The sequence below is a fragment of the Notothenia rossii genome, assembly GCF_949606895.1.
Source record: "Notothenia rossii genome assembly, chromosome: 6".
Taxonomy (NCBI): Eukaryota; Metazoa; Chordata; class Actinopteri; order Perciformes; family Nototheniidae; genus Notothenia; species Notothenia rossii.
This window is the reverse complement of record NC_136909.1, coordinates 8,503,138-8,647,316: the sequence shown is the minus strand read 5'-3', so window position 1 is coordinate 8,647,316 and position 144,179 is coordinate 8,503,138. Positions and strand designations below refer to the sequence as shown.

General features: G+C 41.4%; 3 protein-coding genes across 10 annotated transcripts; all 3 read right to left on the bottom strand.

Moving 5' to 3' along the window:
* Positions 1-10,195: 10,195 nt before the first annotated feature.
* Positions 10,196-17,411, bottom strand: npffr1l2 (neuropeptide FF receptor 1 like 2; the record flags this gene model as incomplete). Its single annotated transcript, XM_079687094.1, has 3 exons — positions 10,196-11,563; positions 12,671-12,770; positions 17,066-17,411. The coding sequence occupies 3 exons, from the start codon at positions 17,409-17,411 to the stop codon at positions 10,603-10,605; spliced, it is 1,407 nt and encodes a 468-aa protein (XP_079543220.1). The 3' UTR covers positions 10,196-10,602.
* A 48,850-nt stretch (positions 17,412-66,261) lies between these two features.
* Positions 66,262-127,610, bottom strand: tet3 (tet methylcytosine dioxygenase 3). 8 transcript variants are annotated; one of them, XM_079690069.1, is made up of 12 exons: positions 127,398-127,610; positions 125,083-125,819; positions 114,158-114,217; positions 93,916-96,730; positions 88,858-88,948; positions 82,770-82,863; positions 78,146-78,354; positions 74,754-74,904; positions 74,067-74,156; positions 72,885-73,022; positions 71,509-71,863; positions 66,262-69,821 (listed from the first exon to the last, which is right to left on the bottom strand). In XM_079690069.1, the coding sequence occupies exons 2-12, from the start codon at positions 125,455-125,457 to the stop codon at positions 68,197-68,199; spliced, it is 6,003 nt and encodes a 2,000-aa protein (XP_079546195.1). In that variant the 5' UTR covers positions 125,458-125,819; positions 127,398-127,610; the 3' UTR covers positions 66,262-68,196. The 8 variants fall into 8 exon arrangements, with proteins under 8 accessions (XP_079546195.1, XP_079546196.1, XP_079546200.1 ...); XM_079690070.1 differs by having other exon boundaries at positions 125,092-125,819; XM_079690074.1 differs by lacking the exons at positions 125,083-125,819; positions 127,398-127,610 and adding an exon at positions 114,801-114,864.
* Positions 127,611-131,135: 3,525 nt separating this feature from the next.
* On the bottom strand, positions 131,136-140,489 carry ap3m2 (adaptor related protein complex 3 subunit mu 2). The gene is made up of 9 exons (XM_079688823.1): positions 140,352-140,489; positions 137,878-138,162; positions 137,576-137,747; positions 137,146-137,283; positions 136,976-137,061; positions 136,486-136,619; positions 136,133-136,340; positions 135,563-135,707; positions 131,136-133,662 (listed from the first exon to the last, which is right to left on the bottom strand). Exons 2-9 carry the CDS (start codon positions 138,148-138,150, stop codon positions 133,562-133,564), a joined length of 1,257 nt encoding a protein of 418 aa, XP_079544949.1. The 5' UTR covers positions 138,151-138,162; positions 140,352-140,489; the 3' UTR covers positions 131,136-133,561.
* Between the last annotated feature and the right edge of the window lie 3,690 nt (positions 140,490-144,179).

Genomic DNA, 144,179 nt, shown 5'->3' with positions numbered 1-144,179 from the left:
TGATCGGATTAAGCCTGCTCACGTGGACGTTTCCAGGCCGTTGGAGTTGGCTCTGCCCCCACGTCGGGGCCGCCCTCCCATGGCCCGTCCCCTGTGGGGATGTCCTGGTTGGCGCCCCTGCCCTCACCTGCGGCCCCGCACTCCTCGGCCCCTGTGGTCCATACGTGCCGTGGTCGGGTGGTACTTCCTCCAAGGCACGAGGATTTTGACTATGGGTGAATACTGGGGGGGCTTGTGTGGTGATTGACATTATTCACCCGCGGATCTATGGGTTGGGGTATTGTTCTGCACGGACATTTGAGTGAGCCGGACTTCCTGTTTCCGCCGGTCTTCGCTTCCCGGGCTTGAAGTGTTACATTTGTTTGCAGATGCTTAATAAAAGTCTAGCTTGTACCTTCGATACCCCGCCTCCGACTCCCGTCTCTCGGCACCACAATGTATTGATTTAAATTGACGTGCATCCTCTAAGAAAAATAGTCCGTTGTTACCGTTTGAACTAACGTAGCAACGGCAGGAACTGCTTCGATAGCGTTTTTGAGGAGCTTTTTGATTACAGATTTGAAAACATCACTGCTTGCTTTAAAAGTAGCACAATTCATTATGTCAAACCTTGGAAAGTATCTAGATATCCATGCCCTAATGCCAAAGTAACTGGCAACTGAATATGTGTCGCCGTTTGATGTCTATGTCTGGACCGCTGCATAAAAAGGAGGGTTTCTGCCCGTTTTTCCGCTGTTTTCTTGTCGCTCTTGTCTTGTCAATTAGAAAAGCAAACGCCAAACTGTATACAGTTAAATCGAACGGACTTGTTTGTGCAGATGTGAGCGTCCTTAACAACGGTCAATAAGTGCTTGACAGCGGTCTGTCTGTTCTGGATTAACAACGTGTCACGTGTTCTGAATTGAACAATTACAATCGAGTATTCAACTAAGCCATGTCATAATGTTTTTTAACGGACGTTGTCTGATTATATAATCATATGCGCGGGCCGCTAGTGTCTGTTGATCTCCAAATTAACAGCAGCATGAGAATAACCTGCCGAAAGTGCCAATGCTCCATGGAGGAGGCTCCGCTAGAAATTGCCGGGATTTGCATTTTTACCCCCTTAATGTCTGACCAATGGTTGAACAGCATTTCCGAGCACATGACTTGTGTTTAAAGTTTATAGTCCGTTTGAGTTTTGCCCGTGTGAACGCAAACCGAACCTTCTGAAAAATGAAACAATGTAACAAACTGTGGTCTGGTGCGCATCAGAGAGCGGACTATTAGGTGTGAAGGCACCCTAAGTGAACTTATTAGCAGCATTACAGCATTATTTATAAACCTAACACAAAAAGTAAGAACATTTGTGTTTGGTAGATTATGTGCTGCTTCTTGGATATACATCTTACAACGTTGGAAAGCCTGTTTTCTTACCTTTCCAATGGTACCACATTTGTGAGGAACAAGCATTTGTTGGATGAGCCTCATCGCTGAGGATGTTGGGCTCGCCCATGAAAAATGTGACAAGTCTCTTTGTAATCATAAAGGAAAAATAATGAATTTAGTTTCTAAATAATAATAAAACATATTGTTAATATTATGTCATTATTATTATTAAAGTGTTATTCTGAACTGCAAAAACTAATATTTTTGCTTGAGAATTGTCAAATACAAGAATTACGTTCGATCGTCTTCAGATACCACAACAGAGAGTAAACCAGAGTTACATAAGTATTTCATTTCTACTTGTGAAACTCTTACAGAGCCTCATCTATATTAGAAACCAGCACCATGTGAGTGTGTGCCCTCCTGTGTTTACAGAGAATAACAATGATTGCTGACCTGCAGACAGAATAAATGAAACCAAGCAGGTCACCATCTGAAGCTGTAGAGAAGGACAAAAGGTAAAAGTGGGGATTATTTTGTATCCTTGTGTGTGTTATAAATGCTTCTTTTGTTTCATTTAAATGCCTTTAATTGTGTTCTACTTGTTGTGCTCAGCAGTCCTTTAATTTACTGTTTCCAGCAGAGAGAATTTCAAGGACTACTAACCCTTTCAGAAGTAAACATGTAAGACAGATAGAAAAATCCAATGTATTTCTTAGTGTTTTCCTCCCCGGCTGCCAGCAAACTAATTCACCTTTTGTAACACATATAACAGTTGCTCCATTTTCAAATCAACGTAGAACAGTTAAAGTAAGAAGTCTGCACATTGTACGACAAAATACACCAACAATTAATATGTAAGTATATGTATAATACACCCAATTTAAACTATCGTAACGAAGCGGGAAACATACCGCTGTTATTCTCACTCTGAGTTGCAGCTGTTTGTGGAAAGTGTGTATATTCTCACCCCAATGTTAGTTTGCTTATCAGACTCATCGCTCCACGGACACTCAATAGTTGGACTGGCAGATCCAAATTGAGATGTTTACATATTTAACTCATAACTAAACATATCTTACTTCTTACTTGCTACCCTTTTCCCTCAACCTATAGGAGTGCATGTACGTAGACACGTTAGTTTTGCTGCTATAGGCTTGGACTGTCGGGGGACACCTTATTTCTTCCTTCTGTCTGTCTGTACCTGTGTACTCTCATGTTCCGAATAACCCAGCTTCCCCAAATGTCTTTTTGGTGTCTATCTACGCCGGGATCCTGAGTCGTGGCTGATCTGTTGCTACGGTCCTGTGTTCTGAATCCTGGGTCCTGGATCCTGAGTCCTGGATCCGGAGTACAAACGGTGAAGTCCACTGAGACAAATATAACATTTGTGATATTGGGCTATATAAATAAGCATTGATTGATGATATCTGTATATGTCCTATCCTGTGATTCACCCTTGTTACTGCTGCCAGAAATGGGAGAAGTACTCAGTTCTTGTACTTGAGTAAAATTATAAGTACTAGAGTGTAGGAATACTCTGTTACAAGTCAAAATGTTTCCCAAGTAAAAATACAAAAGCATCAACAAATACTTAAAGTACCAAAAGTAAAGTACTCGTTACGCAGATCAGTCCATTTCAGAATAATATATGTTATGTCTTACACTTTTAAAAGGGAAAGTAGTTATTGGAAGTCTCTCTGGGAACAGTCAATTGCTGAGAACAACACGTAGTACACAATGAAATGCAATTAAATGTCTCAAGTAGAAGTACAGATACTCATGTTTAAAAATACTCTGGTAAAAGTAGAAGTACTGACTAAACTTCTTTACTCAAGTAAAAGTAAAGAGGATTTGAAATGTACTTCAGTAAAAAGTACCCATAACTAGCAGCTGTTTTAAAGAGTACCTGACCTCCCTTTATATTAATAGAACAATAATGTCATTGTTAGCTAATGAATGTTTCCATGCTGAACAACGGCAACATGACAACGTTTTCATTGGTCCCTCTTCTTTAGAGAAGACCAGGAAGTGATGGATACACGGATCGTGTTCAAATCAATAGGCACGCAATGACTCTAAATAATAATGATCACGCCACCAAACACACATTCAAACTAAAGGAACCAGCCTGTTTGGAAAATGTAACAAGTAGAAATTACAGGTATTTGTGTTCAAAATGTAAGAAGTCAAAGTAAAAAGTCGTCAGAAAAATAAGAAGTGGAGTGTACTGATACCAGAAAGATTAAGTACAGTAACAAAGTATTTGTACTTCACTACTTCACACCTCTGGACAAAGGGTTATTTATGAGCTGTTCAAGGTCTTCTCTATAGTCTAGACGTCTAGAGATTGTAAGGACCAGCAAATCCTTTAGTTTAGTTTATATTTCTACTTATAAAAGCAATGTCAAAGGTTGTTTCCATCAGTCTACTTATGTCATTGCATTGCTACTCTATGGCTCACTTGCAGCTGATATACATTGGAGCTTTTATCGAAATAGATTTCATCCTTTGCTGTTTCCAGGTTGAAAATCGGATCCGAGGCTTTCAGACATTCGAGTAAATCCCTCTAATGTTGAAGCCACAGGTGCCGATGTTGTGTCATAGCCTTCATAGCCAATCAGAATGCGAGTTTTGCCTTGCTTACGTCTGAATTTGTGCATGACGTTGGGCCTCAGTGTTTTCGACCAGCATCTGTGGGGACGCCTGTTGAGCTCTGTTCGTGTTACTTGTGTTTTACAGCATGTTGTGTTGCTTTGTGGTTGTTATGTTACTGTTTGTTGTGAGTATGTGATGTTCATGATTATTGTCTTGGTTTTGGGTAGTAAAAAGTTCAAGAATTTATTGAATATTTCTCAAAATAGTTGCTGTCAAGTCCTGTTTTCGGCAGAATGACTTCTGAGGAGCTGCAGTGTAACTTTACATGTGTCCCTGTGAAGGTTATGTAACACCATACAACAGCTCAACGTTTTACAAAAGCAACATATTTGATTTTCTCCATACAGTATATTTTATGTTTAATTTAACAATGCAGTCATTGCAGGTGCTGGAAAAGGACTGAGTAGGCACTTTGAAGTGAATTAATTTCATTTAACTTTAGGAAAGGTGCAGGAACCCTGGAGATAAATCCTTATATCCTCCGAAGACATTTGCAACAAAAGGCTTTCAATAGATTTGAATATAACACGTTATTCTTTTCATTCTATTCATCCGTCCATTTACCTAGCCAGTTGATTCGTTCAGGCTCTGAGTGAGCAGAAAGCTTCTATTCAACTGAAAATGTGCCCAGCTGAGGGGAAATGATTAGGTTCATTTCATGCTTTGATGAAACTTGGAGAAAAAGTTTGTCACACAGTGTTATAAAGCTGGGTGTCGTTTACAATTCTAGTTCTGCTGTCAGAGTAGATACTATTAAATGTTCTAGATTCAAATCATTTGACGGAGCTAAAACAGTTCACATAAAAAAATAATTTGAGCTGCACAATTCAGACTCATTTTCACTACATACAGTTTACGTTGTGCCTCTCCACCTCTGTTCCTTACTTCTTACTTGCTACCCCTTTCCCTCAACCTATCCTAAGGGAGTGCATGTACGTAGACACGTTAGTTTTGCTGCTATAGGCTTGGACTGTCGGGGGACACCTTAGTTCTTCCTTCTGACTGTTTGTACCTGTGTACTCTCATGTTCCGATTAACCCAGCTTCCCTCAAATTTCTTTTTGGTGTCTATCTACGCTGGGATCCTGAGTCGAGGCTGATCCTTTCGCTGCGGCCCTGTGTCCTGGATCCTTAGTCCTGAGTCCTGGATCCTTAGTCCTCAGTTCTGGATATGAGTCCTGGACTTCGAGTCGTGGCTGAACCAGTCTCTGCGGTCCTGCCTGACTCTCATCATACTGCTTCCCCGATGGCTCCCACAGGATTGTTGACATCCTCGTGGATTCATCTTCTTATTATATAGTCATGCATTTCCAAACTTTTGGTCTTTCCAAACATTTGGTCTACCTACGCTTTAAAATGTATTATCTCTTTGATTTACACACGGCATCTATTGCACGTCTGTCCGTCCTGGGAGAGGGATCCCTCCTCTGTTGCTCTCCCTGAGGTTTCTCTACTGTGACATGTCTCCATGCTTTAATGTTCAAAAAGCTCTTTATTTTTCTGCCTGTGCTGCAGCACCTCTTTTCACCCTCTGTCTGAAACCAGAGCCCAGTCTGCTCTGATTGGTTAGCTGGCCGGCTCTGTTGTGATTGGTCAACCGCTTAGAGATTACCCGCCCCTTAGCTTGATAGCAAAACAAATTGTGTTGCTGTGTGGTATAAGAACAGCTGGTTGTTTAAAGTTTGGTAAAATTGTTTGTCACACGTATGCCTGGTTAATGCTGAGTGATGTTTATGAGTATGGTTGTGGTCGAGACACTTTTCTTTCTTGGCACTAATTCTGTTTCTACTGTTCATCATACTCACCATAAACTGTTATTGCTAATCTCGCTGTTTTAGTTTTTTGGTGCTGCCTGAGAAGATATTTGGAGCAGATTTCAGGGCCAAGAGCCGGCAGAACTGCAGTGGAAACACGAGCAACTGGTTTGCAGTCGGGCACCAGCTTTGAGTTTCTGAAGTGTCTTCTTCGTATAATCAGCAGAACACAGAACAGAAAGCCCTTTGAGGAAATCATTTATTTTGAAACCACAGATTAAACATGAACACATTGCTGCATACAACCTGGCAAATGCATACAAATCATAATATGTGCATTACATAAACAAATAGCATACAGTTAATAATAACCGCGCCAGAGGAGCATTTCACATTTAGCCGCTATTACTGTAACACACAGTTTAGCGTCCAGCTATACACAAATACAGAAATGTCGACCGCAACGGATATGAAAGCATGTTTGAAATATATATTTTGTTCAGGTTGATATTACAAGGCAATCACACACAATTAACTCCCATTATCTTTCCATCTTCGGACAGGAAACTAAAGTGCTGCTGGTAGCTTTGAGGTTGCAGCTGAACAAAGAGGCTTCTTCATTCCTCCAAAGCATTTTGCATACATTTTCCACTAAAGAGCACAACATCAAAGAGCAATCTTGAATACAGAAATATCAATAAAAGACATATCAATGGAACCATATTACATTAAGAGAAACGTAAATACAGCCAGTTACACAGCATGATAAAAGCATACGTTTTACACACTTTTGTTTTAAAGGTTTTGCATTTCAAGCCACAAACATAAAGTATTCAAGTCCACATATTTACTTTCCTCCAGAGCTGGCATCATGGTATTTCCACTTAAATAATTCACATTGAGTACTTGCTGATATCAGTAATACATTCAAATGAATTCAAAAGTAATAACAAGTTACTCTGTGCCTTGTTGTCCGTGACTGACACCTGAGCTTCACATTTCCAATGCAAATCTAAAGACAGTTTTATCCCTTATACTGTAAATCCCCTATAAATAAATGTGATTGATTGATTGATTGATTGATTGATTGATTGATTGATTGATTGTTCTGCTAAAATATACAATAATAATAATGCACATGTTAACAAAGACACAACCCGGGAATACATTCAAGTAACACCACAACAGTGACAGCTTAGCAATACAAATATTACCACTTGTTCATATCCGAGTTCTTCAGCTTTTTATTTGTAGACTGAATGACTGACACCTGAGCTTCACATTTCCAATGCAAATCTAAAGACAGTTTTATCCCTTATACTGTAAATCCCCTATAAATAAATTTGATTGATTGATTGATTGATTGATTGATTGATTGATTGTTCTGCTAAAATATACAATAATAATAATGCACATGTTAACAAAGACACAACCCAGGAACACATTCAAGTTACACCACAACAGTGACAGCTTAGCAATACAAATATTACCACTTGTTAATATCCGAGTTCTTCAGCTTTTAATTTGTATACTGAATATAATGCCTCTTTAAAGAAATAACATTAATGGCAAGTAAACGGCAATATTTACCTGGAAAGTAATCATTTTATCACACAAGCAAAAACTAAGCTTATAATGCCGCACATTGACCGTTTTACAAACACAATTCAATAATGACACAATTACTGTACTACCAAATCAAGGCACAGTGAGACACCTGCACGTTAGTAATTCACTACCTTGCATGTTGTCTAGCTGAGAAAATATTAGGTTACATGTCATTTGTTAGACACTTTTATCCAAAGAGACTTACATACAGTCAGTACTGTGGACAATCCCCACAGGAGCAATTTGGGGTGAAGTGTTTCAGGGACACAACGACATGCTGACTCCAGTGGGGTTTGAACCTGTGACCCCCTGATTCCAAGTCCAGCACACTATCCACTGAGCCACAGCCTCCAAAATATGCAAATATAATTCAAACTCTGTATCACTTTTGATGCTTTTCGATGCGTGCATAGAGGAAAATGGGTAGTTCACGTGGGCGGGAGATTACGCTGCATCGCACAGAGAGATTAGAGCCAGGTATCTCTGGTTTTCTACATGGTATAGAGCACTTTGGGTTTAAAGCAAGAACACATTTATTGTACATAGCTTCTGATATTGATTAGTTTAATGCTAAGTCGTTTTTTCCCTTTATCCAACAGCCATAGTTACAACACCTTAAATGTGTTTTTGATCTTAAGACAGAAAGGAATGTCTTTGCCTGCATACAGTATATTTATTTTAATATTCGGATACTATATTATTTGTACCGCTGTGAGTGTTTCTTATTCTGTTCTTACTTCGTTTTTTATGTTCATGGTCATAATGTTTCGGAAAATATATCTGAGTAAGTATACAATACAATCAACAATAAAAGCATTGAAGAAGAAAATGCTCATTCAAACATAGCCCGACTTATAAAGAATTTCTTTCTGTATTTCACGAAGTACAATGGGCTTTTTCTAACTATTATAATGTCAGTATTTTTCTGTCTTCTTGTGTGTCAGTATAGGTATTATTAGTTTCCAGACAGTCCGTGTCTCTTGATGGCCATGCAGCGTCTTCTGATTGTGAAATTGCCCTCTTCAAACTTTCCTTGCAACTTTTTTCTTGTGCCATAAAAGAGAGATTTGCGTCATGAGGGATCCTTAAGGTAATCAAACTCCTACGGTCTGTATGGGTTGTTTTTTTTACTCCAAGATAATGTGATTTAGTGTGTTTATTTCATCCGCACATTCATTTGTTTTCAACGGGTATCAACAACTTCTTCCCTGATATAAGATCTGTTTTATACTAAAGAGATTCAGAACTGAGTGTTTCTTATTAGTACGCTGACCCGGTTGTTACCGTAACCTTGGTTCCCTCGACACAAAGCTTATTGGATTCCTCCATTGGATTTTGAATTATTGCAGAATAAATACTCTAGGGCACTTGCACATTTAGTTCAGCAAGACTATCTCCACCTATTGATATGATTTGTGTTATAAATGAATTACACCACAATCACATGACTTCATGTCAACGATTAGGCTGAAGGCGGACTGGTGTTCTCGACTGTGTTCTGTCTCTATTGCAAACAACATGTTTAATTATATGTATCCTGACTTTGCTTTTTGAATACTTGAACATTTTTTAAAGGTATCATGCTTGTCAGGTAGAGGTTATTTACAATATTGTGTTTCTTATAGACATTGAGGTAGTTGACCAAGAGCTTTTGCCTTTATAATACTGTAAGGAGAGCTTACAATGAGTTTCAATCTTCTGCAATGTTGTGGAGGTAGATGAATTGTGTTGTTAATTACAATAACTCCACATGACCTCCGTAGAGGCAACTAGTAAGACCAAAGTGACCACTTGGTTTATTAACTGTAACGAAGCCATTAATGAATAGGTCCATTGTCGTTGTCCCAAAGTCTCAAAGAGTACAGTACTTGTTTGTATTTGTACTTCATAACTGAAACAAAATCCTTGTCAAGATAGTTTTGAGGTCATTTGTAGCCAACCAACTATCATTGTTAACACTTGAGGATAAAAGCACTGTCAAGAACAACACAACGCATTTTCAAAACAAGCTGCATTTCCGTCTGACTGGGTTCTATTTGGGTTCTATTTCTGCTGCCATTTCTATGTGAGGCGACTCAATGTGACAATATGAACACACAGCATGACAAGTGCCATGATGAGAAGATTTCACATAATGTCCGGATGCTTACAATTAACGCCTTTCAGAGTCTAAGAAAATCAATTCTCCGTAGCCTCTATTAAAGTGCTGTCTAAACCAAATCGCTTCTGTAATTAGCTTTAGATAGCACATCATACTAAACAATACAATTTAAAACATGCAGGCGTGCCATTAATTAGGTCCCTTCTCGTTGTAATCGTCAAGCCCCTGATAAATACTAACTGGACATTGCATGTGAAGACTTACATTATGGTCACACTTCTGCTCAGTCAATTGTTTTGCTGATCATCCTTGTCCTACATTAAAAATCTGTCTAGAACTTAGTAGAATATTGCTGATATAAAGTAGAAGGAGTAGTGGACATTCCTGTTTTGTTATCCAAACTGCCACTGCTTGATATTGATAATACTCTACCTTCATTTGGGTGGGTTAGGTTTATGAATGAGGATTGAGATTGGTTAGGATAATGGTAAGAATATAGAACACTCAGAGTCAGAGAAATATCGATCATGCCTTCACCATAGTGTGTAGAAAAAGCCATGTGTCTCTGTTTGTTAGGAGAATGTGTGATTCTAGAGCAATGGGCCATCCATACGGGATGATGAGATGTTGGACCAATGGGAATACTTCTAATGTTGGTTAAAAAAACAGCTGCTTAAAGTACTGGGCTAGAAATGACTGTCATGAAATAATAAGTGCAAAACCAACACATTGTTCCAACTTTCTTTTAGCTTTAACAATACCTTTGGACTTGCTTAGCTGTCTAAATCGTGACAATCTTGTACATTGTTGTGCTTATCTACAGTAAGGGAATATTTCTCAAATATACAATCGCCCTAAAGTACATTGTGCCACCTCGAGTGCTGTCATCTATGCTGTCCCTGATTGACTGATCATGGCCATAAAGCAATTTTCAAATAGTTAATATTATAGATGAGGCATTGCCTAGAACTAGTGTCCTAATGGGTATCCATCATACCAAACAGTGGCCCGATACACATTCAAAATCTCACAATTGATACTAGTCTCTTCCTTGGATCTACAATGCAACATACAATGGCTTTGTTGGGTTCATTTATGAGTAACAGTGTGAACTTCAGATGTCCCACGCCTGATACACTGAAGCTGCCTGTGGACTTGCCCCCTCTGACTCCTCACTATTGCTTCCTTTATTTTGTACTGCCACCATTTCTAACCCTCGATCTGAAAGACTTCTATCTGAGTGGACCACCACAGACCCTACCTTTAGACTCTTATCCACCTCGGCTGATTCAGTCAGCTGGTTGACGTTATGGACTCGATTCCTCACTCCCAAGACTAGACGATTGTGACTGCTAGTGGCATCTCTGAAATCACACTCTCTATCAGGTGCTTGCACAGACTGGTCTTTCCTCCCCCATCTGACCACCCTGCTCCACAGCTGGCACTGCATGAGGCAACAGAAGGGTCGAGACTTGCAAACAGCCTGGAAACCCTTCTTAAAGTTCTCGTTGTAGTAGCCGTAGATGATAGGGTTGACGCTGGAGTTGGAGAAAGCCAGCCAGTGGGTGAAGGGAAAGATGTAGCTGGTCAGAAGTTCCACCTGGTCCCGGTCGAAGCCTGCGTAGTCAGTCATCATCATGAGGGTCCACAGCGGCAGCCAGGACAGCATGAAGAGCAGAGCCACCAAGATGAGCATCTTTATCACCTTGATCTTTTTCTGGGAGATCAATGGCTGGCCAGCTCTTGCAATCACAGAAGACCCCAGCTTGCATCCGATACTCCCGTACATGAGCATGATGACGGTGAGTGGCACCAGGTAGATGAGAGCAAACAGAACCGCTGTGTAAACCTTTCTCATCTGAGGGATGGCAAAGTTCTCGTAGCAGGAGTACAGGGGGACCGTTTGGTTGAAGTCATTATTGTGCACCATGTAGTGGAAAGGAACTTTATCCACAGTCAGAGCCACAGCAGCAGGACACATGATAGCCACTGCTAGCGTCCAGATGAACACGATGGCCCCCTTCGCAACCAGAACAGTGGACTTGGGCTGTAGAGGGTACACTACACACCGAAACCTAAAGATAAAAGCATTGCTGAATGTTAGTGTTAGGAAAATATCACTCGTCACCGGCTTGAGCTTCAATCTCAGGATCCATGTCTTCGTGACCCTCTCCAGAATGGAAGTAGTCATCACATACAGAGCATCAACTAGTTCCTGAACAGTGTCCTTCACATGCTGATATCAAAGAGAGGGAGTTACTCAGTCACAAGATGGAGGAATAGAAAGCAGTATTCAATGTTTACTTCAGATTAGCTCCACGTCAGAAATGATCCTGCTTGTCATATGTCTCTCTCCATAGAGGCTGAATCATCATGTTAATCACAGAGCTATCATATGCCTCAAACAGTCCTGATGCTATTCTAGGTAATCACACATCCTGTCATGTTCACAGCTACAGTTGGGATACCTTTGTTAGCATGTGGACTCTCATATTGGAAGAGGACACTCAGTATTTCCCCAACAGTTAGTTTTATATGATATATATGTATTTACTTATACCAAAAATAATATTTAACTAAAATACTTCTTGCTTAATACTTTTATTTTCCAATTATGTTTTACATTCATCATTTAGGTTTTAAAATCAAGCTGAATGCCCGTCTAAGAACTAGAGATATTTTCCATATTCAAATGTTCTGCCACAGAAGAGTATTGGAGTCAGGTATAAGTTGAAATAAATGAGAAAGGGAAGATATTTTATTTTGTCTTTGGTCAAAAAAAGTCTAAGTGTTGAGAAAAAAGTTGAGTTTTCATATATTTCATAAATGCAGTAGTTAGATTTATTCTCAAAGGCTCAATATTTATTCCAGATATTTTTATTTTATTCCGAAAAAATTGTAATCCAACTTTGTTCTCAACGTTTTGAGTTCTCAAAATCCAAAATAAAAGGAAATCGTCCTCTTTTTCTCCGTCTGGCCGGCCTTAAAACTGTTCCATATTAGAATAGAATATATCTGTATTGTCATCATACAAAGTACCACAACATTTATTTGGCAACTCTCACTGCAGTAAAAAATAGACACAATAAATAATATTTGGTTATGTTCTGTGTCCGTGGAAATGTGCGATGGGAAGTGGAGACAGAGTAGACTGGTAAATATGGGAATAACAACAAACTCACCTCTCAACAGCTATGGCCACCAGAGTGAAGACTGAAGCAGAAACAGACACTCCTTGCACAAAGCCGCTCATCTTACACACACAGTTGGAAAAAGGCCAACCTGTGGAAGAAAGGATAACATCTCATCAGAGAGGAACTCAAGCTGGCAATTCACTGACATGATTACCCCTCTTTGAGACACCCCAGATCAGTTGATTGTACATGTTGTTCTTCAAGAAGCAGGTAAATACGACAATTACCAAACATCAATGTAATCGCCTATTGTGTAAAAGAGGTCTTCTCGAGATCCAGGGTCAATCACCTCCATGGAAATATTCAAAGAGCTCAGTTCAATTGACAATAAATCCATAAGGTCTTTTAAACAATTGTCAATAAGTAATCTGGTTTATGGTATTTCCAATTCATCATAATAATACGTTGAATGTACAAAAAAGGTAATACGGTGAATGTGGACTAAGAATGTTCTGACTTTTAGACACAGAATAATGGATATTGGGGTTTTTCCACAAACAAATTATATGACAATTGAGTAATCAAATAATTTGTTTTACTTAACTACATTTGAAGAACTATCCGAACCTCAACACAATGACTCACATATGTTACATCTTGAACAGATGCCTGAAATATAAGATAAAACCATTTTCATATTTTAAATGGAGGATTCAAATACTTACGGCTAAAAACTTGAAGGTTTCTAAAGTTTAGGTTGGGCTTCTCAAAGAACACAGAAAAACATGGCTAATTATTTGTTCAGAGAGACCTGGGTGTCTCTGGCAAATACAAAACTTAACATTCACTTTTCGAAAATGTGAAGTAGATAAAACTCCTTTTAACTTTGTTGTTTGTTTGAAGAACTAATCAAATACAGCCGTGCGCTGAATCAGTGGGGGCCACTACAGAACAAAACAGTCACTTTTTCAAGAAAAAACAAGAAATCAAAGTCTTGTGTTGAGAACAAATTGTGTATTATTTTTGATATTCCAATTCACAAAGACATGAGTATTTTAATAAATATTGACAAAGACTAACGGCCCGTCAACACTACAGCTTCGACAGCTTCAAAAACGGTTTCCAACGTGTCTGCCCATTCACTTTGAATGGGGTGACGTCACGTTGCCTCGCTTTTCGCCGAACTGAATTGTGGGTAGCAGAGCGGAGCTTTCCTGGCGTTTCAGGCTGCAAAAGTTGAGCAATGTTCAACTTTTGAAGCTTCTGAAGCTTTCGTTGGAAGCGTCAGCCAATCAAATCATATGCCAGTACAAGCTCTAGCCAATCAAACCGCTGCTTGTGTGGGGCGGGAGATTCATGTGATTGGTTGTTGGTCGAGCTTCAGACACGCCTGCCGGAAAGCTTTTTTTGAAGCTGTAGTGTGGACGAGCCGTAAGGAATAGGCGTCTAATTACTTGTGGCAAAATGTCAACCTGTGCACTTGCGTTGCTCGCAAAAATCCCCAAGCTCTCAGACACGCCCAGCTCCAAGATTTTTTCAAAGCTGCTGTGTGGACGTACCGTTAGTGTGAAAGTTAACAACAGTTGATTTCACGTCAGGTGTGGGAGTTTCTAACTCATGAACAGCACTGTGTGCCTGATGTGGTCTCCTATAGCTTACAATGTTCTCTCTTTCTATTTGTAGAGGTAATCAAACTAGATGATTGCCAACACCTGTGCATAATCTGTGAAATTGCAAGTTCTGTTTCACACTGACGAGGCTCTGTATGTGCAGTTTTGATGTGAACTATAAGGATGCCGCTGCGATCTAATGTTATTTGACAGGTAGAGATGTGGGATTAATTATTTATTCTTAATTAAACCATATACACTAGAATAACTGGCTCATATTGCTATTTAGAATCAACTTTGCCTGTTTTGTACACATATATATATCTATATAAAAAAGTAGAAGTATGGATCCCGGGTCAGGCAAGGTTGTCTTTCTCTCTAAGATAGACTTGATATTTACCAATGAGAGGAGATATCTTGGTAATGTGATTGTATTTACTTGCACTCTTATCAGTTTTATTGTGTTGCACTGTTGGAGGAGCCTGTGACCTAAGATTCTCATCGACATAACTGCACTGTAGTTATGTACGAATGACAATAAAAGCCTTAAATCTTGAAATCTTGAATCTCATATGAGTTTTGAGAAACGCTATAGGTAACATCATATGCTACAGAAAGCTAACATCTAATGTGAAAATCTATACTATACTATAGCATCTACAGAAAGACTTCCATGACCAACGATGTAACCGGCATGAGGTATAAGTCCGGCCTTTTGAGAGAGCTTGTAGAAAACAAAGGATTGGTACATTTTAAGGTTGTAAAAGTGGTTTTGTGGTTGGAAGGACACAACCAAAGCACATTGAAGTGACTGTTGTTTTGTGTATATTGATTGTTGTGCTTGTATTGATGTTTGAATGTGTGCTATGTATAAATGTGTCTGTTGATTGTGTCTATATACATACGTCTTTTTATATTTCTTTGTTTTTGTATTCGGGATTGTGGGAAACTGTATTTCGATCTCTCTGTCTGTAAACACAAACTGAAAGATTGACAATAAAGTTGATTTTGACTTTTGATCGTGCAACCTGTTTCTATTTTCACGAAGGACACTTAAAACAGACATCCGGAGTGGGACAGCAGCTGAGTCTGAAGCCCACTCTGTATAAGGGTCAATGTACTTTTAATAAAGTAGGAGAGCTGAGGAAAGAGAGAGAAGGAGACTTTCAGTGTTTTGTGACAAGAGGACTTTTGTGGTGTGCTCTCCATTTCGATCCTTTTGATGTTGAAGTCCTTTCCTTATCACTTAAAATGTGAGGTTGGCTCTTGTTCGCTCGTATTTTAAAGATGTCTTGGTCACTGTTATTTTTAAGGAAAATCTTGGTCACTTTTTAATAAACCAGTATATACACATACGCTAGTTTGACAGTTTTGCCAAGATGGAGGCTGACTAAAACAAAACATATAAACTTGTTATTGCTAATTTCACTCTCTGGAGGTCCTTGTTCCTGTTCCCTTCCTTCCTCCGGCATCCTAAGAAATAGATGATATGACTATATTTGTGCTCAAAACTGTACTGGAGCATACATGCCAACCTTTCCAAATCCAAAAGAGGTAGGTTTGCGCGTGGCAAATGTGCTCGCCCAAACTAGGTAATCAGAAGAAATGGAACCCGAGTAATCACATGTATAAACCATGTATTTAATATATTGCATCATTTTATGCATTTTTCAGAAAAAGTGGTACTTTGGTAAACAGTGACATCAACGACATGTTTGGTCTGTAAAATGCCCGAAGATGTCTCCACATTTTATTATGTTTGTAATGTGTTTCTGGTCCTCTTTCAGTTGAGACAGTGTAATGTAGATGAAGGATGTGTCAGGATGTAGAACTCTTGTATGAACATTGGATAAGGCCAGGTTCATATTCTTGTTTGATGTTGTTGACATATTAGAGTCAAAGGTTTGCACAGAGCAAAATATCTTTGTGTTGCGCCATAAACCAGAAAATACTGCATTACAAAAGTCATTTCCTGCATTTTTTCTACTGATAAAGTGTGATATAAATAATGTAAAGGCTTTCAGATTGCTGTAGTTCACTAAACAGAGACATTAACGACATGTTTGGTGTTGAAAAAGTGAAAGAATGGGAGATACAAATCTCAAAATTGTATTGTATTTTGTGTGTTTGTGGTCCTCTTTCAGTTGAGACACTGTAGGGGAAGGATGCTTCCGGAAAAGACCAAACACTGGATGTCTTTCAGTCGCCAACATGTGTTTTCGAGACACTGATATTAACGGGGAAATCCTGCAGGACTCAAATGCCTCGTCTCTCTGTTCCCCTAACTCATTTGGGAGTGATTACCCATCAGCCCCGGGGGTAACACTGCCTTTCCTCTCTCTGCACGTTGTTTCTCTCTCAGAAAGAGATTTGCGTCCGATATGACGTAATATTGGCAATGTGGACCCACAGCACTATCAGAAAGTTGCTATCAGAATCAATGCCCGAAGTGTTTTGGACGTAATATGGTCTTTGTTTACATTAGCAAGCATCGCTAACACTCAGAGCTAACCTGTACTGGAGAGAGCGCATGTGTAAAAAAAGGAACTCACCTTGTGGTAAACCCGCAAGAGAAAAAGCATTTGAGCTCCATACTGTTTCAGAAATAATCCTTGAAGTGGTTTGCAACATGATGGCATTTAATCACGGGAGCATTTAGCTGTATCTGCCGGGTAATTCTGAGCAGGCATTTGCTCCACCTCCTATTTTTGTTTTTTTCAAGCTAAGGACCCAGAATCAGCGTTTCTCTAACAGGGCTGAAACAGAGGGATATGAGGGATGTCTAAAATGCATGATCTGTTAGCATAATAGGAGACCTTTAGGTCGGTATTACCTGTGATGAGGTTATCCACCAGGGTTGTAGGGATGCAGAAGATGCCCACCAACAGGTCACTGATTGCCAGATTGAGGATGAAGAGATTGGTGACCGTGCGCATACAACGGTTTTCAAACACGATCAAACACACCAAGAGGTTTCCCACCATGCACAGCAGGAAGATAAAGAAGTAGGCCAGGATGTAGCTTGCGGCCACATAGAGAGAGTGTTGATAGTACGGGAAATAGGTGTTGTTGGGGATGTTGGGGATGTTGGTGATGTTTGCCACGCCATGTAGGCTGGCGTTTGTAAAGGCTTCTGTGCTGGCTGATCCCTCCTCAAACTTGTTGTCCAGGACCTCCATTATTGGGATGAACCCACCCTGCAGGGGGAATCAAACAGAGAGTATTTAAGGTGTGTCCCCAACTCAGAATGTATTGGTCATGTCTTGACTATTGTCAAAATGGTTATCGTATTGTTAGTCATTTAGTTGAGTCGTTGACGCTATTTGTTTTGAGAATTGGATGTATGTCTGCAGTACTGAAAGGGAGCGCAGAGCCATAGAAGTAGAAAATAAAAATGTTCTAGCCGGCTTTTTCATTCGTTGCAAATTCAACTTTTGCCCTTTTTCCATTCCTCTCATTGTATCCACAGACGGAGGGGAACTGTCACCGGACAGTAATCACTGAAAAGTATTCGATGATTGGGACGTATTCAAACTCAGGGACCCTTGCAAATTTGGATCCTGCCCTCATATCATTTGAGGTTCTCTATACATTTTCCAGCCCATGCAGTTAGTTGTAGCTTCCTTCCACTTGCATGAAGGAGAAAATGCTTGGTGACTGGAAATAGGTCGAACTTTGTCACTTAATAGCATGCCAACACTGATGCAACACATTTAGGTCTGTGACATAGACAAAATGAGTGAAATTGTAACGTAATTTCTATGCTTTTAGGAGGCAGACTTGCATGCCAGAATGATATTTAAAGCATCAATAATCCTTAACTCTTTAAATGTTTATCAGATGTTCCACACAACCATTGACTTTTCATATTCAGGCCCATTGGGTGTACGAGTTGGGTGAATGTTTGACTGCTTGTATAAATGTAATGCAATAAATGCTAGAATAACGTCAAAAATCTATATATTGTTTGTCTGGCCTTAAATGTGATTTTCTTTTAAACAATGTGGCCCTTGGTGAAGTTGTGTTTGACACATCTGGTGTGGTGTTTCAAAGAAAGTGGAAGTCGTTCTTGGATGCTATTATATCCAGTGGCGGCGCCAGGGTATGGCTGGGGTAGGCTACAGCCATACCAAGAAATGGCTTAGCCCTACCTTAGCCCGACCATGAAAAAGTATGTTAGTAAGCATGTTGAGAACACGGATTGCGAAAATCTACCGGTCGTGTCCACAACACACAAACTGATCCTGCTGTAACAACAAGTGCACGCTGACGCAATATGGTTGAGATCATTCGGGCTTATGCTAGAGGGGTGCAAGGAATAGTCTAAGTAGTGGGGGAGTTTTATACACTAAAGGTGTGGAAATTCTCTCGCGTTATAATATCAGCGCGGCCGCGGTCCGATCAAAATGCCTCCGAATGCAATTTGAATAGACCTACAGCCAATCAGAGCAACGAAACGTTGGGTCTGCTGCGTCATGCATTACTGATACGTCACGTTCACAGTGAAAAGTCCCCAAACTCGATCCGAGTAAATTGCAGAGACAGACAGCAGAGCTTCTAGGATTAATTGTATATTTCGGATGGATAGATTTGTTCTTAAACGCCCTCGCATTGAGGTACAAGTCGAACCGGTGCCAGAGTCACACGACCCACCTGGAGAGTGAATAGTGAGTTTTGAATATATTTTGTAATAATGGGTCATTTGAAAAAGTGTTTTGTATGACAATAGAGACACAGGCCACCTGTTGTGTGCTGTCTGTTTGTTTGTTTGTTTGTTTGATTGATTGATTGATTGATTGAAAAGTTTATTAACAGCTTGTATATTGGGTACAGTACAGTACAGCTCAAAACATACAATTGTTAAGGGGATGCAGACCACAGAAAGACTTTTGTCTTGTTTACATCAGGGTCCCCCATTTCCAATTCATCATAATGTCTCTCTCTGTTTACCTGTGTCTGTGTGTCTCTCTCCCTCACTCTCTCTCCCTCTCTCTCTCCCTCTCCGTGTCAATTCTATATGCCAACTTTTCTTGTTTTTGCCGCTGCGTAGCATGTTGTAACAACGTGGAATTAGCAGAATAGGCTATTGTATTGTTTAACTCACACCTGTTGCTCTCGATGTAATTTAGCTGATAAAAGGAGAATAATGAAAGCCTCACGCGTGGCGTTTCACTGTCAAGGGGTGCGATATAGCTTGTATGTAATTACATTACAAATACTGATTTGAGCCCCACCACTGTGTGGGTTAGCCCTACAATAGATTACCCAACAAAAATACTCTGGCGCCGCCACTGATTATCTGTAAAAACTAGAGTTCATCGTGAGTCATGCTCTTTATTGGATTTCAGATGATTTATGCGTTATACACTTTCCGAACACAGTCTTTAAGCAACATTTCAGCCGACAGAATCAAAGGTCTCCATCTAAAAATGAGAATAAATCAGGCGACCCTTTGTTGAGAAAAACTAAATCTGCCACCGCTCTCATTGTAAACCGCCTTTGTGCCGTGCAAGATAAGAAAGCTTGAAAGGAACAGCGTCAGTAACTCAGAAGGATGAATTAGCGAACAATTGTTAGTTTCTGAATTTCCTAGTTTGTGAGAGTAACCTGATTAATCTGATTTGGAAATAATCATTATTTTTGTTAAAGCAGCAACATTACCAAGGCTTTGCACTTTAATTCAAACCTTGAAAGAAACATAAGGAATAAGATAACAAATAATTACCAAAAAAATATGAACATATGATACTGCCTCAATTATACACGTGTACAAAGACAAAAAACTACTTTTACTTAGTCTGAGATTTTAATTTTGTTGACATATACAGTATTTGTGTACTTAGTCATCCCATCAAGTCTGTCCACTTTAATGTATGATCTCATTAAGGAACAACTTTTGATGGGTGATTAAATCAAATAAAGTATATTCACTCAAGTTTTGTACTTAAGTACAATCTTGAGGTTCTTGTGCTATAACTGGGTCTTTTAATTTATATTACTTCTACTTCACTGCATTTCAGAATAGAACATGTACTGTTTACTGCTAGATGTGTTTGGTATAACGACAAATTACGAACTGCTGCATGACACCGCTCGATGCCCATGCTGTAGTTGAAAATGTTATATTAAAGGTGGGCAGGTAAATAAAGAAAAGAAGAACGCTCGGTAATAAAGATTTCAAAGCTTTTTTTGAGAATTTCTTTTTTATAAAGCTGTGTTAAGCTTAACTACAAATAAAGCTCCTACTGAGGTTTTCAAACCATTCCAAATCTCCTGACTTTACCCTTAAAAAAATACAAAGTAATTATTGTACTAGATCCTCGATATGATTAAAGTCAATCATCGGATTAAATGTCTCTTGACCTTTTCCTTAACAACTCAGCCGTGCGTGCCTCCCTTTGTGTGCAAGACAGCAAACAAACAAAGTGAAAATGCTGTTTTGAAACGAAAAACCTCAACAAATATTTCCACAAAGAAAAATGTTGTTATCTGAAACACCCATATAACTTTTTGGACTTCACCAGACTCTGGATTGATTGGAAATGTAAGGATCAACGAGTCAGAAACAATCCCACGTTCGTGCTCCGCTCACATGTTCCAGTTGGAAATGTAGAGCATTAGAAAACCGAGAAGAACGGATGCAGGAAGTGTTCATCTCACACACTCACACAGATTAAGAAATTAACTTGTTGCTATGTGTGTGAGGATGTGCTCCTCTCTTCAATTTACTAGCGGTACCAAAGTGGGCCTGCCGGATAAGTCACTAGCCCCCCCCCCCACACAATGTAGACAATTTGTTCTCTGGCAGAAATGTATCCTGAGCCAAGGCTGAAAATAGATCATCCATGTTGCTTCGGCTCTGGCTTTGGTCGATTTCAAACGGGTTTTTCTGCTCAACATGGCCACACTGGTCATCCTCAGTAATCTGTGAACAGCAGGATGGTGGTAAAGACTTTAATACCTCAGCTTTCCTACTGTTGAATGACTGAGAAAGGCACACACTGAGACCTTGATTGCACCACAAAGACAATTACAAAGACTTTAGTTCATGTGGTATTCTGCAAAGGATTCTGTTCCTAGTAAAGCTTACTGTCGCAGCTTCCTTCCCGTGTTCCCATAAATTCCCCATTAATCATGGCATCACATCACCCCGGTCCACAAAGACCTCCACTGGCTCCCCGTTTCACACCGCATCCATTACAAACTCCTGGTCCTCACTTACAAAGCTCTCCACCATCTGCCCCCCCCCCCCCCCCCCCCCCCCCCCCCCCCTACCTCGCTGACCTCCTCATCCTCTACCAACCACCCCGGTCCCTCAGATCCACCTCAGCCGGTTTGCCTTCCATCCCCAAGGCCAAACTCCGGAGCTTTGGGGACAGAGCCTTAGATCTGTGGCAGCCCCGAAGCTCTGGAACTCCCTCCCCCAAGACCTCCGTGAGTCTGAGTCCCTCAACTTGTTCCAGTCCCGCCTCAAAACCCACCTCTTCAACTCTGTATATCCATAGCGCCCCCCCCCCCCTCAACCAACTTCCTCCTGACTGCTTTTGTTTTATTGCCCGTCCTTGTTTGTCTACCCTTCCCCAAATGTAAAGCGTCTTTGGGTTAAAGAAAAGCGCTATAAAAATACAATTTATTATTATTATTATTATTATAAGCCACTTCCCTCTGCTTCACAGAACATGTCTGCATGAGAACAAAGGCGACCTGCAAGCCTGAATCTATTGACCGTGTCCACTGTTTGGTACTAGTGTCTTTTAAGGGGCCCTATGCTTTTTGGGAGTTTTCCCTTTGCTCCAGTGTGTTATAAACGTTTTTGTGCATGTTAATGGTCTGCAAAGGCTACAATTCCAAAGTTCCCTCTCCCCCCCTGAAACACATCCATTGGACTCCTTTGTTTACTTCCATTACATCACTATATGTAACACTCTGGCTATCGCTCCAACACATTGTACATGATAGGCTAAGGGGCGGGACATCTCTAAGCGGTTGACCAATCACAACAGACCCGGCCAGCTAACCAATCAGAGCAGACTGGTCTCTGGTTTCAGACAGAGGGTGAAAAGAGGTTCTGCAGCACAGGCAGTATGAGAGAAATAAAGAGCTTTGTGAACATTAAAGCATGGAGACATGTCACTGTAGAAACACTACATACTGATATACACCTGAACATCAGCAGGAGAGGACTCTTTAAAGTAGAGACACTACATACTGATATAGACCTGAACATCAGCAGGAGAGGACTCTTTAAAGTAGAGACACTACATACAGTACTGATATACACCTGAACATCAGCAGGAGAGGACTCTTTAAAGTAGAGACACTACATACTGATATACACCTGAACATCAGCAGGAGAGGACTCTTTAAAGTAGAGACACTACATACTGATATACACCTGAAAATAAGCATAATATGTCTATATGTGTATAATATGTATTATAGTATTATTATATCAAGACGGAGTAGTTCTTATTGCACTTTAATGTCTTTAACCTGTTTGTGCAATGTTACAGCCTTGTTAATTGGCAACAAGCAGCCACAAACAAAACAAAGGGCCAGAAAGGCAACTAAGGCAGACTCTTGAGTAAACCTGCCTTACAAAATACTAACATTATTTAAATATTTGTATATACTGTATATAATATATAATAAATCCAGTTTTGCCATTCCTTTCATAATATGATCCCTGTATTTAAAAGAAAACCTCTCTGTGCTGCCCACTCACTGATGTCGTGACCATGCTGTGTCTGTCTGTTACTTTAAAAAAAAAAAAATTCTGCAGTCCAACTCTGTGATGCGCTGACAACATGCTGCGAGGCACGTCCAGGTGATAACTATCGATGTAAACCTGCATCCTTATATATCCTGTCTCCTGTTCTGGAGTTTAGTCGTAAAGCCTATGTACGTTAGCAGCATAATCAGCGTAATTTACATACGTCATTAGTTACAACCACGGACCTGATCCTGTCACTACCACCAGAACATCAGAATACTCCTTCATCAAACTTTTATACTAGAAATATAGTGATAACTTTCAGCTTGAAGTGAGTCATTTGATAGGATATATTTAATAAACAGTGTTGTCAGCACGCCCTCAGCCAAGAAACAATTGTATGTACAAATATGAAGTTAATTCCTCCTAAACTACATCAGGTCCATGTTTGATTACATTTGAAAGCAATGTCACTCCTAAGAAGATTAATGACATCCAGTTTAATAAGATATTTCCCATGTGACAGAGGGAGGTACAGCGCCTCACTCTGAAGGACTTTATTCCTATCAGTAGGTTATACCGGATAATATTGTATGAATATATCAGGCCATATAAACCCTATCTTGTTGTTGTTGTTGTTGTTGTTGTTGTTGTTGTTGTTGTGCCAATGAATGAAAGGACCACAGTAGTACTGGTGCAATTTAGCTTCCTGCTCCGTGTGTGTTAGGCAAATCACTTTTCTACAAGATTGTCGTGGTCTATCAGGTCATTTAGATGCATATTCCTGACTAAGTACAAAGCATACACACCGCAGAAAGATAATGGTAGTTATGTGATGTAAATGTAGTTCCTAAATGCAAAGACACATGCGCTGGACACGAGGGAGCGAAGGGATCCATGACTACATTATCATACGAATATTTAATAAACAAGACGAGATATAGCGCAGACCTGCAAGGGTACATATAGTACGTTTACATAGATACTCTTATACAAATATCTCGATCGATCAGGTTTTATAACACAATCACACATCCTCTTCCACAAACCGTTTCAATGTACAGCAACAGTAAAGGTTAGTCCTTACATACTACGTAGCTGTCCGTTATTTGGATAATCTGGGACATTTTAATTCACGCAGATGATTCTGCACCACAAGGAGACTACTAATGACTACATTACAAGATAATAAGCAGTTAAAAACACAAAGAAACTTCTCCTTCTCACCACAAATACTTCTGTACTACACGTATAATCTGTGTCCCAACAATAAAGGGGAATCATTTGGTCGAATACCTACTTTATCACATCATGTGCATAAATAATGATAAACACATAGATTCAAACCAATGTTAAAGGTTTCAATGTTATACTAAGAATCAGAATAACGTAATTTTTCCGACGACGGGGAAATGTACTTTATTACTTCAGCAGAAGTATAGTGCAAATAAAGTAAGGGAATATACTTACAACAACATAAAACTGAGTATGCACACGTTTAAACCAGCAAGTAAAACAATAAAATAATAATGATCGGACATATATATATATTTTTTAATTTATTCTACTAAAATCATACAAAAACAAAAACTTATAATTCATACACACAAATGAACAAAATTAGTAGAAGCGGGAGGGCTGAAGCATAGCTTATGGGGAGTAGCCCTCCCGTGCATCATCATTAGCATCAATATAATAATAATGGCATTTATTTCATCCAAAACATATAGAAATTAAGGAGTACAAAGAAACAAAGAAAACCAATGAAAACTGGAAAAAATAAAAATAAAAATTAGGGCAAGAAAAAAGGGAATGCATATATAAGTAATACTGGGAATATCCAATACCTGTTAGCTGGAGTAATCTGGAAATGACTTTTTAACACATTTGAAATCTTAATCTACTGTGCTGTGACTTTGTACTTTTTATTATTTCTCTACAAGGTTGTGGCCTATGATAATCTGTTTAGCACCACTGCTCGGTGCAAAGAATTGTACAACTAAATATAAAAAAGACACTCGATTCTGATTGATCAATTCAGAACATGTGAGAGGTTGTTAATACTGTAGTACAGACACTGTCAAGGACTGTAATGACCGTTGCTAAGGAGGATCAAGGGAGATAACTCCATGAAATAATTTCAAATAATATTGGGAGTCAAGTCGTTAGTTTCTTAGTATCTGGCCGTGTAATTCGCGTCGGGCTCCGCGATCCCCTTTTGGTGTATTCTTTCCCCATAATGACCGCTTGCTGCACATTATCCCTTACGTAACACACAATAACACCACATCTCCCCTTTTTAGAATCAATGGATAAACTGCCATTGATTCAACAGACCTTAGAGGATTATTCTGTCTCTAAAGCTTCCAGTTGGTGGCTGCAGAACAGGTGACATTCCCTTCAGCTTTACCTATACTTCATTTAGTTTTGTGCTGAAAAACACATGTTGACATGCCTTCACCTAAAACTAAGATAGTGCACTTGTTTAAATAAACATTATATCTCCTAAACATCAGCTTCATAGCATTTTTGCATTATTTGTGCATGTTGATGGCAGCATTTAGTTAAATAGAATCCATATTCATGAGTTGCGTCGATTTGCAATGATGTTCGATGTTTCATTCTGCGTCCACTCCTTGCTCGGGTGTTTTTCTCACACATTCACGCTGTAAATACAAGTGCTCTCGCCAACTTATCACAGCTCCTTGACAGAACTCACTGAGCTAATGATGGCATTAGAAGAGCTAATTAAGCCCCTCTGATCACCTATACTGTCACACCCGGAGCATTTTCCTGAGAGGCAACTCAACAGAAGCGTGGAGAACCTATAGCACTTATCTCTGCAGGGAGTGAACCTTTCATAAGCAGCAGGGCTAGTTGTGAAGGTGGAGAGATGTGAACGTGTAAAGATCTGAAGAGTTGCTCCACTTCTGGAGGTATATTAAAATGTGTGATCACCATACGATTCAATAGTTCACTCGTGTTGTTGTATGGCTTCTGCTTTTTTTTTTGCATTTGGCTAAATACAACTATTTAGACAATGGCAAAGCAAGGTTGTTTCACATTCTTTCATCGATCTTTTTATTACTAATTTCTATATATTTGTTTTGTACAGTATTTGCTGTTCTATCGTTTTATTAGTGGGGTCAAGTTATCTCACGCAGGAATATGATCAAATAGGGTATTGTGACAGATCTGAGGATGAATAATGCAAGATTTCTTTTCAGCACTGTAGCCAGGCTGACAGAGAGCCACAGCTCGACTGAGCCTTCTATTCCCATAGCACTCAGTAGTAATGATTTGATATGCTTCTTTAACGATAAAATTGGTACTCTTAGAAACAAAATTAATGACCTCTTGCCTTTGACCAGTATAGTGTTATCAACAGCTCCCGGAAACCTAAGTTCTAATATTACACTAGATAGTAAACTAGAATGCTTTTCAGCCATAAACCTTGAACAATGAAATGCAATGATTCTCTCTTCTAAACCATCAACGTGTATCTTAGACCCAATTCCAACTAAGCTGTTAAAAGAAGTTTTTCCATTCATTAGCACTTCTTTATTAAATATTATGAATATGTCTTTATTATCAGGCTATGTTCCACAATCATTCAAAGTAGCAGTGATAAAACCACTTCTTAAAAAGCACAACCTCGATCCAGAGGTTTTAGCCAACTATAGACCTATTTCTAATCTTCCGTTCCTCTCAAAGATTCTTGAGAAAGCAGTCTGTGTGATTACTTAAAAAACTATGATTTATTTGAAGATTTTCAGTCTGGCTTTAGAACACATCATAGCACAGACAAAGCCCTGGTTAAATTCACAAATGATATTCTAATAGCCTCAGACAAGGGACTTGTCTCTATTCTTGTCTTGCTCGATCTTAGTGCTGCATTTGATACTATCGACCATGATATCCTATTGCAAAGACTAGAGCACTTAGTTGGCATACAGGGAACTGCTTTAGGCTGGTTTAGGTCCTATCTATCTGAACGCTCTCAGTTTGTACATGTCAACGATGAATCTTCCACCCAAACCAAAGTTAGCCATGGAGTGCCACAGGGCTCAGTGCCCGGACCTATTTTGTTCACATTATATATGCTTCCGTTAGGCAATATTATAAGGAATCATTCTGTAAACTTTCATTGTTATGCGGATGATACTCAACTATATTTATCAATCAAGCCTGATGAAATTAATCATCTAAATAAAATTCAAGACTGCCTCAAGGACTTAAAAACGTGGATGACCTTTAATTTTTTGATGTTAAACCCGACCAAAACTGAAGTTATTGTACTTGGCCCGAAGAATCTACGAAACAAATTATCTAAAGATATACTAACTATGGATGGCATTAATTTGGCCTCCAGTGAGACTGTAAGGAATCTTGGTGTTATATTTGATCAGGATTGATCCTTTAACGCCCACATAAAATCAATTTCAAGGACCGCCTACTTCCATCTACGTAACATTGCAAAAATCAGGCATATCTTGCCTCAAAACGATGCAGAGAAACTAGTCCATGCATTTGTTACTTCAAGGCTGGATTATTGTAACTCCTTATTATTAGGAAGTCAGTCAAGTCGCTTCAGCTGATTCAAAATGCTGCAGCTCGTGTACTAACCAGAGTTAGGAAAAGGGACCACATTACTCCTGTTCTGGCTGCCTTACACTGGCTCCCTATAGAACACAGGATAGAATTTAAAATTCTTCTTCTCGCCTACTAAGGCCTTAATGGGCAGGCGCCATCTTACCTTAAAGAACTCATTATACCCTACTGTCCTACTAGGGCATTGCGTTCCAAGAATGCAGGGTTGTTGGTTGTTCCTAGAGTCTCTAAAAGTACAATGGGAGCCAGAGCCTTTTCTTATCAAGCTCCACTTTTGTGGAATCAGCTTCCAGTTTGTGTTCGGGCGGCAGACACCCTATCCGTTTTTAAGAGTGAGCTTAAGACCTTCCTTTTTGATAAAGCTTATAGTTAGGGCTGATTAGATTCAGCCAGTGGCGACTGGTCATTAGGGGCAGGTGGGGCACAGCCCCACCTAGTGTCAGCAGCAAGTATTAAAAATAATGATTACAAAAAAATGCAAAAAATAGATACAAAAATTAGGGCCGGGACTCGATTAAAAAAATTAATCTAATTAATTAGAGGCTTTGTAATTAATTAATCGCAATTAATCGCATTTTTAATCACATATAAATATTTGACCTGAGAACAGTGAGAAGCAATTTTTTTCACATGGATTTTAGTATACCATTGAATAATGACTGAATACATAAGCTTAAGCAACAAAACATTGTTTATTTTTTTCAAGGTGGTACTTAACCAAGACCAACAGAAATATGCAATTTTTGCCATAAAGTGTAGCAATAGCATATTTAGGAATATAGTACATTTCAGAGATTCAGGTAGACCTTCTGTAAACTATAACACTTTGTTTTTTAAGTAAAACACAATACTTTCAAGTACATTCAGAACATTGGAAACCCTGACTATTAGAAAACATCTCTCTGTTGCTTCAGAGGCCATAACAGACTTTGTTGATTTACCAACAGTTGATTTAAAAATGGATGTGGGTCCTTGTACTCCGAGTCGGGCTAACGTCCACGCTAGCTTCCACGCTAGCTGCTATATGTTTTGCATTGAGGTGATACTTGAGGCTTGATGTGCTGCGGTGATATGCGAGTTCCTTTTTGCATAATTTGCAAACAACCTTGCTCTTATCAACGCTTCCATCCGTCCGTTTTTTAAAACAAAATGTCCCATCCACGGGGCCAACCAAAGCGGTCTCATCAGCTTCTTCGTTCACGTTTGACTATTGTTCACTGTGGTTTGTTGTTGTCTGAAGTCATGAACGTTAGTTGGTGCTACAGTATAATCGGTACCACTGAAACTCATCCAGTGAGAAACGTTCCGCGGTGCAAAAATAAGTGCGATTAAAATGCGTTAATTTTTTTAACGCGTTAATTTTTGTGTAATTAATTAATCTTAATTAACGCATTAAAATCCCGGCCCTAACAAAAATATATAAAATATATTTTAAGATCATGTTTAATCATCGGATTCGTCTGTACATTGCTGTTTTAGTCTATGTTCTTCTAATTAGTGTCTACAGTGTGTGCCTATTGAGCTGTTTAGAGCCATGTGGGACAAAACCCGATCATGCCCTCCCTCTCACTGTCTAAGTGAACGGTGAATCCTGAATCTTGAGTCATGGCTGTGGTCCTGGATCATAAGTCCTGGATGGATATACTCGTGGATTCATCTTCCTATTATACACACATGCATTTCCAAACATTTGGACTACCTATGTTGCAAATGTATTATCTTTTCAATTTACACACGGCATCTATTGCACGTCTGTCCGTCCTGGGTGAGGGATCCCTCCTCTGTTGCTCTCCCTGAGGTTTCTCCCATGTTCCCTTTAAACTGTGGGTTTTCTCCGGAAGTTTTTCCTTGTACGATGTGAGGGTCTAAGGACAGAGGGTGTCGTATTGTCATACTGATATTCTGTACAAACTTTGAAGTCCACTGAGACAAATGTAACATTTGTGATATTGGGCTGTATAAATAAACATTGATTGATTGATTGATTGATTGATTGATTTTCAAGGTTTCAAGGCTTTTATTGTCATTTGTACATAGAGTTATAGTTATGTCGATGAACATTTTAGGTCACAGGCTCCTCCAACAGTGCAACACAATAAAACATAAAATATTCCAAGTAAATACAAATAAAAACAAATAAAATAGATTAGAAATAGTTCAATCAGAGTCTATATACAAGTAATTAGAATATGAGACCACATATTGTCTTCCATCCATCCATCCATCTTCTCCCGCTTATCCGTGGTCGGGTCGCGGAGGTAGCAGTTCCAGCAGAGAGCCCCAAACTTTCTTTTCCCTGGCCACATCAACCAGCTCTGACTGGGGGATCCCAAGGCGCTCCCAGGCCAGAGAAGAGATATAATCCCTCCATCTGGTTCTAGGTCTACCCCTTGGTCTCTTCCCAGCTGGACGTGCCTGGAACACCTCCCTAGGGAGGCGCCCAGGTGGCATCCTAACTAGGTGCCCGAACCACCTCAACTGGCTCCTTTCGACGCGAAGGAGGAGCGGTTCAACTCCGAGTCCCTCCCGGATGACCGAACTTCTCACCTTATCCCTAAGGGAGACACCAGCCACCCTGCGGAGAAAACCCATCTCGGCCGCTTGTACCCGCGATCTCGTTCTTTCGGTCATGACCCATCCTTCATGACCATAGGTGAGGGTAGGAACGAAAATGGCCCGGTAGACAGAGAGCTTTGCCTTTTGGCTCAGCTCCCTTTTCGTCACAACGGTGCGGTAAAGAGACTGCAGTACCGCTCCCGCTGCTCCGATTCTCCGACCCATCTCACGCTCCATTGTTCCCTCACTCGAGAACAAGACCCCGAGATACTTGAACTCCTTCACTTGGGGTAAGGACTCATTCCCTACTTGGAGTGGACAGTCCATCGGTTTCCTGCTGAGAACCATGGCCTCAGATTTGGAGGTGCTGATCCTCATCCCAGCCGCTTCACACTCGGTTGCGAACCGATCCAGTGAGTGCTGAAGGTCGCAGACCGATGAAGCCATCAGAACCACATCATCTGCAAAAAGCAGTGGTGCAATCCTTAGTCCACCGAACTGCAGACCCCCTCCCCCACGACTACGCCTCGAAATCCGATCCATGTATATTACAAACAGGATTGGTGACAAAGCGCAGCCCTGGCGGAGGCCAACCCTCACCTGAAATGGGTCCGACTTACTGCCGAGGACCCGGACACAGCTCTCGCTTTGGGAGTACAGAGATTGGATGGCCCTGAGTAGAGACCCCCTCACCCCATACTCCCGCAGCACCTCCCACAGTGACTCCCTTGGAACCCGGTCATATGCCTTCTCCAAGTCTACAAAACACATGTAGACTGGATAAGCATACTCCCAGGCACCCTCCAGGATCCTTGCGAGAGTAAAAAGCTGATCCGTCGTTCCACGACCAGGACGGAATCCGCATTGTTCCTCCTCAATCTGAGGTTCGACAATCGGCCTGACCCTCCTTTCGAGTACCTTAGAGTAAACTTTCCCGGGGAGGCTGAGTAGTGTGATGCCTCGGTAATTGGCACACACCCTCTGATCCCCCTTTTTGAAAAGGGGAACCACCACTCCGGTCTGCCACTCCTTCGGTACTGTTTCCGACTTCCACGCAACGTTGATGAGACGTGTCAACCATGACAGTCCCTCAACACCCAGAGCCTTCAGCATTTCTGGGCGGATCTCATCCACCCCCGGGGCTTTGCCACTGTGAAGTTGTTTGACGACCTCAGTGACCTCCCCCCGGGAGATTGGTGTCGATCCCCCTTCATACTCCAGCTCTGCCTCTAACATAGAGGGCGGAGTTGTCGGGTTCAGGAGTTCCTCAAAGTGCTCCTTCCAACGCCCTAACACTCCATCAGTTGAGGTCAACAACGTCCCATCCTTACTGTACACAGCTTGGATGGTTCCCTGCTTCCCCCTCCTGAGGTGTCGGACAGTTTTCCAGAACAACTTTGGTGCCGCCCGAAAGTCTTTTTCCATGTCTTCTCCGAACTTCTCCCACACCCGCTGCTTTGCCTCGGCCACGGCTGAGGCTGCTGCCCTTCGGGCCTGTCGGTACCTTGCAACTGCCTCGGGAGTCCCCCGGGATAACAAATCCCTGAAGGCCTCCTTCTTCAGTCGGACGGCTTCCCTGACCACCGGTGTCCACCAGGAGGTTCGAGGGTTACCGCCCCTTGAGGCACCTAGGACCTTGAGACCACAGCTCCCCGCCGCGGCTTCGGCAATAGAGGCTTTGAACACCGACCACTCTGGTTCAATGTCCCCAACCTCCACAGGAATGCCCGAAAAGCTCCGCCGGAGGTGTGAGTTGAAGGCCTCCTGAACTTGGGCCTCCTCCAGACGTTCCCAGTTCACCCGAACTACACGTTTGGGCTTACCAGGTCTATCCAAAGGCTTCCCCCGCCACTCGACCCAACTCACCACCAGATGGTGATCAGTTGACAACTCCGCCCCTCTCTTTACCCGAGTGTCCAAAACATACGGCCTCAGGTCCGATGATACGATAACCAAATCGATCATGGACCTTCTGCCTAGGGTGCTCTGGTACCACGTACACTTATGAGCATCCTTATGTTCGAACATGGTGTTTGTTATGGCCAATCCATGACTAGCACAGAAGTCCAGTAACAAACCACCACTCCGGTTCAGATCAGGGGGGCCGTTCCTCCCAATCACTCCCCTCCAAGTGTCTCCATCATTGCCCACATGTGCGTTGAAGTCTCCCAGCAAGATTAAAGAGTCCCCTTCAGGAGCCCCATACAGGACTCTTTCCAGGGTCTCCAAGAAGGCCGTATACTCTGAACTGCTGTTGGGTGCATAAGCACACACAACAGTCAGAGTTTTCCCCCCCATAACCCGCAGGCGTAGGGAGGCAACCCTCTCGTCCACTGGGGTAGACTCCAACAACGAAGCACCCAACCGGGGACTTGTGAGTATCCCCACACCCGCCCGGCGCCTCACACCTTGAGCAACTCCGGAGAAGAATAGAGTCCAACCCCTATCCAGAAGTAAGGTTCCAGAGCCGACGCTGTGCGTAGAGGTGAGCCCAACCAGATCCAACTGGTAACGCTCCACCTCCCGCACAAGCTCCGACTCCTTCCCCCCCAGAGAGGTGACGTTCCACGTCCCCAAAGCCAGCTTCTGTCGCCCGGGTCTGGTCCGTCGAGACCCTCTGCCTTCACTGCCACCCTTCTGGCAGCGCACCCGACCCCATTGCTGTTTCCCGTAGGTGGTGGGCCCGCGGGACGGAGAAGCGGAGGTGTTGCCCACGTTGCCTTTTCGGGCTGTGCCCGGCCGGGCTCCGTGGCAAGCCCGGCCACCAGACGCTCGCCGACGAGTCCTCCTTCTGGGCCTGGCTCCAAAAGGGGACCCCGGGCTTCCTCCGGGCCGGGTATCCTCACTTCGTGTGTCGTCTTTCATGAGGTCTTTTGAACCAATCTTAGTCTGGCCCCTTGCCTGAGACCAATTTGCCATGGGAGACCCTACCAGGAACACAAGGTTCCAGACAACACAGCCCCCAGGTTCATCAGGGCACACAAACCTCTCTACCACGGTAAGGTGCTGGTTCTTCAGAGAGGCACATATTGTCTTAGATTTAGAATATTCAGTGTCTTTCCCTGTTTTTAAAGGCTTAAGAGAAGTCCTTTTGATATTTTTTTTAATTCATCTTCAAGCCCTAATACTGCATTCACATGATACGCCATTTTGTCTTTGCTCACCGCGAGGTTTGGGCGCAGTGCCTTGTGGTGAAAACAGACTGTTAAGTTTCATTTGTATGGTTACCTCCTCTGCTTGTGGCGCTGCAAACAGCTGCCGCCTGATTGGTTGTGCGTTGAAAGGTCATAAAGGTGTAATGGGGTCCAAGTTTAAATCATTTGAGCTTTGAGTGCAGCGCTTGGCAACAAACTCAAGTGGTGCGGGACCCTCTCTCTCTTTAGAAACACAACGTCAGCGCAGAGCCATTCATTTATAAAAAATCATATTTGAACATCAACTTAGTATTGTAAATTGATATTGTCCACATTGTTTTTTGTAAATATATCGGGATGTTTTAAATGCTCCACATTGAATTACTCTGTAGACTGGGATCAAATTCTTTAGTCTGGATCAAAATAAAAGTCTGAAAGTCCAAACTAAACAAAAGGTTGGTTAGGGGTGAAAGGTCCCTTTATCTAACTAAGGTGCTGTTTACACGGGGACAAAACGGATTGTATCTGCTACTTTTCTCTCGCGTATAGCCCGTTCGTTCACACGAGGCCGACACGTAAACGCGTAAACGGACTCCGCAAACGATAACGGGTCCCAAGGTCGATAGATCTGCAAACGGAAAGCTCTGTGGGGGCAAACGGCTCCGTGTGTACGCCCTATACGATCATTTTCTGATGACGATGAAATAGCCCCGCCTCCCTCTCCCCACGTCTCCTGCTCAGAGATCAGCTGCTGGGCTGTCAGAAGAGGGGGAAGAAAAGAGAGGCTCCGTTCATTATTCTTATATTATTATATAGAGTCGTTAAAAATTTGTTTGAAAGCTCAATAAATAAAAAAGAAGACCTCTGACCGGCACTTTTCTAATTTTGTCCGGAAGATTTCAACTTCGACGGACATGTTGACCGGCAAAAAATATTTTTTTGCAGAAACTCTGCCGCACGGTCCTCTCCTCCCTTGGAAGAGGCGGAGAGCACACGCTGTCCACCGCGGAGAATGAATAGAAGGGCAACCATGGCAACCATGCAACCGGGGGTCTTCTTCGCTGCTTTTGGTCTATTTTGTGGTGGCAGCAGTGCCACTTACAGGCCCGGCATATGTACTACAGCGTTTCCAGCGGGTCGAGCGGTCTCATGTGAACGGACACGTTAATTGAGCCGAATGCATGTGAACAGAAGACTTTTTTGAAAACTAATTTGGTGCGTAAACGCAAACGTACCCGTTTCGTCCTCGTGTAAATGGGGCCTAAATGTCATGTGACTGCCTTTCATTAAAGGTCTCCTATTGTGCAATTTTTAAACATATATTATGGGTCTCAGGTATACAAAAATTAGGGCTGTCAGTCGATTAAAATATTTAATCGCGATTAATCGCAAATTAATCGCACATTTTTTATCTGTTCTAAATGTACCTTAGATGAATATTTTTCAAGTTTTTAATTCTCTTATCAACATATAAGTGGACAAATATGCTTTATGCTAATGTTTATTATCATTTGAACAATGACAAATATTCTCATGAATATTAAACACAACAACCTTTGAACATTACAAATATTCACCTCAATTCAACCGGGAACCTCTCTCATACAATAATACAATACAAATGATAAAAACATGTCTATGATGTGTCCACATTTCCGATATTACGTCATATCGGCAGCAAATTTGGATCAGCTCCGTTGTACCCCCGTTTTTAGAGATTTGGGTAGGGAGGATAAGAGAGAGGGTTTTCTTTTCTGACACTTTGTGAGTTCCCTGACACACCGCGGACACATCTTTATATATAAAAGACATTTAAAAAATGCATGATAGGTCCCCTTTAAAGTCTACTGGTGCCTTTGCTGATAGAGGACTTATCTTAATAGCCTCTTCACTGTCGCAGAATGACTTGAAAGTGTCCTCAGTGCAATATGTGTATATATATGCTGGGCTTGTTAATATTCAAAGTGGCAGCTGACTCCTGAAGGCATGAAGCTGAAGTCGACTAATTACAGCTCTGCCTTGGGATTTTAGAAATGTCACACTCAAGAGGGAAAAGCCAAATATGGCATCACTGTGGCTGACGATTGACATGATATGTAAATATAAACTTGGCTCTTCTGACAGCTTGAACTGAGTGGGTTTGCTAACATTTAATCTACAACATAGAAACAGAAACAGAACAGATTACGTTTGAGTAATGAATGGCTGTTGTATTACATTAAATTAATTAGCCTTATAAACTGATGAGTACAAAAGAGGTTTTATGCTTTTCACTAGTGTTTTTAAAATGGGTTTGCTTTCATTTCACATATTACTGATGTTTGAGTGTTTCTCAAGGGGTCGATTCTAAATATTAAAGGGCATGTAAAGTAAGCCAGGCAAACATTACTTAACACCAATGAAAAAAATATTGGTGTCACGTACCTCATATGTTCATTAAAAAGGACAGACTTTTTCCAGTCTACTTTTATTTGTACTTTGCTCTCTAGCATCTGCCTCTTATTTTAAAGTATAACTCCAACCGTGTCATACTTTAACAATGTATTATGTCTCCTTCCTGCTTAAATGCTTTGTGTTCAGCACTGTTGTTGTTTGTAGTGTCTAACTCCTTCTTCTGACCTACAAATCCCTCCATTCCCTCGCCCCCCAATACCTGTCTGACCTTTTCCGCCACCACACTCCATCCCGGAAGCTACGATCGTCTGGACAAGATCTCCTCTCTACCCCCCGCACCAGGCTGCGGACTTTCGGTGACAGAGCTTTCAGTGTAGCATCCCCCACCCTCTGGAACTCTCTCCCCCCCGAAATCCGCAGCGCCCCAACCTTGGACACTTTCAAAAAAGCCCTCAAAACGCACCTTTTCACCAAGGCTTTCCCCACTATATAGTTAGTTTGATAGGTTTATTTTTCCGCTACTTGCTTGCCCCCCCCCCCCCCTAACCTGTCTGCCTCTTTTCCCCTACTCCCCCCCCTACGCGACTTGTAAAGCGACCTTGGGTTTCGTGAAAGGCGCTATATAAATATTATGTATTATTATTATTATTATTATTATTATTATTATCTGTTCTATAAGAAAATAACAGTCTTCAACGCAGTCTTTTACAGGTCACCCTTGAAAAAGGGATCTTTTGATCTCAAGGGGCTTTCACCTGGTTAAATAAAGGCTACAAACAAACGCGTAAATTATATCTGATGTGTGTAAATATATCATGTAGACTACAGTGACTATTTGTGATGAACATGGGAAGATAGGTAAGATGGCCGCTGGGTGCAAAAACAATTTCATTCGGTGAAACGCACTGCAGTTAAAAAAACAATTCAAATATAAAAAACTCAAACGTGCCAAAGAAACATCTTCACCAACTTGACAAAACGTGCGCAGCGTTTACTAAAAGCGTCAACAAAATGCTGCAAGAATCTCAAAACACAACAGAAATGTTGGAATGCGTGAATGAAAACTATGATTAAAGATTATATTTTAGAGATTTTCTTTATCCCTCAGGTCTCTACAAATGAATGTTCCCATCCTCCATGCTTTCTGTTCTGAAGCTGCTCCAGATGATGCACTGTCAAAAAGCCCATGAATGGAGCCATGAAATGAAGCCACGGTTTACTGGCTTTGCAATACCACTATAGATAGTTTGCAGGACTGATATGCAGCCTCCTGAGAGCTTTTTCATTTTCCCCAACCGATGAGAGATGGATTCCTCCCCCTAAAGAGCCACAGAAGAAATGAAAAGAAATTGTCAATCATCAGTACAAATGATTTTTGTATTGAACAATACAGGTTATGTTTGCCTTTGGATTCTCCTACCGCCACAAAGAGAAAAAATCAGTTTCTTTGTTCAAATGCACTTTTTTTGTTGCAGTTGATATTTTTAAAGCTACTTAATATATACTATGTGTAATTTCCTTTTCCAGGATCAACGAGTAAAGTCCACTTCATTGTAAGCCGACAGAGAGATATCATCAGCTCAACAGATATAGATAATCCACCTTGGTTTAGCTCAGAGAGATGTTTACAATGGAGGAGAGCGTCAACATCACACAGACAGAAGGACAGAATGAGAGAATGTCGATAAGGAGGGAGAAAGGACGGAAGGTTGATAAAGAATATATATATATATATATATATATATATATATATATATATATATAATCCTTTATTTAACCAGGTAAAAAGTCTCATTGAGATTACAATCTTTTTTTCAAGAGTGACCTGGCCAAGAAGGGCAGCATAAACAAAGTTACAACAGATAAAACACAGACAATACAGGCAGACGAATGCAGCTGTAAAACACAAATGAAATGACACATTAACCGGTCAATATGCAAATAAATCCTTAAAAACTGGCACAATTTAAAACGACTTCAGAAAGGGGAGGGAAGCAACAAAAGGAAGGAAGGACAAATGGAAGAGAGAAAGGAACCAATGAAATTAAGTCAAGAAGAAGGAAGAGAGCAAGGAAAGGAAAAAACGAAGCAAAGAGGAAGGATAACTTCCTTCAAATGTGTCTACCTCATTTCCTTTTTGTCGTTTCTCCTTACCTTCCTTTCTTTCCTTCATTCCTTTGTTGTTTCCCTATTTCCTTCACTTCTTTCTTTGCATTCACACTTTATTATGTAGCTCCTCCTTCCCTTCCTATGTTTCTTCCTCTTTACCATTATTCATACCTTCGTTTGTTTCCTCATTCCTTCCTTCCTACTTAGTTTCCCACTTTCCTTCCTTCCTCTCCTTGCATGCACCCTTCATTCTCGTGTTCCTTCTTTCCTTCAAATTGCCTCCTCTTTACTGCACCTTGCCTTCCTACCTTCCTTCATTTGTTTTAATTCTTCCTTCGCTACTTCTATCCTTCCTTGCTTCCTGCCAGCCTTACCATTTTGTTCGCTTCCTTCTTTACGTCGTTATTTCTTACCTTCCTTTCTTTTCTTCATTCCTTCCCACCTACATTGTTTCCCTCTTTCCTTCCTTCTTTTCAATCAATGCACCCTTCATTCTTTGTATCTTTCCTTCCTACATCTTTTGCCTTTTCCTTACCTTGCCTTCTTACCTTCCTCCTCTTTTCTCTCTTCCTCTCTTAATTCTCTCGCTGCTCCCTTCCTTCCTTCTATACTTATTTCTTATACAATCTGCTCATGAGGATCCTCTTGGACAAAGCTATCTGAAGGGTGTTCATGTTGCATCTCAATGTACTGTAATCTTGTTGCTTCCTTCTTCAACAGGGAACATGCAGTCTTGCACACAAACGTATTTCCTTTAGAAGAAATGAAAATACTACGTATAACTACCACATTATAACTGAGTGAATGTAAAACTAAAGGAGTTTCAAAATAAAAGACCTTTGAAGTCTCATATATGAGCTATCTCCCCGCTGTTTTCAGATAATAATGAAACAAAAACTCTCAAGTATCAAAGACTTATTTCACTTCAGGGTGATAGCAGGATACCCCATCTAGTCACTCAGAGAATATCAGGACAATCTGATGTAACATTTCACCTTGAAGTGAAATAAGTAAAGTAAAGATTGGGTTTGCTTTATGAACTTTATGTTGACGGCCTAAGCCCATTTGAAATGAAATTCAGCTGTCATCATTGATTACAGCTGGATTTGTAACACCTTGCGCAGTCCTTTGTACCAGTAGCCTTCAGTACATACTGTATGAACCATGGACGACCCCTGTTACTCTTCCGTGCAGCATCCCATAATCCCCTCTGTTTCCAAAGTGCTGATTCTCTGTCTGTTACTTTAGATGAAAATAAGGAGCCCCTCCCCACGCCCCTCAGAGACAGATTTGGTTACAAAGAACACAATGGTGCTCTAGGAGGAGATCCAGGTGACAAGGTGGGAGGGGGGGTTACCTTGGTTGGTGATTGGCTAATGGTTACACAAGCCAAAACATCGTTATGACATCATAAAGTGGCCAAAATCTGATCAGCTCATTTTCAGACAAGTTTTCATTTTCCTGAAACTTTCAGAATCTTTTTACAACTTTTTTGCCAACCTGGTCTCACCAGAATGCGTGACTCCACCACGACTCCTTGACACTGCAGTGCGTGGTGGAGTCACGCACTCTGCTACATTTACGTGTCTGCACCACGCAAACAACGCCAATGTAAAGTGAAGGCTCCTTTGTCGTGGTGCACACACGCATTTCTACAACGTCCAGCAGTGGGCTTTTATTCTATAAAACGTTTTTTAAATCTACTTTATAGCTTGTAGCAACTCACGGGAGGCTTCTTTTATTTTATTTGTATTCATAATTATTTTTATTTTTCGTCAGAATGTATTATGGTGCATTACTTACTATTTTGTGTTCTCAAAAAACAGTGCATTGTGTGTAATACAACTGTGATTTTTATTAAATTAGTTGCTTCAGCTGTGTCAAATAGATTGTTCCCTATAGTTAACGTTTTTTAAAAGATAATTATATTCCTATTTGATCATGTCCCCTTTATTGTATTACGGATGCAAAGAATGTGAGCGTCGATTCCCTCATCAACTCAAAAACACCAGATTATCCTTGTAGATTACACGACATTGATTGGTTTAAATTGTGTCCAATGCTTTTGTAATTTTCCCCTTCGATTCGGAGAAACAATATTTGTTCAGAGTTTAGGATGGCAGAAGACACTAAACTACCCAGAATCCTCAGCTATTGTTCCGCTTTGCCTCAAGCTCTGTGATTGGTTGTGCAGCATCCATTATCCATTACTTAACAAACCTTACCCTGTTTTCCATGTGGTACACTTTGATGTAATGTGTTTTAATGTATTCCTATTTGGAATTTATCCCTGGAGACTCTCTCAGTGTTTTTGATATTAAGCAGAGACAAAACGAATTACCTTCCCAACCCTCCACCAGACATACCAACACGCTCTCACTCCATAATCGTCCAGGAGCGACGTTTGGTCAGGGTCCCGTGGCGTGCAGTTGTGACGCTCCTAGGCTCCTTCAGCTTCATAAAGGGACGCAAATAGCTTTCAACTGATTGCAATGTATTCCCATCTGCGGCGGGATTTGACGCTCATGGAAGCACGGCATTCGTTTGTGTCGGCTGCCCTTAAAGGCAATGTGAGCGTCCATTCCCATTGGATAACGGAGAATTGTACACCCGGAAGTAAGTATTCCCCTTACTGTCGACTGATTTTACAGTGATATCTGCACTACTCATCGACTAAAAAACACCAGATTATCCTTGTTAATTACACAACATTGATTGGTTTAAATTGTGTGCAATGCTTTTGTATTTTTCCCCTTCGATTCGGAGAAACAAATATTTTTTCGGAGTAAAGGATGGCAGAAGACACTACACTACCCAGAATCCCCAGCTATCGTTTAGGACTACACCATCTGCTCTTCAAAATAAAAAGATAACTTGCAGTTTTGAGTTTCCTCTGCCAGGTGTTGAGAAATGCATTCTGGGATACATGGTTTTCTGAAATCCTCCATGCCAATTAAAACGGGGGAATTATGTAGATTTATTATCTGCTATTATTATTATTATTATTATTATTCTTAGTAAGCTGTACTAATGCATAGTTTAATAATACTTTAGTGTATATGCTTTATTTGATTATAAATGCATTCCTGTATATACTATATATATATATCAATATTCACATTTTGTTTAGTTGTATAGTTTAATTATTTCAAGTTCAAGAAAATTGTTGCTTTTGCAGTTTTTATTATGTATTATAAGCTGAGCTGGTTTTATTTTTATTTATTTTTATAAAGACATAATTCTGTTTATGTATCTGCTTTATGTTGTTGTAAAATAATCTCTTTTGTAAAACTGTATTAAACCGAAAATTACAATTTAAAAGATGGCATTTGAATACATAAGAATAACGTAAAAATGAATTTACTGAATAGAGCTGGAACGCATCGTGATGTAACTAAAAGCTCTCATTCTGCCGATGTGGGCACATATGTCTTGTTCATAATGTACCTGTAATCAACCCTTTCTTCCAAAAGCTCTTAGAAAGGTTCTTGCACTTACATCTCAATTGACAAGTATTTATCCTCGTCTTGAACAACCCCCCATGCCTGAATCTAACAAAACAACAAATGAAGCTCAGCGCAAGATCTTTCAGGAAGACTGGGTGTATACACATTCACTCCGCAGCTGCATATAATCAGCTCATCACAGGCGTTCTCTTTAACCCATTACATTTCACCTCATTCTCCAGCAGCCAATCACGTGCTGCAGCCAAACCTTAAAATGGTTCTCCTCTCTCCTGCAGTCAGCTGTGATTTCATGGTGCTGCCCGCCTCCTCCCCATCCACCTCTTTTCATAATATCCAGTGTCAGGGGAGCTAATCCAAAGACCTCATCACATCCCCTCTTCATCCCATCTCCTCATCAAATCCAGATCTTCAGCATCATCACCAGTGTCTTTTCCTTCCGGGAAAAGATTGTCCCACTCTTGACCTAACAATCAACATCGGCACCTCTATTGTTTCCCCGACTCAGACTGCAAGGAATCTGGGTGTGACCCTAGATAACAAACTGTCCTTCACTGCAAACATCGCTGCAACAACCCGCTGCTGCAGATACACTCTTTACAACATCAGGAGGATACGTCCCCAGCTGACCCAGAAAGCGACGCAGGTTCTGGTCCAGGCTTTCGTCATCTCACGCCTAGACTACTGCAACTCCCTCCTGGCTGGTCTACCTGCATGTGCCATCCGACCTCTGCAGCTCATCCAGAATGCAGCGGCTCGTCTGGTCTTCAACCTTCCTAAATGTTCCCACACCACGCCGCTCCTCCGCTCCCTTCACTGGCTTCCAGTAACTGCTAGAATCCACTTCAAGACACTGGTACTTGCGTACCATGCTGTGAATGGATCTGGCCCTTCCTACATCCAGGACATGGTTAAACCGTACACCCCAGCACGTGCACTCCGCTCTGCATCAGCCAAACAGCTCGCTGCACCCTCACTGAGAGGGGGACCCAAGTTCCCATCAGCAAAAACACGTGGGTTTGCTATCCTGGCTCCAAAATGGTGGAATGAGCTCCCCATTGACATCAGGACAGCAGAAAGCTTACACATCTTCTTCAGACTAAAAACTCATCTCTTTAGACTCCACTTCGAGCGATAGAATTACTAACAAAGCACTTATATACTAACAAAGGACTGGCTTATCTAAAACCAGTTGAGTAGCACTTGAAATGTTTGTCTCTATGAAACCTGATGTACTTATATGATTCTGTTTTCTTCAAGTTTGTATCTTCTTGGTCGAATGTACTAATTGTAAGTCGCTTTGGATAAAAGCGTCAGCTAAATGTAATGTAATGTAATGTAGACCCCGGGGGGGTTCCCTATATGCTCACGGCTGCATTTCCCCATTTAGATCAGATTTCAGGATCGGGGTCTAATCGCCAAAAACTTAACATTTATGACATGTGTCAATAAATGTTCTTTAAACAAAAGGAAGTCTCTCCTGATTGAACTGATCTAACAGCATTGCAACATTCATTTCCCCCCCGCCACTTTACAGAGTCATTCCCCTCATCACAGACAGCTGTATGTTTCATTCATCACTCAACGATCACAGTGGATTTAAAAGTATAATCTACAAAAAGAATTGAAGTGGTTTTCTTTTACGAGTATGTGTTTTTCAGCATGTTTCAGGAAATTGAGTATCAAAGTGCCCCGCCTACATTAGGTAAACAAATGTTTTTAGTGAGAACATGCTGGAACATCCTCTCTGAAGTTTACTTTGTGAATCAAATCTTTACTTAAACTGAGGAGAAAGCTGATGTGGTACACGAGAAGACTGCAAAAGAGTCACTGAACAATTGGCCATTCAATTGTCCTCTACTTAAATGCAGATATGTTGTATACTGTATCTCCTACTAACAATAGGCTATTATTTATTTTTGTCAGAAGGTTTCTCATATTTTTCTTAGTACTTTAATGAGCAGGTATATTATGATAAAGCATTCTCCATGTTACAAGTATAATTCATATTTGTATGATATTGCCTGGTTTATTTTCCATTTGTATGGAAATTATTTGGTGGATTTGTATTTGAGAAATGAATTAGTGTTGGCGTTAATGCTTTCAAAAAGGATACATATTTAAGTTAAGACCAAACACTACGATCTTTAATACAAGTTGTAATAGCACAGTGTAGATATGCTTGCATGCTTTTAGTACAAAAGTGTTATCTTAACTAATGAAGTACATTTTCTGATACATGATAAATGTTTTGTTGATTATATATTGCATTACATATCTGAGAATCCAAAGAAGAGAAAGTAATCAAATCAGTGGTCGATAGTATCTTATAAAGTATATTTTAAAGTATATAATAGTTCTTAAACTGAATTTTGAGGTACTTCACTTGAGTATTTTCATTTTTAAGCCATACTTTCTACCTTTATCTTGAATCTCACAGGTACATATTGTACTTTTGAGTCGGCTATATTTATCTAAAAGCTGTAGTTACTTTGAAACCAAATCAGATACATAGAAAATATAATTGACAAATAATGTATCCTGTATTAATATTCTCCAACACATTAATGCATTAATGATTATAATATATATTTCTGAAATGGGACATTGTGGAGTATGAGTACTTTTACTACTTTAAGTACATTTTTACTGTTGTATTTATATATGCACTGCAGTATTTCTGATGTTACTAAAGTCAATGTAAGTGATCTTCCTCTGAATCAAATAAGGTAGAGTAACAAAAAAAAGGTTTGCAGTTACAGTGGAGTAAACGAAGCAGGACATTTACTCGAGTAAAGTAACTCAAAATCGTAGGGCAGTACTTGAGTTAATGTACTTAGTTACTTTCCATCATTGAGTATAGGATGACTTCTGCACAGCCAGATAACAGAGGATAAAGCATTGAGCCATCTTCCTAACACATGCAAATTATTCAACCTGTTCATCTTATAGTGAAAACTGACCTGTCTGTATTTGCTGACTATTCTTTTTTTATATAACAAGTGCAAAAACAAATGTCCCTTCTTCCACCTGGTTCAGACTTAATGCACTCTCACAAAATCGCCGATAATGGCCAGCACAAAGATTACACTGCTTTCTAATAAAACTCCACTCCTACAATATGACAGCTTATAGTCAGCAGTTTCACCCCACAGTCACTGATACTCTTCAAATCCATTAGGCTGCATATCAAAGCCAAAACACCTACAAGCGTGATGCACTCCACTGGAGGTATTCTGTTAAAAAGAAAATACCATTTCCAGAACTATGGTTGATAATGAAAACCTCATTAATGAATGTGCCTGTTATGTTCTGTAAGTTAATATAGCAAGTAGCAACGTGTATTTTCGGCTCACTCTTAACAACCGCTAACACTTTAAAAAAAAGCGATACATAAAACAAATACAAATAGGACTAAACGTTACGTGAGAATCTTTTTTATTTTGTTTTGTTTTGTTGAAAGGAATTGTGGTTTACATGTTCAACAAATGGCTGCAGGAAATAATAACACAATAACTAATAGATGTAATAAAAAGTTAATGTATTGTCGTCAAAGTATCGTGTTCTTTCTGGAGAAGTATGGGTGTATAAATATAAGTAATATAAACCCGATTAAGTAACATCATGTGGGTGAGTAAAAGAGTGTAAGCCTGTGCATTTTCCCGAACTGCATGTGAATAAATGTGAAATATTGCTTACTCCTACCTGTTGGTGCAGATGCTCTTTGACTTGCGGATATCGATTGTAGAAAATAAACAATAAAAAAAAGTCAAAGCTTCGTCAACAGCTTTCCAGATGATCAGTTACTTTACAGCAGAACAGGCATCACTGCTATGGGTGAAAAGCCATATTTCATATTTATAAATTCATTCGGAAACCATGCCGACGGTCCGCGCGCTCAGAGACACGCGCCACTGTGCCTGTGCTCCGCGCGAGAGGGAGACCGGGCACACGTGGTACATGTCGGAACACCTTTATTGTCTCGTGCTGTAGACCAACCTTTCCACAATTTGACGTCATTGTGAAAAAACGGACGTAATATGCAATAACAGTGCAGATCATCAGCTGATATGATGTGCAATGAACCCAAATAGTGATCTGCAGGGAGCTTTTGTAAAACTAATTATGTTTATGAATTTTGATAATCATGTGTTTTCCTGTTGTTTTTATGAACTGTTTAGGTCTGTCTCCCTGACGCTTTGCTTTTTGTAGGGGAGACCAGAGAATTTGACAGCTTTCCCTCTTTTTTGCCATGTAATGTGAAAAAAGGTAACCGTTGTTAACATGTTACAACTGTCCCTGGTCACCCCTACTCTTTTGTAGATGTTCCTCGTCTAATTGCACTTATTGTACGTTGCCTTTGATCAAAGTGTCAGCTAAATGCAATGTGATGTAATGTAATGTATTCTATGATTCATGAAGATATGAATATGAATGACCCCCTTCTAGTTTACCCGCTTTGCTCCATCTGTGGATGCCTATGGTATCATGATTCGATTAATGACTCTCAGAAAGTGAGATAACAGTAAAACTTTTCCAAAACTAACAAGTCTCTGAAAATTATATTTTTACACATATGACACAAAGTAAACCAAAGCCAATGTGGTTTTTAATGTCCCACCAAAATCTTACAGGTGTTACGAGTTTTTAATGATTCGTAATGTCTGCCTGAACCGACAACAATGCACTCTGGTTTTTAATATTTGACCCGGGCCTTCTGGATTTAAAGAGGACATACTATACTAAATGTTCAGGTTCCTATTATTTAGTGTCTCTACTGTGACATGTCTCCATGCTTTAATGTTCAAAAAGCTCTTTATTTTTGTCAGTACCTCTTTTCACCCTCTGTCTGAAACCCAATAGCCTATCACATACAATGGGTTGGAGCGCTAGCCAATAGAAGCACGAGTGTTACATAGTGATGTCACTATGTTCCGGAGGAAACACAGGAGCCCAATGGAGGCATTTCAGGCAGGAGGAGGTGAGTCTGTTAGAGAGAAACTCCTACACATACTTCCCTCTGTGGTAGTAATTGTAAATGTCTGTCTGCTAACCCTAACCCTAAATTGCTCCTTCCTATACGGTGAGTGTATTCAAATTGCTTTGGATAAAAGCGTCGGCCAAATGTAATCAGTACAAATCGTCCCTCACACACAAGAACTTAACTTTTTTGGAGCGACAGAGCGCCATCCGGGCACTTCTGCTGAGTCAGGAGTAGAAGAGCACGGTGAACGTGATCAATGATATAATGAGTTTAGGTGCTTCAGACTCAGAACAGAGAGGCAATGCTAAGCTCTGAAAAGGTTAGAATGCGTTTAAAAGACTTGAAGATTATTTATTTTTTGAGAGACGAGCAAAGAAAACCACTGAAAGCTTTGCTTGATGAGAAATGAGTTTCCGCCATTCCTCCTATTACCTGCCAAGTATTTCTGGAGTTCATGTGTCTGCTCTTTTCCAATCACTTTCCAATCACTGCTTTTCGGTCACAAACTTTTGTCTATGACTTCCCTTCAAGCTGCTTCATCACTACAGAAATCATTCTTAGAGGTTGTAGGTCCAAACTGACCGACAGATCTAATCAGTTAATCCCTTGGAGTCCTCAGAGATCTCAAAGCCAAAGTTGATCTAGAAATAGACAAGTCCAGTCCGTTAGATTGCACAAGAAAACGAGAAAATAAGGACATCTGAGGACTGGTTGAACATTTAATGGTGTCTGGTTTTCTCAGGAATGAACCAGAGTCTACAAAGCTTTGCCAGGCTTCAATAGAAATCCACTCTTCAGACTCAATTAGAAGGTGTGCCAGCGGCCGCTCACACAGTAAATTCCAATGTTAATAAAAGCTGTATACGTTTTTTGGGAGTTTGATTTATTTTAATTAACACAAATACAAAATTAAAACCTATAATTGCACACTAAAACCATTATTTCAAAAAAAGAACTATTTCACATAAACCTCTGGTTTTTACTGGGGCTGGGGCAGTTCAACTTGATTTTTTTTGGGGGGGGGGGCACTTCATAGTTTATGGGCGCTAGGCATAGTTTTGTTAGTATAAGATAATAAGATGTACTTTGTTGATCCAAAATCGGGAAATTGTGTTGTTATATGAAATGAAAATATTTTTTATTTTTTATTTCTAACTTTTTTTTAATTGAATTTTTTCCGGCACCCCCCCCCATAGATTGATGCACCCTTAGCATTCGCCTATACTGCCTATGCCAAGGGCCGGCCCTGCCTCCAACAGTGCAACACAATAAAAACAGAAAAACAGAAAAAATAGTGCAAGTACATAGTCAATACAAAAAGAATAATAGTAAAAGAAAAGTGGAAAAAGAAAAATTGTAAAAAAAAGTAAAATAGTGAAAGAAAAAAAACGTATTGAACATGGATGAATAAATGCAAGACATATCACAGTGTTTTTTTAATTGAATACAGTGTTTCAGGTCAAACCTTTAACAACACTTTAGGTATTACAGGTTTAATCTACTTTGACAGAACAAAACCAATCAGACCCAAACACGGAAACATGTAAAGCAACTATTAACCCTCTCTTAAGATACAGTAGTCCAACTTAATAATAACCCAGGAATTTCTGAATGATTCTGTTGAAAATATGAATTTAAAGGATATATACAGGATGTCAAACTGACAATGAAGAAATAGGTAACAACAGATGGAAGCTAACATTGAAACCTATAAGTATAACATTGAAGTACATTGTCCTCAAATTAAGTTAGGAGAATCTCTTGTGGTGGAAATATCTTATAAAAGTAAAGATCAAGAGATTTTGTTTGATTATTTGGGCGGGTCATCTCTAAGTGGCCGACCAATCACAACAGAGCATGGAGACATGTCACAGTAGAGGCACAACATACAAAGATAAATGTTAAAATGACAGAATATGTATACAATACAAACAAAATACAATTAGTTTCACCAAACACAAAAGGTGCACTTGTACTTCTGAAGGTATTTGAGTCTAAACACCTGAATCTAGTGACTAGATGACTCAGTATTCAGTATTGTATTGCAGATTGTATCGGTTGTCACAAACCTCCTTTTCACCTGAATGGTCTTTATGCATTAGCACGCCCAACATGCTGCAACATGTATAACACAAGGGAAGCACAGATAAAAGGTGATCAATTAAACATGATACAAGATAAAAATCAGAGTGCCCTTTTGGGTGCCATAAATTGAGTAAATGAGCTCTAGGATGACCTTAATGACGAAGGATGACCCTCCTCAGGGTTACTTTCTGTATGGAAAACATTGTGAAGTGCCAGCATACATTTAAAACAACTTGATCTCTCATTAAAAAGCCTAGTCTCTTCTTCTGTTCGTGTTGGAGGGTTTTGTTTTCTTCGTCCTCCAGTGGACCCGAACTAGTGATGCATATTTTATTTATGAGTCAAAGCAGAACATTTAACCGTCATGGCCACTGCTTTTTACCTCCTGCACTTGGATATATATAATCCTCCATTTCCTAACCTCTCATGTCTTTTTCTATTTTGTTAAGCTGGAGATCCGAAACCCTCTTTAATGGTCCCACATGCAGAGCACACAGCACACACAGTGAAATGTGTTCTCTGCTTTAACCCATCCTAGTACCAGGAGCTTAGTAGGAGAAGGAGTTAAGGTAAGTTCAAGAACCATGGCAACTATTGAAATAGTCGGGAACAGTGATTCATTTTCAATTATCCCACGATGAATGCTGTGCTATTTCAGGAAAACTGTACATGTAAAATGCAGGTGCTTCAACAGAACAATTTTAAACTAACAATGTTTAATGTTTAGCAAATGTTATTTATCCATTGTTGTGTGTGTTTTGTGAGTTGTGTCGCATTGAAGATCACGCCACTGCAGTTTTACCCAGCGTCGCTCCGCCCAAAAAGCTGATCGTCAAAAAGCTGATCGCCCCGCCTACACTGCGTTGCTACCCCAGGTCCTAAACTGTAATGGAAATGCGCCACGTCCTCGGACGGCCAGCTAGGCAGCCCGAGGCCTGAGCGAGGACGCTTAGGGACGCTTAAACGGGGCTACCCCGCTGCAGTGGAAATGTGCCATAAGACAATATATACACACAAGGTAGGGGGCACAGGTGGAAACAATCAGGGCGGGGTAAACAAACACAAAGGCAGGAGACACATAGGGGCAGGGAGCACAGTGACCTGAAACAAGAGGGACATGACAAGAGCTCATTTAAAGAATAAACCTTAACCAAGATCTTTCGAGACATGACATCAACCAAATTAATTAACTTTGTAATCAAATATTCCTATTCAAGCGTTCATTTCAAAAACTAGAAAAACAAGGTTTGTTCCACCTTGAGCAAAGGTGTTGGGAAACGTCTTTTTAGGGGATTTGATGTTGTTTTATTAAAATGAAAACATGTGAACAGTTAGAAGATCTAAAACATGACAAGGGGCCAAATAGCCACACCAACTTTAACCCTCAAACAGCTTTTAAAACGTTCTCCGGGTAGCGCCACAGATGTAAAATCAAAAACAAACAAACAAACAAACAAACAAACAAACAAACAAACAAACAAACAAACTCAAAGACAGTTTTCTTCCATCAATCATGGCACTGAACTCTTGCACTATTACCCTAAGTCTTCCTCCCTGTGCAATAACGCATACATGTGCAAAATTATACACACAAACATATTTATTATGCTATACTAATTGAATTATTTCCTGCACTTCATTTGGATGTTATTTTATGTTTGTATGAATGCTGCGTATCTTTGTTGTATGTTGTCTTTTCTGAATGTCTTGAAGGCACCTTAAAAGCAGTTCCTTTACTCTTCTCGTTGTACTTGTATAATGACAATAAATGCTTCTATTCTCTTCTCGTGTTAACATTAATGTTTTATTTAATTTGTGCTTTCATTCATGCAACAGTTTTACAGTTTTGTTCTCTCTGCAGTGAGACAACCATTTGCATTTGTTTCTCTCACGTGACAAGTCTTTACACGTCTGTGGCTCAGTGAAGACGAAGCAGTGTTTCAGGTGAAGGCAGAGAGCAGAAGGTCAAACAAGTTTTTCTGTCAGATTTTTAAAATAGATATCCAATGTGCTTTGGTTTTGATTTGTGTCATGCTCTTCACAGAAGTGAAGTTGGTACAATTCATTCAAAAGTAGAAGGACAAAAGCCACTCATGTAATCCAGGGGGTCTTCAACGCTTGACCCCTTAATTAGATATGTACTAAATTGAGCTGCATAATAAAATGTGCCTAGTATAACATTATGGACAATCTTACACTAATTCCAGAAGATTTTGAGGTGACTGTTATTTTGTATATATTTATTGATGTGTTTTTTTTGTATCTTAATGTGTGCACATGTATAAATGTGTCTGTTGATTGTGTTTATATAGGATATACATATTTGTATTCTTACATTCGGGATTGTGGGAAACGGTATTTCGATCTCTCTGTCTGTACACACAAACTGAAAGATGTACTGCTCCAGCCGTCTCCTTTGTGTTTGTTTGTTTCCCCCTGTCTGTGTTGTTTGTGTGTGCATGGTGGCTGTCACTCCTGGCTCCCGGCTCAACCTCCACTCACCTGCTGCAATCAGCTGTGCACCCTCCCTGACTACACACCTCCTTTCCATCAAGCCATTTACAACGGCATATCAACGGAGGCTCCACAACCTTTCTCCGCCAGATCGTCAAGTATCAGCCGTATCTCGCGTCTCCCCTCCGGTACACAGCACCGTAGTGTGGAGTTGCATTAGGTAACGCGAGATACGGCTGATACTTGCACATTAGTTTCTGTTATAAATCAGTATCAACAGTCCTGCCAGTAACGTTACTATATTATCAATGCTACTTTAGTTATAGCCTGATATATGATAGCTAACTTCACAATGTTTTGATGTGACGTTAGCTAACATTCTGTAGCTAACGCCGGTCACTCACAAAGATAGCTGCCCAGTTCTCCACTGGTTCTCCTCACACCACAGCTCAATTTCTCTCCGATGGCCGTTATTTCTTCTAATCCTTGGCTGCTCCTGGTCTCTTGGACGCCTAGCAGGCTCATAATTATAAGGTTGTGGTCCGTCATATGCATTCAAATATTCATGTTCAACTTCTTCTGTGTCGAAACTAGCATTGGGATCCATGTTTATTAATACGTTACACCGGCCGCTCTACCCCTTGTTTCCCCCGTGTTACGTCACACGCGGGAGGTCACGTGCCGAGGCTTTTTTATGCGGAAGTGAACATTTCTTACAAAAACGACGCCAGATGTCACTGTAGTGTATATTTCTGTATATTTTTGGGAAAATCTAGTGTATTCATCATTTTCCTACACATTTATTCACAGGTGTCTTTAACCTGGAAGTTGCTCTTTAAGAGTTAATGCATGGTAAATAAAATAGTTTTGCCATGAATCTACTGATGCATTTTTTCTATTTTAAGGCAGCATTGAATTGTTTTTCAGTTGTTAAGTTTGTTAATGTAATTTTAATAATGAATACAAAGTATGGCTTGGTAATGAATCCAGATTATTGCACAGTTGACTTAAACCATTTCTCTTTTTGTCCCTATCACACCCAGCTGTGAGAAAACCAAAAAGCCATGTACAGTTCATCATCATGGTCATCTTCATCTTCCTCCTCTGACGTAAACACAACAAGTTCCTGCAGATTGTGGCGATGGCAGCGAGATGAAGTGCAAAAGGCGAGACACGGGTCAGATAAAGGTGGCTGTAAAGGTGGCCAGACACCACCAGGTGAGAAGCATGATTAAGATTTCTTAGTTTCCTGTTGGGGCATGTGCAAATAGCTGGAGTGATAAAAATAAGATGTCATGTCCAATATGTTGTCAGGGTGGGGAAAATAGGACCCGCAGTTAAAAAATACAAAAAGGTTTGTTAACAAAAAGCGGGCTTTATTATAAAAAGCCGAAGACATGAAAATAAGAAACTAATTAACAAAACCAAAACCGGAGAGCACGACAGACAGGAAGAAACGTACATATTATTAACATTACATTGCATTTAGCTGACGCTTATATCCAAAGCGACTTACAATAAGTGCGTTCGACCAACAAAATACAAACTTGAAGAAAACAGAATCATATAAGTACATCAGGTTTCATAGAGCTAAAACATTTCAAGTGCTACTCAACTGGCTTTAGATAAGCCAGCGCTTTATTAGTATATAAGTGCTTTGTTAATAATTCTATTGCTCGAAGTGGAGTCGAAAGAGATGAGTTTTCAGTCTGCGCCGGAAGATGTGTAGGCTTTCTGCTGTCCTGATTTCAATGGGGAGCTCATTCCACCATTTAGGAGCCAGGATAGCAAACCCACGTGTTTTTGCTGATGGGAACTTGGGTCCCCCTCGCAGTGAGGGTGCAGCGAGCCGTTTGGCTGATGCAGAGCGGAGTGCACGTGCTGGGGTGTACGGTTTAACCATGTCCTGGATGTAGGAAGGGCCAGATCCATTCGCAGCATGGTACGCAAGTACCATTGTCTTGAAGTGGATTCTAGCAGTTACTGGAAGCCAGTGAAGGGAGCGGAGCGGCGTGGTGTGGGAGAATTTAGGAAGGTTGAAGACCAGACGAGCCGCTGCATTCTGGATGAGCTGCAGAGGTCGGATGGCACATGCAGGTAGACCAGCCAGGAGGGAGTTGCAGTAGTCTAGGCGTGAGATGACGAGAGCCTGGACCAGAACCTGCGTTGCTTTCTGGGTCAGCTGGGGACGTATCCTCCTGATGTTGTAAAGAGTGTATCTGCAGCAGCGGGTTGTAGCAGCGATGTTTGCAGTGAAGGACAGTTTGTTATCTAGGGTCACACCCAGATTCCTTGCAGTCTGAGTCGGGGAAACAACAGAGGTGCCGATGTTGATTGTTAGGTCAAGAGTGGGACAATCTTTTCCCGGAAGGAAAAGCAGTTCAGTCTTGTCAAGGTTGAGCTTGAGGTGATGAGCAGACATCCACCGAGAGATGTCTGCTAGGCAAGCAGAGATGCGTGCGACGACCTGGGTCTCTGAGCGGGGAAAGGACAGAATTAATTGGGTGTCGTCAGCGTAGCAGTGGTATGAAAAACCATGCGGGCTAATGACAGACCCGAGCGAGTTTGTGTACAGGGAGAAGATGAGGGGACCGAGAACAAAGCCCTGAGGGACCCCTGTAGTTAATTGACAAGGGTCGGACTCTGACCCTCTCCAAGTAACCCTGTAGGTACGGTCTTTGAGGTATGAGGTGAGAAGGGAAAATGCAGTGCCTGAAACTCCAAGTTCTTGGAGAGTGCGAAGGAGGATCTGATGATTCACCTAGTCGAATGTAGCAGACAGGTCCAGAAGGATGATGACAGAGAAGAGGGAGGCTGCTTTAGCAGTGTGCAGTTCCTCAGTGACAGCAAGGAGAGCAGTTTCTGTTAAGTGACCTGCCTTGAAACCAGACTGGTGCGGATCCAGCAGGTTGTTCTGATGGAGATAACAGGAGAGTTGTTTAAAGACAGCGCGTTCAAGTGTTTTAGACAGGAACGGTACAGACGGGAACAGGCAGGAGACATGGACAAGCATAGATGAGCATAGGCGAGGCAGGGAACATGGACATGAAGAGATGAACAGACACAGAGCAAAGGGGAAGACAAGACTAAATACACAGAAGGGTAATCACAGGACAAGACACAGCTGGGCAGGGGAGGCAGAAACACAAGGGCAATAGTTGAACACAATCAGACAATCAGACACACCAGGGCTGTTTCTCAATCTCGAGGAAACTGTCTTCCAAGCCAATATTTCAAGGATGCTACTTGATCGAGTGCCGTCGAAGGACTGTTCCAATCTCCAGCATACTTGGAATACCACCGAGGCCGCGTCCTTGGTTTGGGGGTAATTTCGAGGCTGCACATGGGTAGACTTCGCGTCCTTCAAATCCCCACAATGCTTTGCGCACGGACCAGTTTCCCCAAATCAGTGGCGGAAAATGTAAGGTGGGGCCTCTCATATGACGCACACCTGCACACTTGCTCGCCTGTTCCACTCTTCGTTTTCCGAATGCCAGGAAGGATTCTTGCCTAGCTTCTGAAGCAAGTGACTCGGAAGACATGTGCTACCAAGCAAGCATCCTCGCGATTGAGAAACGGCCCAGGGATACTAAAGACAGGAAGGCAAACCAGACAAGATACAAGAAGGAAAACATTTCAAAATAAAAGGTGGAAAATGAAAACATAAATCCAAAACCATGAAATATTTAGTAGCAATAGCAGAATTAATGAGTACTCTGTCACAAGTATCAAAAGCAAAAAAGCAAAAATACACTTAAAGTGCCAAAACTAAAAGGAATGATTTTGCTGAATAGCCATTTTAGGAATAATTAAGTAAATTGTTATTATATAAATATTATAGCTATGCCTTATTTAGACACCATTTTAACGTTAATGCTGGTAAAGGTAGAGTTTATAAAACACATGGAGATACTGCTTTTGATTTTCAGCATTCAAGGCATATATTATCTATCAAATAATAATGCTTCATAATCTATTTGTTTGTAATATTCTATACATTATATTATTCTGATTTAACGAGCATTATCAAATACATCTATTGGAGTTAATAGTGGATTATCTGTCTTTCAAATGAAGTGGAGTAGAAGTATAATGTCACAGAAAGTGTAGAAAAATCAGCCGAAGAAATTCTCTGGAAAGCTAAAGAGAAGCTAAAGTAATTCCCCTCTTCTAAATTAGGTGGTTCAGCACTTCAAAAGTTATGTGAAATAGAGAAATATAAATAGGTTTTGTGCTCTTCTTTTAACGCAAACATCCTATTTGGTGTCCCAAAATGAACAACCCTTGGCCCTCTCTTTTTCAATATTTGTGAGACACTCCATCCAAATAAAAAACGATCTTTGTCCACGTTTAGAGCAGTATTCAGAAGCTGTTGATGTCTGCTCGCTGGGCCGTGTGATGTCCGTCATGATATTTGGCTTCACGCTCTACCCTGTGACAATCGCCTACGATGCAATGAGCCATTCATTAAAACATGATCTTTCAATAAACTCAAAATCTTGTAAATGTAATACACATGATGGAAAAATTACCGTGAGAACTAAGAGGTCGTATCACTGAACAAAGACGGGAAAAACAAATCTAACAATAACCCTCTGGTCGGGTTTGAATTTAAGCGATGTATCCGTTATCAGTTAATTACATCCTGGAAATTAATGTTTGTATATATTTGTATGCCCTGCAAGGATATTGTTTCTCCGATACAAATGAAAGGAATAACCTTGCAGTAGGATAAGTGGAAGTTGAAATTAAATGTTTGATGAATTGTTTGCATTTGTGTTCAGGTACTGCTGCGAGCAAGTGGTCAATAATAGGAAGAGGCATTAATGGTCGGAGAGTCATTATTCCTGTTTTCATAACCTTGTAAAATAATTGTTCTGTAACTCATGATAGAAAATCATCAGCTGTACCTTCACACAAGACTTATACTGTCCAAAAATAAAGTGAGAAGTTATCTAAAAAAGAGCACGTGGCCACAAACTGAGAGGTATTTGTTCAAGGAACAGGTAAAGATAGTCCTTTAGTTTAGAAATATTTCCAAAATAAAGTCTTGGTTAAATTAATTATGATTTAATTCATAATGTAAGCATGAATACCATTGCACCCCAGTCTTTAACAAACAAAGTACCTGAGCATATTAGATCAGATTTCATTTTAAATCCCTCGTATAAACAGAAAACAAAATGCAAGATACAAATAAAACGTGAAAAAGTCAAGATAGTGTAAAGAATTACATAAAAGGAAAAAGACATATACCTACGATTCATCATTGAAGAGCCAAGAGAATGAGATAAAAAAAAAAAGCTGAAATATTTATAAGTTATAAATACAAACAAAATACAGTTTGGCAGAGGAGATTTGCTCGTCCCACAAATGCATGTTCCTCTGAAATGTGGCACCATTTAAAAGGGAAATAAACAGGCTTTCCAGCGGCATTAGATGCATTGCCAAGAAGCATTGTTACATCAAAGAAGTAATCTACCAAACACATGTCCTTACTTTTTGTGTTAAGTTTATATATAGGATTGTTTTTGTTGGCCATGGTCATATGACGCACACCTGTTAGCCTGTTCCACAATTCTTCGTTTTCCGAGGCTAGGAAGGATTCTTGCCTCGCTTCTGAAGGACCTGACTCGGAAGATATGTGCTACCAAGCAAGCGTCATCGACATTGAGAAACACCCTGAGATTCTGTGTCAGTCGACCTAAACATTTGAACCAGTATTCTTCCATCTTGTTGACTGTAACACCCTCTCTTTGTATATAAGCATCTGAAGGACACTGTTCTGAGAAATATTTGTCCCACGCAGCCCTGTGTTTGATGACTACTTCCATTATTGCAAGGAAAATAAATACATGTATCTTGATATTGAAGACCAAGCCGGTGATTAGTGATATGATAACAGTTTTAACGTACATGTTTGCAACATAGGAAACATCATGTTGACATTCCTTAAAAGGAGAAGGCCAATCTAACTATAAAAAGACCCAACTAATTTACAACACATGTGTAGGTTAGGACATGTTTAACTGCCAGCCATATGAATACATGCATTTTTACATTTTGATAACATCTCAGCTATTTATTTTTAGCCATAGATGTCTACTTATTTGTCTTCATTCTTCTTTTGTATGACGTGTGTTCTTTTCTCTTGATTTAAAGGTTTGCCCCAAGTCACTTTGATACTTTTGTCAACCAACTCTCAGAGTGCTAAATATATTTCTTAGAAGTGGAAATATCTTATTGTTAGTCTTCGACGATCCACGCAGGTTCATTGTGTTTCCATGGCTTTAACTTTTTTTTATCAACACTGAATTCCGGCTCATACTTAATTTCTGATACACACGTCATACTGTTTTTATATACTGTATACAGTTTGGGTCTGAACATTCACTTTTCTGTGCTTTGTGTGTGTTTGGCAGGGTTGTCGCTTGCTTTGTGAGAGATTACAAAAGGGTCTTCGCTGACCTCTGCTCTCAGACCCTAATAAGGTTAAACCACAGACACTACGGTGACAGGAAGTTGAAACCCTTTCTTACCTTTGTCACCGCTTGTAATGAAAAACATCTAATCAATAATGTAATTAGAATGAAGCAATAGCACAACTCTTTCCTTTCATTATCACAACAATGACATAGTGGAAACATGTCATATTGCATTCCACGTTGTGTTTCATACACAAAGACCCTTTGCTTACATTACGTAATGGTATATTGAATTATTTCACTTTTTATGCAAAGCTTATCAGCTGATATATTGATGTTTTGCTTCTTTCTGTAAAACAACGGAATATTCGTTTTCTTCTTCTTCTTCTACTTCGAAGTTGATATTTAAACATGTACAATCTAATTGGTTACTTATTACAGATTCAGGAGATTAACTAATACAAATATAGATCCTGTTATATAAAACATTTACATAATTATTAGGTATCCAGTTATAATTAAGTTAATTACAGCTGTCGGCTAAGAGATGCATTCATGCTTAAAAAAACATAATCCCCAAATGTTATATATATACTGTGTGATGATGAAATTATACACAACGAGAACTTTGATGTTTTGATGCCAATACATTATGCTTTAACTCTTTTACTTGTAAGAGTATTTTTACAATTTAATACTGCCTTTTCAAGTTGAATGGTGCAATGAAAAAAAAAAACTTTCCACCTTTGCAAACGTATCACACATACAAAACAGGGTCATCATTATTTCAATCAGGAGAGACTTATTCCGTGAGTTTGATAGCATATTTATTGCCCGAGGGGTAATGTACATTTTGGAGATTAGACCCCATCATACTGTGATGGATTTAGGGGGAGGAGAAGCCGACTAGGAAAAGAGAACCCCCCCCCCTGGCCCTAGATCTGATGAAACTGGAGGTGAAGGAGGTGGGTTGCATCAATTCTCTGAATGATGCTGACAAGGGAGAGAAGAACAGATTTAAACGTTTGCTGGGTGTGCTGTGATTGCTTGTAGGGGATGACACGAGACTGATTGGTCTACTGGGGGTATGACGCACCCTTGCTTATTGAAGGAAGGGCGAGTGAGTGAGAGAGAATTTTGAATGAGAGCGTGGGAACCAGTCTCCTTGAAAGAACTTGCGCTGAGCTTCATTTCATTTTTTTTACAGAACTGAGTCCTTTTTTCCCCATCTGGGTACAAAACCTAAAGGGAAGGCAAAGCAAGTGTATTTATAGGCAATTTAAAGTACAAAAACGAAAGACATTAAGAGCATTAAGAAACATATTATAAAATGGCATTTAAAAACACTCATTTAAAAGCAAAGATAATACAACATGAATAACAAAGGCAAATGAATTCAAGTTACAGCAGAGTGAGATACACACATCTGAAATGTTCACCTCCTCACTATTCTAGACAGGTGTGATACAGCCCCCCCTACAGCCTCATCAGACAGACGTACATCACGGTGTTCCTACTAACAAACACCAGATAGCTGTGGCACTTACATGAGAACAAGTGTGGAGGACAGTCTCACTTGTACTTATATAAAGCATCCCTTTGACTATCAATCTAAACAAAAAGCTCAAAACACCTTTGTACAAATTCACCTTTTTAGAAGCTGGCTGTTGCACTTTCTCAATGAACTTCATCTTAAACTGTCACCTGATTTTGTGCAATTATTATTATTATTATTATCCCATCGCTGTCATTACTATATGTTAAATGACAGGGGGAATTTGCACTATCTTCCCTTTAATGCACTATTTTATTCTTCTTTTCTGTCTGTTGAATGTCTACTGTTTTTATATTTATTTGTATGTGTTTTACTGGTAACTGTATTATATGTAATCAATTCTTCTGTGAATTTTTTAAGAGATGTCAACTGTCTACTGTGAATCCCCTAGGACTGGGATTCTTGTATGAAAGGTGCAATGTTATTTATTTACTTTTATTTGGTTTGATTTATTTTGGTGGGTTTAATTTATTTTTTTCATTTCATCTTTAATTAGTTTTATTTGATTTCATGCAAGTTCATCGAAGTTAAGGAAAGAGCAGTTGGTGCAATCAAAAGATATGATCAATAGCATGAACCACATAAATAACATGGACCTCTTCTGTGTCAAAACCGTTCTCAATTTGATCGCCAGTCCCGTCACGAGTCACCTTTCCTTTGTTATTTTAAAATATGCCTTTTTAAAAGACATCACCTTGGTCTTATTGAAGTGTCATGGTCAGTCTAGTGTGTACACTTTTCATTTTCACAGCCATTATATCTACAAAAGCTCCATGCGACAATTCATCCAGAGAAATGGGAACAAGCTTTTGAATTGGAGAGAAAGTACCAGTGTGCAAAGTGTGAAAGCAATAATATGAGAGGAGGATTTGAAGGTCTTTAGGTATATTCTAAAGAAGAAGTGGAGGTCACTCATCGTCTCGCCTCTCCTCCCACATCCTCCCACCCAAGGTCCCAATAATTACTGAGGCAAAGAAGAATTGCATACAGACAAAAAGAAAGGGAAAAACAATATCTAAAAGTAGTTTTTTCTGTAAATATATTATCATAATGTGTATGATATCTATGCTATAAAATAGTCATTGTATATTATGATATCAAAAAGTCATAGTAGAGTATTTCTATATTTCAGTCAGACAACTCACGTGTTTCTTAATATGTAAATGATAAGCAGCATATAGATTGAGTTTGGCGTCTAGGCTCGGGCCTCATCACTCCACAGATTAACAAAGAACATTGAGTGATGATTAGATAGACTATCCCCCGAGCCTACAGGTGGAAGCTGGGGTGGAGCTGGGGTGGTGGTGGGGCAGGCGAGCAGCAGCAACATGAAACACAGCGGCAGGAACATGAACGTAGCAATAGCAAGTGAACACAGCAGTGGCAGCAGCATAGCGAGGCAGAGGCAGGAAGACCTGGCAGCTTAAATAGAGCGGCATGTTTAGGAGAATGTGTTTGGTTGGTTGTAAGAGGGACGAGGTGCGTCACGTGTTAATGTATCATTGGCGCTCGAGTTGGTTGCCTGAACTAGCTGGCAGGCTTCGCCCCATATGTAGTATATTATGTCATAAAGAAAGTCAAAATATAGTATGTCGTAAAAAAGTCATGGTACAGTACGTCATTATTAAATAGTCATGGTATATTATGTTCTAAAAAAAGTCATAGTATAGTATTTCATAAAAAAGTTGTAGTATGGTATGTTATAAAAAAGTTGTATGGTATGTAATGAAACTTACAGTATCATAAAATAGTCGCGGTAAGTCAGTCAGAGTTGGGGGTGCGGCGTGCGGGTGGGGTGGGAGGGGATTTTTTTGTAAATATTGAAGTTAAAAGCATCAATCTGGTGCACTTTGAGAGCAAAATTAAGAGATCTACTAACTGTTTTTCATTTATTCTCTGTGGCTGTCCATCTCATAATGTTCACATAGAAACTAGCTGTCAATAGGAATATCATTCAGAATAATTATAATTTCATGCAAAAATCGTCTCAAAAAGAGGTTGCACATCGAAATTCAGGTGTTGTTATGGCAACTTCAGTGGCCAAACAGCCACATTTACTGCTGCAAATACGTTCAAACATGCTGTCGACACATAAAGCAGTGCCACCATTGCCACCATTTCAGCTGACTTTTTCTCAGACATACAGTGTCACATAACATCCATATATTTCAGTGCTAGGTTGATGCTTAGCTAAGCTAACTATGAAACACTTTAACTGACAGGACTCAGGATCAACTGTGTACTGTAAGGCAGTGGCGTAGCCACCATAGGGCCAGGGTGGGCCCAGGGCCACCCAGTTTACTCATTGGCCCACCCTGAGAAAGCTTCGGTGTCATTTAAAAAAAAAAAAAAAGTCTTTTTTAAAAATTATTTTATTATTATTATAAATGTATTCACCCATTGAGAATATCCAAGAATTCAAAGTGAAATTCAAGTGAACAAATATCGAGTTTAATTAATGTTGTATGTGCTTTATCCTCTGAACCGTACTCATTTACGGTAAAAACTGATTGTTGGTTCCGGCGCGCGCCATAATAACGTGAGAGGCAGAGAGCTGCCTGCAAAATAAATGATGGCTCAAAGTTCACTAATGAACTTTGTTTTTTTTTAAAAAGCCAGACTCCAAGAAGAGCCCCCACTGCCCTCATCTAGCAGCGATCTATACGATCATTTTCTGATAACGATGAAATAGCCCCGCCTCCCTCTCCCCATGTCCCCTTCTCCCCATCTCTCCTGCTGCTGGGCTTGTCGAAATGATGACATTTATAATGGGATCAAATCAAAGTGAATGGCCTGCTGCTGCTGAATGCATGGGTCAAGTGACTGGAAAACGTTTTAAAGTTATTACATCGTTTCAGATAATAAATAATAATGATAATTCATTCTATTTAGGGGCGTCTTTCAAAGCACCCAATGACACCTTACAATTCATAACATATTCTAAGGAAAGGTTTTAAGACAGTACAAAGAATGCAGTCCGGGTGATGTTTTTGTGGGTGCAGATGTGAGAGCTGTCCAGAATGACACCAAGATGTTGTGTTTGTGCTCTTGATAAGCCATTAAAACAGTAAAATACGTGTCTCCTGTTCACCAAAACATACCCATCTGTTATGGAAAAAGAAAGTATTCCAAAAGTATTCTAAAAGTCATCTGCCAACGGTACCGGCGGGGATTGTTGTTAACTTCTGATACCCAGAAGAAAAATCTGGCCCACCCTATTTTTTACAGGCCCACCCTAAAGTACATTTCTGCCTACGCTACTGCTGTAAGGTAGCTTCTAGCTTCATGTCGAACAGTAAGTCAACACTTTCCAGAGAGCTTTCTTTGAAATCACCAGGTAACGCTAAAAAACATTACATTTAGATTGTATGACAAAATGTTTATTTAATATCTCTGGCTAGTTATAGCTACTTGCTAACGGTTTAGCTTACCCCCGCGATTCAAAGTAACGTCAACGTAGCTGTAATTAATGCTTTGCTTACATGTTCGCATAACTTGGAAGTTTACTGACATTTACATACCTTGTTTACCTGGCTCAAGTGGTGGCTCTGGGGTTGTTGTGTGAGCCACCACTTGAGAATTGTCCTATTTTTTAAGAAAAAATGTTCTTATGTTTATCTTCAACAACTCTGAGTCCGACTGACAGTTTAAACACTGTCACAGGATAGGTACCTGTCAGCCAATAAGACACGTTTATTTCCATGCAACTCTCTGGTTGGTCTGGTCTCTTGCCTCTGTTGCATTCACTGAACACGGGAAATTACAATCTGCCGTCCTCTCATGATGAGGAAAAGCATGGTTAATGTATTATATTATTGAGGGAGAATTGTCCGGGGCTACAGAAAAAACCTTCGGGGCTTTGGTCCTGTATAATAACGTCATATTAAATGCAGTCATTTGGTCTTTCGCAACAGCTTGTGAGAGCAGTGCATTCATCGGTGTTCGTTTTAATGCTGCCAGTTTGTTGATGGACTGTGTGTTGATGGGAGGATTCTCATGCTCCCTAAATGTTTCCCCTGCCTTTTGCCAGTTCTTAAATCTACCTTTCACAAAACTCCCATCCCTGATCTTGTCTGCACTGACAAGCTTCATTTCTATAGCAGAGCAACAGAAGAAGCGCACCGCATTATCACTTTCTCTTATTATTTAGTGAAGCTTTTTATTAACTGCTTACACTAAAATGCTAACTCAAAAATAGTAACTCAAAATAAAACTTTTGTATTGAATGAATGAATGAAAACTTTATTACGGAATCAGGGTCCAGATAAAAGACAAGACATTGCATATATACGTATTGATTTGTTTATTGAACTTTTGGCGTTGCAGTTACAACTCTCCGCCAACAGATGGGGGTGCTGCAGCCCCCTCAGCACCCCCGCTTCCCGCGTCCCTGGTGTTATAAAAGATCCACTATCTATCCATCTATCTTCACCACTCGCTATCAAGCTAATCTTTTATTTTCAAGCAGATTTGTGAGGGAAAACAAACAGAAGTCACTTCAGGAAACACATTTTCACTTCAATGTTTTTATTTATCGCGCAACATGAAACAATATTGTGGGGTTTTTACCACATACACTATGTATTCACATAATACACCATACAGCTACAAAGAGAGAGAGACTGAACAAAAACACTTTTTTTTTACATACTGCATCCTTGACATGAAAAATAAAGAACCAAGAACAATCCTAAAACTCAGAAAGGAATGTAGCTGCCGTTGTGTAGGTTCATCTTTTTTTATCGTACGGGGCCAGAGTCCAAGTCTCAAAATTCAGAGAGTGTTAAATTAAATTATGTGTCCTTTAAAAGTGGGCCATACACAGTGAGATGTAAATCTGTGTGTGTGAATGTGTGAGACAAAATATACAAGGTGTGAGGAATAAAAAGAGGGGGTGAGTAGAGGAAGTGCATGAACAGGGAGAGGAAGGGAGGTTCTTGTTTGGATCAAAACATCTTCAGTTAGTACAGCTCAAGAGCCTTTGGTTCTTGAGCTGCACCAAACCCGGATAACAGTCTTCATTATGATTCTATATCATATCCTAGTTTGAATGACTTCAAGTACAATATGCAATGAATATTAATCAGAGAATATGAGCTGTTTGAGCGCCCCCCTGGCCTCACAAAGAGATGTAAATTTGTAGCATCGTAATAAAAGACTTTTCACAAAGTCAGCACCAGGACAGCTTCCCCTCATGTGAAACTGCTTGAATCAAAAGTATACTTCTCCTGACATTCGAAGAGCTCAGAAAAATATTTGTGGTATCATTTTTCCCCTCGCAATTTTACTTTTTTTTTTTTTTTAAACACAGTGAATTTCAAGGTGTAGCTTCATAGCACCAGCTTACCAACCCCCAAATCTCAGAACCATAGAAATATACAAAGTTATTAAGATATCACATACACTGTATCCTCAGCACCAATCGTTAGGCAAGTGTGTGTGTGTCTCTGTGTGTGTGTGTCTGTGTGTAATGTGGGCCATGCATTAGGGCTAAAGAGTAAAATTGCACCAGTGAAACTACCGTTGTTCATGATTTTTGATCAATTGTTACAAGCTAAACACAGGGGCGTCATGATTTTTATGCCAAGTGCATACGTACTAGTATGCGAGCTATAGTAGATTATCGTAGATACGTTCAAACACACAGGGAGGCCGTCTCTTTCCTGATAGGCTAACACAACTGACAAAGATACCCGGGCTTATTACTGGCTAAAACATCGCCCACTGATCCCCTCAGACTGACTGTATATCCCTTACACCTCCCCCCCTCTGGATGTGGTCCTGCACATGATCCACGGTAAAATGAATAAAGGGAAACTCTTCTGATATTCGGGGGGAAAGTTTGAAAGAGAGATGAGAAGATGGATGTAACTCAATTCTGTACGCAGCTAGTTAGCTTAGCATTAAGATAGGAAACAGCTAGCATGGCCTCTATAAACGTATAAAGCTACATTGGTTAATCCAAAACCGGAGTTCGTTCCTGTCAGTGTTACACTCTGCACTAAGATGATTGTATTTGTTTGATCTATGTGGTGAAAATCGAGTTGTTTCAAATACACCATTAGGCCACATGATTTAAGTTGTTAGCTTTCTTTTAAAAAGACAAAAAGCATTTGAACAAATCGTTTATCATTGAAAAATGAAACATTAACACCTATTTGTTCTTATGGTTATAACTTGCATACGATTTTATTCCATAAAATATGAATAATTGTAAACCTATTGTAGAATAACCATGATAGTTGTCCATCATTATGCTAAGATACGTTTGCTCAAGCTCCATATCTAACATCTCATCTTCTCATCTAACTCTCTTAAACAAAGTGAACTTTGATGATTTCCCATAACGTCACACTGCTCCTTTAAACCACAAACTGCTCCAATCACATGTACGGCTCATTTTTAAGATGTTTAAACACAATTAAAAAAGTGTTTTAAGCTTCTTAAATACTTGTTGTTGTAGACATGACGGCGTGGTCACTGTGGGGGAACCTCCAGTTGTTTAAAGGGAAGTGTAGTTTCATGCTAGGTTATGAGTTAGTTTGATAGAGGGAGGGGTCTCTGTCAGTTGACATGCTGACGAGGGGTACAGTACTAAGGAAAGCAAACAGCAGTGTTACTAAGCACACATTTACACACAACACACGTGTTGCTCACTGTTGTTGAGGGCTGTCAGAGACTTCAAAATACCCCCCTGTCATTCATGGTTTAGTTACTATCCTCACCAGTTAAATAATCTTACCTAAATATTTTAATATTTACATTTTTATCTCTCTCTTGAGAAAAAAAACAAAAGAACAAAAAAACTAAGCTTCAAGTTGTCAATAATCGGCTCTTTCTTTTCGTCATTAAAATCAAGATTAAAAGTGCTTTTATAAATCTTTTCTTCTCTATGTACAATTTGTATTAGCTATATAAAAAAACAAAGACGAAAAAAAAAACATCAAAGACAATCATCATCATCATCATCATCATCACAATGTAGTAATAAATAAGAGTACAAAATAAAAAAGGAGGTTTAAAATGAGTGTGGAGATCGTGAGCGTGTCTCGGCCCTCAGTAGCACGTTGTGATTGTGACCAGTGTCTCTGCAGAGAGGCTAGAGCTGGAGACGCTCAGAGAGGTAACACCACCCCCCAGCATCCAGGAGTTAGCCTGTTCCCAAATCTATTACTCGCTCACTTTCATTGCAAGTAAACCATGTGACCGTTTGAATTCAAATGGATCACGTGGTTGCTGCCTGAAATCTAAAAGGAGTGATTCTATCCGTCAGATAGTCTCTCTCTTTGGCTTTTCTCTCCCACGCACCCTGGCATTTTCAGACTCAATGCACTTGGCGCCAACTCCTAGAAGCTACAGTCGTTTGTTTCCAAGGTTTCCTTTCTATTTCTCTGTCAACGGTTTACTACTTATGCACCAAATGATTTTCTCAGCCATAATAAAAGCACCTCAAAATAAACCAGAGACTCCCACTTTGATTAACAGGCTCTGTGGTGCCTGCTGAAGGACGCACCCCCACCCCACCCCCCCCACCCCACCCTCTGCTCGAAGATGACAGCACCATGCAGAGGGAAGGCCCTTCACAGTAAATCAAGTTTGATAGGAGAGCACCAGAGTGTGTAGGAGCACCACTATCAGGTCTGAAGCAAACCCAGGAGGGGCATCTCTAGACGTTATTCACATTTGTGCCACAAGGGGACAACTTTAACCTCTAGCTGCATTTCAAAGGCCAATGCACGGTCAGCAGGAAGGGAGCGAGACCCCCCCCCCTGCTGGCAGTGGATGGGTAAAGCAGCAATGCAAGGCTCTAATGGTGCTTGCAGGATGTTTGCACACACCGCTTTGACACTGCTGCCCTCTAGAGCTTACACAGAGAGATGCTCACCACTACTTGAATGTAATAGGAAGAAAACGTGTGCCACCAGTTCTGTCTCTGTGCGGTAGAAGTTGCAGATCTGGGTCAAGTGGCATTTGCAAAAAGTGTCACTTATTTCAGCCTCTGTGGGGCAACAGATGTGTAAAGTTACAGGAACAAATGGCAAGCAAACGATTCCTCTTTGCACAAATGACACATGTCTCGAAGCATTACATCATCACTCAATCAATCAATTCACTTGCCAACGCTATTTGAGCCAGATTAGAGTCAGAGCACCGAAGCACAGCATCAAGTGCCGTGAAGAGTAACCGAAGGAATGAGAATCGATCAGAGCTGGAAGTTGAGCACCAGTTGGAAAAAGCTGGAGGGGTGCAGAAGAGGAGGAGCACGTCATCTAACGGCAAGACAAGCAGCAACTTTCTGTCCGAATTTGGGTTAAAATGTCGATTCCAATTGTTCTAACCTGGGCATTGTTTCCTTGTTTTTGCATCGCGGTGCTTGATTTTGATTCACTTCAGTTTTAGAGTGCTAGGGGATCAAAAGCAAAACCAAGCGCTGCTCTTCAGCTCTAACATCAAAGACGCAGCCTTTTCATGTGTCCTACTTCTTACTGCGACCACATCAAAAAGGTCAACATTAAAGTCCAATTGTTTGTGCAACTACAACTGTTATTTCCACTATACTGCTTTGACCGCAGAAACCACTTCTATTTATCAGACAACAACAGAACATGTTCTTGTTGCACATTATGCTAGGAAAATGCAAATGGTGAAAATTTGAAGCAAATACCGAGATAAAGTATATGCAAGTGCCAGGTAACAGCAAATATAATGTAATGTATTCGACAAAAGTGCTGCTGGTGCACTGAATCATTCCAGGTAATGACATTTGAATATTAAACACAGTAGGGAAGTTGATAAAAATTGCTATGATCTTTTATCGAAGTCTAAACTGCCTTGAATTCAAAGATACGTATCTGTTTATTAGAGAAATAAAGATAGGTATCTAAGGCTTTGTATTTGTACGCTACGGATGATGACTTTGCGCGTTTCTTGCCAGGCAGATAGCGTCTCCTCCTCTTGGTACAGCTGGAAGTTTGACAAGAACAAAGACAAATCGGAAACAGAAACAAAAGGGTACACGTTTTCCAAACACAGAAAAAGCAAATGTCTGACGGACTCAGACTGATTGATTTAAAAAAATACATAACCAAAAAAAACAAACAATCACATCATTAATAATAACATTAATGACACCAGCAATAATAAAAAAAAACAAGTCTTCATTATAATAATACCTGTAATAACAACATTGACAGTAACAATAGCAATCATAATAATATTGATAATAATAGCAATAATTCGAATCATTAAAATTCTATGAACAAGAAAAAGCAAATGGAGTTCCTCTCCGGGGACGAGAGAGGCAGAGCACCACAGGCAGTGTGTCGGAAACACCTGCCTGACATGAGGTAAAAAACAATAAAAACATCCCCTCCTCCAAGTGGACTGTGAAGGGGGGGGGAGATGCCAGACTGCAGGACGGCTGAGAGACATTCATCCACCCTGCGCTGCTCCACCGTCAGTGTGTGTGAAGGTCCGCCCTCAGACAAAGTGGCTGTAGGGCCCAGTGAGGCGGGTGAAGGCATAGGGAGACACAGTCACCATGGAGGAGGTGTGGCAAGTGGAGGCTAACCGCGTCACCGGCCCCTCCCTGTTGTCTTTAGATTGTCCCGGTCCTGGGCTGGCGCCGGCCGCCGTCGTCCCCCACTTGCGCTTCTTCGAGAGCGCCTTGATCTCCTCCTGCGAGAGGCCGAGCAGCGCGCCCTCCAGCTGCCGCTGCCGCGCCCGCTCCGCCAGCAGCTTCATCTTGGCCTCCCAGATGGCCAGGCCGTGGTTGGGCTGGTTCAGGTTCTTGTGCTGGTAGAAGACCAGGGAGATGCGCGTGGGGTGGGAGCGATCGGGCTTTTTGAGCGGAGTGGTGGCGTGCAGCTCCCGCCGAGCGCACTCGATCAGGATGGAGCCGTGGGTCGGGGCGACCGCCACGCCCCCGATGTTGTTGTCCAGGAAGTTGTGCTCGCTGTCGGACCACTCGTCCTCCTCGCGGCCCTTGTTGCTCTCGGCGTCGCTCTCTGCGCAGCCGGGGTTCCAGCTCGCCTGATCCGACTGCTGCAGGGCGTCAGGGAAAAGGCGGCCCTCGGGGACGGGGGACGGCGTGCTGCCCGCCAGCGAACCTCCGCACGACTTCCACGATTTCTCCTGCAGCCCGAGGGGAGTGGGACACCGACTCTCCCCCGTCTTGGACCAGATCTTGTCGGGGTAAGCTCCTGCGGGGTTGCTGTGCTTCAAACCGGGGATGAACGCCGGCCCCAGGGCCCACGGGTTGGGCTGAGGGCTGGGGGCCGGACTGGGCCAGTGCTGAGGTGTTCCCGGACGGGGAGACCCCTGGTGGATTTTACCCGGGAGTGCTGGGACGAGATGAGGGGACGGAGATGGAGAGGGGGGTATCTGGAGTGATGGCGACGGGGCAGGGGATGCCATCCGGGGGTTTAAGCCGGGGTAGGACGTCCACTGCTGGGGGAACGGCTGCTGCTTGTCGGGGGTCATCAGCGAGGCCTCTGGGGCGATACTCCCATTGAGCTTGTGCCCAGGCCAGGGGGCCGGCTGGGGGGTGCTGCTCGGTGTGTTAGCCTGGCTCTGCATCGGGTTCTCATACACCGGCATGTCCATAGGCTCCTGTTTGATGAGCGGCGTGCCTCTGTTGGAGGAATCGGAGCAGACGGAGGAGGGACGGGACCGGGTGTAGTCCGCAGGCTGGATGTAAGCGCTGTGGTTCGGGTGGTTGGCGAGCTCGGGGGGGTTCGGGTAGGACTGCGCCAGCCGGGCCTGGAGACTCTGAACCTCCGGCTTAGTGTCCACCGGGACAGGAGTGCCGCCCTGTTTGGGCAAAGAGCTGTTTCGACCCTCGTAGGTCCTCAGCTTGGGGCGGAAAAGTGCATTGGGGGGGTAGTTGTAGTAGCCATAGTGCATTGCGGGCAGATTGGGGTGGAAACCGTTGACGGGGTCGGGTGCAGAGGGCTGGCCGGTGGGGGGGGGGCCTCCCCTTGCATAGTAGGCAGGGTGGGGGTACCTGCTGTTGAAGGGGTCTGCTGCCTGCACAGGGTATCCATCCATTGATCCGTTGAAGGGCTCCTTCTTGATGTTGGGCTTCACCTCTTGTTTTATAATTGCTGAAAGTTTAAAACACAACACGAGGTCAAAACAAAACAAACTTCAAATGCATTTCAGTTTGTAATGTTTGAGCTTTCTGTTTAGTGTTAATGAGATACTTTACCATCTTTGCAAGGTTCTAATCAATTCCCACTAAAAATAACTTACTGCAACAAAGCTACCCTGGATTGAGGAAGAGCCTTTGGTTGTATAAAACACCATTTTGGGAAAGATTAAATACATCTTTATTCAACAAATGTATTTTTGTATTTTACAAAGCTCTTCAGTTATCTAAAATGAAACAATATCTACAAATCCACCGCTGGAATCTAATTCTACAAATAGATGAATGTAGCCTCAATCTCCAACTGTGCAGAAAAGCCAGGTTTAGATATATGAAAAGCAGCGCTCATATATCATGAATGAATCTTGGTAGGACTATGGCTTTTAATTTGGGCTAACTTTCAATTCTCACCGGTATCATTGTCCATGTTTTACTGTCTTTTTTCTGTTTTGCTTTTATTTTACATTTTTAAATGGTTTTATTTTAACCTATTTTAATTTCTTGTCAGCTTTAATTTAAGGGAATTTCATTCGGATCACTTTATGTGTTATCTTGTTCTGTATTTATTGTAATATTGTTGTTGTGTTTTCTTCTTGTTCTGTAAAGCCCCTGCCACACTGTCCCGAAATTGACACCCGATGGACACACGGTTAAGGAAATGTTCAAATTCAGCTCGGATCGTAACAACATCGGGCCATTCGTGAGGCCATCTTAAGCCATCGTGTGACCGCCGGTGGAGTTTCTTTTGGCTCCGGCAGCAACTTCGTGAGCGGCAACTTCGTAAGGCCATTGTGAGGACATCTTGTTATCATCGGGGCCATCGGGCATTCGCCCTCACTCTGATCGGGGCGAATGCCCGATGGCACCGATGATAACAAGATGCCCTCACGATGGCCTTACGAAGGGCAACATTGACACACTAATTCAACACGAAAAATGAACCTTCGCAAGGTCCTTCGGCAATTTTTGGCATGCCAAAGATTTTGCCACCACTCACGAAGTTGCTGCCGGAGCCTAAGAAACTCTGCGGTCATACGATGGCTTAAGATGCTCTCACGAATGGCCCGATGTTGTTACGATCAGAGCTGAATTTGAACATTTCCTTTATCGTGTGTCCATCTGGTTGTTTTATTGCACAACAAAATCATGCAAACATATTATGTAAATAACCCAATTTGTGTTCTGTGAAACTGAAAAGGATATAATATATTATTTTGAAGGCGAATTGACAGGAAGTTGTTGTTGCTATGGAAACAACATGAGGGAGAAAACTTAATATCTTCTACATATAAAGACGGAGAAAGTAAAGAACAAAGTCTGACAATATCAGCACAGTATCATAATACTTTAACATAATAGTTTGTGTTACTTTCGTTGCAGTTGTATGTCTTAAATGTAATGTAAATGTTGCCTTCGCGTGTGGTTCGGGGCCATCTTCGTGCGATATTCACAAATTCCATATTCGTGTGTCCATCGAGTGTCAACTTCGGGACAGTGTGACAGGGGCTTAAAGCACTTTGGGCTGCTTTGTGCATGAAAGGTGCTCTACAAATAAAGTGTATTATTATTATTATTCCTTACAGCCCTACTGAACATCTGCTCAAATGACAATTTCATTCATGAGTACCAAAACATCATCTTACCTTTATTGCCTGGGGGGTGAGGGGACCCCGTGACGCAGACCTCTGTCTTCACCACGGTTTTCTCCGGCGTCTCCCCCGCCTGCTGCAGGAGTTTGTTCTTCTTCTTCTCTGAGTTTGCTTTCTTGGCCTCCAGGCGGCGCTGTCGGCAGGACTTGGCCGGTTCGGGCAGCTTGCGCACCGGTCGTGGGAAAGCCTGCAGCATGTGGATGGCTCCCGTCTTCATCTTCATCCGCTGACCCTCCTCGCTGCCAAACTCGTCCGTGGGAGAGATCCTGTAGAGAGGCAGCACGTGCAGCTGCTCGTCCTCAGGGACACCCTTCACCGCGCGGTTGTCCTCCTTCGTCAACGTACACACCTAAAACACAGAGAGAGTAGATTAAACTATTCATCTCTTTTGCTTTACTAAAACCACCGGACTCAGGGACAGCTTCACCCCACAGGCCATAAGACTGTTAAACACCGGAACCTTTGAAACAACATCCATAACATTCATCTGGTTGAAACTTATTTTCTCCTGGTACAGGGATGGGGAGGGTGTTAGACTGTATCTATCGATGTATATGTATGTGTATATATGTATATGTGTATGTGTGTGTATGTATATGTATATATATATGTATATATGTCAATCAACAAGTAAAGCAGATTAATAATAATAACAATAATAATTAATAATAATAATAATATTGATAATTATTTATAGATTATAAATAAATAATTTAGGGACAAGGGGGTGAGATTAAATAAATTATACTTCTTCTCACTCCTTTTTGAACACTCGATGTGGGACTGTTTATGTTGCTAATGCTGTTGTTGTTGTTGTTGTTGTTGTAAATGTCACTTTGTTTTGTGTTCTCTTACATGAATATGCACTGCAGCATTTTTTGTTTTTGTAATTATTTATTTTACTTGTTCGAAATAAAATGTATCAATCAATCAATCAATATTCCAATTACTTGTATATACATTATTCTGCACTATTTATATTATATTTGATTTACTTGCACTATTATCTGTGTTATTGTGTTGCACTGTTGGAGCCTGGGACCTAAGACTTGCATTGTCATAACTCCACTGTAGCTACGCACACATGACAATAAAAGCCTTGCATCTTGAAAACGTATGCATTCGTCCCACATAGGGGACATTTACGTTACAGCAAAAGAGAAAAACGTGAGACAAGAAATTAAACTATTAGATGAAGGGCATGCATAACACTATGTATTATGAAATAAATGAAGTGTAGAATGTAGTGTGGTAGAAGCTAGATAACAGAAGTAAAATTATGCATTACTTACAGATTCTTGTTACAGTAATAACATTGCATTATATTCTTAATTCATCTCAAAATACCCTGACATATGTCGTGATCTTACCACTGTGCAGCCGTTGTACAGGTTGTGCTGGTCCTTGTGAGCGTGTGCACAGAAGTCCATGCACGCGGTGACTCCGGAGAACGGACGGCCTTCCTTCAGTCCCAGCCGGCACTCTGGAGCCTTGGACTCTGTCAGGCACTGAGGGAGAGGACAGAGTTTATTACACATATCTGCAGACACCTTATGTCCTCTCTTTCACAGTTTAAGCTGCTCATGTCTCGCCCTGCTGATCAGGTTAAGCTTTCTATTTTATAATATGCGCCCTCTTGATACTTGTCTAATTTATTGCTGCTACATTCCCATTTGAACAATTGTTTATGTTGATTGCTATGTTCTAATGATGAGTATTGTATGTACCGTTGCTGTCCTTAGAAAAGCCAAAGTAAATGTTTCCCCCGGGTGAACAATAAAGTCTAATCTAATTTCCTCACATTCATTCAAGGTAAACACACAAAGGAGCACTTCAGAGGTGTGACACATCGTAAAAGTAAATGTCTTAGACCCCATTTACACGGAAACGCATACGAAACGCAAACGAACCGGTTAGATAACAAAAAAGTATTCCGTTCACACGAGACCGCTCGGCAGCGCTGGAGACGCTGTAGTACATATGCCGGGCCTGTAAGTGGCGCTGTACTTCTGCACGAGGCCGCTCGAAAGCGCTGGAGAACAGCACATTAGTGTTTGTGCAAAGATGCAAGAAGTGTTATCACCAAACAATATGCCAACTCTGGATTAATAAAGTATCTATCTATCCATCATGGGAAAGTCTTGAGCATTGTGTGTGAGGACGATTATAAGTGTAGTTGTTTGCGGTAGACATGTGTTACTGTTTAAAAACTATGGTTGGTACTTGCTATTAATTGAACTGTTAATGTTGTTGTTCCGAACTATCATTGAAACTTTTAGCGGTGAGTCGTTTTCTATCAATTACCTAATCATCGTAGCTCTAATTATGACCTGTTGTTGTTGTTCAGCGTTCGTTGACTGTATTAATACACAACGTTTATTTAGTTTTTTAAATGAGAATAGTTTACAGCAGCTACAAGAGGGCACATTGTTACCTCAGTCCCCTCCAGATCATTTGTTCTGCTTTACAATAAATGGAAAGAAAGTATTCTTGCACTGAACCTTAACTTTTGAATACCGTGACCCCCCCAAGTATTTGACTTAGCAACTCACCTGGTTGCTGTACGCCTGCGGAGCCAGCTGCTTGTACAGAGGAGCCAGCTCTGTGGCCAGGTGCTGCAGGTTAACCCCCAGCTTTTCCTCCTGAAGAGCACACACACAGATCAGAACCACACATGTACACTTTTCTGTTGTTGTGTATAGCTCATGGTGGAAAGGAGCAGGGAGAAGAACATCTTATGTTACCTTCCCCTTACCATAAACAAGTAAAATGAAAGCAATATTCTTTCAGTCACAGTTGCTTACAAATACTGAAACATAAAACCAGAATACAAAAGTCAACTTCAGGTCTTAGGGGTTTTCTGTTTCTGTCTTATCATGTCATTGTGTATTTTGGTTTATTTTTGTCATTGCTATTTCTGGAATGGTCTTTTTATGATATTATCATTTTGCTTTTTTATATAGCACCTGCATTTGTACTCTGTATTTTTTCCTGTTATTGTGCTATGTGTGGGAAAAAACTATAAATAACTTCCTACTGTCTAATTACGCTTTCTTTATACATTTTCTGAAACAAAATGTTCTTACAGCCCTTTAAATAATTCGGCAAAGAATTCCACTTCTTTACACCAACTACAGCAGTACGTGCAAACTGATGCTTGAAGTTAAAACGAACCACAAAGCCACATAAAGTTTACCCAAGACCACAAAAGTGACTAAAGTGTGAAATAAAACGAGTACCTGTTCAGGGCGCTCTCCTTGCAGCCTGAACTTGCGCGGGGTTTTGCTGCGGGCGTACTTGCAGCCGTTGAAGTACATACTCCAGGAGCACCCGAAAGAGAAGGAAGCGCCGCAGGTCTCCATGTCTTTACCCTGACACGCACAGGTCCGACTGCAGGGGGAGACAGGGAGCACGCTCTCAGGGTCAGGCAAGGCAAGTTTATTTATACAGCACTTTTCAACACAAGGCAATTCAAAGTGCTTTACAAAAAATGAAAGACATTAAGGTCATTAAACACATTAGAAACATTAAAAGCAAAGGTAATAAAACATGAATAACAATACAGGTACATGAATACAAGTTACAGCGCAGTGTAAGATGTGAATAGTTCAATTACTGTAAAAGCAGCGGCAAAAAGCAAGTCTTCAGCCTGGATTTAAAAGTAGTCAGAGTTGCAGCGGACCTGCAGCTTTCTGGGAGTTTGTTCCAGATATTTGACGATACCCCGAACCGAATTCTCACATTCCTCTAATCCCTAGTCTTCCTGTGAACGTACAGTTCTTTTGACGGTTCGCTAACCTTTTTATATTCCTTTCATTATTCTCTTTCAATCGTTTTGCATCCCCAGAGAACACATTTCCCCATATTTTACTGTTACCCGAACCCATCTGTAACCTTTAAACCACTTTTTGTTTAACCCATCCTAGTACCAGGAGCAGGGACGTGCACAGACATTTGGAGGGGCTATTGCTCTAAACTAGAAAAAGTAAAAATGTTTTGCGGTCCATATCTCATTAACATATCTAATGTTAGTAACTATTAAAGACAAAATGCGGACAATTCTGTTTTAATGTAGTTTGACCATTGTAACTGCTGTGCCTTAAATAAACTCACTAATTGATTAAACCAGTTCAATACGCATTATTTTTATCATTCTTTATGAGCACATGCCGGTAAGGTATCTAATTACTTATTAATTAAGTATTCCATAACTTAATAACAGAGATGGTTAAGTTGAGACATGGCAGAAATCCTACAATGAAGCGGGACAGTGAACTGTTCACCCGTGAGAGGGCGATCAAGAAAAGAGAGAGAGCGGTGAGGGAGTTTACGGAGCAGATGAAAAGACACAGAAAGACAGAAGCACAATAACAAGTATATTTAGGTGGTTTTTTTTGTAAATAACCGACGGTGTCAAGGGGAAGTAAAGTCCCCCGGTTTGTCCCCTATACTCTAACTGCCATGAGAAAAGTCAAAATCAATAAAAGCATATTTAAAAACGGGGACATTTCCGGGGATTGGCCACCAGAGCCAGGCAGGCACATGATCACCATAGCCATATGAGGCCGGACTCGGAGGGCTTTCCTTTGCTTTCAGCTGTCAGATTGTAAACAAAGTCACGTGACTGAGGGCAGATGGCAGCGCTGGCAAGGTGTGTTTTATCGCAGCGAGACTCTACAATACTAATTGAGGGCTTATCATGTTCGGCCACAACAGAAAGAAAATACTTTCGCTCTCTCCAGAGGTCAGCCAAAAAGTTCAAAAGGGCCGTTGCCCGGGCGACATTAGCCCGTACCTGTGCACGTCCCTGACCAGGAGTCTAGTACCAGGAGCAGTGGGCAGCTATTGTCCAGCGCCCGGGGAGCAATGGGACTGAGGGGGGAGTCTGGTGCCTTGCTCAAGGGCACCACAGGAGGGCAGGAGGTGGACTGGGACCTCTCCAAGTAGCAGTCCACACTCCATATTTTAGGTCTGGTCGGGGACTTGAACCGGCGACCCTACAGCTCCCAGTCCAAGCCCCTACTGACTGAGCCTGTAACCTGTGCATGTCTTACATCCTGGGAACACTGAGGCTGAGTGGGATGGACCAACACAGCAGAGAGAAATGTCCCCAGGGAATTTAGGGAAAAGAATGACACAACTTTTTTGTTTTGTCATTTTCTGCTTTTCTAATTCATTTTACTGCATTTTGTGTTTTTTTATCTGTTTATGTTTGTTTGTTTGTTTGTTTGTTTGTTTGTATGCTATAGTTTTTTTTAAATGGTACAGCGTGTTTGAGTATTTAGAAAAGCGCTAAATTCAATTGAAAAGGATTATATCAGGAGTGCAAATACAAGCTCTTATTCAACCGTATTGGACTGGTCACTGAACCTAAAGTGTAATTGTTTTTAAACTGATACGTCAATTATCTGGTGTATTTCCGTTACTTCTTAGAAGTGTCATAAAACACATATATTTACTTTATCTTCTATGTATATATGTGTGTAAGACAAACAGATACAAGTTGACCTCATATATGATCAGCTCATCAGCTTATACACTTTGAAAGTAGAGTAATAACAGAGTGTGGCAGCAGTTGGTGAAGGCTTGCTGTATCTGGAACAGGTTAAACAAGGGTGTGTTAAAAATGCATAGCTTTCTGGAAAAACTGGTTCCTGTCAACGTTTTGTGTATTCATCATTTAAAAGGTCAAATGTGGCTTGTTTTGGAATGACTTTTCATTGTCACAGATCCTTACAGTATTAGGGAGCATTTGGACCCCCATCTCATAAGGTTATAGGTTATCAATGAAACGTACATATTATAAGTTGTATATCACAATATGTAAGTTAACTTTTTCGCAAGTTCTTGTTTTTGTAATCTCCCTAGATTTATTTAGCCTTTTTAAAATAGTTTTTTAACATCACATATTCTGTACAGAAGTTCATGAAGTTGCACTCGTCCACTCAAATACATAAGAAAAATGTTTTTGCATACTTTCACTCTTGTCTTAGGTCCAAAAGGTTCTTATTAGGATGCCAAGAAAAACACTTAAAATGCAGGTGCAGTTCAAAACAAAAAAAAGCTCTCTACACATTCACACACACGTATATTATAAACCAGGGGGGTCCAACGTTTTTCACAGAGGGCCACATACAGAAAGATATTGGAAGGGCTGGGCCACTCCCTAGAGGAGAGGTTTATGGCCTCATGAGTTCAGTTAGAAGTCAGCCAAATCAATCACATGTGGGTAAATTATACTTGTTACTTGAATATGCTTTAAGAAAAATGAACAGCCTACACCACAGCTCTCCAGAGGGTTTCATTTAATGTGATGACAGCTCATAAGTCATTGGGCTTTTTTTATCAACTTGTTAGAACATATCTTTTACTTTAATTGACTTAGTTTATAGGAAATTGGGCTTATGAACACATGAACACTACTGAGTAATATATGTTTACAGATATATTTAAGAAGTACAATCCAAGACAAGCTCAAGTTTCATTTGCGGGCCGTATAACATTATACCTTTTGAATTTGATGAGGGCCGATTCAAAATGGCTCGTGGGCCGTATTTGGCCCCCGGGCCGTAGTTTAGAAACCCCTGTTATAAACCCAAAAAGTGTCAGAGAGCACCGAGACACTACTCACTCGTCGTTGAGGCCGCAGCGCCGGCTGGTGGCGTTTCCGTACTGAGTGAGGGTGTTGCTGAGCTCCTGGTACAGCTGGTCAGCGAGACCCCGCTGCACTCCCTCCCACGCCATGATGAGGATGATGATGTGGGCGTTCTCACAGTGGTGTCCGGCGCGGTGACGCACCAAACACAGCAGCTTCTCCGTCTCACCGCTACGACGAATCACCTGACAGGAAGCAGAGGATTATAATTATGTTGCTTTAAAAGTTCCCCTATTATTCTGTTTTTCATCAATATATTATAGGTCTCAGATATATACAAAACATGTCTCTGAAGTGTTTGGCTCCAAACACCAAACAGATCATTGCAGCATTACCCATAATCCCCTCTGTTTCAGCCCTGTTTCCAAAGTGCTGATTCTCTGTCTGTTACTTTAGATGAAAATAAGGAGCCCCTCCCCACGCCCCTCCGAGAGACATTTGGTTAGAAAGAACACAATGGTGCTCTAGGAGGAGATTCAGGTGATGAGGTGGGGGGGGGGTTACCTTGGTTGGTGATTGGCTAATGGTGACACAAGCCAAAGCATCGTTATGACATCATTAAGTGGCCAAAATCTGATCAGTTCATTTTCAGACAGGTTTTTATAGAAATGGATCAGGACAAAAAGAGAGAGAATCTTTTTTCCTGAAACTTTCAGAGTCTCTTTCCACAGAGGGGACACATGTTGATGTAGAAGAGACATGAAGAAGAGGGGGACACATGTTGATGTAGAAGAGACATGAAGAAGAGGGGACACATGTTGATGTAGAAGAGACATGAAGAAGAGGGGACACATGTTGATGTAGAAGAGACATGGAGAAGAGGGGACACATGTTGATGTAGAAGAGACAGGAAGAAGAAGGGACACATGTTGATGTAGAAGAGACATGAAGAAGAGGGGACACATGTTGATGTAGAAGAGACATGGAGAAGAGGGGACACATATTGATGTAGAAGAGACATGAAGAAGAGGGGACACATGTTGATGTAGAAGAGACATGAAGAAGAGGGGACACATGTTGATGTAGAAGAGACATGAAGAAGAGGGGACACATGTTGATGTAGAAGAGACATGAAGAAGAGGGGACACATGTTGATGTAGAAGAGACATGAAGAAGAGGGGACACATGTTGATGTAGAAGAGACATGAAGAAGAGGGGACACATGTTGATGTAGAAGAAACATGAAGAAGAGGGGACACATGTTGATGTAGAAGAGACATGAAGAAGAGGGGACACATGTTGATGTAGAAGAGACATGAAGAAGAGGGGACACATGTTGATGTAGAAGAGACATGGAGAAGAGGGGACACATATTGATGTAGAAGAGACATGAAGAAGAGGGGACACATGTTGATGTAGAAGAGACATGAAGAAGAGGGGACACATGTTGATGTAGAAGAGACATGAAGAAGAGGGTTTTGCATAGCAGGTGACCTTTAAGTCATTCAGGAGAGGTCAGGTTAAAGCAAAACTTGTATTTATGCTCATTAAATTAGCTTATTCTTAATTTCAGTGTTTCCCCTAGGTTTACTGCCTTGGCAGGGTGCTGCTCGGATACCCCCCCAACATTTTTTTTTCGGGACACCCAAAAAAATGTTATCCTCTGGAGCAGAGAGAGGAGCTGTGGATTCTTGTTATTGATATCGTACAGTAACAGAATATTTGTACATTACAAAGTAATACAGTACAGTGTTACACTATTACTTTAATTCAAACTGTATTCCCTTCTTATCATGTAGCCTACACTTCTTCCTTTCATTGATACATTTAAATCACCTGACTACAGCATATAACATACCTGCTGCAACCCTGTGCTGCTGCTGCTGCTGCTCTCTGCCTCATCCTCTATGCTGGAGCTCCACCTCATCTGATCTCTGATATGAAAGCAATCGTGTTATGATCCTATTGAGCTATTGGTGTCTAACATTAAACAAGAAGTCTGCTTGTCATACATTGCTGACGATACATTTTAAGAGGCAATTTGTTGAGTCACTGCCGCTAAATGCCGGTAGCATCAAGCTAGCAAATCCTGCATTAGCCTCACATCAACAGGTGTAGACAGAACATCCAATTATCCTGAGCTAATTTACTGAATAAACCGACTCACATCTCCTGTCTTTGTTTTCACCCAACTCATTAGACTATTCTCCTGCTGGCGTTTCATTCTTGTTTTCTGTCAAATTCAATACTGTAGTTCAAAACCGCGGTACCTGCTCACCACCTGTGAGCTATTTTTAGAATGTGCACGCTACGTTCGTTGTCACGTTCGCGCGCGGCCACCTGGGCAGGCTGGTGTTTCCTTCTCCCGTGACGACAATGGCTTGCGGTTAAAAAATAATAATAAACAAATTTGAAACGGACACACACGGACACACACACACACACACACACACACACACACACACACACACACACACACACACACACACACACACACACACACACACACACACACACACACACACACACACACACACACACACACACACACACACACACACACACACACACACACACACACACAAGCGGGCAGACAGCAGAGCTCGGGGCAATAATGCAGATTTGTTTGACTTTTTTACACTTTGTTGTTCTTCTCCTTTCCTCCGCTCTTGTCTCTGATGGTGAGTGTGTGCATTTGTGTGTGTGTGTGTGTGTGGGGGGGGGGGAGAGGAGCGGAGCCTTCAGAAACAGAGTGGAGGGAGAATGTGAATATGCAAAGCAGTGGACACTGAAACATGCACATTGGATAAATAACATAGGCGTTTAGTTTATTTAATAAAAGAGCACATGTGAAAAGTGACCGTAGATAGATTACTTCAGTTGCAATTTGGTGCTGTATATATATATATTTTTTTAAATAAAAAAATAAATAAAAACATCTTGAATTTCAGGCAGGGCGCAGCCCCTCGCCAAGACAATGGAAGAATATAGAATTACAAACTTACAACTTGAATCAGATGCTGAAAAACCTTTATTAATGTCCTTGGGGAAATTATGGAAAAGCAGAAACAGCAGTTCACTCACGGATAATAAGAATATAAATAAAGTAACTGGAGGAGGAATAGGTAAAGTAGGGAGTTCACATGATCATTTGGTTGTGATTATTGTCTTGGCAACAAACATAACTCAATGTCCTATGCATTTGAAAGACACAATGACAAACAGGTGATGTTCCACTGCTTCTTGAAAGGATATCTGACACCTCTACTGAAATCTGACCGGCTGTGGTCACCGGATCCCAGTCCCGAATGTGCTTCTGACGCTTTACGTTTAATAAACGAGGAAGCTGAACAATGTACGGATAACGTATTTAAGCCACCTAGAAAAAGACCCACGTAAAAGAACATCCAAATCAGCTTTCATGTACGCAAAAATGGAAATATTGTCACTGCTTTACCTTAAATACGGACAGCTATTAGGTCTGTTATTCTGAAAGTGAACTCAAGCCGTGATCTATGCTCTCGCCAATAACACCACCACCAGACTCGATAAAATAAAAAAGAATTGTATTCTGCAGAACATGGGAGTTGCTTGTCTTGTTAGTTTGTGTAATTGTGTGAATTTGGTGTTTTAAACGGTTTGTTCAGATCCATCAAAGTGATTAAATAACACAAACTAACTCAAATACGGAGGCAGCGGTAGAACAGCAACTCCTATGGTTTGTGTTTGAATGTGGTAGCGTTCAAAAGCGCTTCAAAAATGGCTTCAGTTGCTCTTTGGCAGCAAGGTTAAGCTGTTAAAGTATTCTATATATAAGATACTCTTTAACTGATATGGTTTTCTGTAGGTGGGCCTTTAAATTAGGTGGATTTTGCAGCTGCCATCTCCACGGCAGTAAATACTTCTGCTAGTACTTGACTGCTTCTCAAACAACCAAAATCCAAAAATAAAATGCCTTTAATTTGTGTTATTTTATTTTTTTTACAATTTTTGCTTATACAAAGAAAGATAAATGACTGTTAATAAGTGTAAAGAGGGGGGGTGTATTATCCCCACACCCCCCCTCTTTATGTCTCCAACACCAACACTCAGCAGGATGGCTGTTTTGAATCCATAAAGCCATTAGCAGGATGTGTCAGGGGTGACACCTGAGGGGGAGGCCTCCTGCTTCTGTACTCACTGTGGGTGACAAACCTGTCTAGGTGTCTCCCCAGGACCCTCATTATACACACACACACACACACACACACACACACACACACACACACACACACACACACACACACACACACACACACACACACACACACACACACACACACACACACACACACACACACACACACACACACACACACACACACACACACACACACACACACACACACACACACACACACACACACACACACACACACACACACACACACACACACACATTGTTGTCTCACTTGAAAACAATCAGGATTTGGCTGAGTTTTTGACAGCAAATGTGTTTTTGAGAGTTAAAAGGCCAGTATTTAAAAATGTAAATGTAATAAAAGGAATAAGAAGAGACAATACTATGGCTCCCAAAACTGGCGCTTCATATCCCAACGTCCCAGAAACCTCATCATCTCTTTCAAAACCTCAAACCCATGTTAGATGTGATGCTGCTTACCCATTTAGCAATAGGACATCCGTGTGAGCTCTTCCCCTCTCGGCCTGTGTAAACCACCTTCTCGACCCGGACGGCATCTCCTTTCTCTCCGTACCTGCACAAAAGAAAAAAGAAAATTCAGTGTTATTAAAGTTCATCCACAGCTGCAACTATTTTTATAATCTGTTAAAGAAATATTTCATATAAAGACGGCTATTCTTAATTTCTAATACAAAAATAATACTTCATCAAATCCAATTTGCACTCAAAACACAATAAAACAAAAAAAATACTGAAAAACAAGTAACCAGCAATATGGATCTGTGCTCCATGAATAATAATAATAATACATAATATTTATATAGCGCCTTTCACGAAACCCAAGGTCGCTTTACAAGTCGGGTAGGGGGGGGGAGTAGGGGAAAAGAGGCAGACAGGTTAGGGGGGGGGCAAGCAAGTAGCGGAAAAATAAACCGATCAAACTAACTATATAGTGGGGAAGGCCTTGGTGAAAAGGTGCGTTTTGAGGGCTTTTTTTGAAAGTGTCCAAGGTTGGGGCGCTGCGGTGGGTACTTTAAAAACAGGTTCTAAACTAGCCTGCATGTCATGCTGCATATCAGTTTAAACAGTTTTGTGCTCCACATTGAACACAACAGCTTGACAGCTCAGATTAGAGGTGAAATATTGGCACTCAATAACAGGAACAGCTACAGACGAGACTGACTGTGTCATACTGTATATGTTTCCTTTTAGGAAGGTTATATTTAAACGCATACTTGTTTTACATTGTGGACGCAGTGGCACTTCACAGCCAAACCCAGAAAAAATGGGTGTGAAAAATGCAATTTGTAACACCTGCAAGTCCACATGTAGCGGTGAAGCAGCAACCTTAGAGTAAGGTTTTGACAACAAACTAAAACCTTCCGTGTTTTGGGATTGTGAATGCTTCATTATGACCCAACACTTGAAGTAAAGTCATTACAAAATCTTGTGTATGCTGTCAATTATTGTCAAACTCTAAAAAAATCAGACAAGAAAAGTAAATCAGTGCATCTCAGCTGCAATATGAGACATAATCACATTTTTAAAGCATATGAATGATTCCTATTGGTCGTCACCAACCTCCTCACAAGTGTTTGTTGTGTGTTAAGCGAGGTGGTCTAAGTCTGTGTTGTTATTTCAGTGTGTGGAAGTAGGCCTGTACGCCAGCCCTGACAGAGACAGGTGTGTTCACGAGGCTCTGCTGAGACTCACACTAACACGGCACAGAGAACCAGAACCCACGAGACCCGAAGCGACGCCAAGAGGAACTTTTCTCTCCTGGTGTTTGTGTCCACGTGTGCATGCATGAGCTATCTATTTAAATGTGTTTTGTTTGTCTGGGTCTTTGAACGCCTGCTTGAGCTAATAATTGATTGGGGAGAGAATATTTAAAGGGGCAGTTCACCCCAAAAAAAACACATTTTCCCTCCTCACCTACTGTGCTTTTATACATCTAGATTCTTTTGGTGTGAGTTTGGCTGTAGAGATGTCTGCCTTTCCTCCAATATACTTCAACTAGAGGGCACTGTGGTGCTCAAACTGCCAAAGTAAATACATTTAAATCTCAAAAGCTATTTCTCTTTCTGTTAAACCTGATCAAGATAATCCACAGATGTTGGTGGGAGAATTTGAATGTAGAAAAAAACGATTTTTAGACTGTTGAAAAGCAACCCCTTCTCTGAGGACTATTTTAAGTTGGGTGTCAAAACATACTTTTCATTCTTAGCATTTGAAGGCTGATGCGGCTGATTTGTTGTTTATTTGAGTGATTGCGTTAATGTTTATATGTGTTTTTTATTTGTGATTTTGGCTACTTGCTCCTGTCTGTACAGCAAGTTGCCTCATAAATAAACGTGACTTGACTTCTTTCTGCTCTTTGTGCAGAAGGAGCATGCAGCTTCTCGTAGATGAGAGGCTTGTCCCAGCGCAAGATGAGACAGCTGTAACGTGAGATATCTCAGGTTAGCTTCTTGTCTATGAGTAGATGCCCAATAACACAACAAGAACAAGAACAAGTTCCAACATGAAACTGATCACAACAAGCTCTGTGGATAATCTTGTGTAACAGGTCATGATTTCTCAAGAGACTTTGCTTTTGAGTTTGTAAAATGTATTTTTTTGGTGTTTTGTGCCATATAGTTACATTACATTTGAGAGGCAGTCGATATCTCTAAAAGTTGGCAACAAATAACAAAACAATCTACATCGATAGAAAACACTACAGTTTACAGGAAGACCTTTTGAAAGCATAATGTTCTGGAGAAAAGACAAATGTACAACATAATAAATAATCTTGCATTATTGCCCGCGAGTGGTGATTTGATGCGTGAGTGTAGTTCAGTACAAAGAAAATAGTCCCTACATGAAACCTCTCAAAACAAGTCCAAGAACTCACTACAAAACAATCCAGAGTCATTAATAACACACGGAAGCTGAAGACCTTTCTTTTTGCCGCTGCTTCAAATGTAACTATTCATATTGAAGAAGAAGAAGACACCTCAGGGACACCTCGGTAGCACTTGGTCTTTCCGGCACTTGAACTGGTGACCTTCCAGTAGCCAAGCCAAGTCCATATGGACTTCGCCACCACCGCCCCTTATATCTTCCACTGCACTGTAACTTTAATTCATGTATTTTATACCTGTGTAATTTGATATTAGCTTGTTTTATGTTTATTTCATTGTCTGCTTCAGTGACTGTTTTGAAATGACATTTGATCTTGTGTTTCCGCTTCACCATTTCTTAACGTTAATCTCTTTTGATTGCCTTGTGTTGAAAGTTGCTAAATAAATACAATTGCATTCCCTTAAAAGTGAGAGGGAAAAAACATTGTTCTTGATTTTCTTGATTTTAAAGCTCCTTAACTATTATTCCCGATGTGTGTATATGTGTATACAGTATGTCCTAGGAAGACAAGGTAAACTTAACTAATGTGCATTTAAAAATGAGGAATAGTTACCATGGGGTCAGGTTAGATGTTTCCAAAGGGCGGTTCGTTTAGCATTAAACACTTGAATTGACTAAAGGATAAGTTAAAAAAGAAAGTAGAAAGAAAGTGAAGTCATAGAAAACTATTTCTGCTAAAAAGTGAGCAACGATTGAGAGTCAGACCTAAACATTTCAGATGTGTGTATCTCACACTGCCCTGTGACTTTAATTCATGTACCTTTGTTATTATCTTTGCTTTTAAATTAGTGTTTTTAAATGCCATTTTATAATATGCTTCTTAATGCTCTTCTTAATGTCTTTCAGTTTTGTAAAGCACTTTGACTTGCCTTGTGTTGAAAGGTGCTGTATAAATACACTTGCCTTGCCTATTTCTCAAGGTCTGCTGTTAGAGTGTGGGGGTTTTGAGGTCAGAGGTTACATTGGGTTTGGGCGGGGGGGTCAGAAGTAGACAGAGTTTTGCACACGGCTCAGATCGGTCCTGCCTGCTTGATACCTGCCATTGTGAAACCCTGATCTGATGTGACAGTGAGCACCAGGGGCTGCAGCTGAATGGGACGCACCCCGAGGTGGCTCAGAGAGGGGGCTGCTGGGGGGGGTCAAAGGTTGGCTGGGGACATTGTGGCCTGAGCGTCTTATGTCATCTCTCAAACAACTTAGAGTGGGGTTTCTCCCCCCCTCTCACTCTCTATAATGACTCAGTGGTCCTCTCAGTGAATAGCAGCCAAATGTGGATTCAGTTCAACGATCACTCCTGTTGACATGAAGCTTAACACAATGTGGCATCCTTTAGTTACAGAAAGTTACTTTTAGAACAAGCTGTTTCTGCATTTTAGGGTTTCAAAAAACAGACACCATGAGGTATTTTCATAAAGTTAAGGGAAGACTTTTTATTTCTTGCATGCTTTCATGGTAAGATCAAGTTAGGTTACAAGGATTCTCAATTTGAAACACTCACTTCATTAAAGTCTAAAAGGTTACGTCTATTGTATTTAAAAGCACTAAGCCTGCCTGTTCATTAAGTGTGGTATCAATTAATGAATAAACCAGAGTATTACTTCTGTAAGTACATTTTTGTGGTGAAATCACTATATTTGGTTCTCAAAACAAATAACAACTATTCTTTTGAGGCATTACATGTTCACTGTAGGGCTATGAAGGGTTAATGGAGTATTTCCCTCACAAAAGAATCATTATATAGACATGGTTCACCCTGTGTTCATGAAGACAATGAAGAATCAAAAACTGAAAAAGGTCTTAATGGCTTGAAGTAATTGTCGTTTCAAAACATTACTTTTTCACAAACACTTGATAGTTTAATGTTTAAAACACTTTGGACGTGTAGATGGCTGCCTGTGTTAAGACTGCTTAAGCTGAAGTGTTTGGAAAAGTCATTTGTTTGCGAAGTCGTGAGCGGATGAATGAGACTTGGATTATGCTGCTCGAGTTGTGGGGGAGTTTCTAAAAGGATGTTTTGATACATTTTGCAATTATTCATTTAGACTTGTTCTCGTTTGTTTGGTGAATAATAACGACCGCAGAGCCATGAGATAAAAAGATAAACAGGGAGAGTAATTGATGAACAAAAGGATGTGAAATACGACTTAAACCAAGTTATGAAATATAAAACGAGCCTTCATTCATTCAGTAAGATCAAGCACTGATGCTGCGATTAATCCAGTGATTAATCCAGAATGCACTCTGGTTATTAAAATGACCAGCTGGGAGCTCTCTGGTTTCTCCCCCTAAACTAAATAAATACTAATCCTACTGGATGAAGATCAAGCAGCTAATCTCAATCTGTCTTTCTACCACCAAGTCTGCAGATGCTCAGAATATAAAGTGAAAACAGCTCATTTGATTTATTGGTTTGGAGAGCTGTGCAGATCGTGTTGCGTCTGTGACATCGATTCAATTAGAGTCCTGACCAGAGGTCGCGGTAGACTTTTTCGCAGCACGTCATTTTGACGGACAAGATCGTAAAATTCTACTAACGTAAAATTCCAGTATTACTCGTCGGACTTGACACAACTCTGATGAGGGGGGGGGGGGGGGAGAGAGCATGCTCGTGAACTGTCAACAGGGGGTTTGTGAACTGTTAGCGCTGTGTTATGCATGCCCACTGCACCTCGCGGGAGCGCGCACAGCGTAAAGCAAATACTCGCTAACATTTAAATGATTTGTTCGGCAAAGTTAGGTTTGGAAACGGTATCATTTCCTTTTTGGCGGGCATGCATAACACGGCATAACACCGGAGCCTGCACATGCGTTAAATGCGTTAAATATTTTAACGCAATTCATTCAAAAAATAAATTACCGCCGTTAACGCGATAATTTTGACATCATTAATTATAATACCGTAATTTTCGGACTATAAGCCGCGCCTTTTTTCCCATTTTTCGACCATGCGGCTTATATAACGGTGCGGCTAATCTATGGATCTTTACAGCTAACGGCCACTAGGGGACCTCCTAAACCTATGGATTTTACAGGTTACAGTCCACCACCTTTAACTCTATGGGCTCTATGGCCGGTCCGCGCCCCCCACCTTTAAGCGGCGGGCTCCAGCAGGAAAAGCTGGAGGCCTTAAATATGGTAATTAAACATTAAAACACCTGCGGCTTATATTCCAGTGCGGCTTATATATGTACACATCATTCAATTTAGCTGCTGCGGCTTATATTCAGGTGCGCCTTATAGTCCAAAAATTACGGTACATTAATAATAATAAATACTTACAAAATAAAATCACATACATTAAATTAAGGATGTATGTTATAATATAAGTATAAATATAAATGACAAATATATATATAAAACAGCTTACAAAATATGAACTGCATGAAATAAAAGCAGAGTAGAAATGTAATATACTATAGAGCTTAAATAGAGACAGTAGAATATAAACACTACAGACGTCTTCTTTCTCTGTGATTGGATTCCTCACTCATTCCTCTCATTGTCATCTGCTGCTTTCCTTGCTTGTGATATTTGTGATGATGCTGATGTTTCCTGTTTCTCCTGCTGGATTCTGGGTCATGGATCCCCTAAGGACAAAATGTGAGGAGGAGGAGGGAGAGCATGTGGGAGGAAGATAAAACGAGGAGAGGGAAAGACTCACCTTCTCTCCATCAGATCTCGTATTGAAGCTACAGTAGGTCCAGATCCCAGGTGATTGTAGTACGGCCCTTCATCTTTCTCGAGGATTTGTTCTAGAAACAGAGACAGTAAAGGGTGAGAAAACTGCTGACAATTGGACCGAAAAAACACATAAATCAACAAAATAATTCACTGTATCCGACAGATCACAATTAGTGGTGGTAATGTATGTGCATTTACTAGTGCCTGGATAGAGTTGAAGCGAGTAGATGTCTCACTCAAGTGTGAAATATGTATCAGTAAAAGTACTTTAATCAAGAATATAGTGTGTCTGTACTGAAGCAAATCTCAGTTGGTGTAAAACAAAAATTCAAAGGCTTTTGCGATTTATTTTTAGACAGACTCTAAGACATCCTCTTTGTAGCTGAAGATAAATCGTCTTTGAGAAGCGTGAGAACATGCAACTGATTGCAACATCCAGTTCACACACAGACTGCAGGGCGTGGTGTGTGTGTGTGTGTGTGTAGACACTTTGTAAAGCAGAAGCTTTTTGAGGTAGTGATGAACGAGACAGTTTGTGCGAGTGTTGTTGTGAGGGAGTGAGGGTGTGTCTCTGTGAGCGCTGTCTACATCTGTGTTTATAGTGTGTAGTATGTGTGTGTGTGTGTGTGTGTGTGTGTGTGTGTGTGTGTGTGTGTGTGTGTGTGTGTGTGTGTGTGTGTGTGTGTGTGTGTGTGTGTGTGTGTGTGTGTGTGTGTGTGTGTGTGTGTGTGTGTGTGTGTGTGTGTGTGTGTGTGTGTGTGTGACTGCTTTAGACCGTTGTCCTACATGCCTCTGTGGTTGTAGACCACGTCCTCTTTGTATGTGATACCACGCAGCTGAATGTTTACTACATTTAGGCCAGCAACTAACTAATAGTTTATTTGGTTGATTAATTGTCTATAAAACATTAACATTTTGAAAATGTGTTTTCCAAAGCCTGAGATGACATCCTAAAATGTCTCTGGACTGTCCACAACTAAAGACATTCAGTATACTGTCATAAATAAAGAAATCAGAACATGTTGACATTTAATAAGCTAGAATCAAGGAATGTTTTCACCTAAAACATGTCTATAAGGAAATTTATTTTCAACAGTTTGTGGTTAATAAATTCACAGCTGATCGATTTATCTTCACAGAACTACCTACATTACATTCCTAATGGATTTTAAATGTCCCATCTTTGCAAGTCAACTAAAGCGGTGTGGCTCTGGCTCCTGTGCACGGAGCTTCTTTATCATACACTCCCTGGATAACAGCATTAGCTAAATGCTCTAGATGTAAATGCTCTTCACTATCAGCTGATTGTCTGGAGAGTGTATGTGCAGGAAGTGTGTGTGTGTGTGTGTGTGTGTGTGTGTGTGTGTGTGTGTGTGTGTGTGTGTGTGTGTGTGTGTGTGTGTGTGTGTGTGTGTGTGTGTGTGTGTGTGTGTGTGTGTGTGTGTGTGTGTGTGTGTGTGTGTGTGTGTGTGTGTGTGTGTGTGTGTCTGTGGCTCAGAAGCAATATGAGGTCACATTCCCCTGTTGGTGCAGGAGGCAGCAGGGTGTGGCTCAGGGCAGGAAGTGGAGGAGTCACTAAATCCTAGCCTGGAAATCTGATTACACAGTCACGTGTGGGGACTCGCTTCCCTTATGGGGACAAATTGGAGGTCCCCATAAGGGGAATCATTAATTTTAGGGTGAAGACTTGGTTAGGGTAAGGGTTAGGCATGTGTTGGTTATGGTTAAGGTTAGGATAAGTCTCCAGGAAATGCATGTAAGTCAATGTAATGTCCCCCGAAGTGATGTATACACACACACACACACACACACACACACACACACACACACACACACACACACACACACACACACACACACACACACACACACACACACACACACACACACACACACACACACACACACACACACACACACCAAACATTTCCTGCTATGAACCATGACATTTGTTTTTCATTGTGCGTTTGTTAATTTTGTCAAATGATTATGAGGTGGTTAACCTGTTTATGTTTGAGTCTGATTTTTTATGTAGAAATGTGGTGAGTCGATTGTGTCACCTGGGGCCCTGCTTGTCTCCACCCCCCTCACCTGTGTCTAATTGCTCCCCCCTCACCTGTGTCATGTTAGTCTGGGTATTTAAAGTGCTGGTTTCTTGTTGGGCTAAGAGGGTGTGTGAGATCCTTGTGTGTTTTTTGTAGGACTGTGAAATTCGGACGAATGTTGCAATAAGGCAACAGCTGGGACATGTTGCGAGGTGGGTTGCAGAGAAGGCAACCCAGAGCATGTCTACTCTGAAGAGTGATGGATGGTCTGTTGTAGTTTTTTTGATTTTGTTGTCTAACTTGTACTAGTTCGCTATTTTTTTTGTTTTGCTGCTGTTATTAAATTGTTTGGAGCTCAACCCAACCGACTAGGCCAGTGTTTTTTTGAACGGACAATTGAACCCCGTCACTGTGTGTGTGTGTGTGTGTGTGTGTGTGTGTGTGTGTGTGTGTGTGTGTGTGTGTGTGTGTGTGTGTGTGTGTGTGTGTGTGTGTGTGTGTGTGTGTGTGTGTGTGTGTGTGTGTGTGTGTGTGTGTGTGGCAGTCTCATTACAGCATTGAGTTATGTTGAAGGGAGTTGACAGGGGTGTGTGACCAAGCTTTACTATGAAGACTTGTTTTCTGCTCTAAGGAACACCACGCAGCTGCTCTCCTCCTCCTGTCACCCTCTTCAATGTTAAAGGTCTATATAACAGACATTAAGTAATACTTTATGCTCAAAATAATCATTTGTATATTAACTACCCTGTGTTACCAAGAACTCGTTGTGCCTTCACATGCATCAAATAATTGAAATTCATACGAAGTCTTGGCGAATTGAAGTACACTACATAGGGCCTGTGTTTAATCAAAACTATATTGAAATGTTGTATACAAAGTCCCACACAGCTCGTTCTGTATAATCTATGTTTCATTCATCCAGCTGTGTGCTCACTGCTCTACAAACACAGAAAACCTTAGTATTCAAACCCAAAACAGTGCCTGTACAGACGAGTGGTATGGGACGGTTTAATAGTAAAGGTTTAGTAAAAGTCATGTGTTTGTGAAGTAGTGAGCACAGCTGGATGGATGAGACTTGGATTATAGTGTGAGAGGGAGTCGTGTGAGAGTTTGTTAACGGATGTTTTGATGGTTCATTCATTAAGACTTTTCTGTGTTTATGATTCTTCATTCACCCTGGAGGGCATCTTAAATATGTGAAGGTTACATGAGGTACGTAATTCATATTCATGGCGACTTACGTACACTAACATCCCATAGAGATGCCTACAGAAGCAATTTGGGGTTGAGGAGGACCGAGTTAAATAACATATCATGTAATAACATCTAGTAAAATAATATATATTAAGTATATCATGAATCTTTTGAAGGCCTACAGCTCTACAGCTGGTCGCATTCACACCAGCCTTGTATAGTCCGGTTGAATCGAACCCTGGTGCATTTACCCGCTTGGTGCGGTTCGTTTAGGTCGGTGTGAACGCAGTCCAAGACCTCTTAAGTGAACTAAACAACCGGACTCTGGTCCGCTAAAATAGGTGGTCTCGGAGCGCTTGCTTGCGAACTCTGGAGCGGTTCATCGCTGGTGTGAACGCAGTCCGCACCAAAACATAGGAAGCGTAGTATTTACGTTTCACAAGAAAGCGGATGTCTTCCAAATTTTTTGCAAAAGAGTCTCTCGACATCCGCGGTTGTTTAGTTAAAGAGTGAAGCAGAATTAAGTGTTGAACAGTGTTGTGTAAAGTAAAAATGCTCCGTCAGCTACATAATATTAAGAACACCTGTCGTCGGTGAAACGCCCCTCCTTACTACAGAACGTCTCATATGTGTTAGAATGTTTTTTAACGGACGTTGTCTGATTATATAATCATATGCGCGGGCCGCTAGCGTCTGTTGATCTCCAGATTAACAGCAGCATGACAATAAACTGCCGAAAGTGCCGATGCTCCATGGCGGAGGCTCCGGTAGAAATTGCTGGGATTTGCGTTTTTACCCCCTTAATGTCTGACCAATGGTTGAACAGCATTTCCGAGCACATGACTTGTGTTTAAAGTTTATAGTCCGTTTGAATTTTGTGCGAACGCAAACCGAACCTTCTGAAAAATGAAACAATGTAACAAACTGTCGTCTGGTGCGCACCAGAGAAGCAGACTATTAGAGCTTAAAAACCGAAAAACATTTTTGGTAATTCCTTCATAGAGAACAAATATTTCCTTTTTCAGTCATTGCAACAAGTTAATGGCTGCTAACCAGTCAATTCAGGTGATATACTGGTTTAGTTATTCACTCATTAATGACAAGCTGGAAATAAGAAGAAGACAGGCTTGATCTTCTTAAATAATAAAGAATAGAGAAATGATGTGGGTGTATTGAAGCCTCATTCTGTCTAAAGCACTTTTATCTTACTGTTATCCTATTCTAAATATGGAATCTGTGACATGATCTATACGTGTTTCATAGCTTTCTACTGTAGGACCACCTACTCTGTTAACCTGAGCAGGGTACGACCCAAACTGAAGCCTTTCTGTCTAACAAAGGCTCTGTTCTGCTTGCCTGCCAGACCCAAACCCACACAAAAGGCTCCTTCTGCCACCACTGCTATTGTTCCCACCCGCTGCCTTTAGTGCCTCACACTGTCGCAGTCTCTATGGTCACAGTCACACCCCCCGGCAACACACACATTCTCAGAAACACTCAACAAGCATCCACACAGAGAGGGACTGTAATAATTGACCTAGTAGTGACAGGTGCATTAATGTTAAGCTGCAAGATATTCAGATTTAGATTCCCAAGAGTCCTCCCTGCAGAATATGCATGCCTAGTTGATACTAAAAAGCACCACAAGGAAAAGCTTTTACTACCCAACACAGATTTACTGTTCCAACAGACATCAACCTATCTCCACTTAGATATGAATTGAAGCGTTTGAAATGGTGTGAAATGTGTAAGATTGATACTATATTTATCCTAAAAGGGCTCTCAACACACTGACTTACCGACACAAGTGCAGACGGGGAACTCTGCCTGTAGATCCTTGGAAGGAGTATCCAGCAAGGTCTTGGTTGGGGTGTCCAGGTATCGCAAAGGAGACTCTAGGAATCCTCTGAGAGACGGAGAGCAGGGCAGTCCGTCCTTAGTTGGCGTGTCCTCCTCAGAGTAGCATGTGGTGGAAAGTACTGTTATATCCCCAGAGGATTCGATCTTCATACGCTTGGGCAGTGAAGAACACGGCATGCTGAACATATCCTCAAGTCTCCTGGCCTCCTGGTGCTGATTGTTATCCACCTTAGGGCTTTCTGTAGGTGTCTTATTCATGGTTGCTTCACTTTGGGTCCCTGACTTGTTGACGTCCATCTCCCGATCGTCTGGATGAGGTGTGGAGCTGGTTTGAGAGTTGTGAATTAAGGGAGTCGATGATGTGGGACTGAGGTCCTGAGAACTTGTCTGGGACCGGTTCAGCGGCTGAGGGTCTGTCGACGTCTCCATGGACTGAGTGGCAGGTGCGTCTGAGGCCGAGTCCCCAAATTCAGCCTCAAACTGCCGGATCAGTTCTTCATACTTGGGGTCTATGTTCATGACACTCGGTAATTGTGAAGTGCTGGATGGAGATGTGGAGGTCACAGGTGTGCTGGTGTTACTGGAGGCCAAGACGCCCACTCCATCTGATTTAGGAAACAGGGCCACAGATGGGAGAATGTGGCCCACGAGGAGCGGAGTGTTTTCAGACAAAGCAAAAACAGTGGAAGAGGGAGTCATTGAGGAGTTGGAAATGGATACCTGAGATTGGGCTGGGGCAGGGAGGCCTGCAGCAGCAGCCTGAGTGGAGTTACTGTGGATGGGTTGAGAGGGTAGCAGGCCGGCCAGGGCTGCGGCTCTGTCCATCGCGAGGACTGATGGTTTTTGTACGGTGATCTGATTCTGAGGCAGGAAGGTTGGCAGGGAGGCTTTCTGCTTGGTCTTCTTGATGATTATCGGCTTGGGTTTGGGCAGAGGAGGGACTGCAAGCATCCCGCTCGTAGCTTTAACAACAGGAGAACCGTGGCTGCTTTTTCTCCTCTTGGGTTCCTTGGGTTCCTGTTTGATGGGCAGATGTGGCAACCCTTCTGCCTCCATCTGTGGCCACCATTTTTTCAAGTTTTGACAAGCCATAGGTGCACGGGGGCCTGGTGCTCCAAAGACAGGGGAGTGGTTAGAGAAGAGGTTCCTCTTGTAGTGAAGGTGCTGTTGCAGAGCTGCCTGAGTGGAGTGGCGGATGGCTGCCTGGCCAGGAGATAGAGGACTGCCAGGGTAGTGCTGACCCAGCTGCTGACCATTAGCCATGCCGTAATGCCCCATGGAGGCAGTGTGATGGTAGTGCTCACCAGAGTCCGGTTCTTGCTTTATCCTGGCCAATGCTGGGTTGTCCTGGACCTGGACACCTCCATTCTGATTCAGCTGCTGTGGGACTGGAAGCTTGAAATTGCTAAACTTGCTGCTGGTGTCACCAAGCAGCTGTTTAAGCTCTGACATGGGGTCTGAGCTGCTGTGAGGCGCGGCAGCGTAGTGAGACTGGGGCTCGGATTTAACACACATCCACGGGTTCCTCTGTTCAGAGCCTCTACCTGCACCCTGCTGCCACTGCTGGGGATTAGGGCTGAAGCCTGGATGTTTTCCCTGGCCTGGGAAAGGAGAGGTAGAGGAGGGGAGAGGGGAAGCATCGGGTGGCTGGCCCTGGGAATGGGGTCTGTGGTGCTCGCAGGACCCTGGGGCCTGCTGGATGGTGTGTAGTCCTGGAGGGACGGATTGAGAGCGTGAGGAGGATGATTGGGGGCCGGGAGAGGACAGGATCACGCTAGTGCCATTTGGGGGTTGAGATTGGAGGTTGTGGGTATGTTGGTGGTGATGGAGGTTACTGTTGTAGGGAGAGCCGGCAGCTTGTGGACCAGCACCAGATAACTGCGTCAGAGCTTCTATTGCGATGGCTGTCTGCAGACTGACGTTCTTTTCCTTGGCTATGGAGAGCACCTGGGGAGAGCAGGGAATTGGGGGTTTGGGGCAGGGCATATGGACTGAGTGAGGGCCTTGAGATCCCTGCTGCTGGGGATAGGGAGAAGACAGACGGTGGCCACCATTCATCTGGGGGTAGGGCTGAGGGTGATGCTGCAAATGGGGATGCTGCAGATGAGGGTGTACGTGTGGGGGAGCATCCGCCGTCTTGCAGCCACCTTGATCCCCACTATTGGCCAACTTAATCTTCTTCTCCAGCCACTCAAGGTAGTCTGGACAGTCAGGCCCATCACAGTTGCAGTTGGGGGGCTTGTGTCCATGCTTAGCTTGGCTCAGTGCTGACTGGAGAGTGTTCAAGTCTTCTGGAGTTTGGCAGCTTCCCTCAGGTTTGGCCTGAACTCCATCAGCACCCACCTCTTTGGTGAACTTCTCATAGAGCCGGCCTGTGTTAGGCTTCACGGGGCAGGAGGAGGAGGAAGAAGGAGGCAGGGAGCCGGCTATAGCAGAGAAAGCCACCAGGTTGTGGGCGTCCTCCATGTTTGCGTGGTGGACAGGTTCACCAGGGGTGAGACCGCTGCTGCCGTTCCAACATTGTTGTTGGGTGTCACTGACCTTTCCATGTCCTGACACCCAGCACTGCCTAGGAGGCACACTCCCTGCCCTCTGCTGATCTGTTTCCATAGATGAGGCTTCATCATTGGGGAAGCGATTCACCCCATTGGCCAGTTCCAGGCTCAGCGCGCCTTCCTGGGGGCGGTCATGTGACCCAATTTCCATCTGGCCTCCACTTCTGGGGCCATCCACTGAAGTGACTTTGCGAACAGTCTGCAATACAAACAAGTACTGAGGTTAGTGAGATCATAACAATCCAATGAATCCAGGAACACTTGTAAAACAGTACACATTGTACACTAGGCATGATTTAGGAAAATCACCCGATGAATTTGTATTTGTAATATCAGACTCCATTCCCTTTTCCTCTTTCAGCTCTCATCCAGGGTTTCCCTCCTACTTCATACAGAACATACGGCGCTGCAGGGTCATGTCAGGAAAGGAAAGCGGCATTAACTATTGCTCCAGTGGACTGTTTTCATAACAGGCAAGTGTTTTGTCGAGCAAGTCACAGGTCATGAGGCATAGTTTTACTGTTGTATATAAAAGGACATTGTGCTCCAGATCAGTTGGGCTATGCAAAGCAGGCAGTTGGCTCTAAAACATGTCACCCTCGGTGTGTGCGGCAGATCAGAGACAAATACCAAATATACAAAACACTAATTTACTTTGAGGTCCAAAATATTTTACTTACATTAAAAACGACAAAGTTCTTAGTACATTTAAAAAGGGTAAATGCGCTTTGAAAGGGTTAAAAAAGGGTGATTCTTTTTATTTTAAGAAAACAATTTGTATAAGAAACGAATAAAGATATTTAAGAAATGTCCCATACACACATAAATGTACTGAACTTGATAACAACATGTGTCTGTGATTCTGCTTTCATCGGCCTTGTGGAATTTTGTGTTGACTTTATATTGTTCATGATGGGCTCAACTCAGTCTCTGAAAGTGGGCAGTGCAACTTCCATTCGCTTGAGTGACTATATCCTCAACCCAAGACATTTTCTTCTAAAAGAAGACCTTAAATGGCAAACACAGAATCAACCAAATACCTGAAGATTAGTATGTCATCCTAAATACAAAACCAACAAGAGAAAACCCCCTTCCTGCCCTGGCTGGTAAAACCACAGTCAAAGAGCTGGAGAGCTAAAAATACTCAAATTCTTTGTTGGAATTTTAACATTGAGGGTTTAACCGTTCAAAACAGTATTCATGGCAGATTGTGGCTCTGCACATGCTCTCAAACTATCTGAGCAAACACCAAATGCAATATTGGATAAACATGAGCATGTATTTAAAGAAACACACAAGATGAACTTACAACTTAATGCTACCAAGTTGTAGGGAGTAAAATTGCAGTTGGGCAGAATTGATGTTGTATATGTACGGGTTGGTGTACGCAGACAGAAAGGCCTGTCTAGTGTTAAAAGTCATGGACCTATACTGCATGTTTGCATGGCTAATGGAACATGTGACTACTGTATAAAATACTTGTCCACGTGGTTGAACTACCATCACGCTTCTGTTGAGAGACTTGTGCTAAACAAACCAAGACACCCTATGGGATGTACCAACATTTAAGCGATGATGTAGACTACAAAAAATGACAAGATTTGGCAAAAAAAAAAAAAAATACAAATAAAAGCTCCTTCCAAGTCTCTCAATGCTCAAGGTGATGTCTTCAAATGTCTTGTTATGTCAGTGAAACAGAGATAATATCATTTATTAATAAAGTTAACGATTATTTTTGTTTCTATAATCATCATGTAATGTAATCAGTAAAATGTGTAATCTGGAATAAGTGTATGTTTTTTAAGTCAAACAGCAGTTCTTTGGAGTTTGGCCCATTTACTTCCCTGTCATGTAAACACTTGTATACGCTTCCATCTTTGCCACTGCCATATAAAAGAGATTCTGATTCTCAAAGGGAACGTACCCGTTAGAGCACAGGTCAATTAAAAAGAACGCTTTGATGCTTCACTATCAGTGATTTATAAAGACAAATATAAGCAATGATTTGTCTTTAACCACCTGCTACAGCCCACCATGCCTTAAGTATTTCATAAACATGCTGGCTGTGAGTCACAAATTGGGGAAACATTGCTTCTTTAGTCTTCAAGGTTTAAAGACCTTCTCGGATGTTTTGTTGCACGTATCAAGAGCTGCAGCCACATTTCTCACTTCCTCTCTAAGTCAGAATTGGGTCAGTAACCACTAGTTTCTCCAAAAACTGCAAACACACCAATTGGACTTTTTTCAAAAGCACTCTGTTCTTTTGCTCAGCCTGAAGCACAATGAGATTTCATCGATAGAGCAAACAATAGGTGTAGGCAAATCATTTTACAATGTTTGATGAGATGTGAAATATCTTGATATGATACGATTTAAAGCCAACTATGGTGACCCACTGATGATGAATGTTTAAATACAACGTGCAAACAGCATTCAGCCCAGGTTAACCCCTCATAGATTGTCCTCAAATAACTCGAGAGAGTACCAGCAAACAGAGATAAACCAAGGGCAGTCTGAAGGATCATTGACAGAGTTCATGTAGTGGCTGAACAGTCTTTTCCAACAGCACATAATCAACGGCAGACTCACTGTATAAATAGCTTTTGTGGTGTTAGCCCAAAAGCTGCGAAGATGATTTATTACAATGTGAAATATTAAATTAAACGCACATTTTCTGCTTTTTAAATGTGATTTAATTATTTCTCAATGTCTGTGAAATGAATAATTTTAAGGTGTGGACAAAACAAAGGACTTTACAGTATCTTGGGCTTTTGGAAACACTGATGCACATTGTGGACGACATATTATCAAGCTTCATAAATGTGGAAATGTTATGGTTTCTTCCCTCCTCTAGGAAAGAAAGATGTATATATATATGAGTGGTGGACTAATTGACATTTGGTAAACACTGATTGACATTTTTGGCCATTTTATGGATAAATTGGATGATTGAGAAATAACAAACTGTATTATAACCATTTGAGCGTCACATATATTAAACCTATATTCATACTAGGAACACAAATCACACCCTAAACATGCACCTTATGTACAAACCCTGCACCTTAAGAAGACACAACAAAAACAAAAACTTACACTTAAACACAAATCCATAGCAGGCTATCTGGTTCCTCAACATGGATGTGAACTAGTTCCAGATCCAGAAGATATACAAAACAGAGAACAAATGCTGTGTGTAGATCCATCAGCGCACGACAGCAGAAGTGAGCCTGACATGTAGCTTCCTCATCATTTGAATATTATTAAAATGAGCCTTTGCAAGTGGCTAATTACTGGACAGGCAGTATGCTCAGGCCTTTTGAATTCACCTTCTGCGCCGGGTGTCTGTTGGGGGTCCATGGGGGGGGGGGGGTCGGGGGTATTGGAAAGAGGTGTGAGGGGAGGGGGTTGTCGGGATAGCAGTGAACAGCCGGCATGCAATACGTGAGAGGCCCCATGTCTGCATCACACGGGAAAGAGGAAGAAGAAGAAGAGGGGGGGGGGGGGCTGTGCATGCACGGCAGTTATGGGAACTGCAGTGTGTTGAAACACAGTGACTGCAACACTGCACAACCCACAATCGAGCACACTGACGCTCTCTTTTCCCCTTTTACACACAGTTACATGGACGAAACCCCGCCACAGACACACAGTCACGTGGGTTTAAAGCACCGCGGGCTGCACTCAGATGGACTTTACTCCGATGCGTCTGTGCAGATAATAAATACTGCACGACAACACTTCTCTGAGTCCTCACATGATCGCAGCCTTGATTAACCTTGAGCTTGCCAACCTGGGAATGAACGCTGCACTTGACACCTGCAGCACACTACACCTATGCGGGTATCTTTGGACTGGACAGACCACGTGCTTTGACAAATATTTACACCGTGACAGAGCCTGCCAAGAGTTTATCTGTCTTCTCTCGCAGTGTGTCACTCACACACACAATAGTGCATGCCTGACACACTCTTTAAAGTGTCTCTGAAGACATCAACATCGCTAACCAGATCAGATATGGCAGTCTGATTTCACAAGACAAGCTTTCACAGCTCTGCGAGGGCTATTTAACTCTGACGGTACAAAAAGCAACAACTAGACGGAGGAAACAAAGCCACTAAATACACTAATGGTGGTGGTGGTGACGAAGGGGTTAAGTGAAGCTCGTGAGTAGACAGCTGAACCTAAATCCCAGATACACAACAGCCCCCCCTCAATCCTCCCTCTTGTCCTCCTCCTTTGCCCCCACCCCTTCCTTTGCTGCCGTGCCGAGCAGGAACATGAAGCAGAGACAATATGAAGCCGGCGTAGAGCCCGAACAGCGGCGCCGCATACTTACGTGGTCTTAGACGTCCAGAGGGGGAAAGCAGACGTTAAGAGGAGCATGAGAGGTTCTTGCCGGCACAGCAGCCCACGATCAATCCGACCCCGATGGGTTGTATTCCTTTTTTATTTCTTGCAGTCTGCACAGGCAGAGCGAGCGCCGAAATACACATGCATGCATTCACACACAGCAAGCCTCTCACACACACATGCAACAAACCTCCTCCAAACACAGCTCCACACACATTTCTAATTTATCTCGTGCCTCTTCTTATGGCCGACGCTTTCTGTTCTCTCCTTTTTCCTTTCTCATTATCTCTTGTCTGCTCCTCCCTTCCCTTTTTCAATATCCTCTTTCTTTCTCTCGGCTACACATGCAGTCGGCTTCTCTTCGCAGCCCCCACCTTCCCCCTCTCTCTCTCTCTCTCTCTCTCTCTCCATTCCCCTCCCTCTCGCGCAGCCTCTCCCTCCATCTCCTCTCTCTCTCTCTCTCTCCAGTGTGTGCAGAGCGAGAGGCCATTATCTGAGCCGCAGTGGGCACGTACGATGCAATGGGGGAGTGTGCAGTGAGCAGAAACAGAGAGCTGTGGGGGAGAGTCGCCAGTAGCGGCAGCCTAGGAAACAGCACGGTGCAGCAGAGAAAGCCAATGAGAAAACCTCTGTGTGTGTGTGTGTGTGTGTGTGTGTGTGTGTGTGTGTGTGTGTGTGTGTGCACACCCTTCAGCACCACTGCATTAGGTGATGCCACATATAGCTGTGTGTTTTGTTTATCCACAAAAAAAGCCCACTGTTGGCAATTTAGGCTATGACAGAGTTTTCCAGTGCAGAGGCGAACCATCGACTGCCAAGCGAATGCACAACTCACAACGCCATCAACGGGAAAAAGGAACGAAAGGAAAACAGCGATGTTATGTTTACGCATGTGTATGTCGTCTGGAAGTGGGGTCTGCTTTTCCTTAAGGATGTTTTTGTTCCATGGTTTTAGCGAACAAGATTACGACTCTGGGCCAAAGGACAAGCCACCGATTACGGTTCTCGGATCTTTCCCATTCACACCGGTCGCCTATTCGTCACTTAAAACCAAACGCTTGAATCCTACACCTGTGGCGGAGAGTAATAGATCCTGTAAGCGAGGCAGCATGCGCAGGAAAGAGGAAAGGATGGGAGATGGAGAGGGAGCTGCTGGCCCTGGCTCGGAGATCCAACGGACGAGGTGGAAGGTCTCCGGCTGGGTTCGCTCTATAAACTATCGACAGTATAATGTCAAATCACTCTGTACACGAGGGGTGAGAATAAACGGAATAGCAATGGCGATATGATTAGAAAAGAAGTCAAAGGAAGTACGCGAGGCGATGGAGAGGGGATGACACTTTCGACATCAGCGAGAAAGAGTAGCAGAATGGAAACACTGAGGAGAGGGAAAGAGGAGAAAAACAGTCATTATGTAAGGGAGCAAAGGAGATAAGGATGAAGAGGGTCTGCTGGTCAGCCACCACGGAAACCATCACAGTTCGCTGAGGACTTCTATCCACGGGTAAACGTCCTCTAGTCTTCTCTCCTCACCGTTGTCCTGCCTTGGCGTCTTTGCCATCATTATCATCATCAACGTCGCCATGATCGCTGGATGTTCCCTGTCAGACCGGCCTTGTGGCGTCTCCTCTCTTCTCTCCAACATTGCTGGAGTTTTGGAGCAGATTAAACCGGGAGGAGGAGGAGGGGCGGAAACATGGCCGTCCTCCCCATGCAGATCGCTGTCAGCTCCTGCGTAGTGCTTTTCTCTTATGTTACCGAGCTGCGCTATGGCTGGATCAACTTGTCCCTGCTTCTCTGACTTTCGCCTCTTTCTCTTGATCTGTCGCTTTCTCAAAGTGCCTCTGCCTCCCTCTCTGAATTTGCCTCTCTGTTTTCTTTCCTGAGCCTTTTCTCCTTGTAGCATAGCTTATTGCATTTCCGTTCCAACTCTGCCTGACGCTCTGTGGCCCTGTAAATTGCACACTGCCCGTCCCTCTGTTGCCACACATATTCGTATATATACACACACACACAGATGAGCGTCAAATCCTAGAGAGGAACACAGCGCAGCCTAAGCTGTCTAAGGGAAGGAGAAGAGAAGTAGAGCATCAGGTCATGTGACCAGGGAGTGCCAATGAGCGAGGGGGAGAGCAATGAGCAAGAGAGGTAGGAAACACATGTGGCGGTGACGTAGCTGCACCGTCATCGTCGTCACGAGTGTCTCCCACCCTGACACTTGCCTTTGGTGGGTACATGCTTTCTTCTGTCACGTGCCCACTTACAACTATCACCCGCAACACACACCAACGGACACTCGAAGGCGTCATCCACCCGACTCACTCTCCAGGCTGCAGTGACACAGCAGTTTCAAACTCAACACTCGCCTTAACCCATGCGTCACATGCTCTCCGCGCACAGTTCCTCTTTTGAAAGAGCTAATGAGCAAATCAGGCTTTGTCTGTCCTGTAAAGCAGAGCTCTTATTAAAGAATGTATAACCGCTACACAACACTTGCCACGATAAATCATACAGAAACAGTAAGGAGCCAATTGTCTTCCAAAGATGATGAAAACAAGATAATCTAAATAAAACAATTTGACATATTGCACACAATCCGCCTTTCCTTAACAGCACTAGAGACTAGAGTCTGGTGAATATAGTGAGCCAGAATAAGAATAGGAGATATGGAAAAGCCATCTATTTTAATGGTGTTTGCCCTAATGGAGCAACTCTACAAATAGTCCAGGCTAAAAGAGACCTCACAGTCACAACAACAACAACCACTGTGTATAAATGAATAGCAGCACTTTAACACTATCAACACCATGAAGAAACAGAAACGCAAGTTAAACTCTTGATCGAGCTCTGAGTGAAAGTGTCCCTGTCCAAATACATCGCCGAGTAAAACCAAGAAGTACAATTTGACCCAAACATCAACAAAGGAGAAACCTCCACGGCAGGAAATCCACCTTTCTCACACGCGATGTGATCAACATTTACGGTTTGATACAAGTTCTTTAAACACAGAAATGTAGCCGGTGTCATTTCAGGAAAGCCAGGTGTTTACCAGATATTACATCATCGTGTGCTTCGGGATTTCTCTGTGAGTGAAACACCACCATGCTGCCTTTCAGGTTTGCCCATGAGAGCTGTCCTGAAATCACCTCCTGAGCACAAAGGGTTACTCTCATCTAGATAGCAGAACAACGTGACCGACTACATTATAACTGAAGGGCACACGGTGTCGTCTAACTTGTAAATCAACTGTGTTCACTCAGAGCTCAAGAGAAAGTATTTCAGAAGAATATTACTTACGGCAAGCCTGCTGTAACCCGGCATCGAGAAAGAAGAAAGAACACACTCTCGCATGGATCATCTCACAATCTAGTCAAATGATCGTCCAAATGAGTTGGTTTTTTTTCACGCCTTCGTTTCTTTCTCTCTCCATCTGTCTCACGTCTCTCGCTTTCTGTTTCTCAGCATCACAGAGGAAAGGTTTGGGTTGTAGGAGTGATGACTGACATGAGAAATCCACCCTCAGCAGTGTGTGCCGGGTCGAATTTCATATGACTAACCCTGAATCATCTTTTTTCTATTCTTCTCAACAAAGTCCTGACGTAAAAACACTTCTGTGAACCCGAAACAAACTTCTTGTATTTAAATGTTACCAACACAACAACCTAGTGGGAGGTCTGAGTGTAGGAGACACATGAAGAACCAAAACAGAACAACCCATTCAGGTGAATAATATTTACAGGAACTGCTGTGAGTTCTCTATTTCTGCAGATTCATCACCTCTCATCAGTGGGAGGGTTAAGGCATTAAGCAGCTCACATGAGCATCATGGTCATGATATGAGGGTCTCCCCCCCCCCTCTCCTCCCATCTTTCCCTGTCAGCTGACTCCCCCTCCTGCTCCCATCTACTTCCATACACCCTCACCCCACATTACCCTGCAGTCTAAAGCCATCAAGGTCACCAGATCTGACACACTTCGACTTTCCTTCTCCCCTCTTGTTTTCTTCTGCCCACCCCCAACACACACTTTCCTGTTTCACACACACACACACACACACACACACACACACACACACACACACACACACACACACACACACACACACACACACACACACACACACACACACACACACACACACACACACACACACACACACACACACACACACACACACACACACACACACACACACACACACACACACACACACACACACACACACACACACACACACACACACACACACACACACACACACAACACATGCAGAGGAGCAAACTTCAGTGATGTTCTCTTCCCGCACACACACATGCTCGAGTGCCGGCAGTATTGGATTGTTCAGTGAGGTCAGCGGGTTTATTTGTGGGCAGGACGAGAGGCTACAAATATTTAACAGAGCAGAAAACATAGGGTTTCTGCCTGGTTTAACAAATACAGATGAATACATTACTGGGCTATCTTAGGATTTGGTATTATTTTTGCCTAGTTTTGCTTTTTTTATAAGGAACACTGAACAACGTTTTATAATGTCGTACATAGAGACTTATTTTTTGTATTGAATATTTAGTCTCTGTGGATAACATTCACTATCCAGATCACCTTTATACATTTCAACTGTTTGATATATTGCCAGATTCAATTCAAGATTTAAACGTCATTTTATTGTCCGATAGCGAGTTCTCTGGTAATTTAGATGAATAAATAAAGAACAACCACTTACGTTTGTAAACCCCTGTGTGCTTTTAATACTCGACAAGTAAAGTTTGTTCTCATTATGTTAAGAAGTTTTAAAGTCCAAACGACAGAAGTAGCCCTACTTTTAGATAAACGCTATGTTAGTATTCGGTGGGCTGAGAGTCAGATGGTTGTCCAAATGACGCCATACCTCTTTCAACGCAGTTTGGCTGCTTTGATCGTTTACACATGAAGCTTCACTTTGCAACTTTTAGTCCGTCCATGTGTCTTTGTTTTGTTCATGAATATCCGACAGACAGCGCAATGATCGACAGTGCCTGTTTTGAAAAGCATATTGAGGCCGATCTGAAAAGTGTGCTTGAATCCACGAATGAATGGTTTATTTGAATCTGTTAAAAGACTGTTAACATATTGTTCATGTAGCTTCTCCTTGTTGTTTCCACATTGCAAGTGTCTGTTTCTCTCTCTCTCTTTGTTTTTGATCTTATTGCCAAAACAAAACGGTAGGGATAGTAAGAAGTGAAATAATTGGGATTACATTTTTGAATTGCATATCAGGGCTTCAGGCATCCGAAAAATGTACACGTAAAAATGAACGTACACTATCTTTGAATCTGTTAAAAGACTGTTCACATATTGTAGCTTAATCGTGTTATTTCCACATTGCATTTATGTTTCTCTCTCTCTTTGTTTTTGATCTAATTTCCAAAACAAAATGGTAAGGACAGTCACAAAGTAGTATTTATTTGAATAGCATGAAAGGGCTTCTAATATCAGATCAGTGCACATGAATCTATGAAAGCACATTATCTGTTCACATGTTGTTCATATTTTAGGTTTCACCGTGTTGTTTCCACCTTGCACCGGTCTCTTTCCCTCTCTTTGTCTTTGCTTTCATTGCCATCTGCCCCCCCCCCCCCATAGCTCCTCCCCCGACACGCTCCCAGGCAGGACGGTGTTATGTTCGGGGTGTGTTTGTGTGTAGATCGTAGTGCTGAATGTACGGTATCCAGTCTGAGTCATACCTCCTGACTGTGGCACGTGCAACTCGGCACGAATAGCCCAGCTGGGGAAGGCCAACCCTCTCTCTCTCTCTTTCTCTCCCCCTCCCTCCCTTACCCCTCTACTCACAAAGAGCAAGGGAGGAGTGGTTTGAGGAGGGAGGAGGAAAAATTAAAGGTTGTTATGGGAGGAGAGGGGGGGGGGGTTTGTTGGGCAGGGTGGAGCTGCTAAAAAATAACGAGGAGGAGGAGGCGCTGTTTTCAAGAGGCAGCTCTTTGTGCCTGAGGTTTGAAAAGAAGGAGAAGAATGTAATCAATATATAAGATATGTCTTTGGGTCCGAGACAAAGAGAGTGGACAAAAGACAGACGGGAGATGGATGTGGGAAAGACATGATAAAATGAAGCCTCACTGAGTGCCAGGGTGAGGCAAGTCGTAATAAAGTTTACATCAGTGTCCAGCATTAACGGTTATTTATAATAGTAGAAGATTGGTATATAAGAGAGTATCATTATGTGTTCTGTATATTTTATAGTGTTTAGGGAGTATGTCTTATTTACTGGGAGTATAATAATAATTACTTACATTTCTATAGCGCCTCACACATACCCAAGGACGCTTTTACAAAAGGGGGGGACACTAAACACACTCTCTATTTTTAAGACATTTTGTCATTCTTGTAGATTGACTGTCAACATGCTGCTGTGACAAAACCATTTCTCAACTTTGGATAAATAAAGTACCTACCTACCTACCTACCTACCTACCTACCTACCTACCTACCTACCTACCTACCTATCTATCTATCTATCTATCTATCTACCTACCTACCTACCTACCTACCTACCTACCTACCTACCTACCTACCTACCTACCTATCTATCTACCTACCTACCTAGTAAAGCAACCTGTCCTCAGGTGAGACACATCACACACTTAATAATTATAAATAATAAATAAAAAAATGGCTTTTTGGAGATTATATGATGTGTTTTGAATTACTCGTACTTGAGAGGGAGAGCTAGAGAAACGTCCCCCTGCTCAGTGGCTGGTTGCCAGCCTCTCTCAGGACTCGGGCTAAGATTAGCTTCCCATATGTTCACGTGAGGCGTAGCCGGGCTTAAAGGGCCAGCACTCCACCTCTTTACACTAAATCATACTGATTTACAGCCAAGGTCCAAATGGTTTTTATGTCACATGACAGGGTCTTATAGAGGATGATGTCTGGAAATGTTTTGCCGTTTAATGTGTAATTTCTTTCTGAAGTAAATACATGCCATGTGTTCTGGACTATCAGTTGTATTACTTATCGTACATCAAAGCTGCACAGATAAGTGTAGTCATCAATCATAAGATGGGAGGAAAAAGGTGGCCAACTATTTTTTATTATCGTTTCCTTTAAAAGCTATTTCTCATGCAACAAAGGCAGAACATGCTTCTTTTTTGTTTATATTTTGCAGGTGAATTATTGCTTTAAACAAGGAATATTATAAAAGGAAGAATTAGATGTGGCCTTGCTAAAATAAATTTGAAAGCAAGACATGACAGATGGTTAAAAAGAAAGTCTTAGTCTTTGTTGATTAATCGATTAGTTCACAGAGTAAGTGATAAAACAACAATATTTTAAAGTCGAGTCATTTTTGAAAGTGACATCAAATGCTGTTCTTAGCCCCTGAGTAATGTTTAATATCATATTATAGTGAATATATTTGGCATTTTGATTGACAATACAACATTTAAAGAACATTTAGAAACTGGGGTGGACCATTTTTCATTTTTTATAGATCAAACGATATATCTGGAAAAATAATCAGCAGATGAATCAATAATGTAAATAACCGTTACTATCTGACATTACAATCAGTCCAATCTTCCACATCTCTCTGGACCAATCATATGTGAATTCACATTAATAAACCTCTGTTGTTCCAGAGATCAACATGTTCATGTGCGTGCTCCCATAGCGTGAGATAAAGCTTGGACAGCTGTGGCGTTGTGTTGCATAAAACCTGGCGGTGGGTTAGCGGAGGGATTCAGGATCCAGTAAAGTTTCCAGAGGGAGTGAGCAGAGAGTTAAAGAGCTCGAGCAACAGCTGAGGGCTCCCCCCTCTCCCCCCCCATTCATTTTGTATTAACTGCGGCACCGGGCGGCCGACAGCCTCCCTCGACATCAAACACTGATCCCACCAACAATGCCACACACTGAACCTCGTGGTGCCATGCAGGGCATGGATCCATCATGATCACTGGCACACTGAAGCAGGACAGAGACTAGCTTTACTGCCATTAAATACAGATGAAAAGATGTATTAAAGGTCACCTATTATGCAAAATCCTCTTCTTCATGTCTCTTCTACATCAACATGTGTCCCCTCTGTGTAAAGAAACTCTGAAAGTTTCAGGAAAAAAGATTCTCTCTCTTTTTGTCCTGATCCATTTATACAAAAACCTGTCTGAAAATGAGCTGATCAGATTTTGGTCACTTTATGATGTCATAATGATTGTTTGGCTTGTGTAACCAAGGTAACCCCCCACCCCTCCGCCTTATCACCTGACTCTCCTCCTAGAGCACCATTGTGTTCTTTTTAACCAAATCTCTCTCATACCTCATTCCCACCAACGGTGTTTCAGGGCCGGTTCGGAGCTGGAGCTTGAAAAGCACCAGGTGCTCCTGTTCACACCGCAGCGGAGCAGCCTCTTAGCTCCGGAATCTGGTTCATTTCAAGCACCAACAAATTGTCCGGCTAGAGCAAAAGCACCACATTCGTCACGCTTACGTCGAGGCGGGGGCAGGGGCTTCAACTCCTGAACAACAACAAAAAGCCGGCGTTTTATCCAGTTTGTACACAACGATGGATAAACTTAACGAGCAGCAGTGGTCCACTGAAGAGACCAGCTACCTGCTGGGAATCTGGTCTTCTGAAGAGGTACAGAGGAAGCTGGAGCACGATCGGCCATTGTTGTTGTTGTCTGTGTCAGCTATGAGGGGTTTCTGCGCGCTTTGGCTTTATGAAGCAGGTACGCAAACGGTTACGTCATGACGCAAACGATGACGCAATGACGCAGCACCAGTCGGACTCTGGGCGGTGTGAAAAGAGCCGGAGCTAAACCGAAGAACCGGTTCTGAACCTGAAAAGCTCTAGCACAGAGCTTGAACCGGAGTTGCGTTGGTGTGAATGAGGTATCAGAGGGGCGTGAGGAGGGGCTCCTTATTTTCATCTGAAGTAACAGACAGAGAATCAGCACTTTTGAAACAGGGTAGAAACAGAGGGGATTATGGGTAATGCTGCAATGATCGGTTTGGTGTTTCAGCCAATCAGAGACAGGTTCTGTGTATATCTGAGACCTGTAATATGTTGATGAAAAACAGTATAATAGGGGAGCTTTAATAATTGCATGTATGTGAGGCCATCATTGGTGACTTTATAGATGATGAACTCTCATGAGGATTTACTTGATGTGATGTTTTCCAGTCCTTCAGGCGCCTTTGATACAATACTTCTTTTGTAACCGTTAAAGGAAATGACTTCTGCACAATGTACTGTAGATATTTGTGAAATGCCAGGAAGCAGCTGACTATTTCTGAGTTTGCTTGCAGGGTTGTAGTCAAGGTGAAATGGGTTTATTTGTAGTCACTTCTGAACTGCAGACAATGCCTCAACTTATAAGATCTGTCACCAACTCAAGGACGCAGAATACATTTATGCTTTTCAGGACATGTGTACACTTTGTATGTAAAAAACACCATTTATTATATTCCAGTAACCTCAAGATATAGTTCACCTGCAAAATAACCATTTATTTATCAATGATGAACTTTGTGTTATCTCTAAAGAAAACAGATTTGATCTCAGTGATCTCAGGGAACGAAGAATTAGAAACGGAGAAAAGTCTTGATGAATTTAACCAAAAGTAGGTCGTGTTTAAAAGCAAGACTGAAATAACCCTCTGCATGTCTCAAACTTCTGCACACTACTCGTTCAAGTGTTTTATATAGTAGTGTTTTATTGAAAAGTCGTGTTTGTGTAGTGACAGGGTATATGCAGGAATCCTGAAGTCAAATGTAATACTTTTTAAGACCCCGCGGACACCCTGAGTAAAGTTGTGTGTGAGTTTGTAAATGGATCTTACTTCACATTATTAAGACTTTTCTCTATTTTTGGATTCTTTCTTCACCGTAGAGGCATGCAAAGGTTTGATTTGGGAATTCAAAGTAACAATGAGCAACTGACTAATAAATGTCCATTTTGCGTGTGAACTATTCCTTCAAACCAAGAATGTTTTTTGATCATGTTTTTCTGTTGTTAAACATTAGCCCCATTTTTGCAGACATCAAAAATCCACCTTTGTATTGTTATGTTCTCCGTGGAGGCATTCAACATTTTAATCAAGATTTCGAGGAAACACAAGGCTAGTAATTAATACAAAATGCATTTTTCATGAATGAATATTAAAGGAAAATAATACGTCTTCAATCATTATGTATGACTGTTTGAGTGGAATAAAGACCATGACAGCCCAATCTGTTCATCCTGAGAACCAAAAAGCAGATATAACTTTCGCCTATAAGCCACGTTTCCCCACAGCTATTAGATCACTACTTGCATTTCAGAGCACACAGGAAACATAGCTGCATTTCTTCACAGACGGAAACTTCACACAGAGCAGTGAACGCATCGTGAGCCAGCGCTGAATGGAAGAGGTGATGTCAAACCCTCCACTTCCTCAGTCTCTACTACACTACACACTATAAACACACACACACACAAACACACGTGTGCGGTGCCGGCGAGTTTGTCACGTGACCAAACTTTGGATGCCGGACTTGAGCTAAAATTAAAGCAATGATGTCATCAGACATTCAGTGTTGCCACGGAAACTGGGTCAGCGTTAACCCTTTACGATCGAAGCCGGGGATTCCAGCGTTATGATTTTAAAAAACCTTCCATCTGCTGTCACGCAAATTCAGTCTCTACTCCGACTGTTTCCTACCAGCGTGCCGTTTGAAGTTCATCACAAGTAGAGAGAGGAAATCCTGTGTTTGTGCGTGGAAAGAAGAATCACGCGAGTGCACTGTGTGTCTTATAACCTGTTGTGGTACAAACTCTTAACTTGCTTCCTGAACAGCAAAACTTAGAGAGAGCAGACTGACATACTTTTGATGTCTTTGATCCGATGTGTGTGTGTCCTTGAAATATCAGAATCATAATAGTACTGATAATAAACTTTACCGATACAGAACCTTCCGTGCGAGGGGGAAATTGCAACCAAACATTGATAAAACGGATTAAAACGAAGCAATAAATACATATAAAAAAGTATAAAACCAAAAATAGGGTTAGCTAATTAAACACAATGCTCAATATATATGTTTTTAATATGTTTACAGAGCTTGCTTCTTGTATGGCCTTGGATATGGGATTCAATAGTATTAATGCAAAGGTTAAAAAAAACACTTCCAATGACTGAATGAATGTTTGTGTGTTTATGTCTGCATTTTGATCAGTTATGTTGTTTGTTTACGTAGGTTTGTCCTATTATATGTGCATATGACGATGTACATTTATTTATGTATACATTTCTTTTTAGTTCTTACAACTTGTCACCTCTGTGTTTTCCGGGGAAAGGTGTGAAAATGGACAACATGCAAACTTCTGTATTCTGCTGTCACACACTGAATGTAATGCACTAGTGTTACATTTTTGATAATAAAGGGACATTAGGATCTAACAGTCATTTCAGGATTATAAAATGACAAATAATTGGTACTCTAGGCTGGCCCCAAACCTTAAAATCAACGCTTAAAGACACTTGGAGACAGTGCAGGTTAGCTACAGCATGGCTGATATTCTCTGTCTGTTTTTGTTTTAGTGAAAACATGTTGCTGCTGGCGGTTGCCCGGGTTATTCTTTGTGTGACCAGGGAAGTGTTTGACAAGGAAACAGATCCCGACGAGATAAACACCGCGGCGAGGACCCTGACCTCGGACAAACAGGATCTCAGGAATGCAGAGAATAGAGACTTGTTAAACACAGTCTGCACTGATTTCTTTCTTACCCCCCTACAGATGGTCGTATATGTACAGTAAAGATAAGAGGCACAGGGATTAGAGCAGGCTTAAAGAAAACCTGTTCATCACATTTGAAACTGATTAACTAACATCTCATAGGCTTGAATGTCCTCCAGTCGTAACCTGCAGCGTGGGAAAGTAACTCAGTATATTTAACAGTAATTAAGTACAACTTTGAAATACTCGACAGGTATTAAGTATAGAGTATTTACAATTTAAGGCTACTATATACTCTACAATTTGGAAGCAGATATTGTACTTTTTACTCCTCTAAATTTATTTGACAACGCTAGTTACCAGTACCTTTACATTATTAATGCAAAATCCAATTGTTTATTATGATGAACCGTTATGGATTAAGATACCGAGCAGTTTAATAAGTCAATAAGGTTAGCTCCACCTTTACCAGCGGCAACATTTAAAAAGAGAAACACATTCATGGATCCCTGATTATAATCCAGAAGTACAATATATATTATTTGAAAGATGGACATTCTGCATAATGAGTACTTTATCAATATCAAAAAAGAAATGTTAACTATTTCAATACGAGTACTTCTGTACTTTAGTAACAAAAATGAACTGAGTATTTCTAAATAGTGGTTTTACTACTTTGACCAAATGATCTTCTTCCACCTCTGGTATCTCGTCTTTTCCACATTGTCTAGTTCTACAACACGGACAGTGTGAAGTCAAACTAAAGCTCTCTTTCTCCCGCAGAGATGACATCCTAATAATCTTATAACTCGACAAATCCTTTCCTCATGAAGCCTCGCCGCTCAAACTTCCTATGCACAGAAACACAGGAGCGTGCCTCGACTCGACAGACGGAAGAACAGCATCGCTCAGCGGCCGCCTCACGCCACAGGTTACTACGCCGGCAATCACACGTACGCATGCGTGACCCACTCACTTTTACTCCCCTTACCTCATTTGACTCCAGAACCTAGGAGGAGAAGAAGAAGAAGGACGGCCCTCCTGGCTCCTGAGCCGGCGAGTCGGCTTCTTCCTCCTCCCCCCTCCTCTCCCTGGCTTGTTGTATCTACACATGCTTTTCTCTGGCACCAATCAGAAGGCAGCGTGGGACGCTTTAAACTGAGGACGCCGCCACTTCATCATGAGGCGCTCAGCTCACCGCGGCTTGGAGATAAACTTTAACACAGTCAGCTTCCGAGCGGGGAAATTGAGATTGGCAAAGTACATCCTGAGACGTCTAATAATGCACCTCGATTCCAACCGGAGACCACCTCAGGGAGAAATAATGAGCTCGCCGGAGAGAGGAGCAAACAGTCAAATGACAAACTAGCGACTGAACCACGGCGGTTTCTGCGTAACAGGTATTGAAAACATAGACATACATGGAAAACTAACGTAGTCACATTTAAAGGAATGCAAATACACACAAAGAAAGAGTAGAGGGGTTGGTCGCTGCCTTGATTAATGCTTACACCTCATAAACAAGCGGGAATCAAAGCAAGATGTACAGAGATGGCACTCGTCTTACCTCTGCGGCAGGTTCAGGGTTTCCCAAGCTGCCTCGTTGGTTGTCTTCAAAATACTCCACCTGTACAGCCATTCAACAGACGAGGAGCGAGGGAAGGGGGGGGAGTGAGAGGGAGACAGAGAGAGATGGGAGGGGGTGAGATTAGCAATCAATAGAATAATGCGACAAGGGCCGGTTTGAAAAAGACTGGTCATTAAGGACAGGAGCACCGGGTGGGACATGTCTGTCTTTGCACACAGCCTCCTTGCTGTCACACATAAATAAAGTCTTTTTCTTTGATTGGTGTTTCAGACAGCGAGCCGGCACTTCCCTCTGCTGCTTGGACACAGACTCAATTTCAATTCAAGAATTATGTAATGTCTGTATCCTCCTCACCCCCCTCATAGATATAAATAAATGCTGAATACGAGAGTTTGTTAAAACCGTGCACAAGTGTCAGTGAAAAGCTGGGAGGCAGTACATGGAAACTGGGTCTTCTCATTGTGCACAGCATGTCCCCCCTTGTCTGCATAACCCTGGATGTCTCGATGTTAAATTATGTGTTTTGTCTAGAGCTGTTCCCCAAGCCCGCCAACCTCCCCCCTCCTCCCCCCCCCCCCCCCACCTATCAATCCTAAAATAGTCTGGAGTGATGAATATTTACCCTCCAAGCCTCTGAGCTGCCTTGGTTTTTACTCCGCCGTCCGCTGGCCGAATCCCCATCAGAAGACTCCCTCTTGTCTTCACCTCTATCCCTCTCTCTCCCTTTCTCTCTCCCTCTCTCCACTCTTCTTCCTCGGTCTCTCTCTCTCGTCTGTGTTCCAGCAGCCCATTCAGGAAGCCATCTTGTGTTTTTAATCTGGTTTTACATGAGCCCTCGTACGCACGTTCTCCCTCTCTCTCTTTCTCTCTCTGTGTCGCTTGTGCTCTAGCTCTACCCCTCTCTCCCTCTCTCTCTCTCTCTCTCTCTACCACACACACACACGGCAACGGGATTTTTTTCTCTCTCTCTCTCTGTGTGATCGCTATTACCCTTTCCTCCCACACGTTCACTTATTTTTCTCTTTTCCTTCTTCATGCATGATGTAAATGCCCCTTTAACCAACCCCCCTCACCCCCCCTTCTTCAAACATACATTGGTGAACAAATGTATGTACACACACACACACACACACACACACACACACACACACACACACACACACACACACACACACACACACACACACACACACACACACACACACACACACACACACACACACACACACACACACACACACACACACACACACACACACACACACACACACACACACACACACACACACACACACACACACACACACACACCGGGGAGAGTCGTCACGCTAGAGATAGCACACAAAGGCAGTCCGTCCACCAATCAGAGGACGGGCTGGGCTCTGCTGCTAGGGTGAAATAGAAGGAGAGCAAGTGAAGGCGGCGAGAGAGGGAGAGAAGGAGGGAGGGAGAGGGCGAGAGAAAAAAGAGCTAGAAAGGGAGGTAAAATAAAAAGGGAAAGGGTCTTTGTGTGTGTGTGTGTGTGTGTGTGTGTGTGTGTGTGTGTGTGTGTGTGTGTGTGTGTGTGTGTGTGTGTGTGTGTGTGTGTGTGTGTGTGTGTGTGTGTGTGTGTGTGTGTGTGTGTGTGTGTGTGTGTGTAGCACCATCAAAGAAAGGCTGACAAAAAGAGACAGAGCGAAGGTGGATGGGAGGTGTATGTGTGTGTGTGTGTGTGTGTGTGTGTGTGTGTGTGTGTGTGTGTGTGTGTGTGTGTGTGTGTGTGTGTGTGTCGGGGGAAGGGTCGTCTCTATGCCTGTCAATTATCTCCTCGAGCTCGCCTTCCCTAAACAATGCCTCTGGTATGTGGTATCGCTGAGCACCATCTGTGTTCAGGGCTGCCTGCAATAACTGGACTGGACTGCACAGCGCGCACACACACACACAAATAGACACACACACACACACACACACACACACACACACACACACACACACACACACACACACACACACACACACACACACACACACACACACACACACACACACACACACACACACACACACACACACACACACACACACACACACACACACACACACACACACACACACACACACACACACACACACACACACACACACACACACACACACACACACACACACAGACCCTTTCAAAGAAGCCTCACAACTCCCTCAACACACACACACACACACACACACGCACACACACACACACACACACACCCATGACAGGCAAAATGCACAATTACACAGCAAAGCCCAACATGCTGACTCAAAGAAACACAGCACACTGATACTGTGCAACCTTATAAGAAAAGCGTAACTTAAAGCAAAGAAAAAGCTGTGTTTGTTTACAAATGAGTGATTTATAACGTGCAAACACCATGTAAGCCGCCGTGTGCATTGCATTTCATTTACACACGAGAATGGCATACCAAGCATATCTTTGGAAGTGGGTGTTCACGATGTTTACATTCTTGCAGCTTTTTAAAGCCCCCGCACGCGTTCCTGTCACATGCACATGACCACAGAGGAGAAGGGGAAGTGGTTTGGTCCAAGTTATTAACCAGGTAATTCTGCCACTCATTTAACGAACCCCCTTAAAAACAGGGAATGATCATCTCTTGTGAATGGGAAGGTTAAAGAAAAGTGGGCCGAAGCCATTTGAAAAGGCGCCAGAGAGACGAGACGAAGTCAGCGAGAGTTCACGCAGGCTGGCGAAGACACAGCCGAGGCGAAAACATCCAGGACAGACAGCGAGACAGGAACAGAGAAGAGAGGCAGCTGAAAGTGTAGCGTGGAGAGGCGAGGCAGTGACACAGCATTTGTGGTGTGTGTCTGACGCTCGGTATGGCATGGGAAATCCCCTCCGCTGACGTCACACAGGCCACGTGTGTGTGTGTGTGTGTGTGTGTGTGTGTGTGTGTGTGTGTGTGTGTGTGTGTGTGTGTGTGTGTGTGTGTGTGTGTGTGTGTGTGTGTGTGTGTGTGTGTGTGTATCATTCGAGTGTTTACGTGTGAGCAGAGGCGTGTTGGGGCTGGACAGCGAGAGCTTCAGTGTGTTTCCTTACAGGTGGTCGGGGTATTCCTCCAAGCCGTGGTGGGGTAGCGTTTTACTGAAAGCAGCGGTGATAAGAAGTGCGTGTTAGAAATATCTACAACGTCCTTGCAGGAGAAGCGTATGCAGACTCAAAAGGAAGCGTCTCTCATTCCGGAAAATCTTGCCTCCTCTTTAGAGACTTTCACAGCCTTCGAACGATGCGTGGCGATCACTGACGGAGCATTATCACTCCCAGACGAAAACCCAAGGCAGCGTCATAATCCTGGCACACGCATTCAACTTTTACTTCATTCACAAATGCCCTGAAGGTTGCCGTATCTACTACCATTTAATGAGAGTTTTAGCATGTCATAAAAGTAGGATGGACAGAGGAAGGTGTAGTTTCTCAGCAATTTGCTATTTAGTAAGGATGCATGAGGATTGGCTGGGCTGATATTGGCTTTAAAATGTCAAAAAGGCGATGCCAGAAATGAAAATGTCCTCAGATAAAAGGCAGGCTATTATCTCACAGAATCAAATATGGCCAGTATTGCAAGTTTTCTTATTTTGCCTTGTGATTGAGCATTTTGAAAAGCATTGATCTGCATCGATGAGTATGCAAATCAAATGTAAATTCAACAGGGGCATACCACTATCCCTACTAATGAATAATGATTGATTATAATTAGGGATGCACCGAATATTCGGCCACCGAAGATTATCGGCCGAAAATGGTTAAAAAGGCCATTTCGGCTTATCACCGAATGTCAGAGAACAGGGTTACGTTGATCATACTCGTCCGGGTGTTTTGATTTCAAGTGGTGGAGTAATCCTGAAGTGGTGAAAGTCTTTGCAGTTACACCCCCTCGAGAAATGTCAGCTGAACACGTTTTACAAATCGCAATCCGCGCCTCTTTCTCTGATATTTTGAAATATCTCCAAGCGGCAGACATGTTGGCTCTGAGCCAGTCGCGAGCATGGTCGCGCGCCGTGCTTGTCGCCGCGTTTTGATTACGTCATCACAACAACACGTTGGCTTACCAAACTTATAGGTGCATTTGTTGTTGTTGAAGCCTTGCTGTTACAGTCTTTATTTACACTATTTTGTTGTAGGCCTACTGGCCTAGATGTTTATGCAGTTTTAAAGCACCTTGGCTTTGTTCTGAATGCACTTTGTTCTAGTTATCCTACAGAGAAAAGAAAATGCACTTGACTTGGAATTAATGTACTGTATGCATTCAAAAGTGCTGAATAAATGTTTTATGGACCCATAATAGTGATTATTATTTAAGTTAAGTTTTGCCATAATCATGTCTTTTTCCATAATCAGGTAGCTGAACAACATTAGTAAAAAATGTATACATTATATATATATATATTTCTATTAATCATTTTCGGCCTTTCGGCATTCGGTTTTCGGCCAACTGTTTCCTATTTTCGGTATCGGTTTCGGCCAATAATTACCCATTTGGTACACTCCTAATTATAATTCATAATCAAATCATAATAATGTATCCAATTTTGCTTGTTTTTCTGGCTAATTGATTACATTCAAAACAGAGTGTAGGGATGTGAAGAGACACTTAGATTGATTTAGATAATGTAATATAATCGTATGTATATAATAAACATTACCTTTTTTTAAATGCAGTTCTAGTATAACACTTACATCCCCCTTACATGGTTTTATATGGTCTGTTGAATATCCATAGATGGCATGAAATGGGGCAGTAGTGCGTATTTTGAGTGTGTGTTCGCAACAGTGAGCGCTTATCATGTGAGAAGATGGAGGATGTGGTTGCCAGGCAATAAGGGACTCAGCTGCTACATCCATACAGAGGTCGGAGGTCAGAGATGGAGGATTGTGGGGGAGGGGGTTTGACGGATGAATGGACGCTTGGTTAAGGGCTAATGGAGGAAAGCTTCTGATGCAGCAACACAATACACTCCCTGTTGTTCAGAGAGATACATAGATTCTTTGTTGAGTGCGATTTGAATGTGAAGATAGTGATCATTCTGTAATAACATCACTAGCACTGTAACGAAGCTGCATTATGAAAACCAGACATAAGTGAAGAAGTTTAACAAGAACCTTTGCTTAGCTGGATACCATTATGAACACACGTGATGGATAAGAAAGATGGCTGCATGATGGAATATAGGAAACATTTTTACAATTTGGATTTCTGTGTAACATTCAAAGAGCAAGTTGTAATTAGTGCCACAGTAAACCGTTCACATATGTTATAAGTAGGAAATTGTGCACGTAAACAAGACTAAGAACCTTTTGTGTTTTTGTATCTGCTACACAAAGGTGATAGACTTCTTTTGCATTGCCAGTCGACAGAGTGATGGTTTTCTGTTCAGTCTAACTCCCAAAACAGAGTTGTTGATTGTTTGGACAATGGATACGTTTGACTTTGTTTCTCTCCAGTTTAAATAAAATGTTATTTACGATGTTCAGCAGGGTAAAATGACTGTCTCCATAAATGGAGTTTGGTGTCTTCAACCCTTTGGAGTCGACCATCACACCGACGTGATCAGATCACATGACCTGTTCAAGCCGGTGCCGCATAAAAACAACAGTCCGGACAACATTGCCGTGTGTTTTCGTCGAAAGTATTGGCTTGAAACTATATGCCAGTCTTTGTTTCATGCAAAAAGACCCGGTAAACACGGAGATACGATGATATAAAGTTAATACAAATATTTTTTTTCGCACGCTCAAAAGTGTGAAAAATGGAAGCACATATTTTAATATCTTCGCCGTATTTGATCATTTTACGAAACGGAAAATACTGGAAACTGTAGATCCTGCTCAACAGGATGTATTTACCAGGGAGGGGGTGAGGTAATCAGGTAAACGGAGTGATACGAAGCGAGACGAAAAGAGACGAAGAATGACGGCGGGAACCGGAGAGAGACGGCGGGAAATGGGGAGAGACGGCGGGAGACGAAGAGAGACGGCGGGAGACGAAGAGAGACGGCGATTGAAGTAATGTCAGAGACAAACATTGAGAGTTTAGCTATAGTTAGATAGATTTAGAGTTTTGAAGATTCAGGTACCCATGTACATTATATAAGCTTTTAAATGTTTTGTTGTGCCTACTGTGTCACTGTTGACAGAACTTGAGAAATTAGGAGAAAACGCCTATGGATACACCTGTTATTTGTTCATAACATTTGTATATAGGTTCATGCTACCTCAATCAAACTTTCAAATTATCATAGTGACATCCCATGTATATATTTTTCCAGCTTTCAAATTGTTTCGTTGTGTATGTTTGTGTTACCTATATAAAAAACAATATAATTTTCAAAATCCGTTTTTAGGTTTTTTTGTGATTTTGGGTCCAAAATGTTCATATAGTATCTCAAAATGAAAAAATGAACTATCAAGTTATATAGGTGAGGTTGCCCTTAAAAAAAAGATAGCAAACATTGACATACCAAACATTTCTTAATGGGGTTTAGTAAGACAAATCAAAAGTATGCAAAAACGGCCAAATTAGCCCAGGACTCCAAAGGGGTAAGGAGAGAATAAATGTATGTTTCAAAACTCGTTTGATTTGATGTATCATATATTTACTTCAATGCATCTCGTCTATAGTCGATAAACACAGTGACTAAGCATTTGTCCGGGATGTCAATATGCTCACAATGACAATGCTTGCATGCTAATATTAACCAGGTATTTACCATTATAACCATTTTAGTTAAGCATGTTGACACACTGACAATTGCTTATAAGCACAAACAAGTATAGATCAGCGTGATGGCAATACGATAGTTTGCAGGTAAAACCAAACAGAAGGTTATGACCGAATGATGGCACTAGAGAATAAGTAAGGGGATCAAACCTGCTTAAGTGATACAAACTTTGTTTACTTAATTACAAAGCAGTTTATCAAATAGTTTCTAAGATATTTGACTCAATAACACAATCACTATGGCGCTAGAGTAAACAGTCTGTAGGATTTATCTTCTGGGAAACATGAATGTCTTTACAAACTGTTGTGCTACTCCAGGAAGTGGATGTGGTGTGAAGTCAGACTTTTTGTTAAATCTAAATATTGGTAAACTGGGTGGGTTTAGTCTAGATCTGAATAAGTTGCACTGTTGGAGGAGCCTGGGACCTAAGAGGTTCATTGTCATAACTACACTGTAGCTATGTACGTATGACTAATAAAAGCCTTGAATCTTGAAATGCTGGATGGAAAATGAAATGGGTTGGGGGTGAGTAGGGGTAAAGTTCCCTCAGAGGTCAGGGGATTCAAAATATGGAGGCTGTAAATCTCTATTATTACTCAACAACAAGAGAGCCTAGGGCCACCACGAAGGGAAAGTAGCCCACATCTTTGTCCCATAAACCACCAGGACAATTAGTGTTTGCTGATTTAATGCTGACTTCCTATGTTCCTTCTGCAGGAGACCACAATGTGTTGCTTCTGCCACTTTACAAAGCTCTCTGCAGACAGGACAGGTCTCAACAATGCTGATGGAAGCCCTGAGTTCCTGTTGGAGGCAAAAAAAACATTCCTCTTGACTTACACATAAACATGTCATGTCCTTCTCTGCAAAGCCATCCGCATCTCTGATAAAAATCACTTAGCAGTTCTGATTTTGCAATTTGAACACTTTTATTACACGTTCGGATATCACTGCAACAAACGCTGACGGACAAGATACGGTTTAATGACTATATTCTACTGTTGCACTGACTTGGTCAATACTCTTTTGATATGAGAAGCCTTTAAGCCTCTGGTGTAATGTGTTATGCATCCTGCTCACCCTGCCATTTCGCAAAAAAATCAGATTTTCCCACATTCTCCCAAACATAACGGCTCCTGTTTTTCTTTAGTTCTTTGCATTGCAATAAAACAGTGAAAAATAGCTACATTTTCAACCAAATGTTGCAAAAAAAATGACAGAGAAATCGACAAATAATAATTGCATTGGCCAAATCTGTGTCCTTTGCACATTGTTGCGTTTTGCTTTGATTTATCCATACATTTTTCTATCTCAGCAGAGCTTCAAAATGTTGCGATATTTCAAGATTTTCCTGGAGTTCTGGTGTTTACAATAAGGTTTCTTTATGTGCACGTTTAAAATCTGCATCAAAAGAAGATTGGACGAAAAATCTTTAGTCGTCATGTTGGATGAGGAAGATGTTAAGTGTGTGTGTATGTTGGTGACAGCAACACCACGTGCTCGTGCAGTGTGTGTTGATTCCTCCGTCATGCTTTAGACGCCCAGTCTGGTTTTTCCTGCTACTTCAATACTGCTGACCGTTAACTGTGCCTTCCCGTCCTCCTCCTGACTTCACAGCCCTTCCCCCGGATTTAGGACGCTGATGCACGCACACACACAAAGCCACGCACACACACGTGCACTTCCTTTAAAAAATAAGTGCACACTTTAGAAAACATGCACTCTTCCTCTTTCTTAACACAGCCACACACACACATACGACCTGGCCTAAGGTTAACCCCCAACCCCTATTCGAAGCCTCAGAGGTCAAAGGACAAAGCCCAGGCAGGAATCTGCACCGCTGCTGTTTGGTAAGTCTCTCCGCCATGCAGCCATGCAAACACACACACACACACACACACACACACACACACACACACACACACACACACACACACACACACACACACACACACACACACACACACACACACACACACACACACACACACACACACACACACACACACACACACACACACACACACACACACACACACACACACACACACACACACACACACACACACACACACACACACACACACACACACACACACACACACAGTTCTGCTTTATCTTCAGGACAATATTTGAGAAGGATCTACAACAACTGTTAAAAGGTTACCCATCTGGATCCTCAGCCCACATGCACAGCAAGCGACAACTCAAATGTTCTCAGTCAAGCGATGTTCTTGATTAAGTGTGAGGGTTATAAAATGTAAGAAAATTGTAAAAAAAAAAAGTATTAAATTAAGTCTATAAATGTCTTAGTCCAAAACCAAAAGGCTTTCACTTTAATGTGATCTGAAACAGTAAAAACATGCAAAGCTCAATATGTAAAAGGATTTAAAAAGCCTTTCTGCCATATGTTACTCTAAGTACAGAAGTATGTATGTGTGGACATCATCTCTGCTTGGGATGTGTTCATAGGCAGGAGCATTTGAAACCAAGATAAACCTAGATAAAGGTGAGGTAACTGAGTCTTGATTATATTGTTTGATTAAAGAAATGTCAAGTGAGCAATAACCCTTTTGTCCAATGTCCAAACTGATGTCTTGTTTAGTCTGACCAAAAGTCCTCAACCCATTCCTGTTCTGTTAACTATGCTTCCAATCAAGAATAGAGAATCTGGAACTTAACGCTTCAACATTTTTCGTTGATAAAGTTAAAAGAACAGAACTTTTGACTTTCCACCAAAAATCCCCCGAAATATGTTGCCTTCAAACTTTTCTAAGTCTCATAAAGCACCTTTGTTTTGTAAAGTGTATACACAGTATTTTACAGTAGCCATGCTGTACAATAACACTCCATAATACACTTTCTGTATAAGAAATAAAACAATATCCTGTCGTGTCAAATCCTGCTTGCTATGCAGACGGTGTTGCATCATTGGGTGAAGGGTGCTCTCTAAATATATTTGTGTTGGCAGAACAATATCTTCTCTCTGTTCTGGCTCTGTTAAACAGTGTTTTTAATGTTCTCATGCGGGAGTGGAGTTCATGACCGTAGTACATTTATGAATGTGAGATTAGGGATTGAATTCAAGTACAAGCGCCACATCTGGTGTGTCATTTGGGTTAGGGCTATAAATATACACTTTGCATATAAGGCACGTGCTACTGACAAGCCCCCTTTAGCTCAGCCTGAGGACAAACAGGTCCAGGCTTGACAGATAAGGAATGCAATTAGCAGCACCAACAAAGCTTAATGATATCTGTGTGAATGGACCTCTCCATCAAGATGTTTGTGACATCTGTAATGGTCTGTAATGATAGTACTACGGGTCTCAGTGTGACGTCACGTTGTGTCACGTGACTTGAATATTGAATTGCGCCGTCCCTTATACTATGTCTTTACGGGGACACCCCTCCCGGCATGGTCCTTGGAAGATGCGGCGAAAAGAATCCCACCAGACTCCTTTGCCCCTCCAACAGAGGGATGTCCTTGTCCTTTTTCCTTTTCGTCATTTCAAGCGGTAATAACTCAAATGACTCCAAGACGCCCCCCTGGCGGAAACGCTGCCATCAGGAATATATCAATATATTCTAAAAGCACTGAATGGTCTGGGACCTTTCATGTGGTTCACAGGAAGAAGTTGGACAACAGTAGGAAGTTGCTTTGGAAAGATGTCGGAGAAGAGTAGGAAGAAGGTCGGGGAAAGTAGGAAGATGTATAAGAAGAGTGGAAAGAAGTTGGAGAGAGAGAATGAAGACGTTGGAGAAAGAGTAGGCAGTTGTTAAAAAAGATGTGCTTGCAATTTATTATTTTTTCGTAAGTGTAATAGCAACAGGTCAAAACGAAGTCCACCATTGTTATTTTGAGCGGGAAATTCGCTCTGGTATTGCTTGCAAAAACACCAACCTAAATGTTACCGTAACACATCCTGACCTCTATGGAAGAGCAAACAGGTTGTTACTTAGGAGGTCTGCAAGTTGAACCATTTCCAAATGAACACTAGCCCCAGCACTGACCTCGAATATAACACATTTGAGTGGAAACGGGATTGAGACATTGTGGTTCATGTGACTCCAAATCTACCTAAAACACACATTTGTTATACTATTGATGTGCTTACAGTACACCCGTAAACAACACCGTATCTGTACCTCACTCACCTCCAACTCACTCCGTCTCTTCTTCAGCTGGTCACATTTGCGCAGCTTGCAGATCTGTTTTCCCGTCCTGCGGTTCAGGCAGTTCAGGCAGCTGCCGCAGTTCTCTCGGTGCAGGCAGGGAACGCACTCGCCACATTTCTTCCTCCTTTTCTTCTGGAGGTCAGCGCCATCGTCCAGCGAAGCATGGAAAGGCGACAGAGAGAAGAGCCCCGCTTGCTGATGTTCAGTCTCAATATATTTGCTCAGAGGAGACGTCTTCTCTAAGGATTTCCTGTAAAAGTGGAGAGATTGAGCCTCCTCCGCGTCCTTGGAGAATTCATAAATGTCCTCAGGTGGCGGACAAGGCCCTACCCTCGGCCTGGGCATGGTGACTGTCCTCGCTTTTCTCTTGTTAAAGATTAAAAAGATCCAAATGTTAGTTTGTTTGGTCCTAAAAACAACATTTGGTAGGAAGATGACGAAAGGCTCAATCCCCTTTACTCTGTACGCTGCTGCCAAAGAAAGTTAGCCTATTGTTCATCGTGTCTTCTAGTCCAAGCCTTCCAGGGACAGCTTCATTATTATTATTTTGATATCTTGGTCACCCCGGACAATCCTGGTTGTTATGTTGCAGTGCGGGGTCCATCTTTTCCAGCTACCATTTGGGATGGTTGGCGGTCCCCCACAGTCTGGGTGACCTGGCTGCGTCCTGGGGGGTCATGTTGGTGTCTGCACAGCCTGGGCCTTTTCTGGAAAGATAAAACAACATGTTTTATTCAATGCTAGATGCCAAAAAAGTAAATATTCATATGAATCTATGTGTAGGTTTCCAGTTGGGGCATTTTATTTTTCTTTGTTATGTATCAGAATAACACATACACTTTGCGTGTGCATTTAAAAGGGAATACGACATTTGATATTGCCACACATAAACGATCTGTACTTACATAATATGTCAATGTGTGTAGCTAACTTGTTCTTATAGACCCAGCTTAAGCTTAGTGGTAGTGACCTGAAGTCATGTGAATGTGGTGTAGTTTGTTTATAGCCTTAATATAACGCTTGATTTTTTACTTTTTACATGAATCACTTTTATTGTGGCTCAACCTTCTCTTAACTTAAGGTCAACATAGACATAAAATGTAAGCAAATGTGAAAACTCAAACACAATTCTCGACTTTAGGCAATAGATTATTGTATTACATTTTTGAGATTGACCGAATATGTTATTGTCAGATGTCACTTTACAACCATGCATGTATTTAAACAGTTGGTATAACTGTCTGTGCAGTGTTTGATAATGTTCAGGATATTACTCCTTGCCTTGTACTTCAGTCTGATGGCTGTCTGGATACTGTCTGGTTTCCAAACAGCTGTCAGTGCTATGCATGCAGTTGGCTCGGAGCCATGCAGGCCTACGTGAGTTTGAGAAGATACTGTGTTTTAATGGAAGACCCCACATGGACGGGGGGCTTGTGTCCCCCTGAATGAAAGAGGGGGGTGATAAGTTGATGCCAGGGAAAATCCTCTTTGTCTTGTGGTCACACGCTCCAGTCAACCGTCAATAAAGTGAATTGTGCTGAGGAAGCTCCATGTATCCTGGCTGCTGCTCTCGCTGCCTGCACCCAGCATGTTCCTCTCAACAGCAATGAGGGTAAAAGCTGTACTTTGCCTATTTTGAAATTAACCTGTAGGCCTGGGAATTAATATTGATTTAAAATGTGATGCCTTGCAGCTTTGGCAGGAGCTTTCAAGGCGGCAAAACACCAAATTGGCTTTTATTGTATTATAATTAACTGTTGATAGTGTTTTTGGTTGACCTTCTATTCCAAGTAACATTTACATAATGAAATTAAACGTTACCGAAGAGGATTATGTGAAAAATGAATTTGAGTTAGGATCACATGAAGACAGAATACTGAGTTAAAAAGTAAGAATGTTGATATAAAAATAAGAATTTTGAGTTTTCATTCTTAGTTTTGAGATGAAGGGTTTATTTGAGTTTATTGTCAGAATTAAAATGCATTTCTCACATGTGGCTTATTCTCTTATAAAGGAAAAATACTTATTCAAAGACAAGTAACTTCGCCAAAACTCTAGGATAAAGTAATTTAAAACAAATACCCCAAATACTGAAATGTACCGACTAAAATAAATAATTTGAGCTTTTAGCTTGTTATCAGTTTTGCTAGCTTGCACACGGCCTAGGCTTAACACTTTTTGTTTTAGCAGAATAGCAACAATTGTTTCCTCACCACAAAATCATTTTTGCACAATTAAGTATAAATTATGGTACTAAACTTCTTAGTTCAGGACAAAAACCTTACCAAATGAGGGTCCATGGTGTAAGTTATAGTTTGACGTATTTGCTGCAAAGTTGAAGCTAGTTCCACCGTGGCAGAGTAGCATGGATTCGGGTAAACATAAAAGTTAGGAAAATGTCCACTAAACAAGTAGAAACCTAACATAATAAAAACGAAACAATGCCTTAAATGACATAAATGTAAGACTTTAAATATGTTCCTATTTCCTTCCATATCTGAACTCAGGTGTTTAACTGCAGACAGTGCCAAGGCAGCACGCGCTCTGCCAGCTCCGTCCGCACGTGGTCTAATCAAAACGTCCAGCCCTGTATATGAGCTCGGCGTGCCTCTGTTGTTGTGACTGTTACTGTACGCTCACGTGTTTTTGACGTGGACAGCCCAACCTCAGAGCAATCAGATAAAAAAGAACAGGCACCCATAGATTTAAATTAAGATAATGCACAGTATCTGCATCAGGATACACAAACACACACTAGGCTGTGAGTGGGCTGATTGCTGTGAGGTGACAGAAACTGCACTTTACCCGGGTGAGAATACACACTCTACATTTACATCCACGGGACAGCCTGTGTTTCAGAGACCTGCAATCAGTGGTAGATTACGGGCCTTTGTGAAAGCATTCATTGATATTTACGCAGCTATTTCATGTATGAATTGTAGCTAAATGATGCAACTCAGAAACTTTTGTTTCTCACATGTCTGCAAATGAACACATCAAAGTGAGTTAACTTACTTTTGCATTGGATTAAAATGCATAATATAAACAATTTAAAGAGACAACGTACCACCCGTAGCGATGATTGAGTCCTCAAATGTTTCGATATTCCTCTGCGGCCTTTAAACGCATTTTCAAAAATTATTTAAAAAAAGACATCAACAAACCAAAGCTTGAATTCAAAGATATAGCAACAACAACAAAAAAGAAGAAGCAAAACAACCTCAACTTGTGCAAAGAAGGGGAAAAGTTGTTGCCTAATGACATAACTCTGACTTAAAGCCACTGATACACAGAAAGAGAGGGGGGCTGTATATTTAGCAGGGGTTAAAGTGATCAGGAAATTATGGAGTGGAGTCCAGCCAGCAGGAGCAAGGAGATGTTTTTTTTGGGGGGGCGTCATACACAGAGGGGGGATTTGGACCAGATGTTGTGACATCATGAGGGAGGGGTGAGGATACTTTAGGTTCCTGTCCTGCACACATTATGGGATGCTCTGTTCAGATGAAGGGCTGCAGTGACCCCGGCTGACAGAGCTCAGGTATCTCAGCTGCCTTTTGGAAAGTGAGGTCTGATCCACACCGTGCTCAGCTGCAGGACAACAGTTATGCAGGATAGTCATAGGGGAAAGTAGGAAAGTGACAGCGACAAAAAGAATACACATATTCATTTCTGAACGATTTTATAATTCTTTATCAACCATCACTCTTAATTTGGTCAACTAATCGATAAGAGGATTTGATGGATATACCCTTACATCTTCCCAAAGAAGAAAGCACCATTTAAAATCTGGCACTTAACGTTTCTTGTAACTAAATTATTCAGTATGAGATTACATAAATAAAAAAAAAACAGTCTCATAGTTTTGAGATAATCTTGTCAATTCATAAAAATGTGGCAAACCTTTTTTCCAAAGTTAATGCATTGAAATTCTTTGGGTAAAAGCAGACAAAATAATCTCAAAATGATGTATTCAAAGTAATCTGCCTTTCAAGTTTGCACTAGTGACCAATGCTTAGTCAGTCAGTGATCCACTTTGTTTTAAAAGGTATTTTTGAAGGTAGGGTGGCCAATGTAATCAGATGCAGAAGCTCCAATGAGTCCTTGCTGGGTCCGGCAGTTTTGAGTAAATGAAGTCAAAGAGTGAGGACGAAGTATAAACAATTTGTGTGGTTTTACTCATTAATGCTTGGACAACAATTTCATCCCACTGTAGTAAATCAGATATTCTCAGATGTTAACACCCAGACATTAGTCTTTTCGGGGAAAATTGAAAAAATACACAATAAAATTGACATACAGTGGGGCAAAAAAGTATTTAGTCAGCCACCAATTGTGCGAGTTCTCCCACTTAAAAAGATGAGAGAGGCCTGTAATTTTCATCCTAGCTATACCTCAACTATGAGAGACAAAATGAGAAGAAAAAAAATCCAGAAAATCAAATTTGTCTGATTTTTAAATAATTTATTTGCAAATTATGGTGGAAAATAAGTATTTGGTCAATAACAAAAGTTCATCTCAATACTTTGTTATATACCCTTTGTTGGCAATGACAGAGGTCAAACGTTTTCTGTAAGTCTTCACAAGGTTTTCACTGTTGCTGGTATTTTGGCCCATTCCTCCATGCAGATCTCCTCTAGAGCAGTGATGTTTTGGGGCTGTCGCTGGGCAACACAGACTTTCAACTCCCTCCAAAGATTTTCTATGGGGTTGAGATCTGGAGACTGGCTAGGCCACTCCAGGACCTTGAAATGCTTCTTACGAAGCCACTCCTTCGTTGCCCGGGCGGTGTGTTTGGGATCATTGTCATGCTGAAAGACCCAGCCACGTTTCATCTTCAATGCCCTTGCTGATGGAAGGCGGTTGTCACTCAAAATCTCACGATACATGGTCCCATTCCTTCTTTCCTTTACACGGATCAGTCGTCCTGTTCCCTTTGCAGAAAAACAGCCCCAAAGCATGATGTTTCCACCCCCATGTTTCACAGTAGGTATGGTGTTCTTTGGATGCAACTCAGCATTCTTTCTCCTCCAAACACGTCTAGTTGAGTTTTTACCAAAAAGTTATATTTTGGTTTCATCTGACCATATGACATTCTCCCAATCCTCTTCTGGATCATCTAAATGCTCTCTAGCAAACTTCAGACGGGCCTGGACATGTACTGGCTTAAGCAGGGGCACACGTCTGGCACTGCAGGATTTGAGTCCCTGGCGGCGTAGTGTGTTACTGATGGTAGCCTTTGTTACTTTGGTCCCAGCTCTCTGCAGGTCATGGACTAGGTCCCCCCGTGTGGTTCTGGGATTTTTGCTCACAGTTCTTGTGATCATTTTGACCTCCCGGGGTGAGATCGTGCGTGGAGCCCCAGATCGAGGGAGATTATCAGTGGTCTTGTATGTCTTCCATTTTCTAATAATTGCTCCCACAGTTGATTTCTTCACACCAAGCTGCTTACCTATTGCAGATTCAGTCTTCCCAGCCTGGTGCAGGTCTTCAATTTTGTTTCTGGTGTCCTTTGACAGCTCTTTGGTCTTGGCCATAGTGGAGTTTGGAGTGTGACTGTATGAGGTTGTTGACAGGTGTCTTTTATACTGATAACGAGTTCAAACAGGTTTCATTAATACAGTTAACAAGTGGAGGACAGAGGAGGCTCTTAAAAAAGAAGTTACAGGTCTGTGAGAGCCAGAAATCTTTTTTGTTTGTAGGTGACCAAATACTTATTTTACCGAGGAATTTACCAATTAATTCATTAAAAATCCTACAATGTGATTTCCCCCCATTCTGTCTCTCATAGTTGAAGTGTACCATAGGATGAAAATGACAGGCCCCTCTCATCTTTTTAAGTGGGAGAACTTGCACAATTGGTGGCTGACTAAATACTTTTTTGCCCCACTGTAAATCTAAAATGTTGTTTCAAACATTGAGAACTAAAAAAAAAAAAAAAAGGGATAGTTTCCAAAGCAATTCATGAAAGGCAACACAATAATTTCCCAGTATGAGCCACATTCAATAATAAGTGTTATCATGACTCAGTTATAACACATCAATCTTTATTTTTACACCATTTTAACACTCCATTGGAGGCTGTTAAACAAACACACAAACAAAATCCTGCAAACACAAAATGCAAAACCGTCAACATTTCTTCTGAGGTACCTGCTCATTATTAGAATACGTTTGGGATATCATTTGGACCAGAGTTTTAAGCACCGAATTCACAGGATCTAAAACAGGGGTGTCAAACTCAAGGCCCGGGGGCCAAATCCGGACCGCGACTTCATTTTCTTTGGCCCCACAAGAGCTTGCAAAGAATATAATATGTTTATTATACAGTTACATGCCTATTTACAGAAGCACGTTGCCCATAAACTACATGTCCCACAATGCATCTCAAATGTGACTTTTTTCTCAGAATTGTTTTTAATGTTTTTTCTTGCTTTTCCATAATTTGGCTTTTCTTCATTTTGTGACATTCTCACTGAAAAGACTTGCGATTATTTGCCCTAGACTTCGGCTTTCAGACGTAGTAAATTATGAAGTTATTACCTTATCCGATAATAATCCAATGCAGAGGCAATAATGTAATATAATACATTATTTTATATATATTTATATATGTATTTTTATTTAGTCTTAAAGTTACAACCAGCACTTTGAGTGCAACCATAATGCGAATGTGGCCCGTGATGAAATTGAGTTTGACACCCCTTATCTAAACTATTTCTAACGGCCACATATCTCTATTTGTTGAGGACAAGAACTGATATTATCTTAATGTGGTTCAATACAACATTTTTAGAGTTAAAGCTTTTCATTCAGGTTGTATGACAGTAAGACACACAAGACATTACTCTAGAAAGTAGCCATTTTGTTTTGTTTAATAAATAATAGAATAACACAGGTGTACCTGAAGATCTCCCAGAAATCAGCATGGTAACAAACACCTCTAACAGTCTCACTCGCGTTAAAGGAGATGTGAGAACCGGCAGATGTGAAAGCGCGTGATGGGAGGACGGACAAAGACTTCATATTTCAGTGTTCTGACTCCAGTGCGGCAGACTCATCATTACAGTAACGAACAAACAGAAAAGTAAACAAAAAGGCAAATACAAAAGGAATCAGTCAAATGTAAAGGACAGGCCGATGAGAAATATTTCAAAGTGTCATTGGTGGGTTGCAAACAAGTAACATAGAAACGTATAAAAAATAAGGAGCACGTTTTTGGGGGAAATAAAGCAAGGTCATGTGACTAGAAGCGTCCGAATGATTTATAGGAAGGAACTTACAGTATTCGCTGTTACAGCACCCAATCAAATACAACTAGTGTCTTAACTTAGTTTTAAGTACTATAATGTGTTGTTAGACAATGGTCAGGCTTCCATTATTATGTATCAACATTTCCAAATGCCCTTAAATCGGCAAATAATGTATTTTCTTTGAATACATCTACTTGTTATGTTTCTTAATCCACAAACTGTTGGTCTGTGGAGATAAGCAGTAGGTGGGGCCAACTGCGCTGCCAGAAGAAAGATATAACAGTGAGGAAGAATAGGTGCAACAAAATGACATAATTGAGCACCAGTGGAAACGCATTGGTAAACTGAATGTAAAAATTAAGAGTTCTGTAATTTTATATAAATGTGTCTCTTCAGCAGTTTCATTAGACGTTAAAGTCAAATACTTTGTGTATTTCATGATTTATTTATACACAAACACACTGCTATTGATTCATCGAACAGAAAATACTAGCCTTCTGTCATACTATTAACCTCATGATTTCTCAATGTATGAAAGGGGAGGCTCTATTTTGATATTCTATTGGTCCAATATGCAATATATCTTTTACACACATTTATCCCCAGGAACATGCCATAAATAAATGAAATCCTTTAATTTAAGGCCTTTTAAACCTGATGCCTACAGCCATAACAGAACAGCATCAGATGGGGGGAAGAGAGACAGACGGAGAGAGAGGGAGAGAGAGATAGAGACAGACAGACGGAGAGAGATAGAGAGACGGAGAGAGAGAGAGAGAGAGAGAGAGAGCGAGAGCGAGAGAGAGAGAGAGAGAGAGAGAGACCCCTGTTTGTATGTTAGAGTTTGAAATGTTTGAACTTGAAGAAGCCTGTATTAAAAAACAAACGTCTCATGTAACTGCTTGGGTTTGGTTTGGGCTCAGGATAAAAAATGAACAGGGGACAAAAGCGGTAAAGTAGAGAAGTATAAATTAGGATGATCGGGGTTCGATGGAAATGTTGATATCTCATGTTGACTCACTACTTAAAGCACTTTCACTTCAACAGACTTTGAGCAACGGTCCATCTTAGTTGCTACATGGAGCCTCCCATCTGTCAAATCCTGAAATGCATATACACAGGGAATGTACCAACTCCCCCATCACACCCCCCCGTCAGTCTCCAGGTGGTTTGGTCCAGTAGTTACAGAGCAGCAGTCTTCATGTCCGCACCTGGAACTTGCCAGCCTTCGTCATGTATTTGATGCCTTTGAATGGTTTGTACTTCTCACCGTACATGTCCAGTCGGTTCACCTTCAGCCCTGCAGGAGGATATCAAATATAGTTTTCCCATTTACATTTCTCAAAACAAAATGATTTGCACTTACTGGATAAGTTTGAATGTTTAAGGATGGCGGGTGGCTCATTTGGGATTTACCAGATATGCGATTTAGTTTTTCACAACAACTACAGAGATGTCTTTATTAGGTTTTTCCTCCACTGGGAAATATCACATTTTCTTGGAAATATATCAAAGTAAAACACCAGAGGGTTGTTTCGCACACATGACTGTTCTGAAGGCATTTTCAGAATCTTGATAGAGAGGCGAAGTCCCTCCCTTTCCGGGGGGGGCTCCATGGGACCTTATTTCAGAAAAAGTATGTATTGAAGTCAATGGAGAGAGAAAGATTATCTCTCGATCCCGTTTGAATTGTGCCACGAATTACACATATGATGTTTGTCAATTTAAAAGATCATTTTGCAAGTCAAAAAAATAAAAATGTGTCGTAAAAATGTGAAGTAACACTTTTTTTGTGTGAAACCGCTCAATGACCTACATCTCCCGTCTCGCACCACACACCAAGACGGCCGTCACGTTGGCACATTTCACTTCTTTCTTTCAGAATAAGGTGAAAAGTATTAAAAGAGGTGAAAATCACTCCAAGTCTGGGCGTGTTGAGAGCTGTACATACACACAAGGGAGTCGGTTCCGTAAGAGCCAGCATGCGAGACCGGGATTGTAGTTAGTTACGTATTTTTCATAGTCTTATATTTCAACAGTTTTACCACAAACTGTGACTTTTTTTACATGGAAATGATTGTATAAGATTGACAAACATCATATGTGTAATTCATGGCACAATTCAAACGGGATCGAAACATAATTTCTCTCTCCCCATTGACTTCAATACATCATTTTTCGAAATAAGGTTCCATGGGTCAGAAGTAGATGGGCGGGACTTTGCCTCTCTATAGACTTTATTTTGGTTTCCGTTTCACTACTATATTAAAAAACAAATGCATCAAATGTATATATAAATAGAGAATGCATGTTCAGGTTTAACAAGGCAGGCATATGTTGAAGGTACACTCAAAATAGTTTCATTATTGCGCAATTTTGGCGGGATGCAACCTATCTATATGCCAGATGGAGTAGGATCCGGCTGCAAATCACATCAAGTAATTATTTTTTAAACTCAGAAAACGATATACTAATTGCACTAAATGCATGCTTTTCCTATTGCTTTCCATGTTGTGAAATAATTTGTTTAGAAAATGTTTGTTAGCAATATGGCTTTGCATATTACCTAACGTTTTTATGCGAATCACATAAGGTGAAAACAATGAGTGAATAAAAGTAGCACTCATGAGTATCAGAAACGGCTCATAGAGTACTTTGAGGTCATGTGAGGTGTATTCATGCCTTTGGCCCCATCTAGTGGCCGCAGTGTCACATGCTGACAGTCAGGTGGTTCTCAGCTGATGTGAAGGAAGCTTCTCATGTGGGGGGGGGGCTGAGGTTAAATGATCCTCATGTATGGTATTCAGTGTGTAATCACAATTCACTATTTGTTACAATAATGTGTCACATTTGTAATGTATATAACATCCTATGTACATATGTCTCTGCTACTGTAGTATACATCTATATTTCTGTTGCTGCAGTATTTATAGAACATTTTAATGAATATTTTATATTGTGTACTACTTATGATACATGTATGTCTTTCCTACGGGTTGTTGTTTTTATTTGATCATGCTTATACTTTATTCCACCTTGTTAAACTAATGACTAACTAATGTTCCAATGCCTGGCCTTGAACACATCTAATGTGTTGCTCTTCCCGTAGTAATCTAACTCTCTGAAACAACATGGATACTGGTTTTTAATCTCAATAATGAAAAATATTTCTGTGTGCGCGTGCGTATGCGTGCGTGTACCTGAGATGGCCATCTGTTGGATCTTCAGCTGGATGTTGATGGTGGGGTTCTCGTCGGGTTTGGAGGCCCCGGCCTGCAGACTCATGGTGCCCTTCAGGCTGGGGAGCTTCTGTGGGTTGATCTTTCCAACATCCCATGACAACATCTGGACGGAAATAAAGACAACATTCAAATGGCAGTATGAGAACACTACAACTTGGAGGAAATATGCATCAAATCAAATGGTTGCCTTTTTAGTCCTGGAGCGGTATTGGAAAACTGAATTTTTCGACAATTAATATAAATGTGTCTGTTGATTGTGTATATATTTTTATTTTTTGTATTCGGGATTGTGGGAAACGGTATTTCGATCTCTCTTGTCTGTACACACAAATTGAAAGATTGACAATAAAGTTGACTTTGGCGATTGAGGAACGGTCCCATATTGTGACTTAATGACTGGTTCAGAGCTAGGCTGAAAGCTTTCGCCACAGGTTTTTTGAGACGTCTGCACCTTCCTGTTCATACACACGTTCCCTTCGTCCTTCCTTTAGGCGTATAAACACACACTCAGAAGCAGTTCCTCAGTACCTTGGTGACGGGGTCGAAGGTGTATGTTCCCTGGGAGGGGTTGAGGTTTGCGGTCAGGACGCCGCGGGGCAGCTGGCTGGTGACGAGCACCGCCTCCACCGACTTGCCCATGGTCTGCTTGGGGCCCAGAGTCAGGTCGAAGCGGCCCTGAGAGCTGCCCTCTCTGAAGCTGATGTTGTGCTTCACGTACACCGGGATGGCCACCAGGCTGGAGGAGACGAGGACAACAAACAACTGCAATCACACTCCAGTCATATGTGTTGTTTACATTTTGTGATACTCTAATATTGGAGCAACTATTGGAAAAAAAAGCAGGGATTATAATTATGCTGGAGGGTGTGAAAATCACTGACTTCTGGGAGCTGACGTGGTACGAGAGCAGCCGGAAGTTTCCATCGGGGGGGATGAAGGAGAGGATGCGCTCAGCTTCCCAACGCTTGAACCGAACACACGGGTGAAAGCTGACGTCATCCAGCAGCCGAGGATTCTGGGAGAGGACAAGGTTGGTTAAGGTGTAGGTAAGATAATATGTGCATACTGCAAAGTCATCCCATTGCTTTTGCATATACCACTGTTTTGTAAATGTGGACGTATTGTGCGACATCAAGTCATTTAGATAACATTTTGGATTTTTTTTGGATTGTAATAAACTGATATTGAAATAAAACAAATCAGCAGAGTCTTGAGAGAAGGTATTGTGATCAACCCAGCAATACATGTCATAGTCTCTGGATTTAAACTGTAATAACATGTGTATTTATCAAATGTAAATCGTGTGTCTGATTGTGAGTTTGTAAATGTGTTGAATTTATACAAAGACTCTGATGATAAGAGGACACTCACCATGAATGACAGCGTGAGGTCGGGCATGCCTGTCAGTTTCACACAGGCATCGATAACTCCCTGAATTTCTGCTGTAATGGTGGAGCCTGAGGAGGAGGGTGGAAGTCAATGTGAGAAATAGACACGAGGCAAAGTGTTGCATATCCAGACGTGTTTGTTCAGAGGCGTACCTGATTTATCGATGATAGCATCGATCTCCTCCACCACGTCAAAGTAGGCCTCGTTGTTGGTGTATTTGACTCCGGTGCGTCGCCATGGCACCACCGACAGCTGGCCTGTGGGGAGCTGCTCTCCGACGTTAGTGCTGCCTGAAAAAACAAGCACATCAAACAGAATAATATCTGCGCCGCTAATACAGACTTTTGGATGGTATTGATTCCACCTGTCTGTGATCAGCATGATGAAGAGATAAGAAAAGATACTGGTTTGTGTAGCAGGCTGATAACGTTCACTCAATCTGCTGATAACAGTCAAACCAGGTGGCCAGGGGCCTTTTAACATAGACATTGTCAGATTGAACACAAATAATGCAAAACCCATGCAAATAAGTTTACAACTCTGTTTTGGAAAAGCTTTTCTGAATCAGTCAACGGATTGTACCTGTGATGGTGTTGACCATTGTGCGGAGGATGGTGGGGGGCTTGATGAGCTCTTTGAGGATGTTGGACTCTGTGGCCAACGGGAAGCCGTTATCCAGCATCTCCTCCAGGAGTTCATACACCACGACCACGTTGTCCTTAATCGCAGCCTCTGTACACACTCCAAAATAATCCTGAGGACAAAGAAAAGTATTTTGGATTAGATTTAGATTCAACTCTATTTTCATTGCACAGAGTAAAACTACTACTGGGTATGAAAGTCAGTCATTTAAACTAAACAGCTACTGGAAAATGAACGGGTACCTGGAAGGTGTCGACGACTCTGTGCAGGAACTCGATGACGAACAGCGGCGGAACCTCGCTCTGGATGACGGCCACAAAGTAGATCCGATGCCTGAGCACACTGATCAGGTAGTGGTGCGGCGTGGGGATCACCGGAGGGACGTTCTCCGGTTCGGTGGCTCGCTCCTGGGCCTCGAAGAAGTAGTCGCACACGGAGCGGCTGACCACGCTCTTCCAGTGCTTCTCCAGGAAAATGTCCCCCGAGGAGTTGATGAGGAACAGGCTGTGGATCATTTTGGCTGGGGGCTGACGGGCAGGAGAAAAAAGAGAAAACTCAAACATTTCAAATGAGATGAGGAGAGGAAGTTTAATACTTTGTAAGAAAGTGCTTTTAGGTTTAATTGTGGTTATTTGGAGCGTGAGCTTTTATTAAATAAATAATAAATAATGACAAGAAGTTGCTCGATTATGGCAAAAATCATAATCTCGATTATTTGGGTCAATAATTGATATCATGATTATTAAAAACGATTATCCATTTACTTTGAAAACATCCATTTATTGAAAAAAAACAAAGATGAAGAGTATGTTTTTAACAGTTGATTACCCTGAACTTTAAGTATAATTCAACTGAAAAAACAATAAAATAATGTTTATAAAAAAATAAAACGTTTTATTTTGATTATGTTCTTTTCATAATCGTTGCAAGCCAAAATCGTAATTGCGATTAAAATACGATTAATTGAGCAGCCCTAAGAACCACTTGAATGTTTAGTATATATTTAAGGTCAATCAAATGTTTTAAACAATACGTACATTCTGTCAAGTTGATAAACATAATCACCAAAATAAACAAAAGGTCAAAACTACTAACAAATAACCATCGCAAAGAAGTATTGCTAAATCATGTTTGATGTATTTCTTTATCAAATCAGACACTTTGATCAATCATTTCAGAAAATATACAGGTTTGACTTTTAATATAAACACGTTGAATGAAACTGAAGCAGTTAAAAGACCTATCATTGGCTTGATGAAAGGATAACCCTGCTGTATACAGAGCAATACATCAATCAATACAAAGTACACTTGTTATTTACATATCATCAAATGATTTATATGTAGGTACATTTTCATAATAAGCTTTCAAACAACAACATTTAACCCGTTTAAAGTTTAACGACAACAAAATCGAATGAATGAAACAGTGAAAACAGTGAGTCCATGCCCTTCCTCCTCTCACATGACACATTTCTTGGGGGATGAAAGCAGGTTTTACGCTCTGGATGAAAGACAATGTGCCTTCTTCATGAGCAGATGTGCACGTTTAGTATATAGTTCGATATTAGATATGTACATAACTGTTTTCTAGATACATAAATGAAGTCTGCATTCGACACTAGATATCAATTATATAGCTAATAGATGAAAAAGACATACTTTATATTTCAACAGTATCAATAAGTTAAACTAACAGGGTGTGCAAGCCCATGCAAAGCAACATGTGGATGACTGCTTCCTGTGAACCTTTAAACATGTCTCTTACTGTTGTGGATCAATTTAAAGGGGATTTAAGGTATTCATTTAGAGGAGTTTACTAAAAACTACACAGTGTGAACTATGTTAAAGAAATATTCTTCAACTGCTGTGTGATTGCTCTCAATACTTTTTTTTTTTTAAATGGCACAGATATAGTTTGAATAAGGATCTAACTTTGACATTTCTCAACATGGTTCAACAAATATATATCACACTTAGGCTGTGTCTTTTAAATGTCTCCTTACAAAATCTATTTTTTAAACTACATGTTTGCTACATGCTATATTTGATATTCAACTTGTTATTAGTTCCTACTCAATATTTGATTTGGCTTCTTGTAGTTTCTGAGATATAGAACTATGTTCTTTGCTCCAGCAGAACTTCTATTTTTGTCATTGCATACAATTCTAGAAAAAACACTAGTCATAAAGACTAAATCATATATAATAATAAGAAAAAGTCACTTCATAGCTAAACAATAAAACCGATTAAGGACTTGTCTTCACATTTGAGCTCGGAGGACATTTAACGTTACACAAACGGAAATTACAAATACTAGTAAACGGTTAAAAAACGGTTGCTTTACTTAACTTAATTAAAGTGTCTCTGAAATATGACACCGGAATATTCATTAAATATGCTGCAACGTATCGAGTTCGCAGCCGATATAACTTGGCGCTACAAAAACCTGAACACATTGCTTTTACACGTAATTAAATCTGCAATTAAACATTATGAGTTAACATTAAACTGAGCACCTAGCTAGCTATCTTTATAGCAGTTGGAGGCCTCCACACAAGATGCTACATCTGACCCTCCTCCTGCCTCAGTCTCATGACAGAGGAAAAGCCCCGTCACCAGGTAAAATAGATGAAAATACATGGGAAAAACGATGCCGTCCTCACTGAAAAATCCACACTTGTCACTCGAGTGATTCAATATGTTAATAGACTTACCGGGGACGATTTTGTACGTTTTCGTCTCGCCTTTCAACCCTTTTTCCCCAATGAAAGATTAAGCAGACGTCGTTGCTTCCCGTTAGGTGGAGCTGCTCTCGTTGGGAGGACTGGTAGAGAGAGTGCAGGGAACCAATCAGAATGCCGGGAGAGTTTGAAATCCCGCCTACCAAGTAGAATCATTGGTCGAAAATACGGAAGCTGGTGACTCGTGACTTGGACGAAGGAGGGAGGGCGACGGTAAACACCAGTAAAGCTGCACGCCGATTGGCTCTGAGATGTAGCTGGTCTGACATTTTGTTTCCAGTATCAGATTTCATCTTGTGAAGTTTCTTCCCATCAAACAAATAGACACAGGTACTGAAGAGTACTACCCTGCTATTAAAGCTTATGTCTTTGATTTATTCCAAACTGTAAATAAAACATGCACTCTCTGAAATTATGAAGGGGGAAACATGTGTTTTTTCTAGATTTTCTGTTTCTTTGTCAGTGTTCTTACAAATCTGTAGCCTATGTATTATTGACTTGGTTGACAATTAACATTATCACATTAGTATTTAAAACAAAAAAATTAGATCCAAAAAGTTGTAATGGCTTCCAGACAATTCCGCTGTGTATTTCAAATGTAGATAAGTATGAATGAACATTTTCTTTAAGAGGCAGCAAAAGATCAATAATTTAAGCTCTGTTTAAAAAATATTCAAAGATTGGAGAGATTAATTAAAACTAGGTGCAAAAGGAATAAAGTCTCCTCGTCTGCAGTCCCTCCTTTTTTCCAGGTGTGGTTCACACCCTTAAAGCAAAGTTTCCACACACATGCAAACAATCCACCTCCAGTGAAGTGAACATTTCCTCACAGTAAATGTTGAGAGAGTACAGACGTCAGAACAAAAATGAGAACAGAGGACTTTACATCTTCTTATTATAGACACATGCATTTCCAAACATTTGGTCTACCTATGCTGTAATATGTATTATCTCTTCGATTTTCACTCGTCATCTATTGCACGTCTGTCCGTCCTGGGAGAGGGATCCCTCCTCTGTTGCTCTCCCTGAGGTTTCTCCCATTTTCCCCTTTAAACTGTGGATTTTTTTCTTTTTGGGAAGTTTTTCCTTGTAGGCCTACGATGTGAGGGTCTAAGGACAGAGGGTGTCGTATTGTCATACTGATATTTTGTACGAACTGTGAAAATCACTGAGACAAATGTAACATGTGTGATATTGGGCTATATAAATAAGCATTGATTGATTGATTGACCTTAACATACCTGGCTCCCAATCTGGGGGTCCCTAACTCCCACTAGGGGTCGCCAAAGCTTTATAAGGGGTCTGTATTTTCTTTTCTTTTACCCAAACTTCCTGCGGTTAATGTGTTCACTCTTTGGTTGAATTGTACAGTTTATAAGTTGTTCTGTACTGTTGTTATTTAATTTGATAGAAAAATAAATATCCTTAAAACATGGGGGGGGGGGGAGGCAAAAAGTGAGTGTGTATGTGACATACTTGCCAACCCTCCCGAAACAGAACAAGAATGGACAACTCGACCCTCTGCTCACTCCTTTCCTGTAAATTAAACTGGTCCAGCCCACACACATATGACAGCGCAGAACTCATTCCATCTCTTCTTTTTTCCTGCTACGCTCTTGTTTGACAAGCTGAATGTTGACTGGTGTTTTGACTGAAGTAATTGCTCTGTGAAAAGTACCAGTTATTAACAGAAGGCTCGTTTAGTAGTTTTGCAAATAATTAACCACTCTCTGTTTTTTTACCATTCTGCATTGAAGTACCTTTCTCTTTGCCCAAATAAGCTTTTATTTGCCCGTCTCAATGTCCCGACAACAAACCTCCATGCAGTCGGAACCAGCCTGTTTCGGTTCAACGATGCCGGCGGCGGCGGTTTTGACAGCCTCTGCAGCCGCAGAGCTGCTGCTTTTGGGTTCATCTGGCTGCGCTGGTTCTATGGTTGTAGGGCGAGGCTCCGGAGTTGCGGATGTCAGGGATGTGACATTCAAGTTGTTGAATTTCAGTTTAGTTTGACGGTATTTTGTTTTCTTATGCGCCGGTTATTCTGACATGTTTGCAAGTTTATCTATCTTAAGGTTAATAGCTGACACACACAGAACAACGTAAAATAACGTAAACAACGTAAATAAACACATCTAAGCTTTTTTATTGGTAGTAATGAATATACAAATATTACCATGAATGTGGATAAATACTGTATTTAACAATACGGTATTCTGTTTTTCCACATGTTATTTTTTATTTTTTAATCTGTTCGAAATAAAGACTGAAAATGAAAAATAATGTACATGGATACATTTGAATGGTGTGACAATGTCCTATTTGATTCGATTACAATGTACATATTCTTCCTGTTATGCCTGCCTGCTTTATTTTACCTATTGCAAAGTGACCTGCTGCTCCATCGAAATCAGTCGCATTGACCCGAAGACACATTTTGAGTTGAATACACTGCTGGAAAGAGGAGATTCCTAGCTTTCTAATGATATCAGGATTGTTTTTGTACTCCAAATATTAAGCAAAATAGGTCACATTATATAATGACTGTTACAGAGTCATCCTTTTGAGAAAAAGGCCAAAGTTTCCTCTTCTCTGGATCAAAGTAGTAACGGAGGGAAGATATTTTCGTTTGGATTACTGGTCTGGGGGAAACTCGCGAGTGTGTGCGTGTGTGCGTGTGTGCGTGTGTGTGTGTGTGTGTGTGTGTGTGTGTGTGTGTGTGTGTTTGTGTTTGTATACGTGTGTATAAGTTGTATTTATCGTCTGAATTTGCCGAAACAAGTTTAATATTCTGAAAGCCAAGGCTTTGTTTATTTGAAATCAGATTAAAACAAACTGTAACGGACCCTACGTTGTTATTACTATACGCCTTACATTCATAATTTCAGCGGAGGGAGGGGGAGAGGCGCTGTGGAAGAGCGGAGTGGCGTGTGCAGTGGTGTAGTGGGCGTTGGACGCGGGGGTACGCCGTACCCCCACTTATTTGAAGCATGATTTCTTTTTTTAATAATCTAATACATCTAAAATCCTTGCCAGTGTTATCAGTTGCAAGTGTGTGTTTGTTGTATTAATGACGAAAACATAATAGGCAGATTTCACAGTAATTATAATAAAAACGTAGCTCAAGCATGTGTGTGTGAGGGGCAGAAGAACCGTGTGTGTTGGGTGACCAGGTGTCCCGGTGATCCCTAAAAAAGCCGCAGACGCTTCCGGTGGGATCAGGGGGTGAGCTGTCATCTTCCCTTACAAGCTTAAAAAATGCCTGGAGCTAATGAGATTGAATATAGGCTAACAATCAAAAATAACAAAATATACACAGCTAGATCAGATCGCGTTTTAGATGCGACTTTAGAGTAGAGGGGAATTATTGAAACGGGATTTGTACAGTGTTCCGCGGCATCTGCCGCTGCGAAAATGTGGGGCAGGGCTGTAAAGTGGGGGGGCCAATGGCCCCCTGCCACCCCCGCTTCCGGCGCCCTTGTGGAAAGGTCAAAAATGTCTTCCTCCTAAAACTGACCATATGTAGGCCAACTAAATAATGTTTTTTCATTTCCATAATTTCAGAGCTTTTTTTGCCAGTTGGTTTACCTTTACATGTTATATTATTTTTTAAGTTGAACCCCCCCCCAAAACTATCATTTTTGTATGTATACGAAGTGCTAGGATGACGTCAAAGATAAGTGTGTAGTGGAAACAAGAGAGGCATTTATCCTGATATTAAAAAGCACATAGGGTTCGAGATGTATTTTACCCTCTAATGGCTGTTGGATCAAAGATGGATAGATTTGTTAGAAAACAGGGACT

Bases quoted from the DNA above. Each gene is read 5' to 3' on its own strand.
- tet3 (XM_079690069.1), bottom strand. From the start codon at position 125,457: ATGCCCAGGCCGAGGGTAGGGCCTTGTCCGCCACCTGAGGACATTTAT. The intron at 82,864-88,857 runs GTGAGTCTTTCC...TCTTTTGTGCAG, and splicing joins CGAGATCTGATGGAGAGAAG to GTACGGAGAGAAAGGAGATG. The intron at 74,905-78,145 runs GTGAGTAGTGTC...CTCCCCCTGCAG, and splicing joins CGCTGCGGCCTCAACGACGA to TCGGACCTGTGCGTGTCAGG.
- ap3m2 (XM_079688823.1), bottom strand. From the start codon at position 138,150: ATGATCCACAGCCTGTTCCTCATCAACTCCTCGGGGGACATTTTCCTG. The intron at 136,341-136,485 runs GTCAGTGATTTT...CGTCTCCTCCAG, and splicing joins TACCACGTCAGCTCCCAGAA to CCTGGTGGCCATCCCGGTGT. The intron at 133,663-135,562 runs GTACACGCACGC...ATCCTCCTGCAG, and splicing joins CCAACAGATGGCCATCTCAG to GGCTGAAGGTGAACCGACTG.